General features: G+C 43.9%; 1 protein-coding gene and 1 long non-coding RNA gene across 2 annotated transcripts; one reads left to right on the top strand and one right to left on the bottom strand.

The window, feature by feature from the left end:
* Nucleotides 1-55,384: 55,384 nt before the first annotated feature.
* LOC131555268 (uncharacterized) lies at nt 55,385-64,481 on the bottom strand. The gene is made up of 3 exons (XR_009274524.1): nt 64,265-64,481; nt 61,972-62,088; nt 55,385-55,667 (listed from the first exon to the last, which is right to left on the bottom strand). It is a non-coding gene; the product is annotated as an uncharacterized LOC131555268 (long non-coding RNA).
* On the top strand, nt 64,060-123,234 carry SPRED2 (sprouty related EVH1 domain containing 2). The gene is made up of 6 exons (XM_058801159.1): nt 64,060-64,272; nt 96,845-97,022; nt 98,343-98,511; nt 101,190-101,254; nt 119,220-119,369; nt 119,783-123,234. The coding sequence occupies exons 1-6, from the start codon at nt 64,226-64,228 to the stop codon at nt 120,431-120,433; spliced, it is 1,260 nt and encodes a 419-aa protein (XP_058657142.1). The 5' UTR covers nt 64,060-64,225; the 3' UTR covers nt 120,434-123,234.
* The last annotated feature ends 20,945 nt before the right edge of the window (nt 123,235-144,179 follow it).

Below are 144,179 nucleotides of genomic sequence, written 5' to 3'. Positions count from 1 at the left end.
TTATCCCAAATGCTTAAGGAGCCACTTGCACCATCTTGGATCACAGCAGGAAACATGGCAGGAGACAGCTTTCCACGTTGGCTCAGGAGTAATTCTTTAGGTGTAGAGCATTTGTGGGATGAGCTCTCCCCGAGAAGACACTGAGATACAAATCCAAGCCCAAAGAACAGAAGAAACAAAACCTAATCTTGCCAGAAAATCCTGCTATATGGCATTGCTAGCAGAGGCTGAGGACAGCAAGTTGACCTACTGCGTAACCCATGCTCAAGCTCAATGGATCACTCAATCACTGCCACTCTCTCACTCACTACTAAATCTCACTACAACCAGTTCAACAGCCACCACCAAAACAATGCATAGCACATCCCAAGTCAAATACCCTCAAACTACTGCAGAGAGGGACAGCAGCAAAGAAAAAAGATGTTCATTAATTCCAGTGTCCTAAGCTCATGGGGAACCCATCTTTCTCCTATTCCCTCCATTTCTGCCTGCATATGATGCATGAACTCAGCCTTTCAGAACTGAGACTGAAGAAAAGGTCTTCTGGTGCCATCTCCGTGAGAGGTTTGGTGGGAAATACAATATCAAGTATAACAGCAGAGAAGGGGGGGGGGGGGGGGGAAATGGGCATAAGCAAAACAGGGGGTAAAGACCAGGGAGAAAATGAACAGAAGAATCTTTCTGTCCTTAAGATACAAGGAAGAAGCAGCTCAGTTTCAATGTTCTTCTACAATAATGTTTACATAGATTCCTTCAAGGCAGATATGGAAATATCAAAAAGGTAGCTCAGGGGTGTGGTGCCTTGTTTCAATCAGTGCCTTAATAGCCAGTGGATGTGTAAGATAGGAGTTGGCTCCACTGCCTACACTAGAGACATTGATGGTTTTGCAACACAGTGAAACACGAACAGAGGTGAATTGGAAGACAGAAATGAAAACTAGGGTCAGAAAATCAAATGGCCTCTGTACCTGGAAGGATGAAGGGTGCATTGAACCCGGCCAAAATCCTGGAGTCACCACAAGAGCCCACGCTCGAAAGAGGCTGCTTTGCTGGTGAAATTCTCTCAGTTGAGTCTACCTGCCAACTCCACAAATGCATTAATAAAAGCAGACCGAGACAATTTAATAAGCTCACTCCTGCTGCCAATTCCTTTTCCTCCATTAAAAGAAATAACCCATCCCTCTGGTTCCAGTCTGCTAACCATCTGGCATAAAGCCCAAGTGGGGCTCAGCTCTCCGGCCCTGAAAGGCTAGAGGTGAAATCCAGTCCTTGCTTAATACCAACAGTGTAAAGCCAATTTAAAAGTCTTTAAAAATCTATCTTTGATCGAAAAGAAGATGTTGTTTAATTGAAAAGTCTCCTTTTCTGGAACAGATGGATTTTCCTCAAGCTGCAGGCACTTCAAAAGGATTCCCAGTAATGTCAGAGCTTCTTAGGTTTAAACTGTCAGCATCGGAAGGGCTGCTATGGGCTTTCGTCTCCTGCCAGCTCCTAAAGACCTCTAGTGTATAAAGATCCATTTTAAGTAATATAAATGCTTTAAAAATACAGTAGGAAGGGAAAACACTAAGAAAAAAAATCCATCCAAATAAAAAGTGATCATGGTTTCTGCTGGGGACTAATTTCCACAGTAGTTAGGTATTTTTGTCATATTAATACTTTTGTTTCTTGTTCCTTCATTTGCATAATGTAAACAGTAATGAGGTACCCATTGCTGTAGACACACAAACCCGTGTTTTGGAATTGCTGCTTTACTTCAAATGCATTGCATTTAAATGAAGATGGAAAATGCACTTAGGCAGGCATTATTATTCAATAAAGTGTGCCCTGTCATGTCTCATCATGCTTGACTAAAACTTTGTAACTCTGGCATAGCTGGCATAAAAATAGGGATATGCCAGTATCTGGATGGAGACATAGCATTCTCCTCCAGGGAGTGCAGACAAGCAGTTAACTGAATTGATGCCATACCCAAACTCCACTGAGCCCTCAAAATAAGATAGACTGGGGTTTTTTAAATTTCAGAACTGCCCTCTGCACCTTAACTGTCATGATCCATATGAGGATTTACATTTTCTGCATATATAGCTTTAAATTCCTGGCACACACTTTCTTTACAGATCAGCAAAAAACATAGGCAATTTGCTTTAAAAACAATTCCTCCACACAGACAATGGTGAGGTCTATTCAAAATTAAAGTAGACGGACAGACACACCTGATTCTCAAATCCATAGTCTGCTCAGGTTTAAGGACAACAGATCTGAGAACATTTCACTGTTGGACTGGAGAGAGATGTGCTCTGGAGTCTGACAAGCACCAGGCAAGCTCAGTCCCCCTGTTCCCTCAACTCTCTGCTGGGACTCACACAAACCCCATCCATCTGACATGGATTCTACCACATGTCCATGCCCTGCTTTGCCTGCACATGGGCTCCAAGAGACTTTCTGTTCAGCAGTTCACATAAGCTTTGGGACTTTCCCTCCCTGGACTTAGCATCTTTAAGGTGAGGCCCTCTGTGAACCTCATCATCATGTTTCATCATGCTTAAATTTCTCACTTGCATGATAAGAGCCACAGGACTTTAGGGGTAATTTGTGAGAGAAAACAGGGCTGCACAGAGTCTGTAGGAATGGAAGTGGGACACCACAAAACATGACAGGGAAATCTTCTAAAACATATACACAAATACAATAAACTTTTGCACAAATACAACAAATCTGTGCATCAAGATCCATAAGGAATCTTCTATCATGTCACATCATATTAGACATAGCAGCATATTCCCTTCTCAGCAACAGGATTGGCTGGTTTGCTGAACACTCCTGTTTGCTATCAGTAAATTTGGGAGTGAAGGGCAAGGGGTTAGGTTAGGGTGATTAAAAGGTTATTTTGTTACTGATTACTGCTATTACTATTGTTCTCCTGTGCTATCCCTGGTGTAATTCTATTAAGTTTTTGGAGTGGCAACAGGGACAAATTTGGCTCTCTGCACTTAAATATTTTTTTGTATTTGATACTCATGGCTGTATTTATATCCAAAGCAATATGTCTCTTATTACAAACATAAGTCTTTGTAATGGCATAAGCACTGAATGCATAGGACATTTAGCCCATAAAAATAACGAAGGTCTGCTTCAGTCTTCATTGAAATCATCTACAAAACTCTCATAATTTCTAATGGAAACAGAATCAGGCCCCAGCTTTTCTGCCCTTTAGAGGGGAGAGTTGCATTAAGAGTTAGTGGTAATATCCCCATATTGATGAGTCACTCACTTTGCAGTACATAACATTTTATGAAGTAGAGAATCACTTTCCCTAAGCAATTACAATTTTGAGACAGGATCTTGGGCACTGGCAAGTTCCTTTGTTTCACAGCCCACTCCTGTGTGATGCTCCAATCATTATTAGCATGCCTGCCTGGCTATTTGCTAGAGCAAATAATTTGTAAAATGTGGTTTCTGTGATAAGAAGAAATCCCAGCTGGGTATTAAAGTGTGGGTTAAGATTTCAATGAATGATGGTTCCCCTTAAACTTCTCACCCCATTTCTTCAGCTTCTCAGTTAGGGGCCTGCCAGTAAGAAGAACATCCACTTCTGAAGCATATCAGCCCTCCTGAAAGGAGTCCCCTTTAACCCTTGTCCAGCGTTGGTGTGAACAAAAATAGCTCATCACATATGTAATAACACAAGCAAATGCAACTACTACCAAAATCTTAAAGAAACTTATGCATGTTACCTCAGCACTGGCAGAAAAATAGACATTCCTTCTACCACATTTTGGGAAAAATTGCAGGCTACTAGCAAAATCCTCACATCTCTCCAGCAAGACTGCTAAGAGCTCCTGTGAGCAAAGCTCACAGGAACAATGGCTGTACTAAGAGCATTGTAACAACTGAAATGTATGGCTCCAACAGTGGCAAAAGTATGTACTGATACCAATAGCTTAACTTCCATCATTGAAATAGGAAGATTTAGCTATTTAGGATAAAGGATCCAAGCCACACTTCTGCATTAAGAAAGAGAAAAGATGTAAAAATGGACAGACCATCTAATGGTGCTCGATAGGCTGCTCCGGGGAGTGGCTGTGTTCCTTTCAACTCAGAAACATTTTGCGGTACTTAAGCAAAGCATTACCTTGGCCACTCGCTCTCTCTAGTGGCCACTGTGAAGAATAACGCGAGCCGCCAGCTGCATGTACAAACGCCTCCAATGTTTATGAAGGAGAAGCACTTCCAGGAAAGAAAGGCAAACTACTGGCTTTAAACGGAGAGCGTGACACACTTGATCTGCCACTCAAGCCTTTGTCATCTCACCATCACGCTGGGGAGGATGTAGGAAACAGGGCTGATTCTCTTCTAACAAACCTCCTTGAACTGCTCACTGAACTGCTTGCTTCAGTTTCTGACATGGTCAAGGTGTCCTTGAGATGCACTGCTAATGCACATGCAGAGAATTACTTTTGATGGGAGAGAGGTATGATTCACACAGGGGAGATACCAGTTCTGGTGAGCTTTACATGGTCTCTTAGAATATGGAATGGAATCTGCTCAAAGTCCAAGAGCAGCAAAAATGCTGTTCCTATAAATTAAATTGCTATAGGCTCTGCAAAAATCTAAAAGTGTCCTTTTGTTTGTTTGTTTTGAAAGGTGAAGGCAACTATTATAACCCAACGCGGTCTTTTCAGACAGGCTTTCTGATACAAAGTATCTTCCTCTTCCACTACAGCTTCTGCTCTTACAAATTTCTGATTGCCCAGAAGCAGTGTACATTTACTTCTAACATTTTCCAGGGAAGGGCTGTGTTAGCCTTTGGATTATATTTCTCAAAAACTGGAAAAGAAGAGTTTTTCAATGTAAAGAAAAAAAATAGAATTTATAGATTAGAATTTCAAACAAGTGGAAAATAGGTGCAAATTAAATGACTTACTGCATAACAGTTATGGAAAAGACAGTGCCAAGGTTTTGGTGTTAAATAGAATACTTTCATTCCATGTAATTTTCTTAATCCGGACATTGAAGTTACAAGGCACTACCTCAGTCTATTGTTTAATGACATTTATAACTCTATAATAGTATTTTGCTCAGGTTTAACATTTGTGACTATGGAACAGACAATACAGTGATGTCACGAATACCAAGCTAGTAAATCATAATCTGTCACTTGGCTTTAAGTAAGTGTACTTCTTCAGACAATAGGTATGATGAATATAAGTGCAAATGAACCATGAATCTCTTCAATTATTCTTATTTAGATTCATTTTCCTATGAGTTTTCATTTAATTCCTATCACAATCTCTTAACCATAAATCAAAGGCAGCCTGGTCTTGTAGCAACATGTCTACTTAATATAATGAAGAAACACCTACAGTCATTAAAAATAGTATTTCCATGATCCAAGGCTCTTTTATAGCATTAGCATCTTGTGTTTGAGGCCATATTCTGGAGTTTGCAATATTGTCGCTTCTTCTCCACCATCAGATTGTTACTATCAACCACAGAAACTACATTTAAAGCCTTTTACCTTCAATGCTAAACCCAGGTGACCTGGAGCAATAAGGATATGATTCTCCTAGTGCTAGAACCTCAGCTGATCTACCTACCAGCACCCACCTCTTGCCCTGACAGCATGGAAATTACTTGGTTTTATCAAAATAGCCTTTTCTGACTCTTGGGATCAAGCCTAAGGCTTGTGAGATTCCAGACCCAGGTTTTCAGCTCAGGCAGATCCTCAGGAGACAACTTGGGCCCTTTATTGCATCAGTACTAATAAAGATAATTAGTTTTTAGCTGTTCCACTCGAGTCCACAGTCCCCTTGATCATGGCAAGCAGCTGGTCCAAAGTTTCCCAGCCAGAATCCTTGTGCTCGTTCTGGCTCATGCAGTCCTTTGAGTTCCAAACTGCAAATCTGCAGCAGGATTCCCATGCTGCTCATGACACCCTAAAACCCTACTTCTGGATGTCATGGTCTCAGCTGATTTTTTTGACCCCTTGTGAGATTAGGTAAAGCCATCCAAAAGACTCTTGTCATGCCCTCTGTTGGGAACTGATTTAAAGCCCCACACAAAGCCCCAGGGTTGCAGGGTGCAAAAACTGTGCCACAGCTCCTTTATGTTGCGTTTCCCTCACCTGTTTGCCTCCCAGTACCATATCAGGTTTAATCTTCTGTTTTCCTAACATTTGTGACACACAGTTGATCAACCCACTTCCCAAGGTGATCCTGGTTCATCCGTGGAGCCTCCTGCGCCTGTCTGCTGACACTCTCCTATTGGAAACCAGCAGAATAGGCAGAAGGCAAGGAGATAATCAGGCAGTCGATGTGGTCTGAATATGAGTCTCTTTATCTCTTTATGCATTCTCTCCTCAAATTGTATGACCTGCATTTCAGGCACCCTTGGGCTTGGGATTTACATTTTTAATATCAGGGGCTTGTGACGCTGTCCTCTTGTTGGTTAATTGGTATCAGAGAGCAAGTGTTTTCCCTTCCACTGAAATAAATCTCCCCTAAAGCTGCAATTGCTCATTCTTTTGTTCCATCCTCATTTGAAATGGGTTCTGCAAAGCCTCCACACCATGCTAAATAATCTTCAACTCTCACTTTTTAAAATCTGTTGGTTTATGCCTTAATGGCTTTGATGGGCTTTGCTATTCAGTCTTGTTACTTAAACCACTTTCCTCATATTCCTAAACTCTGTGTTTTCATTCATCCTTACCACAGTGGACTCTTTGAAGCTGAAAGGATTTATTTATCATCCAGAATACTTTTCCCCCCTGATTTTGGAAACATACCTTTTTAAGGGACAATGTGACACAGTTCAGAGTATTTTCTTGGTCTAGAATATTGAGTCTAAAACAAATGGATTTTGTCTTCTGATTTGCTGAAAAATCCATCTGTATCTCTCAGGGAATAATTTTTCCACTGGATCTGTGTCAGCTCCAAACAATAGAAATGTTGCACTCATCATCAGTTTAATGTGATCTGAAATAACATTCTCTCTGAATTCAGTAGTTAGTAGTGTTAATAAAAGCTAATCAGTAGCAATGGTGAATTTCTGGAAGATTACTGAACATGAGCTGTAATTCTCTGTCTTCAATATGCATTGCAATTTTAAATTAAACTAATTTGGACACACATAGGAAATGTCAGTCTGGGTAACACTGTGTAAACAGACTGAAGTATCGCAAAGGAGGATCAGGAACAAATAAAATCGTCTGTGTGACTTTGTTCTTAAATCAATGTTGACACTTTTGCTGCTCCTACAATGATAATGTAACTTTCAGCTCTTTCTTCATGTGCTGTCCTTATTGTGCAACCATGGAAATACTGAAAAGAGTAATCATCATTTTGTCAGTCATTTATTTTAATATTGTTCTCCAAATATTTGAAAATATCTAAAAACAAGAGGAGAATTTCTGAAGCTCATCTATCAGTCGGAGGCAGTCTGCTCTCCTTCCAACCCACACACAGCTTCTTCAAAAACTGGAAAGACATCCGTGTATTTGAAAACCTGCCAGCTGCTTCCAGGCCAGACAGCTGATGTGCCCAGATTCCTCCATTCTCTGGGGGGGGAAAAATTAATCAGGAGCCAAAGTTGTTTTGTTTTCTCTTATATTTTACACTGATTACAGAAAGAAATAGTGTCACCAAAAAAATTCAGTCAAAAAGGGTTTTTCTAATGACTGAAATTGGGATTCAGCCCCAAAAGACATAGACATTGAGCCAGCCTGAAATCAGAGATGTCACTTCATCCAGCTTCTATGGGAAAAGAACTGAATCCACACTGAGCCCAAATTTCTGGGCTGATATGTAATAGCATTTGCCTAATTAGAGTCCAGCTGGAGGCTTATTATATAGCAGGATACAGTAGGCTTTTGCTTCTTCAAATCAGTCATGGACACAGGCTTGGCTGAAGAACTTGGCTTCCTGTGATCTAACCAGGACACACTGGTATTTAATGGGACTCTGACTTTTTTTTATTACAAACTGGCCCCTGCAGGACTTTGATTTTCCCTGCAGCCATGGTCTCTCACCTGCAGTCCTGACATGCTTCAAGCTGCAGGCTGAAATACCAGTTTTAAGGGTGTGGTTAAACACAGAAGCAAGAATCAAGGTTTGTATCTGCATTGTGTGGCCTGGAGTTAACCCACCCAACTACATGAAGGTCATCTTCCTAGTTTTATGTGTGGAATTATACCACCTGCTTTAGTATCTCACAGCAGAAGGGAGCACTTCCAGGTTTAGTCGATGCTTGCAAAGTGCTCTTGAGGTTGTAAAGAATTTTAAGTGCTATTTTGGAAAGTTGTGTGCAGAACATGGCAGCACAGGCCACTCCTTACCTGGTCAAGATGGATTTATCCAGCATCACATTTCCAAGTGATAAAATTCTCTACTCATACTGTGGCTGAAGTTTCACCAGTGAAGAATTTGAAGGGATTCTGCTCTTGGGCAAATAGGAAATTTGAAATCCCATGAAAGGAACTCTTTCAGCAGTCCTTCCAGATTAGACACAGTTTTCTGCATTCTTGGATAGGCTGGGGGAGAGTTGTCACCAGAACTTGTCTCCTTGCATGGTGAAACTTTCCACAAAAATCAGAAGTAAATCCTTCTGCAAAATGCACCAGGGACTTGATGGTTTTGATGGCCATGGTTCTCTATGCTTCCAGGAGAACAATAACCAGAATTCCAAAATGCTGTCTCTGAGCTCCAATGATACCAATCAGTATCGATTAGGACCAAGGACTTAATATTTGCTATTAAGTACAGCAAAAAGATAGCTTGCCTGCCACACATTTTTCCCAATTTTTGTATGATGAGTGAGTCTCAGACATCAGACACACTTTCCAGACCCTGAGCATCAGCTTGGCTGCGGTAATTACCCATGCATAGATACTGAGTCTGAGGCAGGACTTCAACTCATCTGAATTAGATCCACTACCAACAACAGAAATTAGCTGTGTTTCAAGTACAGCTCTGGGACTAAGTGCTTGTACTATGCAATATTTACCACAGGTCAGACAACATGATTTAATGTATTATTCCCAAACCCAGTTGACACCCTTTGTATTAATTTCTTTAGATATGGGCTTTATTTCATAAATTAACAAAAGTGAAATCTACACACACCCTTAATGCTGACACTTCTATAGAGGAGCAAGGGATATAACTGCTACTGCTTTCATATACCCTCTTCTGATCACAGAAGGCCAACCCCCAATTACTGCCCATCCTTCTACCTCTGACAGAAGACAGTAAGAGCAAGCAGGTCATGCCACAGTCAATTTCTAGTCTAAACAAGTCAGGCTAAATAATCCAACAGCAAACCCTGGTAAAAAATGACCCAAGTTAGAGGGATGAGCCTTGTTAACAATCACTTAACTGAACAGGGAAGATTAAATCTAATTGGGCTTGCTCAGACTTACACCAGTTCAGGCAGTGACCACACATACACTTCAGGCAGCAGATGGGATGGAAAGGAAAGGAGTTAGACCCCTATCATTGTGCCCACAGGTATCAAACTGGTGGGAAGCTGAGAGGGGAGACTCCTTCAGGCAGCACAGCTCTGTACCTTGCAAAGGGACACCTGGGATAGCACATTTCTTAACTGGGAATGTCAGCAGCTCTACCTGGAATCGGCACAGGTCACACACCTCACTCCATGACTCCTGCAGCCACATCCTCCCAGTATCCAGAGGCCAGGTAAAGGGAGCTGACTCCTGGCTATGCTACTTCAGCTGCTGACTCTGTTTCCTTGCATATCTCTTCTGTCCCAGCACTATAAGCCCAGAATTCAATTCAGAAAGCCTGAATTCAGAAAGAAAACAAGACTATACCACATAAGAGAGACAATATCTCTCTCCCTTTGTGTAATGATTAGTACTTTTTAGCTACTATTCCCCCTAAAACTTGCAATTCAAGAAGTGGTGAAAATAACTCTTCTCATTAGCAGTAACAGTCATGTGAAAAGAAGAAATAACTTGTCTCACCAATTATGGGCATTGGGTTCACAGTCCATTTGCTCCTGATCACTTATTTTCAGTTACTCCTTGTAGTCTGCCTCATCTTGCTTGGAAAGACAGCAGCACAAGGGGAACATAGTACCTCTTACTGCTCAACTTCTTCATTTTTGCAAACCTTAGGGATGCCTTTTCATCTCTCTCTCAGACGATAATGAGGTACAGTGAGGGTTAATACCAGAAGTCCAGTAACAGCAAGTCCTGTATAATATTATTCTTTATAGACATAGCATCATAAACAAATGAGCCAGCAGTACTTTTTCTAGTACTACAGTCCATTCCACTTCCCATGGAGTTTTCTCTGTCCCAAAATAAAAAGAAATGAATAAGCTAAATCTAACAAGCACCTTAAACAGATATTACTTCCCTGGTCATCCACAGGAGTGAGTGAAGACAAGATACCTCTGTGCTTAAGAAATTAAGTTAGAATAAGAGATGACCTCAGCACCCAAATTGGAAAGACAAAAAAAAAAAAAAAAAAGAAAAAAATATGAAGACAATTCTAAACTGCTTTATGTTGTTCATGTTGTTTGTAGCCATACAAACCTCATTAGAGCTGAATTTCTGCAGAGCATCATTGTGACATTCAATGGACCACTTGCAAAGTATGCACTTCCTTTAAGTGTCCAGAACAAACTATCTGGGTCTGGAGCTGAGGCCAGATGTTTGTTAGAAAGCCAAGCTCCAGGCAAAACAATCATCCAAGCTTCCACACTTGCTCCAATTTGCCAATTAAACATACAAAACAAATAATGCAAAAGGGGAGGAAGGAGGAGCTGCTTTGCCAGAAAATGTCAAAATAAACTAGAGATAGGAGCCAGTAGAGCTACTTACACCACACTGTAACATGCAGAGCATTGCCTGCCTCCTGATCCTGATAATAATTTGTCATTGTACTGAAGCCTCGTTGTGTTTGTTTCCTTTAAGGGAGACAGAAGTCTCATATGAAATCTTTGAGGCAGTGTGGTCAGGCTGCCCAGTAAGACATTTCAAGGGAAGACCATTATCCCCACCTTGGAAAACCTGCAGCTCCTCTGTGTGTGTGAAAACCTAACCAACACCATAATGTGGAACAGTGTGCCCCAGCAAAGGGCTCAACTACTAATCCTCTCTGGTACTCACTCAAAGCAGCAAATGCTCCTGCTCTGGAAGCACAGTGAGGAATAGCTCTCAGCCAGCTCTCACAAGCAGTAAACACTGCAAAGGATGCCTTGGGATGCCTCTCCCAGTTTGAGTATATGCCTTCTTCCTGCACCCAGAGGCAGGTAGCTACACACCAGGCAGCCTAAAGACAGGTTTGCATAAGATCTTCTATATTACACTCCTCTTGAGCTCCAGTTTCATTTGCACACCAAGAACACAGAAACTGGACACCACCTACAAAAGTGCAATGCTGAAATCCTCTCATTGTGTCCATCTTCCTAGCACTCTCTAGGATGTTTTTGGCAGGAAACTGTCTCCTGCACGGAGTCACTGCACATAAACAGAAAAGGAAGGAAATATCATTGGGTGGGTGGAACCTGATGAGATGTCTTCCAAAGTCCTGAAGAAACTGACCTGTGTAGTTGCCGAGCCACTCTCCATGATATTTGAAAAGCCATGGCAGACAGGTGATTGGAAAAGGGGGAAAATTGTACCTATCTTTAAAAAGGAGGACCCTGGAGGAGCCTGGGAAATACCAATCTGTCAGCCTCACCTCTGTGCCTGGGAAGATCACAGAACAGATCCTCTGAGAAACCCTGCTAAGGCACATGGAGAACAGGGAGGTGATTCAGAAGAGATAGAATGGCTTCACCAAGGGCAAGTCTTGCCTGACCAACCCAGTGGCCTACTATGACGAAGTGACTACATCAATGGACAAGGGAACCATTACAGGTGTCATTTATCTGGATTTCGGTAATGCCCTTGACACGATCTCCCACAGCACCTTTCTCTCTAAATCGGAGAGAGGTGGATTTGAGGAGTGGACTGTTGGATGGATGAGTAAGTGGTTGGGTGTTCACATACAGAGGGTCAATGTCTCAGAGTCCTGATGGACATCAGTGACAAGTGGTGTCTCTCAGGGGTCCATATTGGGACCAATATCTCCATTAATGACATGGACAAAGGGATCAGGTGCTCCTTCAGCAGATGCCACTAAGCTGAGTGGTGATGCCCAGAGGGAGCTGGACAAGCTTGAGAATTGGGCCCACTGGAATCTCATGAGATTCAGTAAGAGCAAGTGCAAGGTGCTGTACTTGGGTCAGGGCAACCCAGGCTGGGGGCTGGACAGATGGAAAGCAGCCTTGGGAAGAAGGACTTGGGGGTGCTGGTGGATAGAAGGCTGGATATGCCCCAGCCATGTGCACTGAGAGCCCAGAAAGCCAAATGTGCCCTGGGCTGCATCCAAGGCAGTGTGGGGGGCAGGTGAGGAGGAATTCTACTGCTCCTGCTTCACTCTGGTGAGACCCCACCTGCAGTGCTGCACTTAGATCTGGGGTCCCCAGCACAGGAAGGACATGGACCTGTTGGAACCAGTTCAGAGCAGGACACCAAGATGATTATAGGGATGGAGCAACTCTGCTATGAAGAAAGGCCGAGAGAATTGGAATTGGAATTGGGATTGTACAGCCTGGAAAAGTGGCTGTTCTGGCTTTGGAGTGACCTAAATGTGGCCTTCCAATATCTGAAGGGAGTCCACAAGAAAGATGGAGAGAGACTATTTAAAAGAGCATGTAATGATGGAACAAAGCAAAATGGCATAAAACTGAGAGTAGGTTTTGATATTAGGAAGAAATTCTTTACTATGAGAGTAGTGAGGCACTGGAAGAAGTAGCCCAGAGAAGTTATGGATGACTCCTCCCTGGATACGTTCAAGGCCAGGCTGGATGGAGCTCTGAGCAACCGGTCTGGTGGAAAGTATCCCTGTCCATGGCAGTTGGGTTGGAACGAGATGATCTTTAAGGTTCCTCCCAAACCTAACAATTCCATGATTATGATTCTAAAATTCTATGATTTTTTTCCATAGGAAAGATGTAAAAAAGCAGTCTGGAGCTTGTACAGTAGAACAGGCAGTGGCCAGGTGAGAAGTGAAGCTGATACTTGCTAATCCCAGGAAGTATAACTGTGTCAGGTGATGGGTCACAGCTTAGCAAGAGAGGAGATGGACAGCAGGGAGGAGAGGCCCAGGGTGACTCCAGCAAGATGTGTGCAAGATGTCTGAGCTCTGCAGTACACTGTAGCTCTGCAGTGCAGACATACATATTCACGGATCTCAGGAATGACAGGAAAAACTATCAGCAACTGTGATTCATCCAAATGTGCCCTGAGAAACTTCTCGGGAGTCTTTCTTTGTATGAATTAAGAATTGCACATACTTTGCTTCATTAATGTATTTCTTTAATTATCAGGTGCCTATCTTGTTCTTAGAAAGCTTCCGATTGTCCTTAAAATATAGTTCATATCCATCCTTTATTACAAGGAAAGCTGCAATTCCTACAAAAGACAAATTATTCCAACCCACCATCCTATCATTGAAAAAATGTCATTGGTAATTTGGACTGCTGTTGAATTTGCCAATAAGTTCATTTTGTACTCTAAAAGGGAAATCAGATAATTTCTTTGGCAAGACTGCACATTTCTTATTGCACATAGTTATTGCACAACCTCCAGCAAAAATGTTTTTTAAAAAAAAAAGTTTTCAGAGACTCTTAAGCCTATCCTCTTGCCACCAGCACCCTCTTTTTCCCACTTCAAAATCTCACAGCTTTATTTTATCCTTGACTGCAAAATCAGCATAAAAAGTGAAACTTGACATGAATTGGGGAGCAGTTTTTAAGTAAAGATGAAACAAATCTTAAAAGTATTTTAGTAGTTTTTAAATATTTAAAGACTGTAACCACAAAATCAAAGTTTTGTGTTTCAGATACTTTTATGTACTGGTCTAACCAAAACCAGCTTGGTATAAAAATACAATTTTGCAAGTCAGCTCTCTTCCATAATGAGAACTATCCCCTTAAACTACTGCTGTAAGGTCATCTGGCCTGCAGAGTCTTGCCCTCTTCCCTAGCACACTCCTGTTAGCAGAATGGGAATGACCCAGCATCCCATAAACCTCTAAGCCCCTGAAATACCAGAGGCACCCAAGTCAAAAGCCATTAATTTGGCATTCCTTTCCCTTCTTAGGTACGTGGTGTAAGCTGGACCTGGATCCTGAAGAAGCTGGAACACATTTCTAAGCTTACACACTGCAAGGGGTTCCATTTACTTCAACAATTGCAAACACTGGGAGGCTTAGGGACTTACAAACAGAAAACTGAGCTCCACTATCTCTTCAAAAAGGAACCTGCCTATCTGGAAAGCCCATTTGTGGGGGGAGGGGGGCATGGGGAGAAGGGTGGGTGTTGGGGTTGTTAACTATTACAGTTACATTACAGCGTGATTAGTCCACTGAAAGAAAACAGAAAAAAAAAAAAAAAAAAAAAACCAAAAAAAAAAAAAAAACCAAAAAAAAACAACCAAAAGCTCCTACTTCCTCTCCACTCCCAAGTTAGTTTGTTTTGTGTATTTGATGGCCCTTCATGAAGACACAGTAAGACCCTGAACCTGCAATGACCCCTGTTTCCACACAGAACATATGGACTGCAGTGCAGGGCTTTGCCTGGACAGGGCTCATTGTCAACTGAGACTCAAACATCCCTGAGCAAGCAGAAAAGCTAAACCATATTTTAATATTAAAAAGAAAAAAAAAAAAGGCCAGCAGGTTTTTACTCTTCTGCTTCTATGAGACACTTCCTCCACTTCCTATCGTGTTGTTTTACAACTGAACACATCCCTGTAGGTGTTGGATGCTCAGAAGGGACTGCACTATTTATATGTAAGGCACCATTCTGCAGCACCTTGAGCTGTGTTATTCAGGACCTTCAACTCTTTCTGAACTCTGCTTGAGCTGGGGGGCACTCAGCCCCTCTCTGGATGGCACACAAAACTAGTTTACTTTGATCTTAAGTGCTGGAATTATTTGTGATTAAATCTAATTTCATTACATCCTCGAATTTGCCCATTCCCCTAATATTTGCAACTTCACTGAAAACTATACATGTACAAATCACTAGCATCACACATCCTAGTGAAGATGAAGTTAATTTACAGGATCTAGCCTTTAAAATACAAGGATTTCACAACAAATCTGTTGCTATGGTAACAGAGTAAGCTTATGTGAACTTCAGGCATTCATATTCATAGAAACTCCTGAAGCAAGACTGACTGTTGGCCATAACATCCCTACTCTTGCCAAGTTTCAAACAGTGCATGAATTATGCCAAAAATAAATGGGTGTGACTAATACAAGCACACAGAACACCAAGGGAAAAAGAAACACCCAAGCTTTTGCCTCTAAGGCAACATTTGTTGATTGAAAAGATGGGCATTTGGAGAGTATGCCTTTTCCTTCCCTCTATCTTCTTGCTTTACTTGCACATCATAAAAGCTCCACATGCACATTTGCCTGCCATAAATTGTACGACTGCTAGTAATCACACATCTTTGCAGTCTATAGAACAAATCTTTTTTTAAAGACTTGCTCCCTTTGTACTCCCCTGGTATTTAGGGAGCACGTGTGTGCTGGAGGAGGAAAGTCAATCTGTTTTAACTCATACCTTTCTCTGTCACATAGCTGCAAGCAATTCTTTTAGCAGCCTCTGAAAAAAGTATGTCCAGCCTCAGCCTGTGACAAGATCTGTGACATTAGATTCATCTCTCTCACATCCTCTCCTGCCCATCTCATCTCTGCACCTCAACCCAGCCTTCCCACTCTCATTTAGCAAGGTCAGATTTTTCCAAGGGCCAGACTGCATTTAATGTGCTGCATCCAGATCCAGAGACTTCCTGCTAATTACTGTGGTCACACTTCCTAATCCAACAAGCATCAAACTGCACAGCAGCCTCTGAAGTGGAATAGGTCACCTGGCAATGTGCTGCAGGTCGTTCAGTTGGCAGATTTTTCTTGATGAAAGACTGTTGTGTAAGGTAGCTGCCCCAACATGAACAGCAATGTAGACTAATTACATGTGATACACCCACTCTGACTCATGAGATAGCACTGAAGTGAGGGACAGAGGAAGGGGAAGAAGATGAAGAGAAAAGGGAAGAATCAGTACAGTAAGTCCTTAACTCATCTAAGGAACAAATGGAAGTTTTACACTTTGCACTTTTCCCTATGGAATAGAAAACTTCTGCAAATTTTGGATTCCAAGAATTTGTTCAAATCAAGAACTAACCTCTCTTTTTCTGTCCCAGCTCCTCTGCTGTACAGCAGCTCCATTTCCCAATGCAATTCAGCCCAAATCAACACTTATTTCTCAGAACTCAGTAACTTCTTTTGGGTCTGATGGGCTCCATAAAGGCTAAACCCATTAAAAACAAGCAATAAAGAAGTAGAAACATCTCTCTGGCTGTCATTTCAGCCCTTGTTTCCACAGATGACTTGACAGTCTCTCACCAAATCCTGATTTTTGCTTAATGATGGAATTAGCCCAAACACGTATTAAGAGAAATATGTGAAGACATGGGAAGGCTCAGGAGACCAAGGCAGACCACCATGGACCAGGGGTTTTGCAGTAGTAAAACATAAATCCCTCTAAAAACTGATCTTGAAATTCAGTGTCAAGGATACAGAATAAGGGTTTTCTTCCTCGCATGCATCACCTCAAGAGTCAGTCTACATTTTCAGATCAAGTGTTAAGCCCTGACCCCATGACCTTTCCCAGTGTGTTTTTGACAGAATGGTGGCCTTGAATCTATTTTGACAGTCCACCTGTGCATGATCAAGAAGGCTGCTTTCCATTTCCAGGACTTAGGCCTGGGAGCTGGGAGATCTTGAATGAACACAACAGAAAAACAGAGGGAGGGGAAGAAGGTGAGAAATCACAAAAGCTACTTTTGGTCCATGGATTATTTAAGAATACCTGTGTTACCTGAACACTTGACCTTGCTTTGCCCTGGATTATTCACAATGTTGGCATTGAGTTGCCACTTGCCAGAAAATCATATTGGGTTACTCACCATCACATGAGACGGGCCTGCCTCCAAACTGAGCAGATTCAATCAATGCTAAAAATTGCACGTACTCATAGGCCTTTGCCAGTTGACTGCCTATTTCCCAGCCATAAGGGTTTTGGTAGTTTGGCCTCCAGCCTTGTTGCTAACAGCACTCAACTGAACAAAACAACATCTATTTGAGCATGCTGGGGCACTAGCAGACACCACAAAGCCAAGTATGTCCCTGAGGACTTGCTCAGAGCTCTCAGAAAGGCTTACCTTGACTAAAATATGCCTTGGGTGAAACTCAGCTGCCTCATATCAGGATACAATAGCTAGCTGAAGAAGCAAGAAGTGAAATCACCCACTAGATTTTACATCACCAGTCACCACCCTCAAGTTGTGTTGGAGGTCACTGAAATCTAACTCAGACCTCCCTGTCATCTCATTCTGAAATGATGGCTATGGACTTAGTACTCTTGTTTCATAACTACATTTTGGACTCACTAGATGGCTTCTTGAACTCTCATGCAGCACTTTGACTTCGTCACAGCATAGTACTGTAACACATTAATACATTTTCCTCTTAGAGTTTTTAGTAAAAGACTTTTGGAAGATGCAAGCCTGCTCTCCCTTAGGCTTTAAACCATCCATTCTTCCAGGACTGTAATGCTAGCACCCTGGGGCAGTACAGACAGTCCCTGGAAAGGACTAGCAAGAAGATCTGAAACATGCTTTTAGTTCTACCCATTACAAATTTTTGGTCCCCAATACCCTTTGGGAGTGGAAAGCAGAAGCAAATTCCTATACCTTCATTCTAACAGTAGCCTAGACTGTGTTGGCAGGCCAAGTAGTGGCCACTGCCTTTAAATGTATTAATTCTGCTTTTTAGAGAAACATGTGAGTCCTGACAGAACAGGTGGTAAGATTTCAGAGTGGTTGTGTTACAATTCTATAAGCTTAGCTTATAGCATTACAGCTGTTCCAGATATGGGTCACCATGTTCAAACTGGTATTTTTAATACCAGTTCCCAGAACCACTCAGGACTTGGAGCTTAATTTTCTTCAAGCGTTGTGGTTGGTTGACTCAAGTGGAAACCTTAGTTTTTGTCCCAGTCAAGCCCTCATTTCCATTTTGGTCCTCTAGGACAGTTAAATTTATCTCACTCTGTTTGAACCTATTTCACTTCTTACTTCTTACTCTTTCCTTCCTGAAAAATGTTGGTTGTCTATAGCCTGCAGGTTTTTGGAGGAAGAGGTTTCAGGGAAAAAAAAGCATATAAGTGAAATGGTGGCAGTTATAGCCAGGAAGACATTGTTCTGTGAACAATGAAAGGGCAGCCTCTACAAAAGAGCAGGATGTTCTGGGCACCCCTACCAAACTGCCCACCATCTACACAGCCACGTCAGAGACTGCCTATCCAAGCAAGCCAGGAGCACCAGCAGGCCTAACTACCCCTAGAAGAGACAGGTTTGCTCTTAAATGCCTCAAGGCTGTCCTTTCCTTGCCATACAGGCAATATTCAAAGGTCCTTTGATACTTTGCTCCCAGGTAAATGCCCAAATTCTTCTGGGAACTGAGAAATCCTCTGCAAATTTACAGTGTCAGAAGTCTGAGTGACACAGGCCATGCTATGTCTTAGGGCTTCTTATTTTCCAGCTCAGAGGAATGAAAAGGCCATGTACTATAATTTAGTAAAGACCACACTGACTTCAAAATGAACTTTTAAGGGGACAATGGAAAAGACTGCCACAAATAGTCCTGGATGTGAAATGGAGACACTGATAGGTTTTGTTGATGAGTTCCATTACTTGCCATAAAGGACCTTAACTACATCTAGAAGACAGGAAAGCAACTGCATTCCTAAGCACTCTTTTTTAAAACTCTCATGTTTTAAGTAAGAACACTAAATATCTATTGAAGTTTCAAATTCAGAATGACTCCACTCTAGGTAAATGAAGGCTTCCGTTTTCCTGGTAGCAAGATGGAGATCTGGTGGATAGAGATGAGAAACATTTCCCTCATTAATCTCTATGGGTCTGCCTGGAGACCCAAATCTTAAGCACATGCTTATGTACTTGATTGAACACAGAAAAAATTTAAGCACACATTTAAGTGTTTTGATGAGTGTTGCCATATGAATTTCAACATGGATTTACAGATCTGTGGCTTGACTGACAGATTCAACCCTTTCAAACATATATTATCTAATTAGTGCCTGAAGGGAAAGGCCTAGATATAGAACATTTGTCTTTTAGCACACAACTCACACAGCATTTCATGATGCCTTGACACTTATTAATTGCATTCAGTTTGAATATAAACACTGTCACATGATCCTTAATCGAGAATTGGCTGAAATACCATAAACAAAGGATTACAAGCACAGAGCAGGGAGGATGTGTCTCCGGGGATGCCACGGGGAATTTTGGTTGTGTCCAGTCTTGTTCTCAAACAATGAGGAAAATAGAATTATAAACAAGCCAGACTTCATAGACAGTAGAAAACAAACATGAGAAAAGCCAGAAAAACAGAAGAAAGAAAGAAAGAAAGAAAGAAAGAAAGAAAGAAAGAAAGAAAGAAAGAAAGAAAGAAAGAAAGAAAGAAAGAAAGAAAGAAAGAAAGAGTAGTAAAGGAAGTAAAAAATTTCTATCTTCTTCTCAGCTAGAACAGAGACAATATTCTTAACACCTTCTGTCCAAAGAGTTAAAGTAAACTCCAAGGATTATCCAAATTATGTAAAGAACTGGAGTAGAAACAGTATCCCAATATCATACAGATCAGTAAAAACTTTACTCTCTCCAGGGAGAAAGGCAGAAGTAGAAAGGTTCTGTAAAACTACCATGTCTTCTAAACTAACTCCAGCAGCAGCAATCGCACCAGTATAAACTCCCTTCCTGCCTCCCCTCTGTCTGCCAACATTCTTCCCTGAGGCTGTTCCATGTTTGCCATCTCCAATTCTATGGACTACAGACTTCAGTCATCCCAGCTCCTATTACAGGTTGGGACTTGCTACAGAGGCAAGATTAACTTACTTTCTTGGCTTGGTCATGACATCTGGGAAATTCCTTCCTTGCTCAAGCAATCAGAGCCTGGGACCCCAGGATGTGACTGCCACCAACAGGCAGTGGAAGAAGTGGATGACACAGAAGCAGTCAAGGGTTTTAAGGTCTCCTACAAGTATGTATGACTTTGAAGGTGTTCACAAGAACATGGAAGATCCTATGGGACTGAAGGACAAGAGTCGAAACTTGCAATGAAAACTAGAAGGACTGCAAACTTTGGCAACCTCTTTCTGAATATAATACACTCTACCCTTCAGCTAAGAGGAAGCCAAGTGCTGGAGCATTGTGTGTTTGTAGAGCTGCAAGAAGTGAGTCCAAACACATTTTTTCACATTAGTCTGGCATTTGCTAAAAGCCACTACAGCTGTATTTGTAGCAGATAATTTTTTCAGATGACCAGAAGACTTATTTTCATCTGCCTGTTAATTAATTCATTTATCATTTCAACCTTTCCTTTAAGTAGAATTGTTCTCTCATAACTTTCATACCATTGCAAATGTTTACCATGTGGGGGAATCAAGTAAAATTCACCAGAGCTTTCAATCAGTGTTAGAGAGAAAGAGATGAAGAAAAGTGCAGCAACAGTATATTTGAGAGCAACATCATTTATTCTGCCTAACAATGAATCTGCTATCTAGAAACAAGACTGATTATTCATAATGCTACCCTCTGCTATTACCAGAACTCTCTACAGCCCCGATCAGCTTTTATCCAACATGTTTAACTTGTCAAAGTCAATTAGCCTTTCCACGCGTTTATTTCACAGCATTACTTCAGTACACAACCAGACACCCAAGTATCAAATTGAGTACACATTTGTTTGCATGTATTTTATATTACCCTAGCTCTTGACAGCTTTAAAAGAACACACATCTTAGAAATAATTGAGCTTTCTTTAGGAAAAATCTGCCATGAAAAGTTGATTTTTCTGTAAGCAGCTTCAGGGTGGAGGGTTACTATTTTAAAGAAGGAAGACAGATTGTGTAATAGTATATCTTTATAGTTACATACTGCAATAAAGAGTATAATTTATAACAAGAGTAACAAAGGACATGGATATCTCCCCTAACAAAAACCCTGCAACACCATACTCCAGATAACATGAAAAATAAGGGCTACACCAGGGAGCACACAGCAAGCAAACCAACCACTCAGATTTGGCTCAGATCCATCAGGCCTCCTAATCCTTATAACAACACCCATCCCAAGCCATATACTGGAATCACTGATAGCTCAGGTAAAGCAACATTACATAGACATAGATCAGGTCCAGTACAGTCAGAATCAGAATTTTCAGCCCCAGTGACACAGGACCAGGCTGTCTCTCCTGGTGTCCCACTTCTAGAAGCACCAGCTCTTCCAGCTAACTGCTCAAGAGCTGTTTAACAGCAATGCCACCACTTCTGGCATTGAGTTGCTCTTGAAAGATATGTAACTATTCTTACCCCTGCATCTGAGCCAACACACTCCATGTCTCTGCTCAGTTTGCCCCACGTCCAGACAGCCACTCACAGAACTCCGACAACATCCTGCAAATAGTTTCATCTACCCAAGAAGCACCACAGAGTATAAAATCCACCATGTCCTCCTCAGCCCCACCACTGCCCACCACCATGCCCATCTCCATCAGCTCCCACACAACCAATGGAATTAACAACAGTTTGCTCACCCTTCAGGGAACAGCTTCTTCTGCCTGGTAATCTCAGGACTGCACCTCAAACACAGGGCCCAATCTCCAGAACCCTCACTGCTCTCCCACTCTACTCCACTCCAACTGAACATCTTTTCATAGCCCAGCCTCCTCACACTGCACAGGACTCCTAGGCTGACTGAGAGCCTCTTAATGCTCCTCTGCACGGTGGAGGGTGGGAATGTGCCTCCCCACATGGCTTTACAAATACTGAACAACTTCACACAGTCTCTGCAAAGACAGAGGAACTGTCGTGTCCCCAGTCAGGGAAAGCAAGGCAGCAGCTTCAGCGTCATCCCCTGCTGCCTGTCAGCACTAAACCTGTGCCCTTCTTACATGAGCACAGGGAGTGGGCAGCAGCTGTGCAGGCCAAAAGCAGATCAGCCCCTCACACACAAAAAGCTTGTCTCAAGTGCCCAGCACCAACAAGCTCTGAAGCCGATTTCCACACAGTACCAGCAGGGCTCCTTTTTGGATGAATCACCTTCACAGCCAAAAAATGAAAGCCTGAGGAAAGCTTATCATCCATGAAATGCAGAATTGCCAAAAAAATACAAAGCCTCCAGCATTTTGAAATTAGCTTACCTTGGAGCATCCCTGCTATTTTAATGGAAAGACACCTAAGCATGCAAACACTGAAGTATAGGTTAAGAAAAGCCAGCTGAAACCTCTGGCCCAATTTTCTTCCTGTTCACATTTCTGAAACAAGCTCATTTGGGGCCAGGATGTTCTTCATATCACCAAAATCAGCACAATCTAAACTATCCCTGGACATTCAGCTTTAAAATACATGTATCTCTCCTTCACACTATACACTGCATGTACCTGATACCAAAAGAGAATAACACAAATCAATGGGGTTTTGTGCTCACTTGTGTTCTTCTGAATAAATACACAAAATACTGAAGATTTTCTCCTAAGATACTTTGGGAAAGCTCCTGCAATCATTTTTTTCTGTCTAGTGAGCATTTCCTCTAATAAATACAACACCCAGAAATACTGAGTTTGTGTCACAGAGACACTTCCTTACAGCTGAGAATCATCAGGCTTTGAATCCAGCTAAAAAGAGATGAATTAGCAAATAGAGATGACATGTTAGCATTTCCTGTAAGAGAAGGCCTCACCAGCACACATGATGAATTCTGAGACCCATATATTATATGAATAAATAGCCATGATTTTTAAAAATTATTATTTAGAGCACCAGGCAAGCTTTGTCAGTTTGGGATTTGAACAAAAAGTATCACACTTTTTTCCATTTACAGCATATACCTGGGACAGCACTGACAACAATTAAGATGGGGTAAAAAAGCTTCCCAAATAGTTTGGCATTATCTGGATGACCACTGAATTTTAATAACAATTTCAATTAATTAAGAGAGGAAAACACCAGAATCATAACAACAGTGCTATTTTATTGGCAGGCTGTTGTGGGAAAGAGTATTCATCTGTTGGCCAGCAATAAAAATCAAAATAACTGCAAGTAGCCTTGAGGCTAGAATCTGCTCTTATTTACACCATCCAGGTAATTCCATTTATTGCAGTGGGATTTCTCCAGGCAGATATTGTGGTTGTGCAGCTGTTTAACACCTCGTGCAGAATAGAGCCCTCCAAGGAAAATCTGGCTCTGTGCATTTATGCTTTCTATCAGGCATATACTCATATGGGGCTATAATGAAATGTTAAAAAATAAAGTTAAATAAAATTGGGGACTTCCGAATCAGGTTTTAACTCTGCCCTTCTGCACAAAGTTCCAACTGAATCACCAAGTTTGTATTGTGCCTGGGAGGCACAAGAAAGTATAAGGGGTAAAGAGCTCATTTCTCCATTACTAATTCCTATTATTGTTAACTGGAGTGAAAAATAAGATGGATCAGAGTGAAGATGTCAGAAGAAAAAAAGATCAAATAACTTGAACAGGCAATAATAGTATATTGACTAGCTACAGCAGCTGGATTACAGGTGGTAGTTTTTCCTCCCAAAGAATGGCTGGTATAGGAAACCATTTCTAAGGTGAAACAGAGTACACTGGTCAGGAGAGCAAGAGAACTACAGTCTTTGAATGAATCCACAACTGCAGCAACACTGAAGTAAGGAATCCTTCTGGAAGGAGGAAGGCAGACTTGGCATTTCACATGCCCTTATGTTTCCTCCTGTTCCCTTGTGTTTCTCAGTAGCTGTGGCAGAAGTCTCAGTTGAGGATGAATGCATCACTGGAAGAGAGCAAGTGAGATGGCTGGGGATCTGCAGGGGTCTGTCCCCAGCAAAGAGCCCTTCTGTAAGCTGCACATGAAGATGATGCCTTTGGTTGAGACCAGTGCACCAGGAAATGTTGGCTTGCAAGATTTCTCACATACCTGGAATGATGCACCTGCTTAAGTTTGAAAGCAGTAACTGTTTTGTACCTACAGTACCTATGAAGGCCAGGCAGACAAGTTTGTCTTTTGTGGGCATGGAAGGTGCAGAAAGGTCTCGGGTAAACAGCTTAGCAGAGAGAAAACACTGTGTTCATTGCACAATTAAGATGACATTTTTCTTTACAAAATACTTCAGATTGATGGCAGTGTATTGGCACAGAGAAGTTATCTGTACTTGGTGAATAATTCACCTTCACAAGATCCTGCTTCTACAGCTGGTAACAGACCCAGACAGGAGTGCTGCCCCTGAAATCATTTCCCATTAACTTCAATCACTCTGAAAGGTTCAGCCACCAAAAGTTTCCAAGTCAGCTGGCACACAAATGTCTAGGCCCTGCCAATATTTTGTGATCCACTTACTGTAAACACGGATCTAATGAATGTTCATTCCCTTGATTATTTTGCAAAGTGGAGACATGTCTAAGAGTATTTACAAGGTATGTAGTCCTCCAAAAAATTGATAAATATTCTGACACATCTTAAAACAGAGGCACCAATGCCTTCAGCCAAAGAAATAATGTTAATCATGTAAAAAGACATGAGTTATCCCAGTAGCCTCAATGTATTAATTTCATTACCTCCAAACATTGCAGTTGTTAAATATGCTGACCCCACAGCTTGGGAAAGGACAGAAACAAGATTAATGCAGATGAAAATTTTTTGCTGTTGTAGAAACCTCTGCATAATTGTGATGGCATTTTGTGTCAGTCTGTGTATTCATACTTCTTCCACCAGCAATGGCCATTGCTAACTCATAATGTTCCCTTAACAGGACTTGAGACTGCAGCTCTTCCAGCAAACAGGATGCTCCATCTCTGGAAGAAAAGCAGAGTTGCAAGTGAAAATGAGATGTGCCAGGGTTGCTGTCCCCCTTTCCACTGAGCTAAGCTAGAATTCAGCAACGCACTATCAAGAGCTTACAAGAAAACTTGAATCCAAAGGGGCTGATCTTCTAAATATCTAGGCACAAGATAAAAGTTGTTTTATAAATGCACTCCTGTGCAAACAGACATGTAGACTTAACAGACTTGAACAGAAAGTTGAAAAATATGTTTTAACAATATTGTGTTAAGAATCACCAAGAAAAATAAAATTTAATTTTTTTTCACTACAACTCTCTAAAGGCAGATGATGAGACCCTTTGAAGACACTGAGAATTTAGCAATATGAAGTAACTTGCAGATGCTGTGTCTGACACAGCACCTCTCCTGTAAGGCTGTATTCACTGACTGCCATCTTAGAAAGCTTTGAGGCGTCAAGGAAGTTGAATGCAATCTTCCGGTCCTGGGTCCTTCCACAAGACAGTGTGTCTTCCAAGGAAGGGAACAGGAAACGTGCCTCTGTGTGGGATCATGTTGCCATCTAGTGACCGCAGCCCAGAGACCGCTCATGCCCTGACACTGTTCCACAGGCACAGACAATGCTGTGAGTGAAGCAACAGGGTCTTGTATAACTGAGACCTCGGGGGAAGTCAGAGCTGTTGCCAAGATACACAGGATTATTCCTCCTAAAGCTGCAAGTCTCACTTAGGCAGAAACAGCAAGTTCCTTGAGTAGTTGATAAGAAACTAAGAGCTCATAAAGATTATTAGATCATTTTTGTACCACCCTTGAGCTCCAGAGCCAACAGGGCAGTTCCCTTTCCTGAATTCACACCAAGAGTTGGCAGGACCAGCCAAAAAATCAGTCGTGGCCAGCTGGTGTCTGCCATTCTTATGAGATTCGCTCAACTTTCCCAGTTAAGGGCAAAGAAGAACAAAACATCCCAGCCTGGGTATTAAGAGTGCAAGGCCTCCTCTACTGCTCTTGCACCTGGATTCAATGGCAGATTTTCTGGGACAAGAGAAAATAAAGTTATTTTCTACAGCCCAAAGGATGTAGGTACCCAGTATTCTTTTAAATTACCAAAATATGTAGGCAAATACAATCTTGGTATTACACACAGGGACTTTTGAAATCCAACTCTCACATGCTCTTTAGGCACTTTTTACTGATCCTGGCCCAAAACACTCCATTTCCATCAATTATGGTGACAAACTTCTTTTTTGGCAGTTTGAGAATGCCAACTTTCTTTCATAAACATGTCCATTCATATGTAAGTGTATGGATATGTGTGTGTGCATTTGTGAGTTTATATATATATATATATATATATATACAAACAAAACACCTTCCCAGGGCCCAATACTTAATCTTTTTATTCTTTTCCCTATAAACACATTGCCACAAAATCAGTTGTAAACAACTGAGCAAAGATGTTGAGATGCCCTTATTTGGGACTTCTGCAGTATCTTTTGAAAGTTTTTCACCCTGCCTAATCACTAAACATTACCACCCCAAAGGCTCTGGATCCTGAAAATTTCTTCTCCCCACAGTATCAGGGTTTGTGGAATTTATCCTTGTTTTTCCTACTAATGAAAGAAGACCTTCTGTTTCCACCTTAACAGTCACACATCAATATGGATCAGTATCATCTGGATGGTTCTGTCTATAAACATACAGCTACAAAAATAGCTCAAGTGTCTTCTTCCTGTTATTCTCTGAATTATCTCTTTATCTTTTATCTGAAAAGCCACCAATTTGGCTTTGCTAAAATATAAATAATTTTTTAGGTTGTATTTCCTGGTCAAATACAGACAATGAAAGGCTAATTTCAGCATATTTTTCTCTTTAAATTGTTATAGAAGTTTCAGTGTGTTTTCCTGAGAGATGTGATACACTCAAGAATCCCTAGCAGATATTATTTACTGACTCAAAATCATTAGAGATCAAAGATCAGGGAAAATAAGCCTCATCTTTCTGGTTCTTCTTAGCAGTGGAACTTTTGTATCAGTTAGAAAACCAAAAGGCAAGAGGGAAAGAAAAAAACATGAGGATATACAATTGCACTGGGGAGAAAAACACGAAATACCTAAGGTATCTAAGGACAGCTTCCAAAAGCTATCATAATAATTAAATTAATAAACCAAGTCAGAGGCTGATTACCAAGCACAGTGGCCCTAATCAATTGCCATAAAAGAATCTTGATGTACCAACGCCAGTGTGAAATAGCTGAAGGTCTTCTTGCACTATGACAATGCCCTATGATTTTGGATGGGATAGTTGCTACAGAAAATGGAGGACAGAATGCAGCCCCATACATCCCTCCCTGGGAATTAAGGGAACCACATTTCTTAAAATGCACTCAGTGATGAAGCTAAGCTCTGCCACTCCTGTTAGATTGGCTCAAGGTTTCCTGTTAAGCACAAAGGGAAAAAACCCCATAAGGTAGAATGAAGAATAGCCATGTGCAGGATTCCTATTTTTATGACTATTCACGTTGACAATTAATTTTCCCCAGAATAACAAACTAGCTGAGACTAGAGACTGAAATTTTGTTCTGCTTTTTCCTATGGGAATTTATATTCCTCAGGCCATTCCTTAAAATCAGGTTTTCTTTTAGTCTTCAGCAAAGTGCTTCCTTTCCAGAGAGACCACCCAGAAGAAAAGAGGAAGTCCCATGGTTTTATATTCTATAAGGAGCAGAATGTCGAGCTCCAGCCCCACACTTACCCAGTCACCAAGGAGTTAATGTGTTGAGCAGCTACTTCATGTTCTGCAGATATGTATGCACTGATTAGCAGTGGTTGGAATAAAAGACTACAGCCCAAGGAAGGCGGAGCATTCTCAGAAACAGCAGTCTGGCAAGAAGCTGTCAAGGGAATAGATCCAGAACCCCCAAGAAGAATGAGACAGACTGACTGGGAGCAATTAAGGAAAATCATTTCATTCTCTATAAAGGAGAGAAAAGAGCAACTTTCTGAAGCTGGAAAGTGGAGTCCCTGGAAATTCCTATTAACATAGGATGCAGAAAGGAGTCAAAGACCAACAGACTGCACCACTCACGAGCTCTTGGAGGATACCAGTAAAACCTCTTACGAGGAGAGTGGAAAGTCTTGCTCCCTATCAAAAGGAGAAGGCATTATCTCCCTATCAAACACACTAATGATGGCAGCACTGCTTTAGAGCAGTTTTCATTCCAGTGCAAACCATGCAGCTGCTGGCTGCTTGTCTTGGGGGTCACTTACACTTTATCACCTGGCTATGCCACGTTTCACAGGGCAAAGCTGAATGCTCCAATGCCCACTTTCTCCTCTCAAACCCTTACCTCACCAGAAGCTGCACCATGCTGCTAGAGAAAACCACTCAAAAGGCAAAGGGTCCATCCCCAAGCCCATTGGTCTTTGATTACTGACAGTGTTAATGATTAGCAGTATCTATTGAGAGGCATAGGACTGAACTGGCAGATTGACTGACAATACCATCTCCTTTTTGCAGACATTGGAACAACCAAACACCAGTCCCACCTAAGAACTCTCTTTCCTAATTCCAACTAGAGAAGCAGACAATAGTAGTCATCTTGGAGAAGGATACAGGATGCTAGAAATAAACAATATTCTTTTCCCCATCCCTGTGTTTGGACTTGACCTTCATTCCATCAGGTTTTGTATCTTTCTTAAAAAAAACCAACATGTTGTGTATAATTTATTATGAAACTGGTTATCCTAAATAAGCAGAAAATGAGGATTTCTTCTCTCTGTCTCTTCCAAAGTTTTGGTCCCAATGTAGTCTAGCAGCAATGAGTTCCATAGACTAATTCCACAGTATGAGGAGATGGATTCCTATGGGGCAGCTGTGATTCTTTCTATGAATAAGCAGCTTTGAATTTGTTACAGTGAGCATCACCTCTGTGGTCCTCTCTGCTCCTTCCTTCCTTCCTTCCTTCCTTCCTTCCTTCCTTCCTTCCTTCCGCCACTTCCTTCCGCCACTTCCTTCCGCCACTTCCTTCCGCCACTTCCTTCCTTCCTTCCGCCACTTCCTTCCTTCCGCCACTTCCTTCCTTCCGCCACTTCCTTCCTTCCTTCCTTCCTTCCTTCCTTCCTTCCTTCCTTCCTTCCTTCCTTCCTTCCTTCCTTCCTTCCGCCACTTCCTTCCTTCCGCCACTTCCTTCCTTCCGCCACTTCCTTCCTTCCTTCCGCCACTTCCTTCCGCCACTTCCTTCCGCCACTTCCTTCCGCCACTTCCTTCCTTCCTTCCGCCACTTCCTTCCTTCCTTCCGCCACTTCCTTCCTTCCTTCCGCCACTTCCTTCCTTCCGCCACTTCCTTCCGCCACTTCCTTCCTTCCTTCCGCCACTTCCTTCCTTCCTTCCTTCCTTCCTTCCTTCCTTCCTTCCTTCCGCCACTTCCGCCACTTCCGCCACTTCCGCCACTTCCGCCACTTCCGCCACTTCCTTCCGCCACTTCCTTCCGCCACTTCCTTCCGCCACTTCCTTCCTTCCTTCCTTCCTTCCTTCCTTCCTTCCTTCCTTCCTTCCGCCACTTCCGCCACTTCCGCCACTTCCTTCCTTCCTTCCTTCTGCCACTTCCTTCCTTCCTTCCTTCCTTCCTTCCTTCCTTCCTTCCTTCCTTCCTTCCGCCACTTCCTTCCTTCCGCCACTTCCTTCCGCCACTTCCTTCCTTCCTTCCTTCCTTCCTTCCTTCCTTCCTTCCTTCCTTCCGCCACTTCCTTCCTTCCGCCACTTCCTTCCGCCACTTCCTTCCTTCCTTCCTTCCGCCACTTCCTTCCTTCCACCACTTCCTTCCTTCCTTCCTTCCTTCCTTCCTTCCTTCCTTCCTTCCTTCCTTCCTTCCTTCCTTCCGCCACTTCCTTCCTTCCGCCACTTCCTTCCGCCACTTCCTTCCGCCACTTCCTTCCACCACTTCCTTCTGCCACTTCCTTCCGCCACTTCCTTCCTTCCGCCACTTCCTTCCTTCCGCCACTTCCTTCCTTCCTTCCGCCACTTCCTTCCGCCACTTCCTTCCGCCACTTCCTTCCTTCCGCCACTTCCTTCCTTTGTTCCTTCCTTCCGCCACTTCCTTCCGCCACTTCCTTCCTGCACTTCCTTCCTTCCGTGTGACCTCAGAGGGCATTAGCATGTTCCTGGATGGAACATGTTCCTGGATTGTCACAGGGTGACAATCACAATACAAAAATAGCCCCCTTGCAAATCTATGGATTAAAGCTCATAAATTGCCCAGAAGGAACCTTAAAGGTCAGAGACCCAGCTGGACCCATATTTCCAGCTGGAATGATGGCAGGTTTACAGATCCATCTGATCAGCACTGTCTCTCAGAAAACAGGGATGAATGGGGGGCTGAGTCATGGGAGTGTGAGGCAGAGATGTGATAGGAGGGCACAGACCCAAAGGTATGAATCCCACTGCTCCTGCAAAGATGTGCCAGCAGGTTGTCTTCCATGGAAGGTGGAAAGAGAAAATTCCTTTCAACACTCCTACACTATTCCTTCTTTGGGGAGCTTTATCACATGCCATCTCCTTGATCTTCCTAAGGCAAATTAATCCATTCTGTGGCAGTGATTCCCTCGTGATCCACAGGGCCTGGACAAGATGAGTGCTTTACATGACCTCGGCACTTTTGTCAAGTCCTCGTGTGCTTCTGTGGCTCTTTTAGGAGGACACAGGAGCAAAGCTTGTGACTTGCATCCTGTCAATCACAGATATTCTCAAATTCCCCTGAGGGTCACATGCCTGGGGAGAGCACAAAGGTAGCCATATTCTCCCAAACTAACACTCTCAGCCCAGAGTGGAAAAGGCAAGCAAATCCATGGCCTGACGGTCAGAGTTGTCGAAGAATCACACAATGGTTGAGGTGGCAAGGGACCTATGGAGGTCAACTTGTCCAATGCCTCTGTTCAAGTAGGGCCACCTAGAGCACGCTGCCCATGACCATCAGCTTTGCTTTCACTGGTTTAGGTGGGAAGTACTGATGGCTAGAGCACCTTGCAGGACAGATCTCTTGCCTTAGGCATTCATTTTATTATATAAAAATAAACAGATGGGAAAAGCAAGTGATAATATTTCACAGGAAGCAGTGCTGTTTGGAATGGGGCTGAACTCTGATACAAAAAATGTCATAAAGCAACTATTTCTACATACACAAAAACAAAACCCAGAAATGTTTAAAAGGTCTTCAAGTGCTTTTCAAGGGAGTGTTAATAAAGTTATAGATGGGAAAGCCAAGACCTTATATGGTCGTAGGATTTATCCAAGGTCATTTTACAACCAAGTAGTGGAAAGAGGAATATAAACAAAATTTCTTAATCCTCAGGCCATGGCCAGTTTCCCTTAGCCTTATATCTATCACATACACAACTGGAACAGCAATAACTAATCTGTTTGCTCATGGGCCCTCCCACTGTGGCTTTGTAAGAATCCATGTGGAAACCTCATTGGATGCACCAACACCCAACATTGCTCAGCCACAAATCACTCTTCTTTATCCAACTAAAGGCAGTAAGATGCAACAGGGACCCACTCCTGAAAAGCTAGGGTTATTTCATACTAGACTTGGGTGAAATGCTCCCAGGATTCAGTATTGCTGTTCCTCAGTGCCCAGTATTGTGGATGGTCCTGTTTAACATCTTTGTCAATGATTTGGGTTGAATGCATCCTGAGTAAGTTTGCAGAGGACACATGTTGGTTGGGAGTGTTGATCTGCTGGAGGGCAGGAAGGCTCTGCAGAGGCTGGATAGACAGACTGAAAATGGCTGGAGGAGCTTCAACAAGACCATGTGCCGGGCCCTGCATTTGGGTTGCAACAACCCCACCCAGTGAGACAGGCAGGCAAAAGAGCAGCTTGAGAGCTGCTCAGGAGAAAGGGACTTGGGGGTGCTGTTTGACGGGTGGCTGAATATGAGCCAGAAATATGCTCAGGTGGCCAAGAAGGCCAATAGCACCCTGAGCTGTATTGGGAATAGTGTGACCAGCAGGACCAGGGCAGTGATCACCCTGCTGTACTTGGCACTGGTGAGGCCACATGTCAAGCCCTGTGTCCAGTTCTGGGCCACTCAATTCAGGAAGGACACTGAGGTGCCGGAAAGAAATCAGAAAAGGGCAAAGGACCTGGTGAAGTATCTGGGGAAAAAAAAAAAAAAGTTCTAAGAGGATCAGCTGAAGGAACAGCATTTGTTTAACCTGGAAAAAAGGAGGTTCAGGGGTGACCTTAACCCCCTCTAACTCCCTGAATGGAGACTCTAGTGAGGTGGGGGCTCATATTTTCTGTCATGTCTCAGAATGAGAGAAAATGGCCTTAAATTATGCCAGGGGCAGGTCAGATTAGGTATTGGGAGCCGGGGGGGGGGGGGGGGGGGGGGGGGGGGTGTGGAATCACTGGAATAGTGATTCTCTGGGGAGGTGCTGGAGTCACCATCTCTGGAAATGTTCAAGACGCACCCAGACGTGGCACTCACGCAATACAGTTTAGAGGTGATTATGGTGGTGCTGCGTTGATGATAGGACTTGATGATCTTGAAGGTCTCTTCCAACCTTGTAACTCTGTGATTACCACCACTGGCTCGGAGATACCTGTGGGGAGTCACCGCAGGAAGCCCCCAGTCAGAGGCGGGGCGGGGAGCCACGATGGCGGCCGGGCCCTCGGCCCGCCCCGGGGCCGCCCCGACGGCCGCGCCACACGCCACAAGATGTCGCCCTCCCCTCAGGCAGGGCCGGGCCGGGGCCGCTGGAGACCCCCGCGGGGCCGGGGCCGTCACCGCGCCGGAGGCGAGAGCCGGGAGGTCCGAGAGCAGAGAGGCGGGAGCGGCGGGGGGCGGCTCTCCGAGGCCCGGGAGCTGCTGGGGCCCGCCTGCCGGCGACTGACGCGGGAAGGCGCCGCAGGGCCGCGACCGCCATGTCGCGGAGCAGCTCGAGGGCCGCGGCCGGCCGTGGCTGACGCGCAGGCGGCGGCCGCTTCTGCGCCCCGCAGATCCATGACCTCATGGAATCATAGAGTCGTTTAGGTTGGAAAAGACCTCTAAGATCATCAAGTCGATCCATTAATCGTGTCAAGTCCACCACTAAAGCATGTCCCCAAGTGTCACCTCTACAGTACTCCCAGGGATGGTGACTCTGCTACGTCCTTGGGCAGCCTGTACAAGTCTTTGACAACCGTTTTGGTGAAAAAATGTTTTCTAATATCCAGCCTAAACCTCCAGTGGCGCAACTTGAGGTCATCTCCTCTCATCCTGTTACTTGTTAGGTGGAGAAGAGGCCAACCCCCCACCTTGCTAGAGCCTCCTTTCAGGTTGTCTATAAACATCCTAGCTAAACAGGACTGGCCCCAGGACTGAGCTGTGGGGAACACGAACACCTCAATCTTTCTGCTCTATTCCTGTGACACCAGTATCCTTTAGCCCAACTTATTTTGCACCGCATCCTCTGTGCAATGAAAAACTCCGAAATCCAGCAGTCTAAGAGGATTCCTGATGTTTCCTATTGCTAGCAGAGTGCAGCAGCATCTTATGGGGACTCTAGGTAAAGTTACTGTCTCTGCTGAATCTCCCATATGGGCCAAGCAACCCTCCAAAAATGACTATATCCCAGAAATCACAAAGTATTGGAGTTGGAAAGGACCGAGAAGGATCACCAAGTCCAACTCTTAAGTGAATGGTCCATAAGGACATCAAACTCGTGACCTTGGCATTGTTAGCACAATGCTCTAACCAACTGAGAATACAAACATTTCATCCTAAAACAGGTCTCTTGCAAGGCTCAGCAGCCCCTGCTCCTTTTCAATTGACCCTTGAATGACAGTTGCAAGTCAGGACTCAAAGACCTGGCTGGGAAGGCAACAACTGCTCTGCTGGGAGATGTGTCCACTCCCACTTACTTGTCAGCTCCCGTTTTCTGGAGGTTTATCAGCTTCCCAACTCTCTAGGTGGGATCACCTTATCTAAGTACTGCCTATACCACTTCAGGCACAATCAGAGAGCCCAGCCCAAGCAGTCTGAATTAGTGGGCTGAGCCCAGTCAGTGGATGTTCCTTGAAGCCCTTTAATTGACAACTCCATTAAAGTAACAGCAGTATTATCTTTCCATAGATCCAGCTGAGTGGATAAAAGAATGAGTGTTCTTCTAGGCTGTCACTCTCCCAAACTTCCAAGTTACTTCCAAGTTACTTCCAAGTTACTTCCTACTTGGGTAGCTTCTCAAACTGAATGACCCTTTTCAAATATACCACTAACCTTTCTCTGAAGATGTTTTGGTGATCCTGGAGGACATCTCCTGTCCCAGCCACACATAACATCTAGATCCAGCCCAGACCACACACGCTGGTATTCAGGTTCTGAGGCTGAGAGCTTACACACACGTGACATTAGTGTGTGGGAGATGGGAAGGAGGAGGTCACCCACAGCAGCCTCTGAGCAATCCTGAAATGATGGCATGTATGTAAATGACATAGGAGGGTTCAGAGCAGGAATCTGCTCTCACAAAAATATTTGCCCTCTGTGACATGAGGAGTCTTGCTGATGTCAATGAAACAGGAGTGGCAAGCCCTGGTCCTTAGTAAGGAGTCAGATTTCTCTATTTTTTTTATACTCACAGGATTATTATGAACATCTGGTAAACAAATTCTTTCTTAATGGTTGACAACACTTTGACCATTTCCTTTTAGACAGCTGGCTTAGAGTAGGAAGACACAGACTCTAGGGTTTAGATTCACTTTTTTTTCATTAGTAGCTTCTTCCACACAAGATACAAGCAAAGATTCTGCTTACACATGATTGTATTCACCAGCAAATCATAACTGCTGAGGGGGGAAGTTTTCTCTAAGGATCTATTTAAATCCATGAATCCCCCATCCTTTACAAGCCAGACACAATGATACTGGCTTCATACTGTTCCAGTATTTGTTTGACACCTCTGTAAAATAAGGTTTAATAATCCTAAACTCTGTGCAGGAAGTTAAAGAGTAGAGTTACATAGTGATTCAATGCACAACAACGAGATAATTAAACCTGGCACACAGGAGAATTCTTTCTAATTGACTTCCTGGATCGGATTTTGCTGGCAAACATTGGAAGTGAAGATTAAAAGAGTTTAACAGCTTCCATCTTCAAAAGGTGATTTTTAAGGGGGAAATATCATACTTCATTTAGAATTTCATTGAAGCTGCCATGAATTATGTTCTAAACAAAACATACTTCAATGCTATCTTTGCTTACATTGGTTCTGTTGGTCCAAGTGCATCCTTAGGGGAGCTTATTTTTTGTTACCATGGTGAAAATTATTTTCACTGTATGTGATCACCATTGCCCCCTCTGTTTGCTCATAATCTTTTCTACTCCTCCACTCTCCACTTCCAAATATATAAGTATCAAGATTTTTCCTTCTTCCTTTCACTCACAGGTAACCAGAAAAACCATCCCTCAAGTAGTGATGACAACTGTTTATTTACCGGTTTGGATAAAAATCATCTCTCTTTGCATTCAAGCATTGAAGACAAATCAAAGACATGTAATAACTAGAAGCTAAACTCTGTTTTTTCTTAGCCTGCTGAAATGAGGCTTATGTGATCCTTCTGTCTGTTTTCTTCTCCTTTCCCACCCTCCTCCTCCATTCAAATGCTTTTAAACCTGTTGGCCAATTCCAGCTAAATTTGGCAGAGAGGGAGGAAAATAATATCTTTGCAGCCTCACCAAGCCTAATGAAAATCAGAACTGAGCTCAGAAGAGACACCCAAATTATTGTCCTTGTTTCAGGAAAGGCTCTGTATCTCCAGAGTCACCCATTTGGCTGATGGGGTAACCCAGTAGCAAGCACACACCAGCCTGCCTCCACGCTGGTTACTGGAGCTTTCCCACTGCCAGCATCTGCTGCCTGGCCAGCTGGCACTGTGGCGCAGGAAAGCAGGTGGGACTCATATGATGAGGGAACAGAAGGTGCTGTGGGGCTGTGCAAGTCACTGCAGGAAGCTGTATTTAAAGGGTTGTGAGTACAGAGGCATGGGATAAAGATGCATAGGAAGCAGCTTTCACTGCATCATCTGCTCCCAGAACAGCTACTCACAGTGACTGATACTACCCACTTGGTAATAGCCACCTTCAAATAGCACAGCAATCCAAACAGGCATGATTCTTTCCCTGTGATACATTTTGCTGTTCTACATAAGCACTTTGGGTAGGATACATACAAGAAGCCTTCCTTATCATTCATAGCCACTGCCTCCAGACAACCTATATTATGCCCTTTGCATCCTGGGTGGGAGCCAGGATTGCTAGAGTGATGAATCAGTAACATCCATAAGGAAAATGAAATGGAGGAAGCTCTTATTTAGTAGATTTTGCTTTTGTTAATTGTTGCTATATTTCATTCCAGCCCCACATCCTTTCAAATGGCTGGGACTGTGACTCAGCTTCAGCGATGTACATCCTCAGAAGAGAGAGGAGTCACCCTCCTGGGGCTGATTTCACTGTTGCTTCATGGCTCCATTGCTTGGCAGGTTTGTCCATCATGCAGATCCTTTTGTAGATTAAACACATCCCACAGCCCACATCCCTGTCTTGTCCCAGGCAGCTGACCACAATGAGCAAGGACCAGGACAGCTACAGCATCAGAAGCCAGCAAGATAATCCTGCTAGCAAGACAGCTGCAAAGGGAAATGCTGGCTTTGCTCACTTGGTGTGGTTGTCCTACCGTCAGCAGATACATCATCCAAATGGCAGAGCTTGAATTTGGCCTAAAGAGAGAGGAGCAAGAGCAACTCTCCAACCCTGCCAGCGCCTGATGGACAGGCAATCCAAATTAACAAGGGCAATTATTTCTTTGGCTGTGGCACTTAAATCCAGTAGATTTGGTTTGTCAGTCATGAGTCAGCCCCAAAGTAAGCTTGTGCCTTCACGGTATGGTATAGATGCTTCAGAGTTGACACCTCGTAAGTCCCTTTATGTATGTGGAGAGCTGTTCCAAGGTAGCAATTACACTAGACAGCAGGTTGAGAGGAGGGGTTCCCATAACTGGCAACCAGAAGGAAGGAGTCAAAATAAAGTTAATGAGATTTCTTTTTAAGATAACTGCTGTGTCCTCTTTAAAATAGATCAAGACCCCTCAGGTGGAAAGTGAGGGAAAAGCAAAATGAAAGCAAACCAAAAAAGCAATGAATAGCAACAGGAAAATAAACTAGAAACATATGTAAAACAAAGACAGAGGCAAAATCAACAGGCCTTTCCAAGCCTCACCCTTTAAGCCTCAGGTCCTGGAACCAGGAGATTGCATGCGGTCCCCAGTGTCATCAAAGAAAGTTATTTTCTCCTTCTTGCCATCCTCTCCAAAGAAGACTTCAAAAACCTGGCATAGATATGCTTTAAAGGAAAATCCAGACAAGGCACCCAGATTTAGCCAGCAAGCATGAGGTCTTTGAAACCAGATCAATCTCATAATTCTTTGAGATTCACCCTAACACTTTTAAACAACAAGGAAGTGTTCAAAATGCTGGTAATACTGCACAGGTAGGATTAATTAATAGTTTGGGTCTTGGAAACACTAAACAATTATGCTGCTTTCTAGACATAATGAGACTTTTATTTTTTTTAAGTGTTTATAGAAGGTGTTTATGTGCAAACATGTAGCTTTCAGGTCAAATTGAAATCTAATACTGGAAGGTAAACCACGAAGACTGAGATATGGACAGACACACTAAAGCCTGTAAGCTCTGTATTGTAAGCCCAATGTTTCCCAGTACTTCTGGAGGCAGTTGGTAAAAGACCCAGCTCACACCACAATGACAATGGGACACTATAGTGAGATTGATGGGACACAATAATGATATTGGCAGCTGCCTGCAAGTCTTCTGCTGCTAATGTTTTAGGATAGGTCAGACACCACAACCCATTTTTAGAGCATGCTTTTCAGAGACATTGGCCACCCACAATTCCTGCAGGGCTGGACAGAGACACCAAGCCAGCAGCTGTAAAGTTCTTATTTCAAGTGTTGTGTTTCCAGTCAACACACAAAGCTAAGGTAGGGAACATACTGTCAGGAATGCCTTCTGGGTTTGTCTTTTTTTTCTTTTTTCAGCATGTTTCCCACATAGTTTTACTGAGGAACAAGAAAATCAAATGACTTGCAGGGAGGTCACAGAGTGAGTCATCGGCTCAGCCCAGTGACGGTCAAATAATGCTTATTTGTAAAACTATAATTTTATAGTGCTCTACTGCATAACTTTAAAAATGAATGTATGGGAAAAATACACCCACGTATGACAAACGTACTTATACTCTCTCTGCTTTGGGTGGACATTCTGTTAGTCACAGGGAGGCATCTGTGTAGAGCTTTTTTTGTTGCTGCTTTTTGCTTCTCTAGACATTTCATCAAATGGTCCCTGAGTCAGAAGAAGTGGGTTTTGCTATTAAAGTCTGTGTGGAGGCTGCATTCCAAAGCTGTTGGAGGGTTCAAAGATAAATATTCCTACTTTGGGAAAAAAATAAAAAATAAAAAACCTAACATCTTTGATTTAAAAACAACAACAACAACAATCCAAACTGAATGTAATGTTTACAAGGACAGAAAAAAACCAATGATCCTTCCTGATCATTGGCAGTCTCTGGAACCAAAATGGGAGAGGAGTTTCATTAAAGCACAAGTTCCTTTAAAATTGCTTTCAATTGTATAACATATGTGCCTGCTGCACTAAAAAGATGGTATTGATTCATATTGAAACTAATTCCAACAGCAACAAAGTATTAGCCAGCAACCTCACACAGCCACTGTGCAATGAACAAAGCTCTTTGGAGCAGGAGCCTTCTCTGTTCTGTGATTTGTATTTTGTGTGGTGAGGGTGGAAATGCAAGCCTGTAATAATCTGTCTCAAGAAAATATTTGGGGGTGAGCATGTATGCTATGGCTCCTTTGGACAGCTACTTTGGAACCCTCGTGTACCCTTGCAGATACACATCAAGAAAGTGTGGGAGAGCTGTGCAGTGGAAGACAGTGGAATCACCCCATCCTGTTGAAAGTGTTTCCCATATACATATAAAACCAGCGGCTGCACAACACACTGGAGGTATAACAAGGATGTCAGACTTCAGCCTAAATTGAGGTGTGCTGCTCACAGTAGCATGCCTGCCTTACTTCCGAGCAGCTGCTGAGCAGGACCTTCAAACCCAGAGACCTCCCTACTCTGGTCTCCCATGAAGGGCAGAAATTACAAGGAAAGTCTGTGCTCTCTCTACGTAGTATCTGTTATCATCCTTCCCATGTGATACCTAAGTCTAAATGGGCTTGGAAAGATTTTTCCCTCCCACTTGAGCATGTAGAAAGTGTTTTCTCTTTTGCCTGGGCTGTGCTGATGTGCAGGATGGAAGGACTGACTTGTTCAAGGACAGAGAACACCCACAGCAAAGCTGGGCACAAAGACTGAGTGCAGACTTGTCCTCTTACCCCATCCCACTTAGCCCATGTCCAGCAATATCTGCTGGCGATCTAATATCTGCTTCATAGTAAATGAATGTTCTGGATGAAGGGAGGGAGTTTAAGGAATTCATCCAGCCTCCCTCACTCCTGTAGATTTAACTCTTTCTTGCCTGGCTCAGCAGTGACTGACTGCAGAGTTTTGCCTCAGTAGCTGCTCAGGGTCCAGCCGGACACAAGGGCAAGACGCGAGTCTTTACAAGTGGAGCTCTGCTTAAGGAAAGATGTTGAGCAAGACTGCACAAGAAAAGGGAACAATTTTGTTTGAGCTGGCCTGGTCCCAGCTTCACATTGCCACTGTGATCACAAGCTAGGGAAAAACAGTCCTAAAGCCACACTGATCACAAAATCACAGAATCACAGAATATCCTGAGTTGGAAGGGACCCACAAAAATCATCAAATTTCAACTCCTTTCCCTGCACAGGACAGTCTCAAGAATCATACAACATGCCTGAGAGAATCATCCAAATGCTTCTTGAACTCAGACAGGGTCAGTGCTGTGACCACTTCCCCAGAGAGCCTGTTCCAGTGCTCAACCCTTTGGGTGAAGAACCTTTTTCTAATATCCAATCCAAACTTTGCCCAACTCAGTTTCATGCTGTTCCCTGGGGTCCTATCATTGGCACTGTCCCTCTGCTGCCCCCCACAAGGAATTTGTACATTGCAATGAGATCTCCTTTCAGTCTTCTCCAGGCTGAACAGACCAAGTGACCTCAGCCACTCCTCATATGGCTTCCCCTCCTTTTAGACTCTCTTTTAGTAGCCCTCCTTTGGAACCCTCCTTTTTATATCATGGCACCCAAAGCTGCCCCCGGCACTGGAGGTGAGGCTGCCCCAGTGCAGAGCAGAGCAGGACAATCCCCTCCCTTGCCTGGCTGGGGCTGCTGTCCCTGATGTCCCCAGGACACAGGTCACCCTCCTGGCTGCCAGGGCACTGCTGGCTCATGTTCACCTTGCTATGGACCAGGATCCCCAGGTCCCTTTCCATGGCACTGCTCTCCAGCCTCTCATTCCCCAGGCTGTACATCCAGGGCTGCTCCATCCCCAGGTGCAGAATTTGCCACTTGCCCTTGCTAAACTTCACATGGTTGGTGACTGCCCAGTCCTCTCATTTGCTGAGGTCTCTCTGCAGCATCTCCCTGACTTGGAGGGAGCCAACAGCTCCTCTCCCTTGTGTATTGTCTGTGAACTGGCTCAGTGTCCCTCCAGTCCTGTGTCCAGGTCATTTATGGAGATGTTGAGGAGCACAGGGCCAAGGATGGAGCCCTGCAGAGCCCCAGTAGTGACAGGTCCCCAGTCTGATGTCACCCCGTTCACTGTAACCCTTTGTGCCCCAGCTGTGAGCTCACCCGTCCCAGGATGTGTTTATCCAGCTGAGGGATGAACATTTTGTCCAGAAGGATCCCATGACAGACAGTATCAAAAGCTTTACTGGAATCCAAAAGCATAACAACAACTGGCTTCTCTTGAACAGCTGGGTGGAAATCAGGTTTGATAAGCAGGACTTGAAGCTATGCTGGCTGTCACCAGTGACTGTCTTGTCCTCCAGGTGCTTTTCAATACCTCCCTCAATAATCTTCTCCATAATTTACCAGTCACTGAAGTGAGTCTGACAGGCTTACAATTTCCAGCGTCATCCTAATTGCACTTGTTTGAAAACTAGGACAACATTAGCCAGCTTCCAGTCAACCAGGACCTCTCCAGCCTGGTGCATCTCGTCTCCAATGGCCAGATCACCAAGGCAATTATAGCTCACATCCAAGAAAGAAGATGAATGAATAAAAATGTTGAAATATTAGACCATCAGTAGAACAATGAAAACCCCAAACAGATACAAGCAATATTATTGAGCTTTTTTTTCCCCCCAACTTCAAGCTGAAAACCTGTTTGGGCCAGAATTCTTTGGAATTGTGCTTCTGAATGTGCCTATAGTTAGGAGATAAAAAAAGAGGCCTTAAAGCTGTTAGGAGATGTGATCATCACAATGAGGGACTGGTTGCAGCCTGCAGGAACCTGAAAAGAAACTGGTGAGTGCAGGAGTTAGAAGGCATTGCTATGACAACAAAGCAAACCACCCCTGAAGAGAATAGAAAATATGTACAGCCATGCCAAGATTATAAGCAAAGAAAAGTATATTCTAAGAGGAGGCAAATGAAACATTGACTTGGAAAACAAAATTATGCCTTTAGCATGATTTCTTCTTTATGCATGGCATCTCTTCAGGAATAGCATGCTTTTAGCAGAGGGAAAGAAACTTTGGTTAAAGCACCTTTTTCTGCAGTCCTTGTGCTTTGAGGAGGTAGCAGAAAGATCTATGCTTTATGTTTGCACTCTCACATTTTGGTTATCTATGGTTGTTTAAGTTATCCATAATGAGGTCTCTATGCTTTTTTCCAACCAACACTTATTGTAGTTTTGAATAAATTTAATGCTAACTTTCTTACCTTTTTCCTCCTAATAAAATTAATCACATTTACCAGAACTCACTTTTTTATTCACATTCAAAGCTCAGGATACTCCATGGAGGGTTAAACTAGAAATTCCTCTAGCATTCTGGCAGAGAAGGTTTCCATGTTCTTCTACAGCTGCACATAAGTCACCAGCAAGATCAGTCCAAGCAGTTTTCTGGACCATACCTAGCAGAAATCTCCCTGGTGACACTGATGCTTGATGACAGTCAACTCTTGAAATCAGAGCCAGCATGATCTTGACAAAATGGTCCACACTTTGTGTGCTGAGCCAGGAGGGGGAAAATCTGTTTCCCAAAGTGAAGGAGCAAATGAGCAAGCCCGAGGAATTCACTACAGCAAGAGCCTGCTGAAGAGGTGATGAGCACCATCCAGGGTTTGTGGCAGGGAGCAGAGCTGGGCAGCTTTGTGCACAGAATTCTTCTGCAGAGGGGATGTCCTATACTGAAGAACTGAACAGATACTGCTTGAAACAGAGCAGTATCAGGCCCTACCTGGACAGTCTTATGGTGACTTTTGAGACTTAAGTTCTAATTTGGCTCTGGAGTGATAGGACAGAGAGTGTCTTATACACATGCTCAAGTGAGCTGTCCTCTCTCTCTCTACAAGAGCTTCATGGTGCAGCCCTCTGCCCCCCTCCTGTGCAGTTCTGCATCACTTTCTGGCATAAATACTTTCCTGCTTCAGCCTCAGAGGCTTCATTCCCTAGCCAGAGCCTGAAACACAGAGCTCTACTGTTCAAAACATGTGCTGTACCCCATAATACACCTAGAACATCAGCAAACCAACGCATGAAAAACATTGTCCTGGGCTAGGAGGTATCTTGCACTAACAACACCAAAATAAGTGAAACTTATTTGTCCTTGCCTGGACTACTGCTATGGAGGCATGTGGGTTGAATCCCCTTAACAGAGACATGGCCTGTGCCACCAAAGGGAGTTTCAGCCTACAGCAACGCCACCAACATACCCAGACATGCTAAACTGTCAGAAACACTCATCTGTCAGCACAGCTCTGTCTACACCAGCACCTTGCCAGCAGTGGGGGAGTTCATTTCTTTCCACACCCTAGAATTACACTGGCAAACTTTGTAGGTTACACTAAGCCACAGAGTGCAGGCCACGTGTACATACACTTTATTGGCCTTCATTTGATCCTGTGCATTAAGGGCAGCTGAGCTTCCTCTCTTTCCCACTAAATAATAATTATACCCATTGTTCCCAGTGGGCAAAGGGACCCTGTTCACGCATATCCTGAAAGACAAGACATATAATTAACACCTTGCTGGGATAGAGAGCTTTTGTTCAGATTAGTGATTACACATCTTGCAGCCTGAAAACAGTGCTTCTTACATTCATTTCAACTCATTCCTCCCTTCCTCAGAATTTACTGCTTACTTCTTCCCAGGTCATTGTACATGTGTGTGTCCTGCAGCAGTGCTTAGTAAGCTGAGGGAAAGAGCTTCATCCCAGTATCCAGAGCAGCGGATCCTGAATTGCCACGTGCGTCCCACATTCTGCACATTGGTGGGTGCTCTGGCTGTTGCTGCTGCTACCAAACCCATTTGCAAAAACAATGGTAAAGATTTCTGCCAAAGATACAAGGCAGAGAACAGGTCTCCTGCCTTGAGACTTGGGCTACAGGAAGAAAGTGAGATTACATGCAGTGAATGGGCTTAAATAACAGTTCAATGCCCTCCTCTTCCTCCTTCCTCTTGTTTTTTTTTCCTTATCCTATTTCCATTCTCACTGAACATCCCATTTTCCCTCTGCATTCTGTCCCATCCCCTGTACTAGACTCCACTCTCTTCTGTCCAGTCCGAAAATCTCCTTTTTGTGGGTGTGTGGGTTTAGTTTTTTCTTTTTCACTTTAGTTTTCGTTTTTATCAAGACCTTGGTTCAGTGCTTTCAACTGAAGGATCCCAAACAGGCTGAAGACTGGCACAAAGGGAGGAGGAGAACAGTCACAGTTCAGGGCAGAACGGGGGCGCACAGAGCAAGAGGGGATATGCTCCCCTCTCCTAGCAGCAATCTGCCATTAGTTCAGCTCAAGCTCTCTTCCATAACTTTGCCATTTGTTTTACTAACACAGTGATTTGTGTGGCAGTGCCATGAGGAAGTAGGGAAGGCTGAGCTACAACATTTTGTCAGTTGCATAGGTACAATTACAGCAGCAGAGAATCACTTCATTTTGGGGCCAAAATTGCATAGCTGAAAGCCAGAGCAGTGTCTGTCTTTCTGACATGATCTTCTCAGAAAGAAAGCAGGAGCTGAAGAGCAGAAGCTATATTGAGGAACCAGAGCAAGAGCAGAAACCAACAAATTTGTCACAATCAATATGGGTTTGGGCCACTGAATGTTGAAGGAGCAGCTGTGGCTACTGCCTTCCAGCAATAGGTTCCAGCAGCAGAGCTACTGACACCCAACCCACAGGTATTTGCATGTAGCCAGCATTTCATCATTTCACTGCAAGCTTGGTCCAGCTGGTACTACCTGATTTGGCAAGGTCTTTGCAAGCCCAGGGTGATGTTTTGCCCAATGACAGCTTTAACTGTAAATACCCAAAGCACCATACCAGAACAACCTGTGTGAGAAGGAGCACTTAGATCAGCTTAAAGACACCTAAGTACTAGGTTCCTTTGAGGGTGCCAGTGTCTGCTGCCTGTCATCAACATGAAGCTAGAGGTCAGCTCTGTATCAGAGCACTCTGAAATCAGTTGGATTAACTTAAAACCCTTTTGTCAGCTCCATAAACTAACATGGTGCACAGCTGGGTTGGTAGCATGTAACACTTTCACTGCCTCAACATAGATAAAGCAGCATTGCTTCTTTGAGGAGAAAAGGTCTAAGAGACCATTTCACATCTGTACTAACTTAATAATACCAAAAATAGCTGTTTTTTGTAAATGGAAAGTGCAGCCACACTCATGCAAGCCTGGCAAACTAAAAGCTCCTGTAGCACACAGTTCCATCTTCTCTTGAATCCTCTAAGTCCAATGGCATCTGGTTACCTTGAGGTTTCAGCCCTTCAGTTAACTAACAAGTTTTATCTCCTGCTGATGTAATTGAAAGGGGACTCTGTGATCACATGAAATATTAATTGTTTTTTTCCCCCCCCAATTGAAATAACATCCAGTCCTACCTTACCAAGGAGCCAGTGTAAGGAGCTTTACAGAGGTCTGCACTTAGCACAAGGATATTGCAGCACACAAGTGAGCAATCAGGCAAAACAAGCAGCAAGTTCTTCTAATACCACAGCCATGCAAAGGTAGTGTTCACTTTATATTACAATTGCTGTATCTAGATGGTGTAGGATGTTTAAATGGATTTGACGTGTAACATTTTGTTAATGGTCCCTGGTTGCAGACCTCAGGTGCTGTGGAGTAATATAAAGGCCCTTTGTGTACATACCCCACCAGTATTGGTAGGATCTAGACAAGCATCTAAAACCACCATGACATCAACATCCCTAAAACACATAGTGGTATTATTGAACTATGATTTGAAATGTTATTGTTAGAACTAACAGCTTAAAGCCTGATGTAGCAAAAAACCCAAACCATAACAAACCAAATAAACAAAAAAAAACCCCAGCTTCAGTTCTCCTTATTTTCCAATGCTATGCTCAACAATATTTCAGCAGCTGCCTCTGGAGAGGCTAAAATATCGCTGCAGAAGTCAGACGCTGCCAGGAGAAGGACACAGAGTACTGAAGATGCACATTACTTCCCTCATTTCATGAAGAGATCCAGGGCAGCAGCCAAAGGAGTGTTATTTTAGATTCTTGTGTAGCAGCAAGTAAAGAAAGCTCAGCAGTGCCCAATGGGACAGGAAGAGGCAGAAAGAATTTGTCCCAACTGCTCTGGCCACTTCTTTCCCACTTTCTGAGGAAAGCATGGGAGGCCCCTGATCTCCTCTTGCTGCTAATGGCTGGAGATAACAATGGCTGTACTGCCTCAGGCATTTTTCTCCAGGATCTCATCTGCTCCCTTGAGTGGGGACAGTAGGTGCACTTCCCTAGTCTTCAGTCCATTCCCTGTCCCAGTTAACTCAAAAGGACAGCTCTGGGAAGTGTGGTTTAATCCTGGGAAAGGCCCTGCTGTGAGGAGGCAGGGTAAGTAAGATTGAAGACAAAAGCAGCAGCAAAGCTGGACCACAATATCTGACTGAAATCTCAGGTTTTACTCAGTTTACTGAAACTTTCCCCCACTTCCAAATTTTCACATGACAGAATGAATTGCTCTATCAACAAGTGTAAAAGGAAATGATTAATTTACCCCTCCCATCCCAGCTGATTAGCAAGACTTCCATATCTTCAGGACATGCGTAATGAATGAGCTTCCTGTGATTATAGCCAGGCACACCGAGAGGACTCTGGTGTTGGCATTCACACCACTGGATCAAAAGCTGTGAGGACCACACAGAGTATGTGTGCTCATCAGAGACAGCAGCAACTTCTTAGTGTGGTGAATGGTAACTCCTGAAGTGTTTGACCTTGTAGACATTAGGAATCTGGACTAAAATCAACTTTTAAAAGTGCTGTTTCACACCACATGATGCCCTAGACTAATGGGAAAATGCTGGAGTCCTGGATTCCCTCATGCTGACCAGGGCAAGGGGAGCAATGCCAGCTTGGTTTGCCTTGACAAAAAGTGAGGCCCAGCTAGCTGGGAGAAACACAAGAGGAATCAGAAGTTTCTATCTCTCAAAAAGACAAAATGCTGCCAGCAATTAATGGATGGTATCTTGCTTTCTTACACAACAAGCCTCACTCTCAGTGAGATGGGAATTCAGCGTGAGCTGGAAGCTGCAATTTCTGACAGCTCCTTCTCTTGTGGTGGCATGGTTCCCAGTTGTTGATCTTACCATGTCCCAGGCAAAAATCTGTCCTCCTGCTATCTTTGGCCTCCATGCTATCAAATGCTGACCTTGATTCAGAGCTGCTCTGGTCTGAGTTAAGTAGCATCACAGCCAGACAGCACAGCTTTTCTGCAATAATGTACTCCCTGTTGCTACCAAGAATGGGAAAACCAGGCTGGAGATGCAAGCAGGGACATGATGGTCACCCTCCCCTGTTCTGTCCTTCAGATCAGCAGTTGAGCCAAAGCCTCTTCTCCAACTGCTTTCAAGGGAGAAAATACAAACTGTCACTGTCACTCTCAAAAGAATAAAAAATTAAGCTCAGCCTTAGCATACAGGCCAGCATCCCCCTTCCCCCTGGAGGAAAATGGTTTCTGTGTTAAACTTTCACAACTAAACCCGAAACCCAGAGATGTTTGTTTTAGGTTTTGTTACAAAGCTAGAACACAGGCCAAGTTTGGGAAAAAAAAAAAAGAAAAAAAAATCTGGGCAAAGTTTCAAACATATCAAGACCAATTTATGGTTTGAGTGGAAACCCTACTCAATTCACTACTTTCACAGAGGTTTGATCTGAAACCAGGCACAATCTGGCAGCCTCAAGCTGACTTTTGCTTCAGGTTACGCTGAAAATCAAACCCAGCACATCTTCCCAATTATCCAAGCCCATAGGGTCCTTATAAGAAAGAACAACTCACAATCACCAGTGCTCTAGAGATCCCAGAATTGCACAGCAGTACCTACAGATTGGTGTCACTCCAGTCTCACATGAGCAATGGATCTGCTATCAAAACAATACTGGAATATATGGTGAGGCTTTTTAGTATAAAATCTGTTATACAGTTAAAATTCTAGTTTGCAATTTTTAATTTGTTGGAGTTTTCCCCCCTCCATTTCCTTTGTTTGTTTTGCTTTTAATCTCTTTGCTGCTTTGGTACGGTTGGCTTTTTATCAGATTGCAGACCAAAATTCTGGTGGTCTTGTATTAAAGATGGCAAGTTCTTGGAGCAATTGAGAACGCTGTTGTGGCACTGATAGCAATTCACCAATTTTACTGAGTGATAAGGTGCATGCTTTACTACGTGCACATACTGCATTATCTCTGAGCTTTCTCTTCTTCTGCCTAACACTGATACTTGTGGATTTGTCAGGCCTGCTTTCAAAATATTAAACAAATATGTCCATTTGGAAAAAGTGATGGCAACTGTGCCATTTTTAGATGGACAGCACAGGAGTCAGCATTTCACAGGGGCAGAAGGAAGGCTGAAGTAAATAATGAACAACCAAATCCATTATTTAATGATCCTGTGCCTGGCTTCTACCGTTATTTCACATCATTAAATGTAACTTCTTGCCTATCCGTTCCAGCCCTCCATTTTCCAAATCCTACTTAACACCTTGTAGATCCAGACAGTAAGGGCTCAGGCATTCCTGAGTCTGAGGATATGCTCCAGACATGGGAACATTCACAACTGACAGCTCTAAGTCAGCACATCGGGGTTAGGGCCGTGCAGTCCGTGCCGTATGCGGATGTTCCTGTGTGCTTGAATACACACTGGGAGTAGACTTTCATGGGATTAGCCACTGGGAACACTAAGTGCATGCTTAAGTTTTTGTGGGACTGGCAGGCCTATCTATTAACAAAAGAAACAGATATAAAAATACTACTTTGCACATATCCAGTCCCCCATACTAATTCTTTGTATTTTAATCAGATTAAATTTTGCAGAAACATATTATTTCATGACAAAAACACCATAAGGAACAATCCTTTGTACAGGGTATCAAAGAACCATCTTGAGACATGGCTCCAGTTGAGTTGGCACGGAAGAGGTAAAGCATCCCAGCCACGAATCCTCCCCAAGCCGACAGGAAGCCACAGGGAAGTTTGCTTGCTGGAGCCAGGCTCCTGGAAATGTGCTGCTCTCTGTAGTGGTTTCAACAATGAAAAAAAAAACAACAAAAAAATATGACAGCAAGTATGATGGGCTTAGCATATGAGTTGTTCTCCATGCTGTCTGCTTGCTTTGCTTCAATAGATGCAGGCAAATTGTTTCATAGCCCCCTTTTTCCCAGGTCCCTGCTAAGCTGGGCTTTGCCTCCCAAGCAGCCCTTTCCCAGCAGGAGCAGAGGGGTGGAGCTGTGCATCCTCCTCCAGCTGCAGCTGTGCTGCTCAAGTCACTCCCACCACCAGGCCCCGCAGATCCCTTGACCTGCTCTCTTCAAATTCTATTCTTTAAGCCACTTGTTGTGTCCATTTTCACCTTACTGTGACAAGGAACTGGAGAGAAGCTGTGAGCAGCAAACATCTGCCTGCACTGTCACAGGCACATCTCCCACTGGCCAGGGGAGCCAGATACTTAGGTTTCCTTCTCCAGGACACCTTGAGCCATGACAGACACCTCCGGGCAGTCTTCTGAGCTGGGGTCCAGCCAGTGGATTTTGCCTGCAATTCTTCACCTCTACATGGACTTTGTAGGGAGTTAAACTGAATTAATGAATAGTCCTGCACTGCCAAGAAATCTGAGTAACCCCAGCCCTCACCAGCCAGAAGGCAGTTCATGTTGCTAGTCCTTTATGTATCCTTCCCAAATTTACCAGTCTGTGTGATCTTTTCAAGTGCAAATCACCTGAGGTGACTAAGGTTAGGAATGAGTTTCTAGATTTTAATAACAACGGCCAGCTTGTGCATGGAGCTGCCAAGGAGCAGACCAAATTCCTCCCTAATATAATCCCAATGAAAGGAAGGTTATTCCAGCAGGGGTAATTCTTACTTCTTCATGCTAGGCACATGCCATTTCTTAAAACAAGTTTTCTATTTACATTTTAAGTATCCTCCTCAGAAGACGAGTCAGACAGCCACGCTGTCTACTAAGACTGATTGAAAAAATGAAAAGAGAAAAGTAGTCCAGCTGAAGCACAGCTGGACAACTTTTCTTGTTCTTATTATTTGATGCCCTTCAGGATATAAAGAAAGTCTGCACTCCATTGTTCCAGTGACAGCATAAGGCCTGCTGAGACCCCACCACTCATTACAAAGCATCTCATGATGCAGCAAACACAGAAGGCCACAGCTGGCCAGCTCTGGGAAAATCAGAAAAAGGAGTTTCTAACTTTAAATGGCTTGAATTCAGAATGTCTGAATTCCCCTGCTAGTCAAAGCACACAGAATTATTTCTTGGTTGGGAAGGAAATGCCTGTCACCTAAGCTGCCAGTTACCCTCCATCTGGATGCTATGGAAAGAGAAGCTCTAGGACCTGACTGTCCACTGGACATCATAGTGCAGTGTGGCACCCCTGGACCAGCTCCCACCTGCCCCTGCCTCACAGCGCTGACAAGTCAGGCAAACACTTGTGCTGCAAACCACATTCTGCTTCAGTCAGTTGCTCGGGTTGTTTCCCTCCCCCCTATCAGCATCACCTCTCTTATCTGGAGCGAGCACAAGGCATTTTGCGCCTCCATACACCCCAAGCTGGCCTGGAGAGCAAGCAAGCCCAGATCTAGAGTAGAGGGGTAGCAGCTCTGAGAGCACCTCCTTCTCTCCATAACCCTAAGAGGGCAAACCCAACCAAAGGAGAGAGCCCTGCAGATCCCCCCACAGAGGATGGGGTGCACAAGAATAAAACCAGCCCTCAACATCCCTTCCATGATCCAACACATCTGCCTCTCTAGGGCCTGCCAGCAAACTGAGAAAACCTGGGATGCAAGGCTTGTGACAGTGATCTGGCTGATGAAAAATCAGCCCTCCAGTGGCACAGCCACTTAAAACTGAACACTGTAAAGCTGTACACATCCATCCCCTGTTGCCTCAACGCTTTCCTCACTGCTGTTTCTTCAGTAGCTTTACTGGGAAATAAGCTCATGCTTTTGCCTTCAGCCATACACTGGCCTCTGCCCCAGGTGCTGTGGTAAGCCCTGTCCTGTTGCCTGAAATCTCCCATTCCTCAGGTTACACATCTCCCTTTTGTTGTTTCTGCAGAGGCAATTCCTTCAGCAGAAATTGAATAATAAGGAAAAAAAAAAAAAAAACAAACAAAAACCAAAACCCACAAACAAACAAACAAACAAACCCCCCCAAAAAAAAAAAAAAAAAAAACAAAAAAAAAAAAAAAACTAAAATACCTAGGAAAAAAAAGACAAACCCAAACCATGCAATTTTGGAGTTTCCAATATGCCAATATGAATGAAACATGGTAAACATTTTCAACTTCACCCAAAAATTTATGAAGGAAATACATATATAACTACATTTCTTGAAAAAAATTGTTTTGAAAATCCCAGAGCATTCTACTTCACTGCCTCTTAAACACAACCCTCTGATTTGTTATTTTAAAGTGGCATTTTCCACTCAAAAGAGACATGAAATAAAAGAAAGCGTGAGAAACAAGAGGGGCAACTAACCTCAAAACAAAATATTACATTCAAAATGCAATTTGGGCTGATCCAAAATAACACATTGGGGTTTTTTTTCCCATTTCCCCCAAGAAAAACAAGTGGGGGGAAAAAATGAGTAAAAATTACCATTTCTTTTGCATTGATGTAATCTATTTCTTTTACTCTCCATTTTCCAGCTCAGCCCCTGAACTGAAGCAGCTATTATTTCCCCAGGTCTTTCAGAGGTTTTGTTCTCTGCTTTATGCCTTCCTGACATGCAGACATGGAGCAAGCAACAAACCTTTGCTCCTTGGGGCCAAACTGAGCCCTCAAGTACCCCATTTTACTCCATTCTTAACTTCTACGTAAGAAGTGAGTCAGTATTATCCAGGCCACCTGACTTCAGAATTTCAAGAGCTTCTAAAATGCTCAATGCAGATTCTGTCGTCACATGAGTGTGTGAAGCAGGTAGGGTAAAGGCATCTGTTCCTGTTTAATCTTTCCACCTCTGTCACATTTGCTATTGTGTTACATTTGCCTAACTCCAGAGCAGAAATGAGCTTTATCAGCACAGCAAGCTACTGTGCCTACTCATGGGTGAACTCTCCTGAAAACATCACGTTAACCATTGCACAGGTGTTCAGTGAAGTTTCTTTCTCTCTACTTCACCATCTACAAAACTCCAAAAGGATTTCATGGTCTAAACCTGCATAACCATGTGTCTCTTTTGTGATGTTACTCTGCTTGCAAGGGCAGCCAAGCTTTGAAAAAAACAGCTTCTTCCCTCCCGCCTTTCCCCTTTACATTTTTGGGGGTTTTTTGCATCTTCCTCTGTGGGTTTCCGGCAGTTCCTTACAGCCCCACAACAGACAGCTGTGCTCACTGTACCTGTGCGTGTGTCTGACTTTTCACCCCCCAGGAGATCTGTCTACAAGATAAGCACCAGCTTGCGGAAATCCTGTGTCACCGACCTTGGGGCAGCCTTTCGTGGTGGGGATCCCCGTGACATTTTGTCCTTCTGGAAGTCTTGCTGACAGGCACATCCATGTATTTTGCACCCCTTGAAAATCTGAAGTAAAGATTTGTGTGCTTTATTCCACCTCCACCAACACTGAAGGCTTCACCACTGCTCTGTGGTTTTGCTGTGGCCAAGCTTACTTTCATTTTCACATGGTGGAAGGGAACATGGTGTCTCAGTTTTGGCCAGGGAATCCCGGACTGAGGTTCTGCATGATGTACCCTGAAGTCATTGCACACAAGAATGATCCCTCTGGGTGGGACTGACAGAAACTTATCCCTTGAGATCTGGGAGAGCAGGGGTATGAATGCACTGAGGTTACAAAGCTCACAGTTGGGTGATGACTGTAAAGAGAGAAAGGAGCAGTGAAGGGAGGACAAGTTGGGGAGGGTGGTGTGGCGGGTGAGGCACAAGTCTCCTGCATGGGAGACTCCTGTCTTTTTGAGTGGAAGAAGATCAGATCACTGCAGATGAAGCAGGGCTTGCTGGGAAAAAAAAAAAAAAAAACATATCCAGGAAAAAAAAATTTGGGACAAAACAATATCCCAAAGATGCTTGTTAGGACCTCAGAATGGACCTGAGCCCTGGACATCTGGTTGTCCTGAGTTAGAAGGAAGTGGGGTGCAGAGTCCCTGTGGTTTTAGAGAAGTTCCTAAGAGCAGGCAGCCACATTTCAGCCTTTCCAAAGGAGCCACCTTAGTGCCTGGAATTGCAGCCTTCTCCTCAACATCACAGTAAAACTTCCCAAGACTGCTAAATATTGATAACAAAGACACACAAATACACATAAGAAGACAAAGCCAGACTGTCCTTTTCCTGAAGCTGGCACTGCATATGAAACAAAGATTTTCCAATTCCACTCCAACTGAATGGGTATACACACGCATTTCTTTTCCTAATTTAGAAAAGCAAAAAGTATTTCTTTGGCTTTTGTTTCAAAAATCACTATGCTGTGACATTTTTCAGCAAAATGTTTCAATTACGGTTTTATTGTTCTTTCTTTAATTTTTTTCCAAGCAAGATGGATTTAGTATCTTGTTCAACAGACTCAGCAAGAGAGTAAATGAGAATTTCTAGGAAACTGGGAAGTCTCAAGTGAAAATACCTGAGTACAAAGCAAAGATGTAAGATTGGGGACATGGAAGTAAAAACAACATTTCCTTTGGGAGGAGAAGCTCTTGTATTCATGGCTTCCAGTTTAAACAGAAATGTCTTCCCTCAGCAATTTTGCATTGCTGGTAACCTGGGAGATGTAGCACAGCTAAAAGAGGGGGAAAAAAATCCCTAGGACTTGATGACAACATTAAGGAATTCCAGAGACTCTCCTACAGGAAACAAAAGTCAAAAAATGAAAAGGAAAAAGGCCAACAACACCTTTCAGTTAAAAACGCTCTGTAAGCTATTGTTTTACAGACAAAAACGTCAAGGAAGATAGTGTCTTCTGGTGGCGTATATTCCCATATTTCCTCTTCCTTGTGAGCTTGGCTAGGACATTTGTGTCAAGCCCAGTAACCCTACAGGAGGCTGAGTAACATTTACTGCAATGTTTAGATATGGGAGAGCCTTGCCCTCCCAAGTTAGCCCAGGATACTCTCCAACCACGGCACTCCAGGAGAGGGATTGCCAGTATCTGATACTTGAAAGAGATTGCAAAAAAACCTTTCCCCTGAACAGCTGCAAGTGAAACTGACATTAAATAGAGGGAGGAAGGGAAGTCTCACTCAGGCTGAAGCTTGGGGGTTCCCTCTGTATACCTGCAGGCTAGTGAAGCTGATGGCTCTCTGAAGCTATTGTTTGGTTCCTGGGAGCCATGTGTATGGAGAGAGAATTTGGCATTAAACCCATGAACCCCGAAAGGAGGTCTCTGTTTCTGCAGGGTGCACAACCCGTGGCAAGGTTTCCATAGCTGCAGGGAGTGAAGTTAAAGACCAGCTGCTGCTCTCATCATGGTATATACGCCCAAAATAAAGGTGCAGTGCTCTCACTCCTGTGTTTACCACCATACTAGAGAAGAAACATTTTCTCCAATAACCTAAATTAGGAGAAAGACATCTAGAGCTAATTAGATAATTCTTTACAGAAGGCATGACCAGCCTTTTTCAGCCTGCAAACCACTAAAGAAAATTTTCATGCCATGGGGAGCCACCAGATCCTGATCCCTGATCCTGAATAACATGTGGAGGATGAGCTGGGAGGCACAAAGTGAGAGCTGCCCATCGCTGAGTTCTGCATCTCCCCGGGTCACCCTGAGTGTTGGACCACAGGGGTTCCTGCGTAGGCTCACATCCACAGGCAGTCGGCCACCCCCAGTCCAGCACTGGGATTAATTTTCACAGACACACACATCGTCAAACATCTCTAATTCAGTGGGAATTAGAGGCTTTAAGATCCAGCTTCCATGATTCAGAAGCTTACAATTTTGTGGGACGTGGGTGCGCTTCCCTCACGTGGGACATCTGAAAGGCCAAGGCTTGCTCATCTTCAAAATTACATGTAGGGCTTGGATATCTTTCATGTCGCAGTGCAATTTCCAGGATGAATGCATGTGCTGCACCTCTTTATGGTAAGTGTGTTTTAATTTAGGCCTCTGTGATGTAAGACCCTGAAAAGTGCATTTAAAATTGAAAATGCAGCTGGTCCTCAACACTAAAGGCTCAAAGACGATACCACAAAACATCTTCTGAAGGGTGTGCCTTCTTCAAACACACCTTCATTAGAAAGATTAAAATTCAGGAGAGAGATGGCACATGTCTTACAGTCATTATTAAAAAACAAAACCAAAAAAGTCAGTGGAAGCATTATAACTATGAATCTAAGTTTAGTTCTTTATCCAAGTTGCATGTTGGCACAAGTGCAAAGGAAAGAGCTCTTGTTTAGGCAGCAAGTATTTGTAGGTGAAAACACTACTTTAAAGGGTGAGAAACATGTTTCATCTGTAGAGAGTTATTTTTGAACTTGGAAATCAGGGCATAAAGGATTTTCCTAGGGTGGAAATGCACTTTTACTCAAGCCACACAAGGCAAACAACTAGAATCATGTTCTGTTTGATGGGGCACCTTCACAGCAGCATTTCATTTTAATCCATGATGACATAAAATATAAGGAGATAATTAGCAGTGTGCAATTTAGACTTGAAACATTTAACTTTGCTCCAAAATTCTTCTAAGTTTGGAGTAATTCTGGTGTGTCACACAAATATGTTAGAATTTATTTCTGTCCTTTCTAACAGTAAATTACAGAGGAATGGAGAGTCTCAGGTGATTTATGCACCACTCACAGCTAAGCAACTAGACACTCACAAACAAGCACAGGGAATTAAACTCGAGTGGATGTTATCTTCCTGTCTTAAATGACTCCCAAATGTTCCTGAGTTTGAGTCCTCTTCCTGACAGCCAGGTGTCTCCTTGGGCTGTAGCTCCTTCTGCTGTAATGGAAGACCAACACTTTCCTCCATACCTACAAATGACTGTGAAGGATACAAAGGAAAATTAGCATATAAGATCAGACATGCTTACAAAGATACTCTAAATCAAAAGTCACAATATATAATTTAATCTATTTTATTTTTTTTTTCAAGATCGCATGTTTCTCAGTGATTATCTCCACCCCAATACTTGAAAAATCAACACAAGAAAATACTGTATAATGAAGTGCCATTGTTAAAAGGTCAAAGCCCCTTTTGGGGTAGTTGTGTGCAGCAAAGTCACTGCAGAGTTTCCACAGCTTCCTGCAATAGGAGACATTATGATCAAAGAAAGCTCTGCCTGTGATATGGGTGACAGCTAAATGGTAGTGGCACAAAGCCCTTACCTCTGCTTGCATTCCTTAGAAAGCACAGAATAGGCTCTGGTGACCTTTCTCAAAAGGTGCCTTGCCCATCCTCTTTCTACAGTAGGTCCATCTGCAGGGGGGATACAAGTGACCTTGCCACAGGAGGGTGGAAATCATCTCTGCTTTCCACCCCCTCAGGATTTTAAAGACAGCCATCCCTGTTTCTTTCAAGAAAACAAAGACTTGTCCTGCTTTGCCTGCAAGCCAGTGAGAGGCCAAAATTTAGACTGCCATTTAGACAATATTTTGATCAGGCCTTGTGGGAGAGTTTTCACCTTTGTACTTTTTTAGACTGAAAAACACCAAAGAGAAGACCCAAATGTCTTTAGAGCTGAGCAGGAACCAATTTATAGGAAGTGTTTCAATGTCACAGCTATCCAGAGCACTTTGTGTGGTAACAAATTAAATACTGGTAGTGTGGTAATGTCTTTGGCACAAAGAGAAGCACTTATGTGCAAGGTATTGCATCCAGACCATGTGGTTATAGAGCAGTTCTTTCACCCCTCCATGAGTTTTGGACTACAACTCCATTTGTATGGAAGGACCAGATCAAGTGGGTGAGAAGAAGCAGAATGTAAAAAATAAAGGAAAAGCTCAGACTCTGTGATACGTTTGATGAAGACAAAATCGATGGTATTAAAAAATACCATCATTCACAAAAATGTCATCTTCATAAGCTCTCTAGCTCTCTGTTAGTTTTTGTGGGGTTTTTTGTTTGTTTTTATTTTTTTTTAATGGTGACAAAATGCAGAGATTCATGTCCACACTGAACATGTGACTCTGAAGACATGGTTCCAGCACACATGTGTGTTCTTCAGTGCATGAAATCAGAAGGCAGGAATTTATCATAAGTCACTGAAGGTCCATAATGGCTATTTAAAATAAAATAATCTCTTCTGGATTGTCTGATCCTGCTGCCACTGCCTTCAGTAGGGCTGAATCAGGCAGTTATCATCAGTGCTATGTAACTCCTCCCTTTCAAACCATCCCTCCAGCCATACTTTGTAAAGCTACAGACAAATAATTATCATGTGTAAAAGTACGTGCAGGAGGGGATGAAATTCTCTTCCTAAACATAGCTTACAGCATATCCATTTAAGTGTAAATGCTGGGGTTTCTAGACTTGAAGAGAAAAACAGAATCAAAGGCAAATGTTTACCTGCCATGGATATGGAGGTTTCCTTCATAGTCTCTTCAACTTAAGTCAAGTACTCCTGGTTAGGGAAGTGAAGCTCATTTTTCAGAATGCTGTCCATTTGCTATTTTCTAAATAATTCCTTTTGGTCACACTAAACCTTAAATTAACCCCCACTCCCACCCGTGTGCAATTTTAGCACAACAGCATTAACTGCAGAAGGAACAAAAAAAGCCCTTCAGCTGCCACTTCAGCATGCCCCATATCTTGGATTGTTTTTACTTTCAGCTTTTAAGGTCAGAACAGGCATCCAGCAATAACCAGCCCTTCTTCTTTTCTCTAAGAGACCAGAGAGTCTACTGTCTTGAACAAGGGAGCTCTGTGAGCAGGATCAAGCTTGTGCTTTTGGTCTTGTAGGTGTGAAGCTCTCATGAGCTGGGCTTGCATTTCCGGGCTTTGTTAAGCCTGGCAGCAAACACTGCTGGGGATGCAGCTGGCAGTGGGCATCTGGAAGGCCTTGCATCCAGTACCTGCAAATAGCAGCTTCTGTTGACAACCACACAGAGCAGAGCTGTGAGTCTTCATTCCCTTCTAGATGGAGCTGGCATCCATAGTGGAGTATATGTATAGTTCCCAAAGGTTTTTGTGTGGAGTGACTAATCACTTTTCTCCTCAGAACTGGCAGGGAGGCATACTATGTGTGTGATTACCAGAACATAAAAGGAGCACAGGATTATTTTCCATGGGAATCCTTGGGAACATCTTGGAGGGTGGCTGTCTAAGGAGGTGTTCTCTGCAGGACCATTAAACTCTCCTCCCAGCTTCCTCATCATGTGCTGCAACTTATCCCAAAGCTATTTGGTGGCGCATGGGGTTAACCATGAGACTTCTTTAGCTCTAACTCTCCACCTCTGAGTCCTTCCAGGACACTCATAAGGCATGTGCTATATTTGCCTAGCTGGAGTTGTTATGAGGATGTTGACACAAGGGAAAATATCTGCCTGGAGAAGAGGGTGGACTGGCACCCTTTGAAATTAAATATGGCCAAGCATCTGCAAAGGACAGAGTGGGTCAGTGTCACTGAGCAGCCCTGAAGCCAAGGGCTGAGTAAATGAGGATTCAGACAGGGTATATACAACTAATTTCCCCTGTGTACCATCAAACATCTGACCCAGCCATGTCAGCATTTCCATATTTCAAATGCTTAATTTAATCCAGAAGCCTTTCCTGATTGATACCTGTGCGGGGGTTTCTCCCACAACCAGGTCTAGACTGGGTAAACCAGCAATTATAACCACTCAGACACTGAATAGGACCCTGTACTCACAGCAAGACACTGTGTGTGAAAAGGAGGTCAAGCCACAAAAACTGGTTTTGCCAAAGTAGTCAGTCAACTGTTCATCATGTCACCTGCTGAGGCTGATCAAAGAGCTTTGCAATAAAGGGAACATGAGTGTTCAGAGAAGATGGTCTCACAATAGCTGTGAGAGAAAGGGAGGAACACCCAAGTGAAGTTTGGCTATCAGAAGGCAGCTTTCTGAAATACACTTAAAAGGTTCAAACCTGATTCAAATGACCCCCAAGGAGGGGAGACAAAGGTGTGAACAAGTCCAGTGTTTTTCCCAGATCCACCCACTTTTGTGCTCTGTGAGGTAAAACTTTATTTGGCATCTGTTTGTTCAGTTCTCATGAGGCCCTGGAAACAGCTGTATCAAAAATTCAGAAACCTCTCAAGGGTGGAAAGGCATCTCAAGAGAAGAGCAGCCCTTCCCTCATGCTGAGAGTAGCCTGGCTTCAGGACTAATCCTGAGGTTGTGGTGACACTTGCAAAGTTTCTGCACACTTATTTTTCAGTTTGATGGTCCAGAGACGGACCATCCCTGCTGAGTCGGGAACACACAGGAGCACCACTGCAGAACTGGCAGCAGAAAGTGAAGGTTTTGTAGCAGTTTTTCCTTCCAAGCATTCAGCACAAAAAGGTACGCAAAAAAGTTCAAGAAGAAGCTGTGCACCCGTCTCTTGTTGAGTCCATGCCAGGGACTTGACTCTAGTGGCACCCCCAAAACCATCATCCTGCACTACTGTGTGTGAAAGAATCACCCCCACCAACACTGCTGTCTCACTAAACCTGCTAGTGCCACCCTCTCACCAGGGTGGAATTTGGGGGTGGGTAGGCTGAAGTGTTGAACTCAAGATTAGAGCATTTTCCTGCTATCTGCACCACAAAGTGTCATGCGCTTGTGAGACTACAATTTAGGTTTGTTATCATCCCTTTATATCAAAAGGAAGTTATGCACACAAAGAAAACACCAAACCACCATGTCAGGGGGGCTATAAATCACTTACTGCTGAATATTAAGAGGGCAACAGAGTGCCCAGTAGGAAAGCAAGGGTTTGAAAATACTGCTTTTCCTCACTATCTCCCCATTTCAATAAACTTTGCTTTTATTTTGGGAGAGGATGAAGGAGAGCACAAGGTTTGAGGAATGCAGCTACAAATGACACCAGATTTGTCCCATAGGCATGACTCATGCCTGACTCCATGCACTGGTCAATGCCTTCCCAGCCCTCAGCACATTTACTGCAGTTGCCCAAGTTGATCCCATGGTGTCCAGAAAAGCCAGAAAAGCCACACAGGCAGCAGCGCAGAGATCGCCTCAACTTTCTGTCCTGGTAAAATGTAGGTTTACAAAGCCCGAAAAATGGAGAAGTGGAATAGTCTGCTCATCTGGCAGCAAGGGTCTGTTCTGCTTGCCTGCTCTGGTTTTACCAGCCTCCAAAAGGACATCCTGGGAAGACTGCAAGGAGCTCTCCACATCCTCTTCCCCTGGCAGGTGCCCAAAAAGGATCCCAAAAATTCTCCAAACCACATGCTAAAATCCCACTCCTGCTGGAAAAAAACCCCCTGTATTTCCAAACTGTGACCTCCCAAAAAGTGTCAATCCTGAAAGACTTTACACTGATTTGAAATGTTGCAGATTGTTTTTGTAGCTCTTAAATTCTGAGCAATTATGATGGGGGAAAATGCAGATGCAATCGCTGCTTTTAAAATATGATTGCTGCTCAAAAGAATTATTGGGGAGGGGGGTAATTGTCTGGAGGATGGCATGATTCAGGACTGCTGACTTCCACTCCTCACTCATTCAAAGTCACCAAATGAGTCAGTGGAAAAATCATTGAATTCAGCACAGTCAACAGGGTACCAACATTCATAATTAGGTTCCTAAATCAACAGTGCGGAAGATTTCATCTCAAAGGCTGAAAGGCTTTACAAGCGAGAGTAAGTGAAGGCAGGAGGCTACGTTGCAAGCCTGCAGTAAATGCCATCCTAAACTTTGACACTTGAAATTCCAGTGGTTCTCACCCTAAATAAGTGCTAGCTAAAGGTGTAACAGCACTCAGGGAAGTTTATTCCAATCTGAGCAGAAACAAGGTTCTCTGCAACAGCTGAAGTATTACTCTGCAAAAGAAATGTTTCTTTTGAATATAAAACACAGGACAGTCATAGCAGGCAAATCGTTAGTATGCAGGAGCTGCTGCCTTGAAGCTCTGCCACCAAAGGCTAATTAATTCTAGGTACCTTAACGATCGCATCACGGGGAAGCGCTACTCTGTGTTTGAGCAGAAGCTCTGTGTACAAACAACACAATGCACAAACAGAAATCACACCTCTGAGAGAGACCCTTTTCATTCAGAAAAGTCAGTCAGCTCCAACAGGCTTACAAGAACCGGCACAGTAACCTGAATATTAGAAAAATAAAATTCAATACTTCAGTGAAAGTAATAGTAAGAGGGTTGTACAGTGAGAGAAACTATTAAGAGAATAAATCACTTAGCAGCTTGCAAATTGGCAGGACAGTGAAAGCAGAGATCAAATAAGAGATCTTGCAAATCCACAGGAAATGACTCAAGAAGCTAGATCAAGTAAAACTTCAGCTTCCAAGCCTCAGACACATTTGCTTCTCACCATTGGGGTAAATATGTGCACACACAACATAAGCACATAAAACTACATCCAGATCACACAGACAAGCTCTCAAGTATTAATCAGACAGTGATTAATACCCAGTCCACCTCAGAGGTACAACCATTATAATGGCCTTTTAATTACATGATTGTGCCCTGGATTTTTCACAGGGCTATAACTCTCCCCATATTCTGCTTCTGTAGTCAGCAACTGCTAAATGCCATGCTCCCCACTTCAGGCACATCAATGTTCCTGCTAATCACAGGAATTTTTGGCATGAAAGATTTTGAAGATGTTAGAGGTCTGTGCAATCTCATCATCCTTTGGGGGGGGAAAAAAAGACATAGGATGGGTGGAACTGTGTCAAATCATTACATCTGGTCTTTTATTGTACAGCAGCTGAAGACGTTCCTACCATTTCCTTGCCCCCAACCACTCTACTCCTGTCCTGACACTTCCTTTTGCTGCCAGCTCAGCTTTGCCAAGATGTTTATCATGCCATTCTGCACACTGGATCCTTGAATAACTTTCCAAAAGAAAGAGGTATTGGGGGGTATTATTAGCTGGGACCATTTAGCAGATCCAGCAGTGTCACTCCTCAGTGGGAGATGCATTAGCACAGCCAAGGGGGTGACAAACTGGGCTTTGCAAAGGAATGGGTGGGAAGGGGTTGGGGGGATAGACAGCAATGCCGCCCAAAAGAGCACCCACAGTCTTCCAAAGGGAGGGCAGCAGGCTTGCACTCTCACACATTATCTGGTGTTACGGCCAAACCTCTAGCAGTGACAGGAATATTACTGTAATATTGTGCTACAAAGCTGCAAAATCTGGTACCACCTCTGAAGGACACACTGCTTCTCCCTGAGGAGAAGATCTCAAAGCTTTGATCAGCTCTTGCCTCCATCTCATTTACTAGCAGTCCACAGGTTTCTCTCCGAGTTTCCACTTCTGTTCCTGAAAAGAAAATTTACAGCACTTAGAAACTGAAACCCAGCAGAGCAGAAACACAATTTCCACACCAAAATCTGAAGGCCCCTTCAAGACTAAATCCCATAGACTAGACTTGAAAGTTAAATCAGTATGTGACTCCCTTAGGAACCACAGCCATAACGAGACTGAATATCCCAATGCAGTGAGAGCAGAGATGGCACATCTCCTTACCTGCTGTGGGAAAGGGATGCTGCAGTGAAGGGGCCTGCAAAAGCTGGAGGGCAAGGTGATGTGCTTAGGTGGTACAGACACATTTCTTCTCCCAGGACTGCCCGATCACAGAGGAATTGATGGGAGAAGCAAAACCAAAACTCACAGCTAGTTACTTAACTTCATGGGCCAAACTATTTTTTCGATAGTCAGCTCCTGTTACCCCTTCTCTGTGGACCAAACAAGTCCTGAGGGCAGATGTCATGGTGTAGCTATGAACGCAACACAAGTTGGTGGAGTGTTTACACTGTTCATTGCAGCAAAAAACATTTGAACTGACCTACGAGAAAAGCTGTATGATGTTACCACCATGCCAGCATGCACCTCACAGCAATTCTGAATGTGGCACTAAGGGGAAATTTGAGCTCTCGTAGAGGCCAAGGTGGGGTGGGAAGAACACAAGGATGGTGAGAAAACAGCTGTGAGGGCAACATTAACTCCCTGGGCTTCTTCTACTGATCAGCTGCCAGACCACTCACAGGGCACATGGCATCATGGTATGGAAACGCATCCTATGGGTCTCATCAGCCACTACGAGGAGCTGCACCAAGCCAGGCTGCCCTGGGCCAAACCGAACCAAGCTGGGCCAGGCTGGGCTGAACCCAGCCAGGATGGGAGAATCCAGGTTGAGGTGAGCCAAGATGTCCAGAGCAGGGCAACAAAGTTGATGAAGGGTCTGGAGCACAAATCTCATGAGGAGGGGCTGAGGGAGATGGGGTTGTTAAGCCTGAGAAAAGGGGGCTCAGGAGTGACCTTTTTCACTCTCTACAACTACCTGAAAGGAGCATCTGGCAAGGTATTCTCCAAGTCAACCAGCGACAGAGCAAGAAGACACACTCTTATGGCGTGCCAGTAGAGTTTCAGGTTGGACATTAGGAGGAACTGGGTCATTAGACATTGGAATGGCCTGCACAGGGAGGTGGTGGAGTCACTGCCCCCAGAGGTGTTTAAGGGAAGACTGGACGTGGCACTAAGTGACACTGTCTGACTGACCGGGTGCTCGGTCATAGGTTGGACTCGATGATCTCAGAGGACTTTTCCAACCTAATCGATTCTGTGATTTTTAAGTGCGGCCTGGCAGGGCTGAGCCAGATCTTGCTGGGTCCGGCTGCGCAGGGCTAAGCGGGGCCGGGTGAGGCTGAACCCGGCGAGCCGAGCCGGGCCGGGCCGGGCCGTACGGCACAAGCCGCAGCCGGGCGGGCCCGTCGCTCCGGCCCGGCGGAGAGCAGCGCCGGGCGGCGGGCGGGGCGCGGGGGCTGCGGCGCGGGGGCGGCGCCAGCGGGCGGAGGCGAACGCGGCGGGACCGCACCCCGGGCGCTGCGCTGCGCCGCGGGGGCTCGGGGGGCCGGGCCGGGGCGGCGCCACTGCCGGCCGCGTCTCCTCCTTCCCCTCCGCCGCCGCTGCGGCTCCCTCCCTCCTCCCTTCCCTCCTCCCGCCCGGGTCCGGCGCTGCCCTGCCCGCTCCCGGCGGCCGCGGCAGCGCCGCCGCTTCCTGCCGGGGCTCCCCGCTCCCTCCCTCCCTGCCCGCTCCGCCGCCCCCCGCGGCGCCCCGCCATGGCGTGATCGCGGCCATGGGGCTGGCCCGGCGCCGCCGCCTGCCCCCGGGCGCTGCGCCGCTCCCCCGGGCCCGGACCCCGCGCCGCCGCCGCCGCCGCCGCGCCCCGCCGCGCCCCCGCGGCGCGCTGACCGCCGCCTCTCCTCCTCCTCCGCCCCCGGCCGCCGCCGCCCGGCGACGAGCGCGGCCGTAGTCCCCCCTTCTCCCCCCCCGCCGCCGCCCGCGCTCCCGCGCCGTCGGGCCCGGCGCGGCCGCCAGCCCCGCCGCGGCGCGGCCTCCCTCGCCATGTGAAGCTCGGGAAGATGCGGAGGCGCAGCCCGGCCGCCCGCGGCGAGGGATGAGCCTAGACGGGGAGAAGATGACCGAGGAAGCCTACCCTGACGAGTGAGCGGGGCCGGGGGCGGCGGGCGGGTCGGGGCACGGAACAGGAGGCAGGCTTTGTTGCCCCGGCGGGAACCGGTGCCGGTCGCTCATCTCCGTACCCCATGCACTGAGGGACAGACGGACCGTCCACGGGCGGACAGAGGGAGGCGGACACGCGCGTTCGTGTGCGCGCCGCCCGCCCGCGCATCCGCCATTTCGCGCTCCCCCCGGGCCGCGCTCATTTGCATACGGCCCTTTCATTCATAAAAACCCCCGGGAGGGCGGTGCGGCCCCGCCGGGGTGCGGGGCCCCGGGGCACCGCAGGGAGGGGGCGCAGCCCCGCGCCGCCGCCGCTCCCCGCCCCGGCCGAGGGGCTCGGGGCGCCCGGCGGGGGCGGTCGGAGGCGGAAGCGGCGGAGATGGGAGGGGGGAGAGGTGCGCGCCCCCGCCGCGCAGACCCGGGCCTGGGGGGGTCGGGAAGCGGAGCTGGGGGGGGACACACGACGTCGCGGATCCCCGCCCCGGCCGCCACCGTTTTGTGAATAGGAGGGCGGCCGCCGCCGCCGTCACATGACGCCGCATTCATAAACCCGGTCACCGGCGGCCTCTCCATTCACCGTCACCCCCCGCCGCCCACCCCCGCTCCGCAGCCCTCCCGCCGCCTCCCCGCTAATAAACCCCCCGAGAGGCCGCACCGAGGCTTTCAAAATGCCCGACGGTGCCCTTTTCCCTTTTTTAATGCTTTCTTCCCCAAAGTAAAACCTAAAGCTACTGCAGCGGAATGGCAGGAAGGGCTCTTTCACGCCGTGCTGGCCCAGGGGCTGTTCCTGGCTATCTCCTTCGGGGTTTTGACAGTCAAGAGGAATGACTCACTGGCGTGCAGGACTGGGTCGGTGCCAAGCGCCATAGGATGTACCGTGCTTTAAAACGACTCCTTGCAGGGCTTATAAAGCAGCGTCAAAATTGTGCAACTTTTTGGCTCGGTTTTGAGGTCCGAAAAGATCATAATCGGTGGCATGTGCCACGCTTGCACCTTCATCATGATAAACGTATTTTAGGGTGAATTACTGGAGAAATGTGAGTGGCGAAGGAAATGGCTTCTGGCCCCAATGTGTGTGTTGAGAGGAATTGTTATTTTGGCAGCTCTTAATGAAGAGACTATAAATTCGTGTTTATGTGTAGCTTCTAAAATCGTGGTTATTTTGAATTTGATAAAAGAAAAACCAAAACAAGAAAAAAAAAAACAAAAAAGTAGTTGCATGACCTAGCAGGCTGGAAAAACATGGCCAACTCATTTCCAATAAAAAACCTGCTTCTTCATTTGGTTTGTTTGGGGTTTTTTTAAACTTTTCAAATTGGACAAGAGGAAGAGAAGTGGGTCCCTGTCTCTGGGTTTGAGAACACGGGGTCAAACCTAACCCAATTCAGTGGACAAAAATCTGGCGCTCACCAGCCTTCATCTTGAGGCGAGATCCTCTTCCAAATGTGTTTTCCTGCAGGGCTCAGTGGAGAGGTGAATGTTGATGTAAAACACCGAGCACTTGGCTCTGATGGTTAGGTGGGGGATTTTTTTTCCCCTGACTGTAGGCTGCAGTTTGTTTTGGGAGTGAATTCTTCCATGTGCTGCTGCACTGCCATGCTGAGGGAGGCTTCAGCTAATGGTTTTCATGTGTGTGGGAGCTCTTGGGTCAGGCCACCTCTCCTGGGGTCACCTATCAAGCCAGCAGCACTGTGTGCTTTGGTCCCTTGGAGGTTGGGAGTGCTGGTGACCGCAGGGAGCTGGTACTCAACCCATTCCCAGGCCACTGAAAGCTTTTTTGTTGGGGTCTGGATGCGTTGACTTTCAGGGTCAGTGGTGCCTCATGGTCCCTACCTCAGTGCACATCCCTGGTGGCTCTCCTGGCGGCCGTGGTTGGGCTGTCAGGGTTTAGCGCAGGCCTTGGCTTTGTAGGGCATGGAGAGGTGTTTTAGGTAAGCCATGGTTTCCTCTGTAAGCTCCTCGCTTCCAGCCTTGCATTGATTGATAGCGTTGCTGAAGTCGGTGACTCATGGGTTGTTTTTTCATTTCAGTGGTGGGTGAAGTGATTTGATTTTTTTTTTCTCCAATATATATGGTGTTAAAAGAAATAAGGACAGGCTCTTCTGATAAGTTTTCTCAAGCTGTCAGAACAATGGTAGTATAGCACGCTATTTGCCCTAGATATCTGGCTTTAATTTGCATAGCTATTCTTGTTTCACTGAGTGCACTGTGAGCAAATGTTAACAGCCAGATTACAAAAAAAGGGACCACTGTCAGGATGCCTTTTAGAATAACCCTCTTCAAGTAAATAACAAGGGTTTCCCCCCCCTTCTTTTTGCCTATTTTTTTTTTTAGTAGTTTCTTGAGAACAGCTCAATTACACTTAGAGTTTTGAGGCAATTTATAAAAGCGAGAAGGGAAGCAAACAGGACTTGGGATGCTGGAAACTCATCGGTCCCTTCAGAACTGCACCATTTCGGATCGATACATAGAGGTCAGTTTGTCATTGCCAAGCAAGCGCCTCTTTCTGCATCTCAGCCTTTATTTCTGCTTTCCTCCTTGCCCCTCGCTCAGCCCGTGCTGCCTCCACGTTGCAGGGTGGGGGCAGAATGAGGATGCCAGGCCATAAATCAGAGGCTGCGGTGCTGGACCTGAGCGCTGGGGGATTTCGGGCAGCGGCCACCCAGAAGATGGGCGGCTGTGGGCGACCCTCTCCGAAGCCATCCTGGATGGGCTGCTGCCCGTGGCTTTTCCGCCTGTGAGGGGGAGAATGGAGCTGAGCCCTTAAAGTGATTCGGTTATGCCCGGAGGCTGCCGCCTGCTCGTTCCGATGCATGGTTCCAAGAAAGTCACAGGAAGTAATTAAATGGAAAAGGTCAGAGAACGAGGAAGTGTTGGTCCACAGCCTTGCGCTGCTTGGGATGGAGCCCGATGCCCTGGCCGGGCTGTGTCCCGGGAGCGTCCCCGCCGCTCCAGCGCGCGCCTGGTTTATTCCAGTGCGCTGGGAGCGCTCCTGCCAAGTGTTTGCAAGTGGGACTGGTCCCCCGGAGGTTTTAACGAGCTGGGTTAAGTGGCATATGTGTAGGGTTGCTGTGGTGGTGTGCAGGACAGCAAAATGTGGTGTGAGATCACACCAATGTATTTTTTCCTGTCTAAGGAAAGAAAATTAGACTCAACTGGCTCTTGCTGGTTCTTTTGCCCATCCAAAAATCTCATTTCCCTCCACATCTGAGCAGACACCAGTGATGTTTGCTTTGAATTTTGAATCCATAAGTATTGCAGTTTGCCCTTTGTGTTGAAAAAAATTATTTCCCCCCCTTCATTTTCAGTACATTTATGCCCCATTCTGATGATTTTTCTGTAGGTATTAAAGGCAGCTCATTCAGCTAAATTATTTTGCTGCAAGTTTCAGCCAGGGAGGAAGGCATGGGACACACTGTGTTATGACATTATCGCTCGCAAATAGGACAGGAAATGAAGGATTGCCAAAATATAACTGTTTATTTCTTGGCCTGAAAACATGCCTGTTTAAAATATGACATGTAAGTAGCTGCTTTGTTCAGTCTCTGGGAGAAGTAGTTGTTTATAAGGGAATAATAGATCTGTCAGATGAAGAAGAGGGGGGGGAAAAAAGAAGGGATTTGCCCTTTCTACTCTTTCTACTTCTGTTTTGGAAATGCTTGAAAAGTAGTTGTAGGTGGAGGATGTATAGAGAGGGTGTTCGGTCAGACAACTGGAAGGGAAGAGGGTTGCCACAAGAGGAAGGGAGGTAGATTTTAAATTTCTCAGCACATTAGACCCTGCTATGGCCCCATGCAGCCCATGGGTAATCCAGATGCAGCACTGAAAAGGAGAAACCAAACCAACCTGCCTTTGGGGCAGAAAGTGAGGGTTTTGGTGCAGCTGCCCTCCTTGAGGAGTGCGGTGGGATGGTGTTTGAGTGGGGCGCAGATGCTGCACCAGCACTGGAATCATCTTTGACCTGGTTTTGCAGCCTGTTTTTTTATCTCACTGAGGCACACCCTGGAGCGTGGGTTAAAAGGTAGGTTTTATCTACCTGTTTAATTAAATCCTGAGGCTGCAAACAAAAGTGCGTTGTGTGGCAAGGCTCGCTCTTAACCTGGGCTTGGTTTGCTGTTAGCTGGATTTAAACCACAAAATTGTTTCCTGTCGGCCACCAAATTGCAGGGAGATGATGGTAGTTGTCCTCCTTCTTCAGGATCAGGCTGGAAAATAGGAGCTCAGGAATGAGGCACAACATAACTATTGGTTTCAATCCCTCATTTTTCTTTCTTACACGGTCTGGCATACTTGAGGAATCTATAAATTCAGTTTCCTTCCCTCCAGCAGAATGGACATAGGAACTACTCCTACAACAAATTCATTGAAAAATTTGGCTTTTTTGTTTTTCCTTTTTTTCCCCCACTTTGTAACAGCACAAGGTGATCTTTCTTGCAAGAGCTCTGCAGGGGTGGAGAGGGCACAGAGATCAGTGAAACTAAAAGTACAGCTCTGGAGACTGTGTTTTTGATATATGCCCTGTTTGCTAAGTGGAGCATTTGATTTTTGTAGGACTTAGGCTTCTAAAGCAGTGTAGAATTTAAAAAAGAAGTAAAATAGAAAAGGTCAGTTGACTGAAAAAGGCACAGATAGACTGTGGAGTTGATTGACAGGAGATGGGAACTGCAGCAGGTCCCTGTTTCTGTAGACTACCAAAAGAAAGCAAGAAGCTGTTGTCACATGAATCCCAGCACTGGAAAGAGAGGTCTGCTCCAAGCCTGGCAACAAGCAGAGCAGGGCAGCATCTCCCAGCATCTTGCTTGCACTGGCCATTTCTTCCCACTTTGGCCATGGGTAAACTCAGCTGATGGTTTCTAATGATTTCTTTTTTCTTTTTTTTTTCTTTGTTTCTTTTCTTACCCATTGGTTTTCTGCCAAGATCTTCTGAGTTTTCCTTCCTTCCTTCCCGTTTCTCTACCCACGTCCACCCCCTTTCCTTGTCAAATTTCCTTTAATCATTTATTTTTCTGGTGCTTGCTCAGTGCTGTAAACCTGACCCTTTCAAGCTGCAGAGAAATGCAGCTGGGCTGTGCTGGCCGCCTTCTCTCTGTGTCTGACCCTCACCTTGGGTTTTGCGTCAGCTCTTGGGAGCAAAGGCTGGGTTTGCTCACATGGTTTCTCAGGATTTGATTCCTTGCAAAGCAGGGAAAACCATCTGTGGCCCCAATTCCTGGCTGAGTGGAGGCTGTAGAGCTGCAGGATGGAGCTGGGATGAGGAGCAAGAATAGCAAAGCAGTGCACTACTACTGCACTTCTGCCCACCAGCACAGCAGTTCTGGGAGGTTTATCACCATTGGTCTTGGTACCTGCAAATGTTCCCAAACCTCATTTTTCTGCTCCAGCTTGACATCAGACAAGTGTTGTGGGGGCAGGTGGACATCATCTCAAAGTCCAGTAGGATGTCTTCACTACATATCATTTTCTGTCTCCATTTCCTTTTCTCCACACTCGAGGGTATTGTTTTGCTTCCTCTCGATTTTATTTCTATTCCTTCTTGTGTCACACTTGTCTGGAAACAGGACTTCTATGAGTCATGCTGCAGGCAAACCCTCATGGCAGTATTTTCTCCTCACATCAGGGGAAGGTGATCCTTACAACATGCACCCAGTGGAGTAAAACACAGTAGATGCTTCACCTTAAATATGGTGTTTTATGAAAAGCACTATTACAAAACCTGCTTTCAAGGCTGTTGGAGACTTTTCTGCCAGCAGGCTCTACCTGTTGCAGTAGGTCTGAAGTGAGTTTTAACCCAAAGTACTGTTTTTGTCTCTAGCCTGCTTGTTTTTACAGTCTTTGAATTACTTTATTGTTTGACTTTCTTTGCTTGCAACTTGCACTTCAAGGACTATGTTCTGGGGACTTGTCGTGTCCCTGTCACCCCCCCCCCTTTGTTCCCAACTCCTACATGTAATCAGAGGAGAGATCTTGAGTCTATCAGCTGAGTACTACTGATGGCTATCCCAGCTAGGAAGGAAGCTTCTTACTGGCAGGCACGGGGAGCAGGGTTTACAGGACTTTCTAACGATAGAAGTTGATTTCCCCGTCTGTGGTGGTTCCAAAAGTGGGATTGCAGAGTTGCCCAAAGTGTAGACTTTGACAGTGTCTGGCAAGGACAAAAAACATTCCATGACCTGAAGACTAGGGTGGTGATGAAGCTTTTTCCTTGCTAGCTAGAGCTTTTTGTCCCAGGTACTACAGAAATGAGGAAAAATGCAAGCCAGAATTAGTGTCTTCAGTGAGCTATTTGAAGGATAAACGGGCTTTCAGAAGTAACATTAGGACTCCTTACCTGTGTACATCTCTCCCTGGTAGCAAGAGTGTTTGTCTCCTGTTGAGTGCAACCACTTCCCCCTCCTTTTTAATAGGAGTGTTGTGCTGGTCACTGTTGCACCTCTGCTGCTGCTCTTTGCCAGGCTGGTGCTGGGAGATGTGCTGTAAAACCTGATAGCGTCTTTTGATCCTGTGTATGGAAAGCACATCTTCCGGCTTGTAGGGACCTGTGCTGCCGTGCAAGGACAGGAGCATGTTCTGCACATGCACTCAAGTCCCAAGGAGGTCTGGAAACACTTAGGTTGTTGGTTTTTTCAACTGCATTATACATACATCCTGTTTGGATAGTCCCATTACTTCTTTTCTTGCTGGCTAGAAGTGGCTGCTTCCCTCCTGTACATTAAAATGTAGAATTGCCTGTTTGAGTAGTTGAGAGCAAGATTAGTTTCCATTGCAATACTTGAAATACACTGAAGGCAGTTGTACAGCAGTCAGTTTCAAAATGCTGTGGGAAATCACAAAGCTTCTTCCCTAAACACTGGAGCCTGTTGCAGCGCCACAGTTCACCTACCAGCTCCTTGCTGGTCCTCCCCTCACCTGTAGAAAGACATTTCTTAAATGATGTGGTTTTACAGGAATTAAGTCCATGTTTAGAATTAGTTGATGCCACTAGAAGCAATTAGTATCTGAGCTAAAGCACACCTGTGTAATTTACCTTTTTTGTTTGAGTCTCTAGACCATTTATGCTTTTTATTTATTTGTTAATTCCCGTACTAGTGGTGGAAAGCATTTTTCTGGGGGACATACTTGAGGTGAAAGAAGGGTCTCCTTTCTGTCTGGCTTTCTCCCTTTAAATATTGGCAGCACTTCTTTTTCTGTAATGATTCCTAGTCCACAGCACCTTGAGCAGGTCCGTATTTTGAGAGGCGTGCTGCCCCAAAAGATGTGTTCATGTTCACCCCCTCACTAAAGGCAGAGAGCTCAGCTTACCTGCGCTCGCTGCATTTCTTCGCTGACATGTCCGAACACTCCCACCTGGGCTTCCAAGTGCTTGGAAGGCGTGCTGGCTGTTCACCTGGTTTTACAAGTGGAAAGGTATGCCCTGGAGCTGAGGGAAGGTTGCTAACTAATGCTTCAAGTTGCAGCACAGAGGGAAGCGTGTGCTTTGCCTCAGGCTGGGACAGAAGGGGGCGGGAGGAGAGGGTGAATCGCTGGGATCATGCCTTGGTAGCAATTGGAGTTCTGGGCAGCTCATCACCACATCCGTCTTTGTAGAACCTTGAGGACTGTGAAGGGGAAACATATCCAGGTTCTAATACTGGAGAGCTATTTTTTTTTTTTTGTTTTCCAGTGATCCAAGGGATGCCATAAAAGAGCTGCTGAAAGGCATCAGCAGAACTGGCAAGTACAGTCAGTACTGCTGTGGGGATCTGACTCTGGGGTTGCAATTATTTACAAACTGTCTCGTTCTTTAAAATGATGTAGAGATCTGAAAGTATTACCTGGATTAATTTAAAGCATGCTTGGAGATTATAGATGTGTAGCTTAGTTTTTGTTCAATTACGTACTTTTGTTTCATTTATTTGTGTGATTACTGTAATGCTTGAATCTTTGCACCTCTCCATGATTTGTCTGTACTGTGTGAGTGTATGTTTGAGGTCAGAAGTCCAGTGGTTCAGTGGGGTGATGAATGCCTAATTTTGCCTTAGGTGCCCCATGCAGTGGGTCTTGATGATATTGATGAGCTGAGAAATTCCCCCTCCTCTGCCAGCAGATTGGCTGTGAAGGAGCTGCATGGGAGAGCATGTTGCTGAAGATGGGGGCCAGACCTAGACCTGCCTTCTCCAATTTTCTCCACAGTTTCAACAATGCAGCCACCTTACATGATCACATTTCCTAAAAACAAAGGTGCCTGATTCCTTAGTGCTGATTTCTTTTTAAAGTTTTTATTTTCATTTTTGAAGTTGTATTGAAAGCCCTGCTTGCCTTGGTGGCAATAAACGGCCAGGGTACAGACACCTCTGTTAGACTTCAGTGTAAATCTGTATTTCAGGAGCTTGTTATGCTCGTATATAAAGTGTGTGTGTTTATAAATTATGGAAAAGCCACTGATACTTCTGTGGTCGGCTTTTTTATTTTAAATACTGGTGAAATTGCAGCAAAAAGTTTATCACTAGAGGTTTATAATGCTGCCAATGTAATTCATCCTTGACTGAAACTTGGCATGGGAGGTGTTAAGCTGGTTGCAGCCCCTGATTGCTTTACATGTTGTTACTATATGTATGCAGTTTGGTGGCTGTAAAGATAAAAAGGGTTAGGAAAAGGTACAGAGTTTTATAAAATAGTAATTCTCATACTTGCATTGCTTGAATGACCTTGTGCTTTTAAAAAGGCACTTGGTGTTTAGTTGAACTAGAAGAAAAAGAGAGTGCAGAGCTTGTTTTTTGTGTTTAAAAGCAAGAATAAAAGGCTGCAGTACAATTAAGCCATTAGAGCTGCTTAAGGGAAAAATTTCCTTCTTTCTTTTCTGTGCAAGTATTTGGCATTTTGTTATAGTAATATTTCATGAGTGTATTGAATGGCTGGAAAATTACTAAACAGTGCTGGAGATGAGCCTCTGCTTGTTATTTGAAGGAAGTGAAATACAGAGTTGACCAGATGGGTTAAAAATAATAAATAAAATTGAAAAGTTAAAGGGGTATTGAGAGGAGAGGGACAGACTGGTGTGGAGAGGGAACTGGAGGCACACAGAGAGCACGATCTCACAAATGCAGTCAGGAAGTTCTAGAAATACCCTTTATAAACACTGCATCCTACAGGAAGAACCTTAAACTCCAAATAAACCTTTTCCCCTTGTGCCTATGTATACATAAACTCCACTGATTTGGAAGATCTTATCAGTCAGTGATGTGCCTTTTTACAGTAGTTCCTAAAACAAGTTATATGATAATTATCAACCGTTCCTCTCTTCTTAGCTGTTTATCAGGTTTGTTTGTGTTTTTATCAGTTACTAAAGTCTGTGTCTCCCTCACCCTTACCCAGAAGTCCTAAACCTTCCCAGGTCAGTCTCTCTGGATAAGTGACCAGTTTTGGTTAATGTCCTTACAAACACAGAGTCAGGAGGAAGATGAGGGATTTTATGTTTGACATGGGGAAGGGTGGTCTTCCCCTACCTCAAAGTTATGATTATAGAAATGTGGTATGTGTAGAAATGCTTAGCAGCACCAGATAAAGGAGAGACAGAAGTGGACTTATTTTGATGCCTTGGATTGAACTCCAAAAGAGTTTATTTATCCTGGGATTGCTGTGGCCAGCTTGCATGATGCTGGGCTGGATGATGTTAAAAATGTGTGCCTCCCTTACTGTGATGTTTTTACCCAACTTCTCTTCTGTACTTGCGCATTAAAAATCTTGCCTCTCTCCCAGGCTTTTTAAGCTGTGTCCTAGGAATAACTGTGTGCCCAGAGGCCAGGATCTAGCCAGGGTCTCCCAGTTTTTGGATTTGGAGATAGTGGTTGGTGTGCCAGTGACCTCAGCTGTGCTGATCCTCCCCCAGCGAGCAGTTGAGGAGCCCTTTAATCACCTGTGAATCAGCCCATGAATGAAATAAATTACAGCTTAACAAAGTCAGCCACTAACAATTCATTTGGTTTGGTTCTGCATGTGTGCCTTTAAGCAAGAGTCCTGAAATAAATTTCCAGTGCATGCAGAAAAGCCCCTCTTCATTCCAAATCCCCATGAGCATAAAAGATTGTTCCCTAGAGTTAGTAGTTACATGGACTATTTTAGAAATGGTGGTCCTGAAAATCCATAAATTGAAACACCAAAACCCCTATCTGAGGCAGTTTTATCTTGGTTGGCTATGGAGCACTGAAGTTCTGCAGTACTTAAAGCTTGTACATCTGTGTGCTCTGTATTTTCTAGTTCAGGAAAGCTCTGGGTGAGCTGTAGACCGGATTAATTAGTCGATAAAATTTGATGTTCTATCCAAAAGTCATTAAATAATACATCTAGCTGCTATATTGCTGGTGGGGGTGTTTGGGTGGTGGTTTTTTTTTTTTGTTTTTTTCCTCCTTCCCTGGGTTATTTCCCTAAGGAAGCGTGGGCAACCTTTATCACAGTATTGGTGAAATAGCTTCCCCAACCTTTCATAAGGTCAAATAAAAAAATAAACAGCCCTTCTTATGGGAAGGAAGGGATGGGGAAAGAAGGGTGTTTGTGTACACCTTCCCATTCATGTTTTAAAGAGAAGATATATAAACTTCTGGAGTCAGTGCTGCGTATCACGTGCCATTATAGGAGCTGTGAGTTGGAAGCTTAATTTGCTTTCTCAGCGCTGACTTGAACAAAACCAGAGGGGAACAGCAGTGAGCAGGAGAGCACTGTGCTGCTTTTGGGTTTGCCTCTGCTGGCCAAATGCACTCCGTGTTCTGCAGTGATTGAAGCAATAAAATCACAGAGTGATTCTGCTAATCCATTCTATTTGGACTGTGAACGTAACTGAGGTTTTTATGTTGATTTGGGGTAAGGTGATACAGAGAAGAAAATAGATCCTTTTTCCAGCACTTAAGTGTTGAGATTTTAAAAGGCATGCCTTTTGTACAAATTTCATCTAGAGGAAAAAAAGCAATTAAATATTATTAGACTGTTTCCCTCTTTTACTTGCTCTCTGCTGCAGGAATGGGAGAAATAATTTCTCACAAGACCATTTACCAGGTTTTGTGGTTATACATGAGTCTGATACCCTCCTGTACATAGTCAGTTGCAAGTAGTGCTTGCTTCTACATATTTTAAGAAGAAAAAAATTGCTCTAATTTCAGTGCTTGGGGTACAAATGGTAGAGGTGGGACTGAAAATGATCATCCCTGGTTGGACATTCTTCAGATCATCATTCACCTTGGGTCACAAGTAGTGAGCCCTGGCTATACTTGCTCATACTGTGGGTGTTTAAAACAGCAAGGTGCTGCTTTTGTCCAGTATAAAGAATCCCTTGCCCTGTAAGCCAGGGTTGGAAAGCCCAACTGCTTTGCAAGGGGCACCTGGGTCTGTTGTCTCCAAGCACTTGTCTATGGAGGAATTAGACACAATATATGAGACATATTTGTTGTGAATTATGCTGTAAAGAGCTCAATAATGGGCTCCAGTGAGCTAGGTGAAAGCTGCTGCTGGTTGCAGAGAACATGCCTGCATTTGCAGGAGGTTGTCTCTTGAAATGGTCAACATTAACTCTCCTTCAATTGAGAACTGAACATCAAAGGCGTATCCTTCACATCCTCTCTCATCTTTATATGAAAGTGACTCTCCAAATCTTAGCATGCATTAAAAAATACTTGGTAGGTAGCTACTGATGTTACTTCTGAGTGTGGTTAGCACTAGATTTATTTTACAGTGGATATTGAAGTAAACATCCCTGTATGTAATGAAAGCAGTGAGGAGAGGAGGCAAGGATGGAATGACAGAGAAATTTGTCTTAATTGGTGATGTCTCAGCAGAAAAAATACAATTTTTTTGGTACTGATTAATTTCAGCTCATGGTTTTATTAACTGCCATGATGTGAATTTGGGGCAATTGGGTCAATCTTTGCCAGAGAGGGAACAAGGAGGTGGTGACTATTTTTCTTAGACCAGAAGTGAATCTACTTTGTGTCTGCAGATGGTGTCTTCCAGTGTTAGACAGTGAGCCTTCCTTGGCTTATCCTTGAAGGGTGCATTCCTTACCAGATACAGAGCAGCGGCTATTTCCTTACCTGTTCAGCCTTATCATATCTTACATTCTGGATTCTGCACTCCTTTAAGCTCTCATTTCCTTAGGTGGATAGAATAAATGTTGAACCCCTTTCCTCTGCTTCCACGTGACTTTTGTCAGCAAGAAACTTCTGCTGCTCCCTGAACTTGTGCGTAAAGGCAGCTCCCCAGGACAGAAGGGGGAAACTCCTTGAGAGCGCTCTCCAGCATCGAACTGCCCCACATAAAAGCACGTTTGTACATTTTGTTACACGCAGGAATTCCTGGCTGTACCCAGCCCTAAGCAAATAGCCAGGGAGAGGCAGCTGGAGCATGACGGATGGCCGTGGTTGCAGGGACGTGAGGCGTGGAAGTCCACAGTGCAAAGCAAACAGGGAAGGGAAACTGTGCTGTGTTTTACAGAACTGCTGTTGGCTTAGGACAGAACTGTCTGGCGCCTCAACTTCTCCTCAAGATCTTGTGTAGCAAGGACAAAAAATGCAGAACAGCTTGTTGAATTTGGTTTTTTTTTAATCCATAGGTAAATTTCCCTGTTATGTCATGCATTTCAAGACACTTTAAAATGATAAGTGTTGATCAATGAAGGAAGTAACTAACCCCTTTGGGGTGTTTTGCTGATTTGATGTTTTGCTTCAAATTCTGGACGGCAGAGAACTTAGGAGGCTTATAATCTTTTTCTCAGAAATGTATTATATAAGGTCCAGGGCAGTCCTACCTGTAAATTGCTAGAGCTGTCCTTAGAGCTCCCCAGGTTAGTGAGATGGCAGAAAACCAAGGAGGGCTTTCCTTGGATGGCTTCAATGGGATTGTCCTTGGCTGAGCACCTGTTTCAGGTATCTCTTGCTGTATAATTCATAAAGGGAATTTAGAAACTCCCTTGACACCAAAGGGAAATCTTTGAATCCCAGGAAGAAACATATGACTGGAGGGAGAGTGAAGTGCGGCTTGTAGGAAGGTGCTGCATTACAGAGAACATGAATGAGTTTCTTCAGTTAATTGAATAAAGAAAAGTTGAAAGGTTTGTGCTTATTTATGGCTTGTATATGCTCTTGCTGTCTTATATGTAACTTATTCTGAAAACTAGACCTTAAATATGGGGGAAGGAAATACCTAAAAGGCTGAAATCCAGTCCCTGTGTATTAATTTTATTTTGGAACATTTTAAATACAGGAACTTCTTTTGCAGCACTGTGGTTTTGTCATTCATGAGCTAATTAAAATGTTAAATATACTAACCTCTTCTGTGCTTAAAAAAGATAGTTTTTTCTGTATGTGCTAACTTCCCCACTGTAGGATAAGCCTTAGTTTTGTCACGAGTGCCTTGTTGGCATCTCCAAGGCTTGTGCAGACTGTCCCCCTGTGTTGCATAGCACAGCACTCTTGGCTTGTGTTGTCCATGGCTGTACCGCCAGTTTTGTGAGCACTTTTTGACATTTAGCACTCCTCTGCTTTATGGTACACATGCATGCACTGTTCACATCATGGAGCAGGGTTGTGGCAGAGTGGATTTTTATTTTTTGTTTGTTTCTTTAGCTAGGCAGTGTGCTGACTCTGTTCTTCCTTTTGGCTAAAATTAAACCTTCTCCCCACCCCACGCTGCTCTCCCACCCTTGGACTTCTATTACACGAGGCATGAGAGACATGCAGAGCAGACCATAGGTTGGCATGAAGTTTCAATTAACTATTAAGTTCTTTTAGCTAGGGATATGATCTAATTAAGCTTGAAGAGTATGCTTGCCCCAGGTGAGTAGAAAGCTTGCCCGAACAAGCATTGTGGCACCGCACAAAAATCGCTCCCTATCAAAGGAAAAGCTTAATTTTATCCCTGCAAATCTAAATGGGATGTAGCACCTTCAGCAGCCCACGGTTGCAGGTTAAAGTTAATAAAACCAGCTATTTGGAGACAGTGTGAGCACCTCTGGGCTCCTCAAAGCCCCCTGTGCCCATTCCACAGCAGCATTTCAGGAAAGCAAGTGAGGAGCCCCCTGGAGCTTGCAGTGCTTGGCAGAGAAAGTCCCAGGCACTATCCAGGAGTGGGATTTTTGAAATAGTGCCTGTACCATCCTCCATGTTGGCAACAGCTGGTCATTATAGGCATGATGGCTATCTGGGGTCCCTGGCACCAGAGCTCAGCCTTCCCATCGCTACCTTGCTTGGCAGGAGAGTCCGGAGTCTGTAAGTGCCATGAAGAGTTTTGAAGCTGCTTGAATTTTATATTGTTTTTGTTGTTGTGATTTTATTTCTCATGTCATTGGCATGCCAAATACTGATGGACCACAAACACTGATTGATTAATGGGTAAGGCAAAAATGCCCCATGCAGCCGGGACTGTGCAAAGTGAAGAAGCCGTGAGATGTCCCAGAACAAAAGTCCAGCACTTTCAGCATCATCTGGCTTATAGCTGTCCTGGACACTGTGTCCTGTCACCAGAGCTGCTAGAGCTCAGAAGCCAGATGAGACACCCACCATTTTATTGTGCTTTGCTGTTACTTCATACTATTTTTATGTGCTTTGAAGAAAAGAACTTGAAGAGCCAGTCCGTGACTTCTGAAAGTATCTCTTGGGTGATGGCAGACAATGGAGCAAAACACTGTTGTATTTTGCTAGCTGGTTCTCTACTGATGATCTATCTCAATGGCAGGAGTCAAAGTTTGGTACTTTTGTGTGGAAGCATTGCACAGGGTTTTTTGGTAGCTCATTCCTTCATCTGGAGCAAATAAGGGGTGAAGTCAGGATATCTGGGTGTAATTTCAGAGTGGAACTTACTTTTCTGGGTGATATTTTGGGGTGGAAAGCACAGGAAGTCTTGGTAAGCACTGTATATGGGTGCAGCTTCTTACCTCCAACTCAAGTACTTAATTAGCCAGAGAGCATAAACTTTAGCAGTGTTTCTGATAGTGATTTCCTAGAAGCTGGTGCTTATGGGCTCCGTCTGTTATTTTTGTTATTATTATTCCGATTTCTGCTTGTAACTGATGTGAGTTGTTTAATATCTGATACCAGTACTTAACAGGAGGAAATACAAGGTGGTGTAGAACATTTGGTCCTGTAAAACCCTGGGACATGAGCACACATGGGGCAGAAAAACCCAGAAAGTAGCAGAGGTAAAAACTGGTCTGTTGAATTTGGAGCAGTTCAGCAGCATTTGAATGTAAGTAATCATGTGGAAAGGAAACGTGAATTGACAAAAGATGGGTACCCGCTGATGACCATGCTGTTACAGGCAGTCACTGTTCTTCTTAAGAGCAAAGCAGAAGGTGTGTGGCTTGGTGTAGTGTGTGTCAGACAAAGAGCAACTGCTTCATATTTGATCCAGTATAGAGATACTGAAAAATTGATGCGCAATAACCATACAAATAACACCTGCATCATTATTGCAGTTGTGGTAGAGGTCAAATGGAAAGCAGGGCTGATGGTGTTGCACTTGCATTTTCCTAACATAGATAATTTTCCCCCTGCTAGTTAACTAACATCCACTAACTAACATGGAAATTTAATTGTTTTTCCTAAACAGTGAATGCCCTAGTTCAAAGGGATGACTTTCAGTGGACAAAAATAACTCAGCTATAAATGGTACTGAAGAGTGAAGTGATGAGGATATATTAGGAGTATTAAATATTTAAACCTTTTTTTCAGGTTAAGTTGAACTTATTTTCTGCATTGATAGCTTTCTGTGCTCTGGGAATTCTGCAGAAAGATTTGAATTCTGCTCTTAGGTTGGCATAGAGTACATGTGCGTGGCATTGGTTGCAGTGGGAATTATCTAGATTTCTTGCAGGCTTTTGCAAGAAAAAGGTGGAGAAGTTGTTTCTAAAAGATCCTGAGTGAAGACAAATTGATGTGGGGGTCCTGTCTCCTACTCTCCCCACCTCCTTTAACAGCAGAAGACCCCATGGCAGTGCTGTGCCTCAGCCTGACTCACGTAAGGAGGATAAAGTTATATATCATAGAACAGAAGTCTGAGGGCTCCTTGTGATGCCACCATGAGTGAACACAAGATGTTTCTGAGACAGAAGCAAAGTTTGGTGCTTCCAGACAAAGTGATGGGTCTGTTCAGCTTTGGTGACTTGTGACAGTCTGAAAATTGTTGTGCCACCAGGTTGCTGCAGGAGTGGTGGCTGGCCCCAGCACATCCCAGCTGCATCCTTGTCATCCATAGCACTGATGCTTTTATTTTCGTTTGAGCACAAACTTAAGGCAGGAGAGTCCAGAACAACTTTTCTGTTTGTGGCAAAGCCCTTCATTTCCAACAAGTACTGCCTTAATATTGTTACAGTAAATATACCAAAATACATATCTGGAGTGAACGCCTAGCCCTGTGGCCGTGGGGGAAATGCAGCATCAAAATAACTTGATTTATTGGTGTCAGCTATAGAGTATTGTCTGTGCATCAATTCATAATGGCCTTAGATGAGGTGAAAACTGAACAACAGTGTTGGTTAGGGAAACAGCAGATCTGTAATGTGCAGGATGGCCTCCCCATCTGACAGCTCTGGGGACCTGGGTGAGGAAACTCGCTGCAGCTGCTTTTGTATAGAGAATAGTATGACCTGCAGATGGAGGCTTTTGCTGGTATCTTAAGCTTCAGAAAAACAAATATTCCCTCAAAATAACATAAAAAAATAAACTTCCTCTTCTTCCTGTTTTTATAGTACACTTGTTTCCTCAGTGTCATGGTTTTGTCTCCAGTACTGTAGATTGTTAATCTTCAGAGGATCAGGACCTTAATAGAAGTGTTTCCTGTACATGTTTATCTGTCTTTTTAACAAATTAGTATCTGTTTGTTCTCCTCTGAATTTTCCTGCAAATAATAGGAAACTCTTCTCTCAGTAATAAGGCTTTTTGCTAGAAAAAATACCTGGATGAATCACTGCCAACAGTTAAAGTACCTTTTTTATGACTTCATTGATGGCAGCCTTTGGGACATATGCAAGTAGCACCAAATTCCAGAGGTCACTGTCCTTGTGTTAGTTTTGGCAAAGCATTGTTTCAGCTAAACTTCATTTACTTGGTTGTGAATGCATCTGGAGGACTCCTGTCTCAGTGTTAGCTGGAATTCCAGAAGAGGAATGCTGCTACATCCTAGGCTTTCTCTTGAGACAGCCACAGATTTCCACTTAATCCTTTAGCAAGGTGAGCATTGGCCATTAGTCAACTGTTTTCCACATCCAGATGTGGCATTGCCTTGTTATAATGGGATGGAAACAATCTTTTCAGCTGCTACACTAATAACTTTTGTTACTTCTAGCTAATTTCAACACTAAGTGCATGCATTAAATGTGTAAATGTATTCCTCCTATATTCCTCATGCATGTGTGCGTGTGTTGGATGGGGACTTAACTCCCAAGTCCTTGCTGGACGCATTGCGGCCCAAGCACATCTGGACAGGGTGAAGACAAGAGAAATGTGATTTCTCCCCTCTCAAAATTGATGGTATGCGTCATCCATGCATTTCCAAGGGAGAGCACTGGATTTGGATGAGTAACTGACTTTCCCCCTCAGCTTTCTATTTCGAAAGGAGCTGTCGTCATCTGACTCCGTCACTGAATCTGCTGGAGCTGGGCCTGTAGGTCAGAGCTCATTCTGGCACAGCCTGGGCTTTCCGTGGCAGAATGCACTGGGCTGTGTTCATATCCACAGCATCTTCTCAGCATTGGCCTGGTGGCTCCCAGGCTGTCCCTGCACAGCCTGCAACCCGTGCTGGGGGAAGCACAGGTTGGGCAACAGCCTTCTCATGGTGCTAAGATTAATAAAAAGGCATCCCTGGACAAAGGAGCAGCTTTGTGGGCCTTTGCCCCACCTTGCAGATTAATGCTGAAAATATCTCTTTATCTCACACAGAGAGACATGGGGGAGTTTTCCTTGATTTGGGTTTGGGTTTTTTTTCACACATCTTGTCAACTTGTGATTTCCCATCATGGTGCAAACTGTTTAGCAAAGTTTGTACTCATCTTGCTTTTGGGCAGTGGTCTTCTACCTTGAGAGGCCAGAAAGTTATTGCTGTTTTCTCAGAATATTAATTTCTAGTGGAAAAGAAGGCCATGCAGGGCAGTCTTGACACATCACTCTTCTGCTGCTGACTTCTCTGGGAGCCAAAACGTCACAGTGGAATGCTGGGCACAGAGCTGCCCTCCTTTTGCACAAAAGCAGAGGAGACCCATCTTCAGACCAAGGCTATTCCTTACTATAATTTCTTTTGCTCCAAGATATTAGTGGACATAGTGGCAGAGACAGATAAATCTTAAAGTCAGACTTATAGCTGGATGAAACTACTTTAATGAAAAAAACCCAAGTTTGTAGGTGGAGCATAAAAGGGTAAGCATGCACCTTTTATCCTTGGAATTAAAACCCTGGTTAAATCTGAGTTTAAGGGGAGGGGGGAAAAAAATGAAGCCATTTTGGATTGAGATAAACACTTGTGGTTTCATTATCATCTGCTGAACATGCGTGCAGAGTGGTTGTTACATGGCTTGAGACAGAGAAAAACCATTGTGAAGTTAAGAAAAAAAAATCAGGGTATATCTTCTTCCTCCCTTGTAGATACTTCAGTAATTTTTTGAAAATGGACAGTATATGGTATAGATGGGGCTTTCCCAAACATAAAAGATAGATGCTTTCTTCCCACGGATCTTCTGCAAGGAGATAATGTTGCTTCTCTTCAGGTTTCATTTTTTGATGCCTTTAAACAGTGCTGTGGTCATTTCAATTAATAGACTTGCATAAGCTGTTAGCAGGTTTTTTTGGTCTGATGTTGTGGTATTCCCCAATGAATCCAGAAGATTTGAGATGGCAACTCCCAGCTAGTAGTGAGTGTACCAAAAGCCCTGATGGTACAGGATGAGAAGCTGCTAAAAGGAAGGGCCATGGGAGTCTTTGATCTCTTCCATATATATCAGGGGACTCCAGCTGTCCCTGTACTGAACCTTTTTAGAAGGAATTGGTGTGAGAACATGAACATGCAGTGTGTTGAACAACTCATCCTTACCTGCCAGAATGAGAAAATAGGATGACCCCAAGATGATTCCCCTGATTGATTTCTCTGCTGTGTGCAAGCAAAATCCCTCTTGCCAGGGACAATTCAGCGGGCACTTGGCACCACGGTATCTTTCAGCATTTAAACGAGTCTGCCTGTTAAAGCAGAGCACAGGAAATGCAAACCATTAAGCGCATGTGACAGTGTTGTGACCAGGTGAAGGACAGCGGCAGGGAGAGGGGCACAGGCACGCAACTGCCAGCATCTTGAGGAAACGCCTGTTTGTTTGTCCTTTTTCCAAAGCCCTTCGGCTTGCAAGGGAAGCGACAGCAGAGATGTAAACAGGAAAGCTGGCTGCAGGGAGAACAAAGTCGGGGTTAGGAGATGCACGCAGTTGGCCAGAGGAAACCGAAGGTACTGGTGAGGAATCTCTGCCTGCTATAGGACTTAAATAATAAAATCCGTAAGCTATGAAATAGAATCAGAACCACAGAATGGTTAGGGTTGAAAGGGACCTTAAAACTCGTCTTGCTCCTGCAGGGGCATCTCCCACCACATCAGGTTGCTCAAAGCCCCATCCAACCTGACCTTGAACAGTTCAGGAATGGGGCATCCACAGCTTCTCTTGGCAGCCTGTGCCAGTGCCTCAGCACCCTCTGAATAAAGAATTTATTTTTAATATTTAACCTAAACCTGCCTTCTTTCATCTTAAAGCCATTCCCCCTTGTCCTACCACTGCATGCGCTTATGAAAATAGTTAATGCTGAATGTCCTGATCCAAGTCGGGCCTGGTGATACTTGCAGTACCTTTTACAGGAGGGAAAGCCTTCCTTGTGTTTTTTCTGTGTTCTGAAGGAGGCAGAATATGAGGATAACTCATAAATGAGCAATAAAATAATTCCCACACTACTAAAAATGGAAAGCGGAATCATAAGCGTTAACCATCTTCCTGTAAGTCTGTAAAACAGCAGCTTGTTCCCAGGAGCACTGAAAAGAAGAGCTGGACAAGGTACATTTTAAGGGCAAGATAATGTTTTACTAACACTGACAGAGAAGCAGAGTGGTCTTGAAAATTTAAGCTAGTTAGTTCAAGTCAGTCCCTGGCAAAACAGGGAGCTGGCTGACAAGAAGCCCAGTCAACAGCAGATTGGAGAGTGTGAAGCTGGAGCTGGTCGGCACAATTTTATCAGAGTTTTCAGTGATTTTGGGAATGTAGGTGGATAAAGGTTATCATATCCTGGTGTCTGCCTCTTGGTCTGCAGGTGGTTTTACCATTGAATATTGAGTTGTGGTGTGGGGCTTTCCAGGAGATAGTGCCAGCCCTCAGAGAGCAGTAAAGATGATTTGAAATCTAGAGGGAAGAAATTGGAGAAGACACAGAATTATATACCTGGTTTAGGATATGCATAATTAGTCTGAGAGTATTCGCATGGTAAAAAAAGTTTATCCTAAAGAAAAGGAAAGCACAGATGCAACTGTTAAAAGACTCACACTTAAGTACCTCTACTTTGAGCTAAGTATCAAAGTGCAAAATAAAAAGGGAGGAGCGAGGCCTTGGTTTTTCAGTAGCTTGTTTTTTAAACCAGTTTCCTATTGAGAAAATGAAAGTTTGCTGTGTGCCCTGTGATGTTGAGGCCATGTCACACAAGTAAGGCAAAGTACAGGGTTAGATTTCCTGGAGTACATTACAGCTGTTTGTCCAGCTATCAATTAGGAGCTGTGGAGGAAGGGTTTAATTAGAAGAAAAGCACATGAGGCTTTTCCGGTGTGGAGGAGCTCGGTGCATGTCATTTGTGTAACCTCTTTTCTGGTCATGGATGTTTATGTGGAGTCCTGTAAGATGCTCTTGGCACTTTCCTTTGATCTGTCTGCAGGAAAATGAAGTCCATATGGCCTCCACCCAGATCCTGGCTGGAAATACCCATCTATGCTGGGGTCATTTTTTTGTTGTCATACATATGTACAAAGGTCCATTCATCTATGAGAATGACATTCGAAATAGAGAAAACATGGTAATGATTTGTAGGGAGGAGCATTTCAGTGCTCCTGTAATGTTCAGCAGTGTAAAGTGTATCATAAAATGTCTGAAGTCCTTCCTAAGGATCTACTTTTGTGCTCTTTTTCCTATTTTTGTCATACTTCCTGCTTTTCCCTACAACACAATTTAATGATCCCGGTATTTAGGACAGCTTTGTGGACAACAGGGACAGCATAAGTGCAGTGGGTGTCTCTCAAGTGCTGGGCATAAAACTACACTGACCATGTATGAGTCTTTTGTTGGGGTTGTTGTTTGTTTGGAGGGCATTTGATTGTTTCGGGTTTTTTTTGTTAGTTCTATTTTGGGTTTTGTTAGTTTTTTTAATTTAAACAAAATTGTGAAAAGTCACCTTCTTTACCTCTTACAAGGCACAGCAAGCAGTGTTCAGGCAATATTGCTGTGGTTAATCTTGAATACTACACTTAAGGTAGGTTACCTGGTGTTCCCAGAGGGTGTGCCATGACAAGTTTCAGTACTCCCAAAATGGACCTGGCCCTGCAGATGCTCAGACACCTCTCCCTGCACTGGATTGGTGTGCTGAGGCATCTTTGTGCCCAGTGCACAACTGCCAGGGCCTGGTCCCGGGTGCTCTGTTAATGTTTTGCTGCAGAAGTTGAGCCCATTGACATGACTGCTGTTAACAAGGTGACTGAATTTCATTCCCTTCACCACAAGTACTCCAGCAGCTACAGTGAAAATGGGCTCCTCTTGCTCCAGCCACTGTCTCTGCTCTTTGAACTGTGCTTGTGGTTGGCTGGCAGGGAGCAAAAGACATATCCACCACCTTGCTGGCTCTCCAGGTGCAGTGTTTACTTTAAATTTCTAACAGCAGAACCCTGTAGCAGCATGAATTTTGCTGGGAAATGGGGAAAGATGTTCATGTGTTGGCACAGCCACTCACTGGTCCACGCTAGGAATTGCAAGAAGGCTTTGGAGGATGTTTCACTGGTAGGGTTGGGTGTGCAATCTACTGGACTGGGCAGTATTTAAGGGAAAAATAGTAATTATTTTAATTATAATTTTTTAAAGGGCAGCAGCATTAGCCAGTCTTGGAGCTGAGGTTTGTTAGCTTAACCTTAAGGTTAATGAACATGTACAAAGGTGAGAACCCAACCAGTGAGTGATTCAGTTGATGCTGATCCAGTGACTTGATATCTACTTCCTTTTGGAGAAAACCCTTGGGAGCAGGGCTTGAAGCCAGCTGAATTAGTTGGTGGCTCTTCTTGACTGATGCAGCAGCTTCTGGATGTACACAAGAGGTGAGGGCATTATTTGCATTCCTATGGATTGAGCATGCTGTAACATTTGTGAAAGAGAGCTTTTTTCTCTCTTGCATTTTCACATGCAATGTTTGTCCCCACTTGCTCCTGACCCTGGGCAGAGCAGCAGCTTTGCAGAGATTACCCAGGTGGTGGTTCAACCCAGCCCCATCAGCTGAGACCTGCCCCACAGCAGCTGTGAGATTGTGGTACACAGGTACCACATTGTGGTGACTTTTCTGTGTAATTTGTCATACTGGAACTGTTTGTTGATGTTGCTCATCTGTAAGAACCTTCTGATGGTCCCAAGTTTCTCTGTGTGCTGACCCTTGAGTTTTTAGGAGGACCAGGGGCAAGATGGCCTGCAGACCAGTAGGAAGGCAAGAAAACAGGAATGCTTGGGGATATGTAACTGTTCAGGATGTTGTTTCAAAAACATGATTACAACACAGCTTATTCAAGGATAGTTTTGTCTCACACAGGGAGGCTAATTTCATCTTCCCCCATCCCTTGGGAGAAAAGCTTTAGAAACTGGACTGGCAGCAAAAAGTGCCAGGCAGCTTTCTTGAATTTTTCTGGCTGATGTTGCTTTGGACTTGTGTGCTGAGTTCTTGGTGGAGAGAGATGAGGTTTGAGCTGATGGGTGCTGCATTTGAAGGTAAAAGCAGTGTTGCTGCAGAGCTTGAAGAGGAAAGTGAGGTGGCAGATTCTGGCACATCTGGGTAGGATGAGATGTGGACTGGGGATGTGCAATTAAGATCTTAAAAAAAAGCCCCATCTATTATTTTTAATTACTTGCATAGCATGATACTCTGACTAATGAGTTAACCCACTGGTTGCAAATGCACTTCTATGAAGACAGACTATTCTCTGGCCATTAAGCTAAAAGATCTTTTTAAGTTGTATATTGAAATTCAGTAAATGCAGCTGTCTGTTGATACCACTGTAACAAACTTCGCATGCTGCTTGTTGTTTGTATCCCGACTTTGGACTGTAGCTTGATTCCGTTGTCATGACAAATCCAGCCAAGCTGCAAATAGGGGCCTGCAGCTGCACCTGCACATGTGCTCGCTGGGTGCTGGAAAGAGGAGTGAGCAAATGTCGGGATGTCATAGAATCAAAATGGTTTGGATGGGAAGAGACCTTTAAAGGCCATCTAGTCCAACCCCCCTCTGATGTCCCAGCATCCTTCATGTGGCCTGGTGTCTGCTCACTGAAGATGGGTTCAAACCTTGTTGGTCCTTAGCTCGACATTTCTATGGTCCACACATGAAGTTTTGGGGAGTACCTGTGATTTTAGGTTGTCAGTTTCTGTAAAGTGGAGATGCAGCTTTCCTCTGAAGGATGATTGCAGGCAGCATGACCTCAGTCACCATTCTCCACCTTGGGGAAAAAGGGATTTTTTGTCCCAAATCAGGGTTAAAACCATTTGGATTTAAGGCAGACAGAAGCAGCTGATCCTGGAAACAGTTAGCTTTCTTCTCCCCTCCTGCCTAATCATCAGCACAGATTAGTTCAGAAACTGGGCAGGTATTTTTAGAAGCTGCTTTCAGAGCTGTAGTGTCACAATTTTTATTCTTGTTATCGGTGCTGAGGCATTTCTTGAGCAACATTTCTGCTTTAATGAGAGGGCGTTAGGGATCATCATAGAACTTGTGAGGGCACACACGACACCCTGGCTGAGCGAGAGGCTCCAGCAGTGAGCTTCAGAAGGTTCCTGAGCAGCAAGGGAGTGTTTGAGACAATGTGTCCAAAACAAAGCTCGTGTGCAGGGATGCTCCTGTTGGCACTGAGGTTACGTGGGCTGCCAGCAGAGATGGGGTGTATGAGGATCCGTAGTTGATAATTAGACCAACTCGTTGCCCGCTGGAAGTATTTAAAACCCTGTTAAAAGTCGTGATGGAGGCAGACATATTGGAAGGCTGAGTGCTTCCTTCAAGCCTTGGGAGTTGTTTGGACCCTTGGTCCCAGCGCTGTGTTGGCAGCTTTTGGGAATAAAGTGCTGACAGGCTACCAGAGGAAATGACACCTGCATTCAACTTTGGACCTGTTTGCAGCCCTGCGTGCATGGGTGCTGTGCTGGGCAGCCTCTCAGCAGCACCGTCAGCTGCTGCTAAACACCCCCATCATGACTTTATGGTAGCTGTATTGTAATTATTTTATTTTTTCCCAGCCTATAACCGGGGTGGGGAAACAAGGATCTTTGGTCGATGTTCTCTTCCGAGCCGGGAGGATATTGCGAATGAGTAATGGGCCGGCTGGGGCTGTAATGTGCAGAATACCTCTGGGATGACTCACCCCGCACAATGCAGCACATCCCTCTAGGAGACTGAATCACGCATGGGGGGAAGCCGCCTGCCCGCCCGGCAGCAGCCAGCTGGGACACGGGGTAACCGGAGCAGACACGGAGGCTGCTGGTGGCAATGGTGCTAAAACCGAGCAGGAAAGGTTTAAAATGCAGAGGAAATGGCATCCCCCAGCAGGTAAGTGTGCTCTGGCTGCGTATAATTCCATATTTTTTACTCCTGGGGTTCTTTTCCTCCACCTCCCCCCATCTCCCCCCACAGCCCTTCTGAATGTTGTCTAAATCAGCATATAATTTATCAGTAAATGTGTATGAATTCTTCTGTGAAACACAGCCTTTCATTAATGGTTATGTATCAATTTTTTTTTCAGAACTAATGGTTTAATATTCACCCTTTCTTTAAATTCCAATAGGAAAAAATAGATGCTGCCTGGGAAGCTGCTTCCCTTGATGTCCCTCTTCATGGACATTTGATGCAGTAGGGGATTTATAAAAAAAGGTTGAAGGCGAAACCAACGTGTGTGCTGGTTTTGATACAGCCAAGAATGTCTTCTTTTCTTTTTTATGTTCATTTATCTGGCAAAAGATGAAAACCCTTTAGATTTAGAGTGCAGTTATCCTGCTTACTTCCTCACCCCTCCTCTGATACAGACCCAGCTGGAACTGAGTCACAGAATTATTTTGGTTTTTTAATATTTGCAAAATATTGTCTGCTCTTCATAGTTATAACGTACGTGTCATTGAGGATGTTTACAGAGGAATAAATATAGTTGTAGTCTCTACTGATCAAAATGGAGGAGAGTGGGGGGAAAATTTAACTTCCTTTGGGTGAGTGATTTTTCTTTTCTTTGTAAACTTTGAGTTTACAGGAATACTCTCTATATGTCAGCAGACATAATAATTTTTTATGGAATGCAGTTTCTGTGGTTGTCATTTTTTTTGTTTTTTTTTTGCTAAATATTGCTGTTTATTAGCTCACATAGGGTAGCAATAACGGAGTGCTTGTGGTCAGTTTATGTTAGGAAAAAAATTAGGGTAGAACATGATTGTGATGATTTCTTTTTTTTTTTAAGGTGGGGGAATCAATTCAGGATACAGATCTTGTGAATCTACCTATTTGGCTGGCTGAACTTTTATGTGACTTTTGCTTATCTTAAACGTGGTATAAAACAAATACCATCTGTCATGCAACAACAATTTATTACTCATTACTGTAAATGATAGTGCTAATTAGCTTCCTTGTAATTTGTTAATATTTTGTACTCTTGCACAAAACTAGGAGGACTTGAGGCTGCAACTCTTGCCTGTACTGCAGATGAGGTGCAGGGCAAATTATTCAAATGTATTAATGCTGCCCTTTTTAACTTTTCAGGACATACTACTATGTGCACCTATGATCGTTTATTGCAAATTTGACCCATTCAACAAATTTGAAGGAAGTTTTTTTTAAGAAATTTCATTGAATGGTTGGTCATTAAAAGTTCTGTCATTAGTGTGCATGTCCCAGTGATGTCGTGGCTGCTGTTTAGGGGAAAAAATCAAATATTGTTTTAGGTGTTTTTATAACAACATTTGCTGTAACTTTTGATAGCTCTGACACAGTTTCAGCAATGTTACATAAATGCTTCAACACAGACACAAGTCATAAGTTAATCTGCCCCAATGCTGTTAAAATGTCATTTTAATTCAAAATTGTGTGTGTAATAAGCTGATTTCTGGTGAGAGACCTAGAGCTGCATCAGTATCTTTGCTTGCCTATCAGCGTGCTTGTAAGCCAGCTTTTTTCCCTGAAAAGCTGCTTCCAGTTCATTTGAGGTTTTGCCCATGTGTATAGCACTTTGTGAGGATCACTGGGCAAGTCTGGCACAGGAAAGGATGTTATGCTGGCCAAAAATATTGATTTAGCCCATGCAGGACCACATAATATGTATACTTTTGGGAAAAAATAATATATATAGATATATATAATGTATGTATGTATTTCAGGAATTAATTTTCCTATACTTCCTGGAAGGATCTGAACTAATTACAGGATTATGAAATCCCATTTGAGCTAGTTAGGATAGAGCTGTTTCTCGTAAACTCAATAAAATCAGCCTTGAATGTTGAACAAACGTTTTGGTGAAAGGGTTCCTTTGTTCCTCACTGCCTCGGCATTTAAGGGAGATGTGGAGGCGGGCGGCTGGGTTGTTGCAGGTGTCTTGGTTTTTTGAGAAGTCCTTTTTCTTCTGGGGGAGAAAAAAACCAAAACAACAACAGGCCAAACAAAACTGCTATTAGTTTTTCCTGTGGAGGATTTTTGGATGCGCCGCAGTGCTGGAAGCAAAGCCAGGCTTGCCGAGCACTGGCTGTGGAGATCTGACCCCTCTTTATTTTGCCTTTGGGGCTGCTCTAGGCTCTACCAGCATCTCTGGAGCAAGGAATGTGGAGACTGAATTGTTTGTATTTACTCTGACTGTGGGGAAACTAAAATTTCCTATGTGCCCTTTTATTCTGGCAGTGTTTGATTTGTAAAACAGAAAAATACAGGTTGGAAATTGGTTATGCAGGAGTTGGGTTACAGGTACAGAGATTCTTTGTTCCTGGTGTGATGCAGAGGTGGGGGCAAGAAAAACTTTTGGGAGATTTTCCATGGTTTTCTTCAGATTCCATTCTATCATTTGATCTGGCCAGAGAGACACGGATGTCCTTTTTTCTTGGTGATATGTAGTGGTTTTGATACTTAATGAAAAAGTTTCAAACCTGCTGGAAATCTAAATGTTATGGAAATATCAACTTAGTTTGCTATAGCTGCATACTCTCAGAAGTTTGCTTTCAAACAAATTGCTAAGTTAGGATTTGAAGAAGAAAATGCTGGTTATAATCTGCAGATATGTCACATTTGCAAGAAGCTTCACGAACCAACCAACAGATCAAGGAAGTGGGACTCCAAAAATTGCAGCTTTTAATGTCTCTGCTTTCTGGCTGTGGGATGAACTGCAGAGAGGAGCCTCAACAATACAACTTGCAGCAATCACCTGGGCAGAATGTGATGGTTTTAACTCCAGATGTTGGAGCTGCTGAGGCAGGGAAAACACCTGGCACTGTGAAATATATCCAGGTCAGCCAGAGACGGGTTATGCCCTAGTAATCGCAAAGTTACATTTGTTTGGATCCAAATAGTTTAAATTGTGTTTGTGTGCCTGACCTCTGCTGCTGTTGCATTAGCAGCCTCCTGCTGTCCTTTAAGGCTCTTCCCTGAAACTTGGCTTCTGGGAATGTCAGTGCATGGATTAAAAGACAGTAGTCCATAATGTTGAAACCCATTATGGGCAAATACCTTTTTTTCTGAGACCTGGATCTCTCCTGGCCTTGTAAGCTGTAGAGTTAGAAAGGGAGGAAAATATCAAAGTGCCTTATGGCAGCAATATTGTGGAAGTTTATAATCTTATATTTTGGTCAAGTAACTTGGCTAGAGGGAAGAATATTACTGAATTACAGAAGGTGTCTGGGAAGTGTTTTAGATACTAAGTGTGACTCAAAAAAGTAGTAAATGTGGGGGGTTGGACTAGGTTTTCCTTCCTCCTTGGGATTTTTAGATATCTCCAATGGTATCTGCAGTTGCTGCTTTGGAAGCAAAATGGAAAAGAAGAGCAGCTGGTGGAAGGAAGTTGTCTGCTTTGACACTCCTTTTACAAAGACAGTGGTGAAATTAAACCTCAACTAAGGAGTGAATTGTTTGGTGTTTACTCCTGGATGCAGGATTGCAGCCACTAGCCCTCACTGGCCACACAAGGGGCTCATGGCTTTGTCCCCCATTAGTGTTGCTGGAGTGATGTGGTTTATGTCTGAGGGCACAGGATGATGGCAGCCCCATGTGTACATGGTGGGGGACAGCACTTCTGTCAGCCTCAAGTGTCACCTGTCTCTTAGACACACAAATGCTTTGTGAGTTGGACTGTAGATAGGGAAACCAGGGTTCAGTGATGGCAGAGGTCATATTCAGTCACTTCTTGTTTAGGAAAATTCTGTATCCTCCGGAAGAGTTATTACACATGCACACTCCATTTTACTTTTATAGATATGTATGCATACCCACGAGCTATAATTTTTAAAGAGTTCTCTTTTCCTTCCAATAAAAACAGCGTGTGCTTTTCAGCATTACCTTTACTCCCAAAGTTCATTCTGTTTCTTTTTTTTTCACTCAGGGTGGGGCAGGCAGACAACCTGGAGCAGCCCTGGAACATGCTGGCTGGCTGCCATGCAGCTGGGTAATCCCTTCTGATACTTTCTTCCCGAGCTTTGAAGGCTGGTGAGGACAAATCTGAAGGGTTAAGATAGCATTTAAGAGCATAATTAAGAATAGTTTGCATGAAAAGCATAGGCCATAAAGCCAACAATTAGAGCAGTCTTAAAAGTTTCAAGGATCCAATAAAACAAGAGGAACTAAGGCTACTGTGGGGTTTTCTCTGATTATTTCATTTTTAGCTATCAGTACCTCATTAATTGTAATGGACCATATATTTTCATGTACCTCATTAACCATTTCTTAAGAAAGAGTCAAATTGCAGTTACCATGATAAAAGTGCAGATGGATGGCTTGGATGTGGTTGTTCTGCTACTCCAGTACACCAAGGTTTCATCAGCAGCACACACATGGGATTTGCAGATCACTCCTTTGCTCCTCAGGATTTGGAATACTTGGAACCAGCCAGAGCCTTGATGCAGTCGCGTAAAATGAAATAGCAAAGAAAATAAACAGCTTTTACACTAAGGAAGCAAGATCCTTATATGGAACTGAAATATTTGAGTACCTCCCAAGTATTTATCAACACTGGCATGAGGGAAAGAAGCATTGCCTATTCTAGGCTTGTGGATGGAAACAGCAGGCAGGATTTAGACATAGAAGACTGGAGCAAGCTGCATGTAGCCTTGAAAATTCAACGTGCAGCTTCTGAGTCCTAATCCAGTGATTAAACCAAGATGTCAAGCACTCAGAACCCTTAACCACCTGCTTTCCTTGTATCTTTTCTTTCTTTTTTTGCAAGTCCCTTAGCACAGGTTGCGCTTTGGGAAATGTTGTGGCTGGAGCAGAGCAGGAGTGGGGATGGGGCTCTGCAGGGAGCCCAGCGTCACTGGTGACTTTTGATCATGCAGGAAAGTGTGCCAAGGGATTCTGTTAATGGAGCCAGAGCTCTGCCTGCCCTGCCAAAGGTGAACCCTTCTGCTGGACAAGACTCTTGTCTAATAGGGGAACAGAAGTCACCTTGCAGGGGTAGGATGGAAACTTTAATTTCTGGCTTATTATATTTAAGGAGGTTGGTCTTCAGGATGGGAAGAACACAGTTTAAATGGTGTTATCTTGGCATGTGGTGGCAGAATTTGTGAGGGCCATAGGTCATGGATAGATGTGGATATAAAGAGGAAAACCATGTGGCTCTGTGCCCCACCAGATTGTCATTATAATGGGCAGGGATAGTCACGGTACCTAAATTTAATGTGTAGGTATCTAGTAATACTCAGATGTGATTACAAGCCTGTAGAATTCACTGAGGGGTGATGGAAATGTGTGAATAACTGACAGGAATCATAAAGTTCTGAGTAGCTGCTTCTTGTCTTATTTTCCTTTAAGTGGACAATTTCTGCAGCAAAGTAACTGAAGGCAACATTACTTTTGGGACTGCCAAAGGCTCCAAGTGCTGCCATAAAAGTGAATGGTAAATCCTGCAGGAAGTTACAATGCTAGTGGCAATTTTCAAGTGTGGAAGGAGAAGCAGCAGTTTCTGTGGATGACTTTTGTGGGAGGATAGGAGCGAAGGTCGTACTGAGCGGCTCTGACTTCAGAAGAGAGCTAAAAATAAGTCCAGAAAGGATCCTTGGGGAATAGTAGAAAGATGTAGAAATGTATAGTTGGCTTTCTTTGTACTTAATCTGCTAATTGTTAATTCTCATAGACTATATGGGAAAGGTACAAGGAAGAAAACAAAAACTGTCTTGGATGGAAGCAGCTCAATTTTTGCATAGTAGGAAATTAGCTGAAGTATTTTGCTTATTTCTGAGCATCAGGAAGTCAGGAGATTAAAGCTGCCACTTGAAAATCTAGAAACAGGTTTTCATTAAAAAATAAAAAGGTAACTGGTTCAATTTATAGACACACTTGCCCTATTTACTGTACCAGGAAGCTGCTATAAAGACTCGAGCAAAAATACTCTTAAAAACATCATTTCTCAGTTCTGTGAATACCTTGTGTGTGTCATCTGTGGCTGTGTATCAGATTGGAAAGCTTTTTGTCAGCCTTTGCAAAGTACTCAGGGCAGCAGGGGATGAACTTCTCGCATCTGTGCACTGTTGTCATTGCGTAGGTCCAGTGAGAAAGTTGGCATATCCATAAACTAAAGGCTGTGAAAAGAAAATTGCAGCATGTGTTTTGTGAGATCAGAAGAGATAAGCTGGCCCCAGAAGATGCTCACTGCTTCCCTTGGTTTGTCCTCAAACTGCTTTCAGGTAGGATCTGTGAGGCTGCTTAGATGCTTAAATCTGGTTGTGTTAAGGAAAGGGAGGCTTGGAGTTTCACTGTTAGCACCTGAACTGCTGCAAAAATAGTCTGAAAATGAGGCAGTTTTACCTGGTGCGGGATGAAGAGGGCTACTGCTGCTTGTCATGCTGTACAGGATGCTGGGAAAATATCTGGATACAGAGAGGAATTTCTCTCCATAAAGGATAATACCTGTCATTTTGAAAGGCTACCTCTTGGAGCCCTCTGTGTGTTGATCTTCCTTCTCCTGGTGAGGTCACCCGGTGGCCTGGAGATGGACAGTCCATGGACACGTCCCTTTTCTCATCTCTGTTGATGTTCCCAGGTTGGAGTGCCCTGCAGCAGCTTTGTGGGCACCTTTGGGTGCCCCAGCAGCTCTGCAGCCGACAGCACCGTGGCTGTGTGTGGCTGCCATCCAAGCCCAGCGTGGTGCCCTTCCTGTGAAGGCGTCGCACCATCGGCATCCCCGTGTCAGTCGATGTCCAGCGCGCGATGGGCGGCACGAGGACAGAGAAGCTCCTTTGGGTGTTTCCCTGCAGCTCTGTGCTGGGGACAGCCCGTCTTAGCTTGCATGTTCTGTGCAGCGTGTGGCTTCTGCTTGCTTTCTCTAGGGGCTTCTCTGCTTCCAAATGACTTTGGTGATGTCCCCAGTGGATGATGGAGCAACTGCTTTGTGGAAAGGGTACAGGGGAGGCCTGGAGTCTCCCACTGTGGGGGCTTTCTAAACCTTTGTGGTGGGCATCTGGGTTATCCCCAGATCTTAGGTGCTTCCAGAATAGTTTCTTGTGAGGTTAGGAGGCTCTGCCTTTCAAAGCCCTGTGAAATGCTGGTGAGAATGTTTTAGGGCATGGTATGGTCCTGATGACCTGAGCTGAGCTGATACCCATCTCCTTTCATCTGAGGTACCAGCTGGAGCCACATTTGTGGGGTTTTCCCCGTAAAACTGTCACAGATGTGGAGGACTTTGAGTGTCATCTTCCAAAGCCCACTTCATGAATTGGATCACAGAAACCCTGAAGCTCTTCTTTCGTGGGTTATTTGAGCTCCATGTGTTCTTCCAGTACTTTATAGACCTGATGCCCCAGTGTGGGAATTGGCTTTGGGTCTGGGTCACCCCACTGTCTTGGTCCCTGTCCCTGTCTGCAGGAGGCAGAGTGTCAGAGACCACAGGTTGTTTGATCTGTGTGTTGACATCTGGAAACCTGGCAGGCTCATTCCTTGAGGTTGGTGGGTCTCTCTCCTACAATGGCTGGAGTGTTCCAGGCCATCCATGACAGAGGTGGTCTTGCATCCCGGGCAGAAACTCTCCGCTGGGGTCAGCGCCGTGCCATCCAAATACCACCCTCAGGAAGAACTGCTGTGATGTGACTGATGCTCACAAAGGTTCTGTTTTTGTTGTGTTGCCGTTGCAGTGACAGCTATATTGTGCGAGTCAAAGCTGTGGTTATGACCCGAGATGACTCCAGTGGGGGATGGTTGCCGCAAGAAGGAGGCGGTCTCAGCAGAGTTGGCGTCTGCAAGGTCACGTACCCGGAGGGCAATGGAAGAAGTGGATTTCTAATCCATGGTGAAAGGCAGAAAGACAAACTGGTAATAGACCCTAATTCAACTTTTGTCTGTTCTTATAATGAGAATTATCCCAAATCTATTGCTATTGTATTCTTGTGCAAGTTTTGTTTTTTCTTTTTTAAATATATAAAAAAACATGCATGTGGAAATAATACTGGATTGGACAAAACAAACCCAATCCTCATCTAGAATTGCCATCTTTGGCTACCTAGGCTGGTGTGATGCCACCTGGAAGGAGCAGGTAAATTTTTGACATACACATGCGAAGATCCCCTTTGAATGAAAGAGGGCCTGTGGTTTTTTCTTTTTTTTCTTAGACCTAGTGCGGGGGTAAGTGAGAAGTGAATTGAAGTGTAAAGAGCCCATGAAGCCAGTCACATTGCACTGAGTAATGCAGTGCAAGCCTTTTAAAAGGGCCATGAATTATTTATGCTGCATGCTGTTCAAGGTTTGAACAAGCTGAGTGAGAATATGAAGACAAGTTGTCTCTTATGAATTGACACACTCAGTTTCTCCTGGTAGCTGTTTATCTAAAAAGGAGCTCTCTTGTATCCCTGCACAAATCAAATTAATAAAGCCCTTTCCTGATTTCCAGGCCCACTTGAAATGTTATTGTTTATCTTGTTTTTATGTATTTGATTCTTCTGAAATGCACTCCTGTGAAGATAGGGGCTAGCTTAAAAGCAGCACTTCCTGCACAGGCTCAAAAAATGCATTATTTGAGTCAGAAATTATCTTGCTTTCAAAAAGACTGGTGTTCTAAAGCTGTTTCAGTTATGGCTTGTCTTTTCCAATGTTGTTTTGCTTAGGATGCTTTTTTTGACATTATTTGGGAGCCATGGTTATGGTTTTGAGGGGTGGAGTAAGACATGACAAGCCATTGCTGTTGTCCCTGAGCATCACTCTAGAGATGGTTTCTGGCACAGCAGAACTTGACATGAGTATCTGGCTGGGGGTGAACAATTTAAAAACAGTGAGGGGAGTGTTGCAGCATCTCCTAAATCTGTTGCTGATGGTTAAAATTTCTGTTGAGTGAAACTATTGAGGGAAGAGGTTCTCCTTCCTCCTGAGCCCCCTGCTAGCTTAACCTGTGCCATACTGCGTCCAAAACATGCTCCTGGGGTAGGGAGTGAGCGCCTACTCAAAGCACAAGCAGAAGATGAATGTGCAATAGTTTTGAGAACAATTACCATGTCTGGTGTTTATTAGTCATGATTTGGTGTTCCCCTGTGTGAGGCATGACTTGGCTTGCTTTTTGGGTCCAGCCTGAGACGATGCTGGCTGTATCCTTGGGGTGGGAAAAGTGACTTTGCTCCTCTTTTGGGGCTCACGCCCTCCCAGGTGGTGCTGGAGTGCTTTGTGAAGAAGGACCTGGTGTACACAAAGGCAAACCCCACCTTCCACCACTGGAAAGTTGACAACAGAAAGTTTGGGCTCACCTTTCAAAGCCCCGCTGACGCTCGAGCCTTCGACAGAGGAGTGAGGAAAGCCATCGAGGACCTCATTGAAGGTAGCGTGGGGTGGACACTGCACCCTTGCAAGAGTGGGCGGGGGGTTTGGGTCAGGGAATTGGGAAGAGGGAAGTGTTCAAAATCAGTTCTTGGGCTTGGAGGTCTCTTGTGCACGTGTTCAAGTGCAGCTGGGGCCCTTGTCCTACAGTGAGCCAGCCCTAGCTTTAGGAATTGAGTTTTCTCATCCCTTAGAAGAGATAAGGTATTTCAGTCAAGTATTTTTCAATCCTGTCTGTTCAGACTTCTCCCTGTTATTTATCATCAAGTTTGTTGTTACTGCTTTTTTTGATAAACTTGGGTTTTACGCTAGTGATGGCAACTCAGACACCCCAGGCTCTTTATTTGCAGTCAAATCTCATCTGACTGAGTCTTTGTTAAATTCCTGCCTGGAGTTGAATAAAACTTAGTTTGGTTTTGGTTTTATTTTTTTTTTTTTTTGCAGTAATTAGTTGTGTCTGCATCCTCTTAGTTGAATGGTAGTTCTTGAAGACTCTTTGTTGTGTTTCTGGGTGTTGTTTTTTTAATTCTGTAAAAAATGCGTTTGAATTGTCTGTGCTTTGAAGTTGTCATAAATTTTTCCTTTCACATTTCATTGCAATCAGGCAATCACAATACAGCTACAATTCAATTGTACTTTATTTTAATGAAATTTGATTCTTCATGCATTTTTTCTTGATTTTTTTTAGCCATACTACTTTATGTAGGGACTTAGAGAAGCCTTTTGCCTTCTCTTCCAGTGTAACCAGGATATTTTTATATACAGATGGTACATTTTCTGAGGATACTAACTCAGATGTATGTACAGATGTGTATTCTTTTTGAGGACATTAGCTCCATAAGACAACTTCATGTTCTGGATGTCCTGTCCTTGCTTTAACATGAGCATGGTAGATATTGGAAGAGAATTAATCCCCCAGGGCTCCTTACTGGTAAATACCTCATCAGTGAGAGGAATGATGTTCTCAGAAATTTGCTTTTTTCTATGCCATTAACATGAAGAAGTTCCAGGTAGACTTGCTTCTTTCTTCTTCTTGTTAAAACTGTGAATCATTTTGAGTCATAAAAGGGATGTTTTATGAAAGTGGCATGGGATTGTGCAAAGTTTCGAGGAGATAATAACTCAAATGTATTGAGTAGTGTTTTGAAGATGCCAGTGGTTGGCAACTCCTGTTTTGCTCTTCTTGATCCATTTTACAGTGGAGGTATTTGAAATCAAGTTCTGCTGTATCTCAGATACTTAAAAATCAGCAAATCTATATTTATCCCATTAACAGTACAGGCTGATCCTCGTGAATGTGTTCCTCATTAACTTCCAAATAAGGCTTTCTGAATGAAAAACAATAATTTGTTCATGCACATGCAGTGTTGGGCAGTAGATTTAATTTATCATTCATTTTTTGTTCACATACTTGATCAAATTCAGCAGGTAATATTAAGCACGACTGAGTGTGCATTCAGAACTTAACATCATGTAATCACTGCTTTATTGTGAATATTTAACCAATAGTTCATTCCCTGTAGCATCAGAAGTTTGGGACACAGGTACAAGAGCCCTATGCTGCACCATAGAGCTTCAGATTTTTTTAATTTTAAAGCTAATGTAGCAAATGGCACAAATGTTTCCACATTACTCAGTGTTTTAAGTGGGCTTTCACACTTAGCTCTGCACATATTCACGATGATGCAACTGAGAGCAGCCAAGGCTGGTGCCAATAGCATTATATAAAATGCATTATTTTAACAAATTTCCAGAATGAAAGTGGTACAAGTCGTTGTACTGTGTTGGTCAGGGATGTGATGTGGGCATAATCCACTCTAGCAGTGGGCTTCCATCAAAAAAATAGACATTTGACTTGAGGGTTCTCTCCCCAGCAGATCCTCTGGCTGTGCCCACCCTCCTTGGCAGCCTTAGGGTAGATGAAGCCAGCCAGGAAGCGGGTCTGGGGTCTTGATTGGGTGTAGGCAGAGGAGTCACTCCTTTTTAGGTACAGCATGAATTTGGTGTCAAATGCAGCAGTGGTGAGCACCCCCTGCCTTGATGCTCACCAGGCCCTCGAGCAGCTCTGCAGGAACACCTGTGGGGTGAGAAGATTTTTTTATATGCTTCCCTACTGTTCCAGAAGATTTCCTAATGTACCTAATGAAAATTACTCCCCAGTATTTTTCTCTTGTCTACGGTTTTACACATATCAGCTCCTTTCAGATAGTTTGTTTACGTGGGGCAAGGTGATTCTTTGAGAAGCAGGTGATAGAGAAGACCTTTCAAGTATATAAAAACTTAAAAGGAAAAAAAATACAATCTAACTCTTCATTGTCAAAGTGAGGTTCATTTTATTTTAAATTATAGGTTATTTCTTCCCCCCTGCCCCACATTTAGGGAGTAAGTGAAGAAAAACTCATACGTGATTTCTTGACAGCTGAGAATCAGCCTGGAGCACTGATTAGTACATAGCTTTACCATTCTTCAGAAATTAGTCTTCTGTAATTGGAAATGGTAACTGCTATTTTTATGATTGTTAATTAGCATTGGCAGTCACACAGTTGTGTTTCAAGAAATACTTTTTCAAGTTTTACCTCTCCAACCCAGCTACCAGCAGATGGGTTGTTCTTCCTTAATTTCAGCCACTCTTTTGCACATCTACAGCACACAAACCTCTGTTGGTTTTGTTTTTTCTAGGATCTACAACTTCCTCGTCCACCCTTCACAACGAGGCCGAAGTCGGCGACGATGATGTCTTCACTGTGAGTACATGTCAGCCAAGCTCCTTCTCTCTATGCTCAGGTTTACATGGTCAGGTTGGAAGGGATTTTTCTTTTTATGCCTCAGGGCTGGCGTTCAGCCACCGTCATATTTGGACAATGGGTGTGTTTTATTTGATGGAAGTATATCCTCTACAGAATGTGAGGCCTCTTGTTGGCCTCGTGTCGCCACAGGAAAAGCATGTCAGAGCAGGTGGTGTCAGCAGCTAGAAGTGAAGAAATAATTGCCCTTGAATTTCTTTTGGCTTAGACAGAGGTGGTGCACACACTTGCTAATACTGCTGTCTGTCCCTGAGAAGCTTCCTGCAGACTCAGATGCTTAGCAAGAGTACTGCTCCTGAGATACATATTCATTTTGGATTACAGTTGTAAACAAGCAAGCTTCAAAGGTATTTCACCTGTACATGGAATGTAGAAAGTTCAGACTGGTGTTCTTCGGGTGGAAGAAGGCACAGTAGTGTGGCATCTGTCTAAGCAGCAGTGACTTAAACAGGAGTGAGCTGTTGGAGATTGATTTGTGGTGTTGTCTAAAATGTATTATGGAGTTTTGCTGAAACTAAAGCTACTAACTTCAAAAGGAAAGTTAAAAAGTAAAAAAAAAATCTTGTCAGGTGAAAACGTGACTCTGATTAGCGCTATTCCGTGGGCTGGAAACAAGTTGCTCACATTGTATACTTCTTTGTTAATAAAGTTGCTTGCTCAGCTTAATTCAACCCCCATGGGCACATATTGGTTATTTTACAAATCCCCTCCTTGTCCTGTGGGGCCTGGATGGCAGGAAAGGGGAATGTGGGTAATCCTCAGTGCAGCAACAGCAAACTCAAAATTGTCTTTGGGATACTTCTCTGGATTTTTAGGGTGAGGGAGGAAAAAATCGGTACAAGCATCAAGCTGCTTGAAAATGAGCCCTGGGAAGCATCCAAAGCCAAAAGGTGTTTTTTGAGGGTGACACTTTGCCAGCATGGGACCACATCAGATTCCCTGCTGAGCTTTGACCGGATCTTCCCGAGGGCCAGCATGTTGTCCACATCTGTCCTTTTGTCACGCTCAGGGAGACAAACAACAGCAGGCAGGGTTAAAAGGTGACTTCCTGCACTCTGCAGCAAAACTATCATTAGCAGCTGCTTCCCAACTACCTTCCAGAAGTGATTTATGGGCACTGGGGGAGGCACCAGTGCAGCCAGAGCCTTTTACCAGTAGGTCGTGCTTTGTTCCCAGATCTGCTGGACTAGCTGTGCTCTGCTGGGGGTGGGCAGTCACTCTTGATGTGCGTGTGGCTCTTCTGTGCTCGTCAGAAAGCAGATGACTGTCCAAATCTGCCTTGGATGGGTGTGTGCCAGCTCTCACTGGCTTACACATTGGAATACTCAGTGTTTAAGCAGTGACAAGTGGCCTGTGGAAACAGGAGAGTATATATTTGCTAAAATCCTACTGGCTGGTGTTCAGGCACCTGGGAGTGTTCCTGAATTTCTCTACAATTTCGATCTTGTGGCTGAGTGTTGATTTTTAAACTCAAAGAATGATTTTTACAAGGAGGAAGACTGACTGTCCACCAGTTTGTTGCCTTTAAGTAGGAGGTGCTTTACATATAAAAAGTTGGATGAATCCTTCTCCAGCTGCATCAAAATCAATCAAATTCCTGCATTCAGAATGAAGAGCCAGAACTGGAGGAGATTTTTCCCACCTACTTGCCCCTGGGGAAGTGACAAGTGTCTCCCTGCCATGCAGACATTTATGGGTAGGAGGCCTGATGGAGAAGGAGGAACAAGCTGCTCAATAGCATTAGTAAGGAGGGAAACCTCAGCAGTGCTGGCATCTTGCTGGCACCTGGGGAATGAGTTGTGTCCTGCCTGGCAGTGCTCTCTGCAGGGGTTTGTGATCTCCAGGGTGCAAGAGGGACCTCACTGGTGATGGGACCTTGCATGGTGCTATTTGTCAAGATGGCACACCAGGGTACATGTGTTGTCATACTCCAAAAATAAGGCTGTGGGGACATCTCCTTCCCCAATATGTCTTTGTTTTTCTGGGATGAAATCTTTCCTTTTCCCGCAGTCCTTAAGTTCTTCAAAGATCTCAACTTCCTATTTATCTGGTAGGTTATGGTGAAGTATGAAGACTGCATAAGCCAGAAATAACATACTGAAGCACAGAGCAGTTTAAAACTATAAGAAATTGGTAGGGCTGTGAAATGTTTTATTTTTACCCTTCTGTTCCATTCTTTCTTTGCATGTATTTTTGACTTGTGTATCGTAGTCCATTTGGTCATCCTTTCACACAAAACTTCTCTGAAGCTTTCTGTAAACTCTTTTCAGCCACAGCAGTGGATTTTTTGTGTTTGGTTTTTTCTCTGTTTTAAAGAGAAAATACATTTGTTCTTTTTTATTTCCTAAGGTAGTTATTAAAATCTTCACAATCCTCCCCCTCTCCCACACATGCATGAATAAACTTAACTGCGTGCGGCAGAATTTTCAAAAGTATCTGCATGATTGAGTCATTTAATCAGTCATTTACCCGTCTCTGAAAACCTCAGCCATTGCTGCTGCACTGCTGCCTCAATATTTGGCCCGAGGTCCTGCTCTTCTTGAAGGTGTTTCAATCTGTTCAAGCACAGCGGGTCCAAAACTTCACATTTCTGAGGCTGCTTTGTGGCCGGCCACCCCGACTTCATCATGCACAGATGTTTGCACCAGCATAATGCTCCCAGCTGTAGAACACCCCCCTCATTCCATACAAGCCCTGACCCCGACACGGCTCTTGGCTGTTGATTGATGCTGGGCTTCTATAAAGCCCCTGCTCCTGTTAGCTCCAGTGTGGCTGCGTGGGATGTGCGTGGTTCCACGTGTGCATCATCCGTTCTGCTTATTCCTCAGCCAGCCTGCAGCCCTTCCAGGCATCCAGCAGGGTACTTCTTCCATAGAAAAGGTGGAGATGGAGCTCTCCTGTGGGCTGTCACCTTGTGTGGCTTAGTGGAGCATCATTTTCTTGTATCAGAAGGTGGACCTTTTTTTGGGTTTTGAATAATCTGCAGCTGTGGCTGTGGGAGCATTCACTGGGTGTCAGTAGTCTTGTCTCCTGCCATAAATGTAATTTGCAGAGCCAAGATGATAACTTGGGCAGCAGTATCCTGCCCCATCCCTATGGCAAACACTCCCCATCCATCTTTCTGAACCCCATATATCCCCATGGGTTATATCCTTAAAAACAGGACTTTGCCAGCTAATACTTCTCCTGTGGCTTAGACCTACAGCAAACAGCCTGTTCTGAAATTCATACCTGACAGGGCAGGAAACAACAGTGTATAGAGCTAAATGTCACAGCCTCGAGTTGAAAAATGCTTATTTCTAAAATGAAATCTCCATTTAGGAGTTTTAACAATACGTAGTTGTGTTTCTTGAGTTTCAGATCCTCCAAAGAGCCCATAAATGTTTTCCATATGTTAGCAAATAAATTTCTTCTGTCTTGTACATTATAAATCGTCCTCTCAAGAGATGGAATCTGAGTAAGACTGGCCATCCGTTCTGTCTCCACTGGGGAAACACTGTCCTTGTAACAGGCTGAGATTGTTCTGTTTGTCTTCATCCATCCAGCCTGCATCTTCAGCCTTCTTTAACATTCAGTTCAGAAATGGGGTTTAATACGGACTGAATGTATTCTGTAATTCCTCAGCCACGGAATTTGCCATATAATTGAGTTCTTGTGTAAATTTTTTTTTCCTAATCTACATTTTTACTTTCAATTACAGATAATAATCCCACATGACCACGAAGTTAAAATTGTGAATTGATTCCAAGGAAAAAAGGTCAATGTCTTCCAGAGTCTGCAGAGTGCCTGAAATGGCCTCTTTTAGCATCCCATCTGAAAAAGCAGAGATGTTTGTTCTGAAACCTTATGACCAGTTCAGCTGAAACATCACTCATGTGTTTTCCAGATAAATCTGCAGCCTTGTGCCTGCTTTAGTGCTAAAGAAAAGACACCCCCTGGCAGGAGGAGCAGCAGCTCCCATGGTTGTTCTGGTTTGTGACTCTAAAAATGACTGCAGTCTCCTTTAGCTTTAAGGGAAATATAAGGGAGAGCACAGCAAAACTCAAGTGTGACATTCATGTTAAAATCCCATGTATTTTATATAATCAACAAATTTTTTTTAAAAAACCCTATTTTTTGTTCAGTATGTTACCTGGAGAGTTTGGCAGATCGAGCAGGCATGATCTAGAGGTGCATGGTTGAGCAGCAGAATTGTGTTTCAAGGTGCACACGCTCAATCCATTGCTTCTCTTGTTGGCTCCTGGCTAAAAGCTTACTTATCTTGGTTCCCCAACTGGAAGAAGGGAGAAATACTCTTATGCTTCACTAAGGTCATACAGACAGATCTTGCTGCCGCTGCTTTTCTTCCTGGACTTCCAGCAAAAGTCTTCAGGCTCATGTTTTCACTACAAAGTTGTGTGTTTGGAGCAATCCTTTGCCCCTTGTGCCTTTTTCTTGTCAGAACATGGATTCCTGTCCTTGGGGGTGTTTGACTTAGGAAGTTTGTTATGTGGCTTGGACACTGCTGACAGTCATTTCACAGACAGACACGATTACCTGTTCTCCACCACAACAGTGCATATTGGGGCAGATATTTGCATTACAGTCCCCCTTCCATCTCTTCTGCTTTCCTAATTAAAAAAACAGATTTATCCCTGCTGCCTTTCCTTCAAACCTTTTGTCTTCTTTCACTTCCCATCTGGGCCTCAAGCATGTTACAGCCTCACTATTAAAATTTAGAAGATTTATATTCGCTAGATAAACACTAAATCTAATTTTTCTTGCTGGCTTGGTCATTTCACATTCAGATGGTTCTTTTAAAGAACAACTGTGGCTTTTTTTCTTTAAAGTGGACAGTAAACCCAGTCCAAATACTTTGGAATATATCCATAAGTTCTGTGGGATGCTGGAGCATCTGTCATCCCAGCCCTCTGTGGAAAATGATGTTGCTGAGAGTAGATCAGCACTGAGTTGTGAGATATGCTTCAGTCAAAAGTTGAGCTCAGAGACTGAGGAGCCATAAGAGCTTGCAGTTTCCTTTTTTCTTAATGCCATCCTCGAACAGCCGAAGGGGGAAATGCATTTTGGAGGGACAGAGCTCGCTGTGGGAATGATGGGGTTGTCACCTCAAGCGGATCCACCTTGTTTGCTCTGTGAGGCTGAGCAGACCGACAGGGAGATGGTTGCAGTGACAGGACATGATGGCCTGCCTTCTGTTCTTCTTCCTGCCCAGCAGCCAGCTGTGCTCTGTGTGAGCAGCCAAAGGGTTCATTGCTGTTAGCCACATCCTCTGATGTCTGGATTTTGGGCTTGCATTGTAAACCACAGCTATTCTAATTCAGATTTTAAAGGAAAAAAAAAGTACTTGCCAAGAAGAGAGAAATTCACACACCGAAAAACCAGCAGGCTCAAATCCTTCCCTCAAAAACCTGAAAAGATCCTGACTATCCACCAGTTTTAAGGCTAGCTGCTTTTTATCTGTTTGGGGCTTTTTCCTGCCTTCAGGTTAACTTTGCCCACACAAATTTACATCACTCAATGGGAATGGATACCAATGCTGAAAGAGATTTTTCAGTAGGGAAGGTCAAGTGGAAAGTTTTTTTCTCTGGCTGTCAGGTTTATTTTCTAGTGTTGTATTTCTCCCTTTCTTTCAGGATCTCTTGTTTCTTTCAAGTGGTGCTGGAAATTAACCCATTTATTTTCTTGCTCTTTCTGCTAATACAAGCAGGCTGTACTCACTGATAATTCAATACTATTGTCACTGAAACAGTGGTATCATCTGGAAAGGCAGCTGCTCTTTTCCTTAAGTCCTTCAGAAATGCAGAGGCAATTACTGTGTACTTCAGCCTCTAGATTGTCCTTGCTTACTCTTAGTCATAACCTGTCATTTGGACAGAAGGATATATAAAAATTACTGTGGTGCGGAGGTACACAGAACATAAAATCTATTTATTCTTGTCTATATAACAGATTCATAAGATGTAAGTGAAGAGCTCAAGGGAGCAGATAGGAGGTTATAGGTTTGTTTGCTTTCTTTAAAAGAAAGGAGGGGGAGTAAAGGTCTTGCACGATTTATGTATTGCTTTATTGTATTTATCATGAGGTTTTTTTTGCCTTTGTGTCACTCTCTGATAGGTAAAACATGCTTTTCTTACTGCAGATCAGAAATTGGCATTTTAACACAATTCCCAAACTGACTGAATTTCCGTTGCTTTGGTGTTGTTTCACTCTAAGTGAATTACAAATAAGAAGAGCAAGTTATTAAACAAAAAGTATCTGCATTGCTATCAGATATTCTAAGGCTCACTGCTCTGTAGTTTTTATGTAGCTAATTATAGCAATGACTGGGATGTGTTGAGCTACTTTGCTGAGGGTAAGCAATTTCTCTTGTCACAATTCTTCCTCTCAAGACCATTTTTTGTAGTGTATTTTTTGGCTCTGTACCATTCCCACATACAAACACAGTTGGTCATGCAGCGGGATTGGGATATATCCTGCAGGAAACGGAAATTTGATCTTTTGCTGTGGTGGAAGTTTCCTTATAGCTGCATCTTGCCAGAACTTGTGTTGTAATTTGTGCAGTTAAGTATTCAGATTTGTTCAGTTTGCCCCAGCAGTTGAAAAGAGATTTCCTTCTTTCCTCCTCTCCTAATTCTTTCCTCCTCTCCTTTTCTCCTTCTCAACACCCATTTTGTTCTTTCCCTGTGCTTGGATGATGATATGGTGTATTTCAGTGTACCAGCTCTTTACATTTTGTACTCTATTATTTTTGTTATGTACAACCTGACTTGCATTAATTTAAGTAATCTTCAGATTGCTGAAGGTGTTGTTTTCTTGCAGGATGACCTTTAAGATAAAAAGGGTCACCAGGAGACCTGCCTGTAGGAGTCCTTGTACAAAGGTGACTTGGCTGATGCCTCTCTAGCTGTAGTTTCGAACTGGTGAATTTGTGATCAGAGTGTGTTGTAGCATCGTTTCACTCTTGCAGCCAGCTAGCTGCCTGTTTGTCTTCTGAAAAAATAATTTGGCTGTCTAGTAATGTACTTAAACTATATGATGAGTTAAAGTGTCAAGCTGTTCATGAGCATGTTCCCTTTTAATTCATCTGAAACCGAATGCTGTAGTGCATTTGTGTATTTTAAGGTGCAAATGTGTCAGAAACAAATACAACCAAGAGTAAATTGCTTTTTTGTAACATACAGTAAAACAGAGTGGGAAAGGGGGTTGTTTGTTTGTTTGTTTAGGGGGGATTTTTTTTTTTTTTTTTTTTTTTTTTTTTTTTTACTTTTGCTTTTGTTCAGCTGTGGTTCCCAGGGCATTTCTTTGGTATTATGTAAGGGGAACCTGATTTGAGTCAAGATGCCTGTGAAAAGCAGGTTATTTTTCAGCCAGCCCAGTTCCCCCACCTTGCTTTTGCTGCACAGTCATGCCAAGAGTGAAGTTGATGTGAGGGAGCAGGATTTGGGGTTCCAGGAGTTATTTTAGCCCCTGTGTGAAACCACTGCTGAGGGATGCAGCTTGACTGATGCATCTTAAGTCTCAGCAGATCAGAGACCAGCTACTCCATCCCCCTTTTCATAGCACAGCTGACTCTGTGCTGAGCCAACCCAGGGAAGTGAACCAAAAACTAGCCCTATAAAAGAAAGCGAATACTTTTCCGGTGGTTTAGCTCCTGGAGCCAGCTCGCTCTAGGGCTGGAAAAGCAGAAGTGCTCACTCAAGGGAAACTGGAGCTGATGGGCTGAGCAGGAGGCAAAAACTCTCTGCCCCCCCACCAACATTCATGGTGCCACCTGAAATTCATTGCATACCCCTGGCCCTGGATCCATTGCCTTCTGCAAGACCTCTGCTGTGCCGGTGATACAAGTAAGGTGGTTCTTGCACTTGGGTGTGGTTTAGGATTTGTGGCATTTTTCTCCTTCATGTTTCTACTGTGAAGTTCATCCTTCAGTTGAGACTGGAAGGAGATGCCAGGATAGCTGAGGCTGTGTTGGTGGGGATGTTTTATGGCCAGATGTATGCTTTTACCTTGAAAATACATGGTTGATATGACTGCAGCTTTCCATTAGACTCCCTCTTTAATCTGGGCTGTGCAGTCAGCCTTTGAAGTGTACAGGCCTTTCTTTCGGCTTCAGGGTGCTTGAAAATTTGACAGAGGCAGAAAATGGCCTTTTCCATTACTTGCATATCCACCCTGAGGAAGTGGCTTTCAGCAGACAGCTATATTTGTAAGCTGCAGTCTCACTGGCTGCTGTGTTGGAACAAAATGCCTTGTCCCAGGCAGGAGGAGGCAGCAGGGACAGCTGGATTTGGGGTGTCCTGGCTGGCCCCAGGCACTGCCTGTGAAGGTGGCAGACAGAGTAGATGCAGCACGGGGTGTAAACACTGTTGGGAGGAGGCAGCCTTGGCCAGGGCAGGGCGATGACTGACAGCTTCCTGTGCTGCAGCAGGAGGGATTAGGGAATGGCTGCCTGGCACACGCCCCGGTGGGAGCCAGGGATGCAGGTCTGCAGCGAGCTGGAAAAGCTCTCTGCACCATTGGCACGGGGAAAAGCATTTGGCTGCTGGTGCTGAGCTGGAGCATCTGGCTGGGCAGTGATAGGAGGGGAGCTGTGTGGGAACTGTGGGGCCGAGGAGTTGCTCTCCTCTTCATGGAGGAGCCTGTAATTCCCACCTGCTGTGTAAACACTGGCAAATGTGATCTGAATCCGTCGTCTTGTGTAACAGGTAGGAAAAAAAAGCCCAAAACAGACAGAGAGTTGAGGCTGCCTGGAGTGTGTCCTTGGATTTTTTTGGAGGGTTTTTGTTTGTTTATTTACTTGGGCTTTCTTTTTTTGGAGAATTTGAGCAAGAAAATGAGTAATTTGGTAAAGCTTAGCAATGAGAGACATGCTTTTATATGAGGCTTCAAGATTTTTCTTTAAGTTGACAGATTCCCCCTCCCACCCCTAGAAAGAAAAAAGAAAGCAAGAAAGAACAAAAGAAAAGCCATAAAGAAACTTCATAATTTTCAGACTGAAAAAATATTGTGAGGTGGTGTCCCCTCTGCCCCCCAGGATGTGTTTGGTAGTAACTGAAGATGAACAACAGAATACCAGAGTCTGGGGAGCTCAGAGTGGACCTCTGCCCAGCACAGAAATGCATTATAAAGAACTGCATCTAAATAGGCCTGTTTCCTTCCCTCACCTGTATTTTGTTAAGGGTCTGCTTACCCTGTATCTTGTAAACACTTTATGAAAATTAAATCAGAAGTGATTATAGGAAGCAGTTCATATGTCTCTGGCACTTTCTGCAAGAGGAGAAGGAAAGACAGAAGTAAATAAGTGCCGTTACATTTTTAAGCAGAGCCTGACATATTTGCAGTGCATATGAAGAGGATATTTTAAAAGTTTGCATCAGCTGTTGGATTCTATTTTGGTGATAAATTCCAGCTAAAATATCATCGATGTTCATAACTGTGTGAATAAATGACCCCTAACTGACTTCCTAAAATATCATATCAGTCTTCTGTGGGAAGTTTGCATTTAACTTAGTTTTTCTCCCTCTCTTTGTAACCTGTTGTATTATATAGGAGGAGCACTGCTGGATTTAGAGGCTGCAGCATACATAGCAAAGACATTAATGATGGATTAAGTGCATCAAAGACATTAATGATGGTTTAGGTGCATCAATTCTTTTAGCTTGGCTAATTTAGTTTTCTGTAGTGTTTTTCTTCCCCCTTTATATTATTCCCTGCCTGCTCCTTGAAAGTTTCTGTATAGAAGAGCTGAGATTCATGGTGAGTTTTGTGGAGCCATCTGTTCCCAGCTGTGCTCAGCTGTTCAGTTTAACACCCCCTTATGAACTTCACTCCTTTATTTCTTTACCCATCTTGCCAAAGGAACGTTTTTTGGCAGTGTTGGATGTGCTAAGTTCCCTGTCAGCACCTGAAAATTAGGAGCTCCCCTTCCAGCCTCCCCCACCTGTGCTGTCTGTACCTCTGTGCCACCACAGGGATGGTCAGCTGAGGCCAGGGAGCTGATGCAAAAGTGATTTTGGGCTGCATTCCTGTGGTCCTGCACCCACGCGTGCCCACAGAGCAGGTGATGGCACTGGTGGGGGAGAGAGGCAGTGGCCATCACCTCCCCTCACCAGTTCAGACCGTGGTGGCCACTCTCTTGGCCTTAGCAGAGGACAGCTGTGCTAATGTGGGTAATATTGTTAGAGAAAGTGGCTCTGCTGATCTTTGCAGAGCTGTACAAGCACAAATGTTGGATGCTGTAGCATCCAACAATGCTGTAGTCCACACCAGGATGTCATTTTCAAGGTATAAACAGATTAACAAATCCTCTGCAAAAGGGAAAGGCCTCTATCCTTAGATGGTTTTAAGCAATTGGTTAGTAAAAACAGTTCCCAGGTTTAAGTAAAAAGATCCTGTTGAAGCAGCGTAGCTTGTCTCAGCATGGAGAAATCCAGTCAGGCCACAGCACGGAGGAGTTTCAGAAATGAAGAAAGAGTGGGAGTCCTGGTAAGGAGAGGCTTTCCACATGGATGAGGACACAAGCGCCTTGTGGGTAGACAGAGCCACCCTGCTCTCACCACTGTACTGTGGGATTGCTGTGCTGCCTGGGGGATTGACCCTAGAAGCTGGGCTTGTGGTTTGGGCTTTTTCCCCCCCTTAAAACATTCTGGTTTTCCCTTGTAAGTACCCGATGCAAAAACTTTCCACTGAAGCAGTGTTCTCGCCCAGTGTTGCAGTAAGGGGGAGAGGTATCCTGGGAAGGAAATGCTGAACAGACCTGCTCAGGGTCCCTGGTCCAGGTCTCAGTCCCAGCAAAATGGGATGCTGACTTACTTCAGTCCTCCTCTGACTTCTGCAAACAAAGTTTCTCTTTGTATCTCTTCAAATGCCTGCTTTTGCAGACATGTCTGATGCCTTGAATGAGGCAAGTAGTGAAACAGGAAAATCTCCCTGAGGTTTCCCCCCCTTACCACATCTGAGTGTTTGTCATGTCATTTCATCGTGTCTGAGTCTCATATATTCTTTTCACTTCTTGAAGTGAGCTGTTAAGCCACATCTGTGGCCCATGCAGAGCTGCCCAATGATGCCAGAGTCGGGTTTAGCAGGAGTTTAATGGAGATGATCTTGTGTGCTGAATTCTAATAAATGTTCCTTAAGTTTTGCTGACTTCAGGCCAGCACAGCCACCAGCATCTTTATGGCACTAAAAGCTATAACCACAAAAACTTAAAATAAGAAAAGGTAGCAGTAAAAAATAGCTAGCTGTCTGCACTTTATATTGGTATTTGTTTCAGAGATAACTAGAAAACAAACATTTGAGAAATTCTACTCCTGTTCTGGTGTTGGACAAGTCTGAATCCATGCTTATTGTAATGGTTGTGTACAGCCAATTTGTCTTTGAACTGAACTGGAATATGATCTAACATGAAGCTTTTCTTTCAGACTTTCAGCAGACTTTCAGCTACATTCAGTTCCAGCCATCCCTAGTGGATGAGAATGGCAAAATGTTTCAAAAATGTGTGGAAGCAATTTTCTGCAATACAATTTCTGTCTTGTCTTCAGTGATGGGAAACAAACAGAAATTTGTCAAAAGCATTTTCTTCCATGGTTTTGTATTGCCATGACAAATTAAAAGCTTGTGCTTAGGAGACAGGAGTCTCAAATCTTAAAAGATTTTTCACACTGAATCTCTTTCTTAATACTTGGATCATCTAAGGTCTCTTTGAAATGGACTGTCTTAAGTATACAGGGCACAGTTAGAGGTTGATGGAAAATGTCAGCTGTTCCCTTTTCTAAATGTCTTGAATACAGAGAAAAAGGTGTTTTGAGACAAAATCTAGGATTTGTGCTGTTCCACTGTCTGTGAAAGTCAGAAGTGCTGTCTCTCTTTAGGCTTTAAAAATAAAATTTAAAAAAGCTGGAGGAGAACGGAAGGACTTGTTCTGGTCTGGCAAGATTAGGCTGAGGGAGTTCTGGGAGACTATATTTTATCTTAATTTCTTCGGAGAGGTGGAAGTTTCTCTGCCACGCATCCGAAATAACTCTCAGACTTCCTCTTTGTGACGTTCCTAAACGGCGGCTCCGTAGATAAGGCCCAGGCCGGCGCAGAGCTCGGTATCACTCGCTCGCTGAGCTGTTTTGGCGGTTTTATCATTCTTCCTTTCCGGACTGATAGCACAGCTGTGCCTCCTCATATCCCAGTGAAAGCAAAGGGTCAAGTGACATTGTGCCAGGGCTTCTGAGGGATTGCACCTGGGCAGAGCACACTGAGGGCTCCGGCTGCCGGTGGGGAGCCCGTTCCTTGCAGAGGCCTCGGCCAGGGCTGGTTGGGCTGTGGCATGGGAGGATGCAGCTCTTGGGCTGTCGCTTTTCCAGGCTCATCCTCAACCCAAGCAGAGCTGGGTTTCTTGTCCTGGGAATGGTGGGGATGCCTTCTCAAAAGATGGGGTGGCACTGGGCTCTTCTTCAGCATGGTCAGGCTTCCGCAGGTGAACCCAGGAGCTGCTGCAGGGAGCTTTGGCTGTTGCAGGAGGATGCCTTCGGTAAAGGTGAAGTTTTGCTTTTCTCTGCTGCATGTCAGGACGCCCCCTTGGATGTTGTGATGTGTGGGCTTGCATGCAGTGGGAGATGGGAAAAGTGGAGCGGGGCAATAGAGAGCAGGTTGGCTTGTGCTTTGCGAAGGCCAGGCTGGCATGGGGTTTTGATTCCTTCAGGACCATTATTTGCAAAGCTAATTGTTCAACATCATGATACATCTGTTCCCCCTTGCTTCATGGGACCATTAACCATTCTAGAGAGGAAAAAAAAAATCATGTCTTGCTTGACCCACAGTTATTTTTCACAGCAAACTTGCAAATCCTTTAGCTGGCAGAGAGCACTTCTGGAAGTTTTAAGTGACAGAACTCCACAATTTCCCTCTGGCAACCAATTTCTGACAAGCTGCCACAGATTGTATTGCTTCATAATTCTGAGAGGAATCTTTCTTCTTTCTTGTAGTCAGCCTTGCATGTTGCATCACACAGAGTTAACCTATTCTGTGAAGCCATTAGAGGCAAGGTGATCAGTCCAGTTCAGAAGCAGGAGAAGTCTGCTTTTTCTTGTGTTTTTTTCATAGATGCTCATCTGTGCTTATTGCTTAGGTATCTGATTAGCCTTCTTGTGTAACAAATCCATTTCAATGAGAAATAAACTGCAGTAAATGATTAACATAATCCTCTTTACTAATGACTGGGGTTTTTTAATTTAATGAGTCACTTCTGAAAGTCTGAGGGGGAAACAAGGACATGCATTTTTGTTTAAATCACCACAGTGCCATCATTTGCCTGTGGAAGCCTGGTGCTGTTTCTTCAAGCAGCCGTAGCACACATGCAGTACGTGTGCTTGCTCAGATATGTCCAGCTCACTTGCAACAGGAAATGTGTTGCACAGGTTTTATAAAATGACTGTTACGGTCGTGATTAATGATTTTGTTATCCAGGCAGTGAAACCACAAGAGTTTGTGACCACTATAGCACTCAGAAGGTTCTGGTATGAGCAGCACAAATCTCTCATAATTGAGCATTTGAGGGCATGTTGAAACAGAGTTTGTTATCAGACTCCCTGTTCCAACAACTTTTAGTCTTGGGTTCTTTTCTCTTTTGTGACTATTGGGCATGTTTTCAATAGTTTCCCCTCAAAACCATATGCTGGAGCTGGATTGGTTTTAACAGGTTTGAGAAGATGGTGTTTCTCTGAGAGACCAGTGGCTCAGTAGTTTGGGACCTGATTTTCCATCAGTGAAATAGCCTGTGTCTGGAGGCCACATCCTTTCTAGATGTATTTCTGTAGGTGAGTGTTTGTATTTGGAAGACTTAGAGCAAGCATGTCATGTTTCCACCTTTCACCACCCTCCCCAGAATTTTGCCTGCTATGCTGATGGTAGATAATCCCAGCCAAGTCCCAGTCTTCTTGTGGGGGACAGAAGCTGTTCCCTGCTTCCCTCACTGACATCATTTGTTCTTAGTGGCACTTGGCTGAGGATGAGTGTACCTTTTCTTTGAGAATATGCCTGATTTTCACCAGTCACCAAGTCCAGGTTCAGTTGCAGGGGAGGGGCATTGAGAGGACAGTAGACTTTCAGAGGCCTGAAGCATCATCATGCCTCTAATCCTTGGTCACTGAATTTCTTCTGAGGGTTTCCCTCTGGCTTCTTGAACCTCGTTTTAGCTATAGCCACCATCAGAAGTACCTCCTTCTGCCTGAACCTTATTTGAGCCTGTTCCAGTGAATGCTTTGTGATCTTACTTTCTAAAGGATACTAGAAGAATAATCCCTCTCTGCTCACATTCCTGTGGGATTCACAATTCAGCAGACTTCTCATCTTCTTGGTCCCTTCCATGATCTCTTTCCCAGGCTGGAGAGACCCAGGCTATTTAGTTGGCTGTTGTTGAGAAGCCATCCCATCCTCTGTGGTGCTGGCCATGGCTCTGTGAGGTTGCCATGATGGAAATGCCCTTACTGGGACAGGGTAGAGAGGGCTAGCACCACAGACAGCTTGGAGCAGCACAGCAGGTACATGCAGTGATTTGGGGGTTGTCTTTTTTTTAACCTGTTGCTGAGCCACCAAGTGGGCACTGTCACAGAGCTGCCTATTTTAAATTAAGCAAGACCTCTTTCCTGGCCAGCAATAACTGGCTCAGAGGGCATCATTCTGTGTGTCAGATCAAAGTGTTTATGTCACACTGCTCTTTAGGTTTAATTATGTTTGGGGGTTTTTTAGCATCCAGCATGTTAAGTCTCTCTGCATTATGAGATTCTTAAGCAAAGTTTTCAGGGTCAACTTTCATTTTGACTCTTGTGAATAACAAGTTTTATCTGGAAACTGTGTCATCATCTTGTTCATCTCCTCCTCACATCATTGATGAGTGTGCCCAGCAGCACAGGTGAGGGGCCTGTGGGTTTCACTGGTGACCTTCTGCTTGGGAGGTAGGAATTTTCTACCTCTTTTGTTTTCTTCAGTCCTCAGACCATGCATTCATGTGTGCTAAGAGCGCTCTTCCCCTATGTCAGTTTGAAATAGCGAGGGACCTTGGTGGAATATTGGTTTTTGAAAGGAACCAGTGCTTATCGCAGCTGATGGTCAGCAAGGTAACTCTGCAGACACTGCATTTGTCACCCAGCTACTGCCTTTAGTGTCACCAACCAGGAGTCAGCATAAACTTCTTTATGGACGAGTGAGCAGAGACCCAGTCTTGGATAGGTTGATTTCCCCTTTCTGGGTGCTTAGAGGGAGTATTTGTGTTGGCAAACTGCCCATCTAATCTGAGGACATTGAATGTGGAAATGCAGCGATTTTTAATAAGGTGAAAGCGGAGAGCAGCGCCGCAGCCTCTGGTATGCTGCAAACAGGTTTTGTAGCCGTGTCAACACATGTGGAGGAGAGGCTCAGTTGCCCTGCTGGGTCTAAAGGGAGAAGAAGGTGTGGAGGATAGCAAAGGTAGATACAAATCAGGCAAGATAGAAATCACTACTAGCTCTTTTCCAGTTGCCTATTGCAGAAATGCTGCCTTCCCAGAGAGGCAGCAAATAGCGCTGTGCTTGGAGGGCTGGTTATAGCTCCCAGCTGCCCTGCTGAGATTATCAAGGAGTTATATCTAGTTTGGGTGGGATTTTTATTTTCATCCAGGACAGGGAGGCAGTTGCAGGACGGTATGTGCAATGACCTCCCACTGGGTTGTTTCCCCCAGGCTGCATTGTTTGGACCACGAACACCCATGATGTTTTCGGAGTGTATCCACAAAAGGCTTGTCCCAGCAGGGCTCAGCTGTGGATCCACTGAAGCTGAAGGGTCCTGCTGCCTGCCATGGTACCATTTTAAGGCCCTGCCTCTTTTTTGCTTCATGTCAGTTGAAGTTTAGCTTTGAGAGCAGGCTGGGGCTGCCTGGGCCATGGGGTGTGGTATGTGGCTTTCTGAGACCTTAAATCACAGCTCAGCATCTTGGTCTGCACCACATACAGCTCTGCAGAAAAGGTACTTTTGTGAGTACCAATATGGCTGTTGTAACTAAGTCCTGACTCTTCTCAGGGTTTTCAAACAAGTTTTAAGCTTAATGTTATTACAAAACATTTGTAGAAACTGCCTTTTTTTTTTGTTTGTTTAATGTCCCCAAATGTGCTACATATTGCAGGGCCTGAAGTTAAGTCCACAGGAATTAGCTTTGAAGGGTTTAAACCCCAGATTTGAACTGCCTTTGTCTAATAAGTTATGAGGACTGATGAAGCCTCTTTTTTAAAAGAGCCTGAATATTGGTGCAGCCTGAATATTTGTTCCACTTTAGAGGTGTTGTTAACTATGTTAAGAGTTGATTTGCTTCTGTGTATTTGTTTAAAAAAAAAAACTAAAACAAACACACATATTAAAAGTCTGTTCTTAATGGGAGTCAGCCATTCAAAACTCATTCTGCTTGTTATACCTCTCAGATAACCCAGCTTGGCTTTACATCACACTGCAAACAACTGTGTATTTGCTTTCAACAGAATAAGTTGGGAGTTCGGTGCTTTTAAAGTGCTGCAGGAGTTAAAGAGAACCAACATCTGTTTTTGTGTTGAAATGCTTCAAGGTGTTCTCACCTTTGGACAGAGTCTTTCAGTGTTGTTTTCAGAATAAACAAATATTCACAAAGAGGGTTCTTGTATTCTTGGAGCAAGAAATGTGTCTGATGCCATTCATTGGAAAATAGTATTTAGAGAGTGCATTCTTGACAAGGAGAGAAGGTTTTTCAGGTAAAACCAGTCTTCTGCTACTACTGATACAATTCTTCTCTGCTCTTGAGGTTGTGCAGTCTCAGCTGACTGCAGTGGCAATCAGGACCATGGACTTGTAGCTGCAGCACATCTTGTTAGTTGAGAGGGGGGTGGGTGGAGATTTCTTTTATTTCAGGCACCACCGTTTCAGGCACATGCAGTGCTACAGCTGTTCTGCTTGTTGTGCATGGAGGCTCTCTTTTTCCTGCTCTTGGTTTGATGGTGCTTTTAGCAACTGTCCATAGAGATTCATGGTAATATGAAAAAGCCCAAAACTTATAAATAGAATGAATGGGCAAAATCCTGAATATTGTATGGCAACTGTTTTAACCAAGGAAGGGCTATGGAGATATGGTGGCTGACATTACTACTTCTTTGTGTGTTTCTGCAGAAAGAGAAATAGGATTGTTAAGAAGCAGTAGGTATTGGCAACAGCATGTTACTGTGTTATGTTTCACCCTTTCACGATCATTGTTGCATAATGATGTAACTAATTAACCTAAAGAAAGTGCTCAAAGAGAGCCAGGAATGTATAAAAATACAAGTAACATTCATTGCACAGTAATAGTGAGTGGCGAAAAAGTGACAAAACAAGAAAAAAAAGCCTGAAGTTTTTAAAGGAAAGCTGATATTCAGGTAAGTGGTGATGAACTGGAATTCAGTGAGTGTTTGGAGAATGTGTAAAGGTTACAAAATTGCCAGTATTTTTGTAGCCTGGGTGACTGGTGAGGTACAGCCTGGGCACACAGATGCTCTGTCTGAGCCCTCAGGACCTACAGGATTGCATCATTTGCCGGGGTTTAACTTTGCTCTTCAGAGGTAGCTCCTGGTGAGCGCTCATCGTCCCACCATGCCCAGGATAACAAATAACATGCCAAGCGAATACAGGTGGTGTTGGTGAATATGTCACGGGCAGGCTCTGGGCATATTATTTTTCCATGTGTGTGGTGACAGCTTTTATGGCCTGGCAAAAGATCTGCCTCTTTTAAGTATTTTATGAGAAACTTCATGAAGCCTCCAGCGGTCAGGTGTTGCCAATATTGCAGGTGTGTGCAAAGTCAGTGAGTGGCAAAACATCTCTTAATGCCCTGTGCAGTAACAGCTGAATATATGACGATTTTTTCCCCCCTTTCCATTTAAAACAGAATGCTACAGATAGCTCCTCCAACTCCTCTCAGAAAAGGGAACAGCCTGTGCGAACTCTGGCTTCTCCTGCATCCTGTGAACATCGAAGAATTTGCACTCGTGGACACCTTCACGACCATTACAGCTCTGACCACTACCATCTAGAACAAGTAAGGTTTCTTCCCAGTGTTCTCTATGTCTGCCAGAGTCTGTTGGTGTTTGGTTTTCCTCCACATGCCTGAGACAGCTCCCTCCTTCTGCTCTCCCCATTTCCTTCTCAATTAGCTTTAAATGGCTTCCTGTTATTAAAAAAAGAGGGGGAGGGGGAGGGGGAGGTAACACTGGTTTAGCATGTTGTGTTGTACCACATGCACGCAGGCCAGTGTAGGACTGTGACAGTTTTACTCCCTCATGAGCCAAAGACTGAAAAAGTCCATGATGGATCACGGTGAAGGGCATATAAAGAAGGAAAGATGAAGTTTCTAAGTATTGGCTCTTCAGGAAGCAAGGAGACAGTGATTACCAGTAGCAAAATGAGCTTATTTATCTTTTCTCTCTCCCCATCTCCTTCCTACTTCCACAGTCAGTACCACGATCCTACCGGCACGTCAACTTTCCAGATGATGATGAGGAGATAGTGCGCATCAATCCTCGGGAGAAGATTTGGATGACTGGGTATGAGGATTATCGCCATGCCCCAGCACGAGGAAAGAACTTTGATCCTGATGACATGGACTCTTACGTACGTTTTGCCAAAAGCGAGGCCTCGAAACACGAATACACTTATCCTTACGTAGACAACTCGGACTTTGACCTGGGTGAAGATACCAAGGGTGCTGTGATAAAGACTCAACCTGTCAAATTCAAGCCCAGGCGGAAGGAAGATGGTGAGAGGTCGCGGTGCGTGTACTGCAGGGACATGTTCAACCACGAGGAGAACAAGCGGGGTCAATGCCAGGATGCTCCAGACCGCGTCAAGACTTGCATCCATCGAGTGAGCTGTATGTGGTGCGCAGACACTATGCTCTATCACTGTATGTCCGACCCAGAAGGAGACTATACAGATCCTTGCTCGTGCGACACCAGTGATGAAATGTTTTGCCTCCGGTGGATGGCCCTTATCGCCTTGTCTTTCATTGCTCCATGTATGTGCTGTTACTTGCCGCTTCGGGCTTGTTACCACTGTGGGGTCATGTGCAGGTGCTGTGGTGGAAAACACAAAGCTGCTGGATGACTACAGATGCATTCAAAGTGTTAGGTTTTTCCTGTAGTTCAAGGAACACGTTGGTTTTGGAGCACTGAGGTCACTCACTTTAATGCAGCCACTGTGCCCGACAGCATCCAGAAACCACCAGTTTGGATCACTTTACATTGGGTCGTCTGGGGCTCACACTGCATTGATTTGCTCATCAACTGTTCTAACTAACTAACCTACAGCATAGACTTTTGTATTATTAATCTGTAATCAAAACAGACTGTCTTGTACATGTTTAAATTTTTTTTTTTTCATTTAAAATGAGTTTGAGAGAAGAACTGCTTTAAATGGTGGTGGATTGTAGAACATCTCCAGGTTATGTCTGTCTTGCCTCTGCTTGTGTGGTACCAACAGCGTGTTAGCAAGCTTTGGCATTTCTAGAAATGGGACGGTGTAGTGAATGAGATCTCACTTGGAAGATATTTTAACTTACCGTCAAGCTATTGTGTATGTATAGAAGGTGTGCTAGTAACAAACTTGTACCACAACACAGTATTTCTGTCACTGGTTTTCTTTGGGTTTTTTGTTCTGTTTTCCAAAGCAAAAATAGCCATCTAAGCTGCAGTTTCTCTTCTAGGGTCCATCGTCATTTCCTTCAGCAAACATCTTAAATTATTTCTCTGTTCCTAAAGCTCTGTGAACAGAAAGTAAGGCTCAGTTACCATAGTCACATAGCCATTGAGAATCTGATAGTCCTCCTTACCTGTAATCATTTCAGACCACTACTTGAAAGGGAAACTTCAATTTTAGGCTTTTCTCTTTTCCCTAAATAACATTGGAAAAATGTGTTTTCAGAGCTCTGCCCAAAAAGAAAGGGAACTTCTTCGTAGAGATCTGTGAATAAAACACTAAGGTTCCAGATGAGGAAAATTGTTGATATGCAAAGAATTACTAACAATGCAATGTCAAAAGCACTATTATGGCAATTCTGGGGAAATGCTGCATTAAGTGGTGGATTATATGGAAAATCGTGTGTGTTTGTTTTCTGTATCCATGAGCATGAGAACATTCGCGTCCACTGTAGTAACAACATTTAGCAATCCAAGCAGGTATTGAAAAATCCAAAGCCAGGATGTTAACTACTACTTCCAGTCTGTGACCTGCGGTCCCAATCTGCCAGATACTTCCACACGTGTCAGCACGTTGCTGTGAGCCTGTGTGTGGGATGGAGCATGTGAGTCCTTGCAGGAGCCAGACTGAGGCGTCTGCCTGGCTTTCCCCCTCCCCAGTTCTCCACCCAGGTTTATCAAGTGGATGCATAAGGTGCATACAGCAGGATAATATTACTTTAATTTTTTTTATTATTATTTTTTTTAATGTCATGTTGTCTTGTGTACAAGGCTTGTAATTAGCTTGGAAAAAGAGTATTTTTCTAATATATTACAAGGAATAGCCAAATAATTTTTATTAAAAAATAAAAAAAAAAAGATTTAGCGCAGTGAGCTCTAACTAGCATAGTACAATCCGAATACTTTGAGGCAGCTAGGGATTGGCTTGTCAAAGCTGGCACTGCTGTTCCTGCCATAATTTCTTTCTGCAGTAAATTGCCAGTGGGCGCATGTCCTTTCCCTCCCTCTATTGCACATTGACATCAGTCTTAAAAGAGAGGATTTTTTTTTTAAGAATTAATTTGCCAAATAAATGTAAAAGGAACGCTTGCCATTCTTTCTTGGTGGAATGTCCCAACAGTTCCTCTGAGAATTAATCACAGCTTTTTAGTCAACCGTGAATTAAGTATGCAATGTGCTTATTATACACTATAGAGTTGGGTAGGTTTAATTCACAGCAGTTACAGGGGATTTTTTCAGTTGGAGAAAAAAAAATTGAATGATAGTGGAAAAGGGATGGAGTGTTACACTCTGGGTGATATGTCTGGGTTTGCTGAATGAAATTTAAATATTTTGTGCCTAATAGCAGTTGACAAATCTCTCAATGGTGTCTAGTAAACATCAAGCCAGCCTCGTAAAAAAATAATTAATGAAACAACCTTTTCCTTTTATTTCTGTTCTCAAAAGTTGTTTCATGTAAACAAACATCTGTAAGATCTTCTCTCTATAAAGCACAACACTACAAAAAGATCTTACAGTTTTTTGTCCGGTCTTGAAGTGCCCCTATTTATTTAAGTAGACATACTCCAAGCCTTTCTGTATGTCTGAAAATAAAAGTTATTAAAAAAAGGTTCCTCTTTTTTATTTTTTTTTTTCTTTCCCTCTTCTTCTTCCCTCTTCTCTTGGGTTTTTGTAATACTTGTAGATTTTGCTGCGTACGTTATTTGGTTCGTGATGGCAGTGGTGTAAGGGCACAAGGATAGAAATGGGTGGTTTTTTGTAAATATTTCTCCTTAATTTCCACACTGCTGCTGAACAGTGTGTAGCATTCTCCCAGTCAGCTTTGCAATACTGACATCAATCATTTGAGAGAAATTATTCAGATTTTATTTTTGTATCTGTGGTAACAAAAACATTAACCAATTTTTTTTTTCCTGTTGTGGAAAGGTTTTGGGTTTTTGTTTGTTTTTTTTTTTCCAAGCTATTGCTCACGTTAACAAATTAAAGTGCCTGAAGCCTCATCATTATGTATCTATATACTAAAAGTTAAAACCCTGTTGTATTGATTTTTATAAGCCTTTTTACCTCTGTGTAAAAAAAAAGTATATATACAAGTGTATGATGTACATTTTAGTTCTTAACTTCTTTTTTTATTGTTTCTAATATGTATGATCAGTGTAGCTATTGCTTTAAAATGTACCGTGTAAATACAAATACATCATATCAAAATGATGCCGTTTATTGTCAGAATTTTGCTGTTTATTGTTGTTGAGGTGGCTGGGAACTGAGGGGGAGACAGAATGGGGGCATCTCCAGAGCTCGGGGTTTCTAAGGAACAAAATGGCTCAATTTTACAATTTTGGGTGGCAAAGGCTGCTAAGCCTTGGGCACAGGCCATTCTCATCCAGACACAACAAGGGAGGACAAGGATGGGTGGGTTTTTCCTGGTGGTTTTTAGGTGTTTTCCAGATGATTTGGTGGGAGGACGTGGCCTGGCGGCACCAGGCCCCAGTAGGCCCTGGCAGCCATGGCAGCGGCCAAGGCTCCCTCTTGCTCTCCCTGCTCTTCTCCCCTGAGGCCTCAGCCCCCGCACGGCTCCGGGCTGAGCTGGAGATGGTGCAGGGCTGTTGTTACGTGGCTGTGTTTCATCTCAGCAGGACTCTGAGAAGGGGGGAGCAGGGCAAGGCCACAGAAGTGGCTGCCGAGCGAGCGAGGGCCATCCCGGCTGCTGAGGGCACACGGGGCAGGTTTGCAGCCACTGGGAAGGAGAGATGCCCGAGGTGCCTGGCATGGCCATCCCTGCTCAGAGAGGCTTAGCATGGAAAGAGAATAACCCACTTTAAATGGATACCAGGCTGCCACCAATCAATGGGTGAAATCAGGGAGAAACCAGTGAGTATATCTAAACGTTTATAATTATTTCCAACGGCTTGGTCAGGCCAACACCAACCACATCTGCAGAGCCCAGGTTTATTTTTCCATAGGTAAGTGATAATAAAGCTGTTGCTCCTCTTTTATGTGCTGCTGATTGTTTTGTTGCTGAACAACAAAGCTGCCTCAAGCAGTATGTAGGAGAGGAGGCAAAGAGGACACTTTTTATTCATTTATATTTGTTTACATATTCCTAGAAACATAATGTCTTCATATAAACAAAGATTTCTGTATGCATTTATTATACAACTGATGGTATGTGTATGTTTTTTAAAAAGACGTGCAGCCCTCATGAGAAATGCTCAAGTGTGGGTCAGGTGCTGTGTTCAGGACTCTCTGCACACAAGATTATTCAGTTTGTGTTTGTGTTTGGCTCCATCAGCAGCAAAGCTGCAAAGTATTGCTCACAGTCCATCACTCTCTTAACTAATGGAGAAGAACTTCAACCCTATTCCTTGGCCATTTGGATTTAGCTCATCCTACAAAATGCCTGGCTAAAACCATGTTTCTTGCAGCCTGCACTGTCATTCATCCACGAATCAAAGGTGTTGCTTATGCCTGGAGGTTTCTAAACTGAACCAGAAAACATTACATTTGGGCACTGAATCTATGGAAAACACAAGTGTCATCAAGATAGGAAGCACCATGAATGTCAACCAACTTTCTGCAGCATAATTTACTCCTGTTGTCTGTCTGGGACAGGTTCTGTCCTCTTGGTAGGATGCATTCAGAGACTGAGATTGGAGAGGACACAGATACTGTAAGCTTGAAGCCATATGAAATCACGTGTTGAATATTTTATGTTTTAAAAAAAAATCTAGTTCGCTAGTAAATGTAACACAAAATACATTTTAGAATAACGTCTTCACCCAGGCTGAGTTTTAGGGTCTGACAATTGCAGCTTGGCATTTTCTAGCAAGGACGTGGCACCAAGTGTGCAGCTACGATTGCCTGGGTCAGAGTGGCTCTCCAGGCCTCTCTTTTCCCCTACGTAAGCTGTGCTGACCCAGCTCACACCCAGGCTTTTTCCATGGGGAGACATCCTTGGTTTCAGACCAACACAGTTCCACCTGTGTGAATTGTTCTCCTCATAGCCTGTGAAATGAAGGAGTCAGAGGGTAAGGAGAGGATTTTCTTGATGCCCCCTCAGGAAGCCTACAAATGCTTCTAAGAAGCCTCTCCTTATAGAAGCAGCATCAGGTCGGGACTGGCAGAGTGAGTGGAGGGCAACTGCAAGGGGTAACCAGTGTGGTTCTCTCCAGCTCTGTTCTTCTCTAAGGGACAAGGATAAAGAGCATTTCTCAGCAGTGCAGCTGCTTGGCATTGCTTTCAGGGGCATCAGGAGACTTAACCTGGCCTCCTTTAATCACTGGGTAGGAGGTTTCTCTCACTCTGCTTGGAGAGTTTGTAATTTAAATGTGCAAAACAGACTTACTCTTGTTGTGAAAACAAGCCCAAGAGTTTGAATGACTTCCATAAAGTCATGTGGGGGGTTTGTGACACAGTCTGGCTTGGAGTATCCTGAGCACAAGTTCACCACCATCTTCCTCCAAAGGTCATTTTTCCTATCATCCTGGAGATTAATCAGGAAGTTTGGGCTTTGTCAGGAGCCTTGCTGCAGGGAGCATAAACCGAGCTGCCAGCAAGGGGTGTGTAAATCTTCTTTCTCTGCTAATTCCACTTAAAAATGCAGATTTGAAGTAGCTGTCAGGATGCCTGGAAACAAGAGGTATCATTGCATGTGTTCTCAGTACTTATCACAGACAGATCTTGTCTTCTTATAATAAAAGAAATTCAGCCTTTTTCTGTGAGAGCAACAAAGAGATACTTCTCTTTCTTTAGCGCACAATGTTAGGTGAGTTAACATCCTCCTAACACCTTGTCCTTTTCCAGGATGTATTTAGCAATTGAATTCCTTAGAATCTTGATGACATATGTGGAAATAAATAGAAAAATGTTTGGCTTCCACCCAGAGACAAGATATTTAAATGGTGGAAAGTATGTGTGTATTTCTGGGATCTTATACTTAGATCCCCACAAATGCTTTTAGTTGCTTTTCTGCAGTAATGCACAACCATCCCATGCCATTCATCTCATTCCCTGCTTGTAAATTCATTTAGGAAGAGTTGACAGACTTTGGTTTGGCTTCTGTTAGATTCCAAGCCTGCTGCCTAACATCATGTGAGATGGGGTCTCACAGCAGCGCTCTGGGTGGTTGTAAGGGGAATGGCTTGTGAGGGCTGTAACACATCCCATCTCTGCTGAGCCATCACAGCTCCATGCTCCGAGGTGGCAAGGAAAGTACAAAGTGATTTTCAGACTTAATGTAATTCATGTAATCCCCCAAGGAGTCACTGATATTAGGAGTATCATTGCCTCGGGGAGCGAGAATTAATGCATACTTCGGGATGGATAAGACATTGCCAAGTCATACACAGCCTTAAACTTAATTCTTATCTAGATTACTTAATTATTATCAATTATATAGAAAATGTCACATGAACTGGAATTCCTTTTTTTGCTTTTTCTGAGCTTATTTCACGATGAGCTATTAAATTGGTCAACATCTGTTTTAAGGCAACTGACAGGACTGCTATCAGGCTTACTGCTTTGAGAAAACCACTTTGCTGATTTTCACACTCTTAATTTCCCCACTTCAGTGTTGTGCCAGTGTTATCTTATTAACTGATAGAGCTCTTGATGTGACATTTCAGTGGTAAAAAAGAACAGGCAGAGGGAACTTGTCAATACAATAAGACCCTTGAAGTATCAAGTCTGATATGTTTCCCAATGTACCCTATCTTCAAATCAGAGATTTCCAGTATGCAGATTACATTTGGCTCCGACCTCATTCAGAAACTAAAAGCTCAGACACTTCTAAAGTTTGAAGCATTATCATCCTTGTGCTCCAGAGAGTAATTTCCAGCTTTAAAAGCCCAATTCCAGAACAACGGAACACAAGTGATTTCACTTTAAAAGTGCTTGCTCTTTACAACTTCCTGAGAACAATGATAAAAGCCAGGTTACAAAGTATAACTTTCAACCACATTTTGCAAAAGTCCAGGCCACAGCTTACAGCAGAGAGTATTTTGGTGTGGACAGCCAAAAGAAGCAGTACTCTGCTGGTTTTGTTCAGGAGTCTGAACATTGCAAAATTCAAATCCCAATAAGTTTGTATCAGAAAACACTGAACAGCTAAAACAAAAAAGGAAATAGAAGTTAGGACTTAATGCAGATGTGGGGAATATGATTCATCCTAGATATGAAACATAAGAAATACAATCTTCTTTTCTTATTTCTTTTCTTTAGAGGGACACCTGAAAGGAAGCTTCCATTGTCACAGTAATGTATGGGTATGGGGCCTCATGTTTAAGCTGGAATGTCCCCAGAAGTTTCCATGTTTCCCTTCCATTCCTGCGAGGAAAGGCAGATGGTCTGTGGCTCCAAGAGGAGCGTTCAGAGCAGCACCATGGCTCAGGCTGTCAAACTGGAAGTGTATCTATGTATATGTATATACATATCCTTTTGGAACAGAAATCCAAAATTACCAACATGGTCTAAAGTCCTAAGTGAGAGCCACCCTTTAAATAACTAAATAAACAGGTAAACTCCAGCTGTATGGCTGACCCTGGTGGCTTGGCAGCAATGAATGGGGTGTTCTGTGCAGTGACCCCAAATCTTGGGGATGGCTGCAGGATTTCTCTGTTCGCTTAATGAATAGATCTCAGTGAACATCTTCCTCTAGAGCAAAACCTCAGAACCTTGTTAAGTGGTTGAGCCAGCCACAGAAATGAGAAGGCTTCCAAATAGCAAGCAAAATAGCAAAAGGATGAAGCAGAGAGATATATTCTGCTCAGAGGAGTTTCCTGCTTTGCTGTGGCTTGAGGGTCACGTGCTGGATGGTCAGTGATGCTGTTTCTCGGGAGACATTGACTGGGCTCTGGGGAAACCATGGGCATTTTGGCAAGCAGGAAAGCCTGTGCGTTCATTCATCTGTCTGAAATGGAGGAGTTTGTGGTAAGCCATGTGGCCAGAGCAAGGCAGCCTTTGCAACAGTGCCAGTTCCACAGTTTAAATACAGTTTCTACCACAAGGCTGAGACATAGTTGTACTTCCACATGTGGCCAGAAATGCCACAGGCCTGGAGCAGGCTGCAGGGTGAGCAGGGTCCTCACGCTTACCCCTGACTTTGCAGAGAGATCTCTGCAGAGAGATTTGAAGGGCTGCAACGTGCCAGAGAGGTAGCAAAAATACCACATGCATTAATTTCAAAACTCTAGCAGCCATCCCCAGTACAATGCTATTTGCTGCATTTGTGCTTCTCTAGACTTTAAATAAATGGGCTCCTTCCAGCAACAGGTAGGAGACAACTGGAGACTCTTCTCCAGTTCCCTGAGGTAAAATCCTAATTCCACTTAACTCAGTGGCCAAAGACCCAGACACTAAAATGAAGCCAGGATTTCTCTCCTGGGATTTGAAGGGTTTGGATGCCAGTATCTTCAGATTTGGCACTCAAAACTCCTCCTCCACTGACAGTTCTCTGAGGTGAACTTCCCATGGTCTTCTTGATCAGCCTGGAGAAGACTGAGGGGAGACCTCACTGCAGTTACAACTTCCTTGGGAGGGGAAGAGGGGCAGGCACTGATCTCTTCTCTCTGGTGACCACTGAACAGGACCCAAGGGAATGACCTGAAGCTGAGTCAGGGGAGGTTTAGGTTGGATATTAAGAAAAGTTTCTTCATCCAGAGGGTGGTTTGGCACTGGAACAGGCTGCTCAGGAAAGTGTTCCCAGTACAAAGACTGACAGTTCAAGAAGCATTTGGACAACCCTCTTAGGCACATGGGGTGATTGTTGGGGTGTCCTGTGCAGGAGTTGGACTTTGGTGATCCCTGTGGGTCCCTTCCAGCTGAGGGTATTCCATCCTTCTCCTTTCCCCAATCCTCCTCAGAGACACTGGATACAATGACAGTCTACATCCATAAAAGGGAATTTCTTCTACTGCATTGTGCACCAGTTCCCCAGTTCTGTCTTAAAAGGGCTGTTTGAAATGGGAGCCACTTTCTGCTGCTGCAAAGGAACAAGTGTCCTAGTGACAGCTGAGGGTTTTGTGGGACCCTAGGATCACTGATTTTAAACTTAGCTTGTCACTCATTTTTTTTCCTGTGCCAAATTACCCGGACATTTCATTTAGTTGGACCTTCACAAAAGAAATATAGGTAGGAGGAGTAAACAGTTTTGACTTAAAAAGTGACAAATTGGCAGGGAGGTTCTCTCAGCCACCTTTCACTCATTTTTGGCAGCTTGCAGGGTTTCCAGCTGGCAGCAATTATTTCTGATATTAAGCTGAAATTCCAATCAAAGATGTTTTAAAAGGCTGAAAGGCCTGTGTAGTAACATTCATGACCAAACGGTCCTGAAACAAAGAAGCACCTCTGAAAGGACTGTGTTTTCAAATCCACTCACATACATAACATTTTCAGAGCTGTCACCATCAGAGCATTTTTTATGGCCAGTTCCTGAAGGAAGTGGTTGTAAAGATGTGGCATGAAGAGCAGCAAATCCAGGTGCTGAGCAGAGAGCTTTTGAACTTAGAGCAAATGTGTGATACTTTTTTCTAACCAGAACAACTGCTGTTTGTGACCATCTGAACTTTGAGCTACAAGAAAATGTCTTTGGGGTTCATCAGGCTGATATCCTGTCTCTAACCACAGCCTGTACCAGATACTTCAAAGGGAAAGAATACAAGAAACTCTGTATTGGAATCATCTGCTAGCAGAGGAAATTTCTTCCCAACATCAGACAATTTGTCATTGATTTATCCCCTCAAACAGGAGAGTTTATGTGCCTCTTAAAACAAATCCAGTTGAATGTTAACAGTGATGTGAGTTTATTCATTAACCCTAACAAAATTTTATTTGAAATATATTTGATTTCTCTAAAATAGCAACTCTTCTACATTTTCTCTGATGGTTTTCCTAGTGCTGAAATGACAGTTTGAGAGTTTTTTCCAGCCACCTCTTTATACAGCTTGCCCTTGAAATGTGACGATGTTCAGGAGCTACAGCCCTACGGCAGCTATTTTGTAAATGACAGTGTCTCCTCCTCCAAATTCTTCTCCTGGCAAGAGATTTAATCCTCTTTTATGGCTCCTGTAATCATCATTTCCTGATTGTTGGGGTGATACTATGTTCTTATTGCTGTACAGTTTCTCTGGAGCCTCCTGTATGTCAAAGACCCAAAACGGATTGAGGGTATGAGGCAGGTAGTGAAAACACAGCAATTTATTGCTTTGTTTGTCACATTGCTGACATTGAGCTGGATTTATAATATTTGTTTTCTAGAACTCAGATACTTTCCATAGTACAGCTGTGCTGTAGCTGTGAATAAAAACTGGGATGAACGGGGTGTCTGACAGGAAGGTGAAAAGTCTGTATTTAGGCTCAGTGGGCTTTGCACTGAGAGGTGTTGAATGTCTTAATTTTTTCTGAAACCCATGAGCTTGATAGGTGTAAAACATTGACCCTGCTGAGGTCAATGGCAAACTTCCCACTGACTTTAGTAAAGTATAATCACCCACAAAAACCAGAGTTATGACACTAATTAATGGCAGCTATTTTCCTAAGAGTCTGGCTAATGCACAGAACAAACCAGAATGCCTCTGTGGGTTTTATTTCTTCATGCAAAGGTCTATGCATTTTCCCAAAACCTATAATGAAATACAGAAAAATTCTGCAGCCTAAGTTGCCATCACAACCCATTTAAGGGTCATTTATTTGGTCTTAGTCACAAACAACACAAAGACCTCCTTTGCTTAATGCAAGGCCTGGCCAGTTGAGCAGTTCAGCCAAATAGTAGCAGCTTGGTGGTTCTGCTGCAGAAACTCAGCGGTTGATGTTTGGATCCTAATGTGAGACTTCTAATCTGGTCATTTAGTGAATTTTAATTGCTTCAACATGAAGTACAGATGAGCAGCATCTCTGGAAACCAGGCCACAGATCACTGAAAATAGTAGGTACAGGGCTCTCTAAGATGTGGGTCCTAAGGCTCTGCGCCTCATTGAATTTAATTACAGCTTGGAGTCAAAAGACACACACAAATTTGTCTTTGGCTTGGTTTCTTACAGATTTGTATTTGCACCATTAATCTTCTGCTTGTCCTGTCCATTGCTCCAGTAATGTTTCTTGAGCCACATGTCCAGGAAAAACCAAACCTAGGTCTCGAAGACATTAATCTCCCACAGGCTTCATAAAAACAGGCATCTGGGTAAAACAGAGAGCTCTTAGTACCCTTGCTGAGCTCATCCCTGATTAGACACTGGGCAAACAGTGTGGGAAAATCCTTGTTACGAGTGCCTTACCTGTGGATAAACTCAGCTGACAGTCATGCCATGCTGGACACTAAACAGCCACCCCACAAGGGCAGCTTTGCTTTCACACCATACCTCTCACTTAAACAGCCAGTCGTGCTCAGACACATCCTTTAGAAACCAAGCCCTGTTTATTTCATCACTTGTGGAATACTTGTTTTAACATATACCAGTGATATCTAGGAGGGAAGTGACATGTTTTCTCAATCAGAGCAAAGATATGTGTCAAGTAATGCCCTGGGTTTTTTCAGTTTGACTCCAGCTCCTAGAGGGTCTGCTTCACAATTTGTTAATTCAGCTGCAAGTGTTGGCTGCATCTTTGAAGGACTGTATGTGGCTGATTTTTTGTTGTTGTTGTCAGATTGAAGTCTGCTTTCACCTTTTTTTACCATTTTCTTGTGCATCAGTATCAGTATTTTTTCATCTATGAAACTAAATTATTATAGCTGCAAAGCCAGTGATTCCAAGAGATTTCTTTGGTCCTCTGCTTGTATGATGAGAGAGATTCCTGCACTCCAAAAGGCTTAAAATGTCTGGGTCTTGCTAATAATAACAACCCAAAAGGGAATAGTCTAGCTGACTGTATGTAGGCCAGACTTAATCAATTAACACACTGAGATAATGACATACCAGCCTATGGAGCCTTCTAAATATAATTGTGTGTGAAGAAGGCCACTGGCTACAGGATGGCTTCACAAGTTAAATAGTACAGGACTGCCAATATTTAGATCTGGGATTTCCAGAAGACCACACAGAGACAGAGAGCAACAGCAGCTTCTGAAGAAATGTGCATCTTTCCATGCTAATATCTCTACTGAAAGCACAGCTCAGGGGACACTGAGATCAGAAATTTATTTCCACTGCCATCCTTTATGGCTGGTGGCTGCAGGCTGATACCTGCTGGAGTTGTTCAGCCAATGGGGTTGTTCCCATGTACATCATTGCAGAGCACACAGAAACTTTGCTTGCCTTGAAAGTTTCGGTTGTATGCGCTGCCGTATTGTTTGAGCTCATGTGAGCAGAAGTTTGCATAACAGCTCTTAAGCAAGTGGGCCTCAAAATGTCAGAGGGAGCCCCCTTTCATGTAGAAGATGAAAGCCACATTGTCTTGGCTGGATTCCAGCATCTATCCTTGTGTGTTCGAGCGGATGATGGAGGATTTCTGGTGGTGGCTCCTGAACCGGGCGCCCTTTTACAGCCAATAAAGCTGAGTTGATTTGCCTTGATTTTGCCATGGGCTAAGTTGGGTACAAAGGGGTTACAGTAAACTCTTAATTGGTGGCTGCTTGAATATGTGTGCAAGCCCCTAGTTCACCCATGTGTACAAGGAGGGCAAAATAGGGGTGCCTTCCTTTTTGACCCTTTTGTCTAATCTGGTTTGATTGTAAGATCTTCCAGGCAGAGATTGTTACCGCATGGTTGCACATTGTCTGCTGTACTGGGGACCCTGGTTCCAGTGGTATATAACAGCCCTCAGCAGCTACTCTCATGTGAATAAATTATGACCAGCAGAGTGGTCTGAGTAATCTATCAAATAATCCCCAGCTCCACCCACATACAGCTCCTCCATGTGAATCCTGAGGTTAATTAAAAGAATCTAGAGAATGGTAGGGTTAGAGTGATTTTGGTTGAGCGCCGAAGATTGATGTAACCTCACAAGCTCCCCAGGCTTGGGGTTTTACATCGTTGCTGGCTAGTCCCCAAAAGACCAGGACTAGGTTTCTAGCTGCTCTGTGGAGGCTATGCCAAACTACAGGTTTAAATATTCATTGCATTCTTCACATGCCAAATCATCTAAATTGGAAAGCAGGAGTCTAAGATTTTGCAAAGCTGCTCTTGCACAAAAAGACCATTAAAAATTCATCGTGACAGAGAAAAAACAACAACATTGCCAGTGGTAGGGAACTTTCTGTTGACTTGGCTAATGCTGTGTGGAGCTAACCCACATTAATCCACTTAAATGGAAGGGGTGAGCCTGATCCAGTAAAAGCAATAAATCCTCTTTAGAGCTGACCAGACTCCAGTTGCACTATAGGAGAACCAGGCTGAATGGCAAACAGTTGGCAGGGGGTAACTGGATGGGGCCTGAATTTCCAATGCACCAGATAATTTAACCCACAGCATCCCCTTTCCCTTATATGTGCAAACCAGCTGTGGATATGACCATATCCCAAAGCTCTTGGCACCAGAGGTGGAATGATAGACTGCAGGACAGGGAAAGTCCCTGCCAGTACAGAACTGGAAAGATTGAAGTAGCTCTCTGTTATCACAGGGACTGGGTACCTGAAATGTCTGTGTTGGAAGAGTTATCCCAGGCAGCTCAAGCAAAAGGGGTGAAATGAAGGGAGCAGATGGGGACAGAGAAATGCCTGACCTGGACCTGGAGCTGCCTTGGAGGCAGTTTGCAGGTGTTAAGAGAGAACGGTCAGCTGCTGTTGCCTTGCTATGGGTGAGGGACTAAGTGGGTTGCTCTTAAACTCCACAGAATTACATCTGAAGCTGAACCGGCTTGGGAGCAAGAGGATCTGCGTGCCTGGGAAGTGGCTGTTACTATCAGAGAGCAATTTTCTCAAGGCTGACCCAAGACATGGAACTAAAGCCAGACTGGGTGAATATCTCTGTTTCCTTATTCCTCTGAGAAACTGGGCCTGCATTTAAAAGGCTGCTTAACACTTTGAAGCCACCCACAGTTCTGTCTTTGCCTCCCACGCAAGCTCCAAGGAACTGACTCATTCCCACCGTATTTTCAGCTGCGCATAGATCCTGCTCACAGCTCGGGAAGTTCCCCGTTCAGCCAAGCAAATCAAGTGCACATTGTGCCTTGAGTTAGCTGAGCTTGAAAGGGCTTTGCGACACCGACTCACAGCCGACTGTATCTGAAGACATCTGGCCTGCCTTTTTAAGTCGAGTAGGGGCCATATTCTTGAGTAAGCTGTATAATTTATGCCTTATCTGCTGCTCTCTATTCATGATGCTTCTTTATGTTAAATAGCTGTGAAAATAAGTGACACTGTCATCTGCTGTTAAATGGAAAGAGGTCTGCTCATGAGCAGGCATTCACCTCTCTTCTCCTCTTCCAAATGGCAAACTCTCATTTCTCTTGCCATGGGGACACTGTTTTGGGTTTTGCAAAGCTTTCAAGGGTGTGAATGATACATACAGCTCTGGATGGTTTGTGACTCAGGAAAACTTTTCTTCAAGGAGAGACATAGGATCGTCCCTCTGTCTCTTGCCAATCTGGTGAGCTGAAGTGTTCTTTCCAGTTTGGACGAAAGTCCTGACATCCCTGGATTTCTAACTCACTAATTCTTTCACTGCTGAGGAGAATAACTCACTTCTTGCTGACATCATGCTGTCCTCCCGCTATGCCATATCCACTGTCAGTCTTTGAAGCTTCATGCTAAGCCTGAACAATTACACCCACGTTTTGACTGGGAAACAGAGACAGATGAAGGCAGTTAGAAGGAGGACGTGGGAGCCTTGCCTTCTATTTTCCTGTTCTTCACACTGGGCTCATTACTGCCGTCTCTTTCCATGCCTGGTAGCAAATTTCCAATAAATGAATTGGGGTCACCACTCCCAACTTCTCTATAGAAAATAACTCTGGTCTATTTGGGCTCTAGACCACTTCTGCATGCCATTACACTACAGCAGAGTCTTTACAGATAAACATTTGCAGGTTTGTAAGCACAGTCCTACTCACTATATCATTACAGAAGAGAGGGGGAGTAAACATCCTTTGCAGTACAAAGGAGTTGTCAACAAACTCAGAGAGAAGGGGAGAAATATCCAAAGGCACTGTCCATTTTTGGCTTGTTGCATTTGGTTTCTTTCATGCTACTCACTGAACGTTTGCTCCCTCTGCAAAAATCCAGGGCAAAGGCCTGGCTGTTGTCTGCACTATTAACTAATGAAGTCAGGAATTTACCTCTGTTGCCACCTGGGAATTGAATAATATAAAACCTATCTCCTCAGTCCTGCTGGTACTGGGCTGAGTTCCATCAGCTTCTGAGGAGCTTTTTGGAGTGCAGAGTCCTGACCTGCTCACAGTGGCTTGTATGAGCTGAGACATGAATAAACAATAAAGGAGATAAAGGAGAGGCTGGGTTGAAAGCAACAGCTGTTTCCTATGGACTCCTGAATAAACTCCAGCTCCTCTTGCTGATGGGCTGGGCTTTTGTCACTGTGCAAAGGAATGAACTGCTCTGGGAATCACATTCTGATATGAGAGCAGTGGTGTTTGTGTATCACTAAGTATAAAGGGTCTGCTCAAAACCTTTTAAGAAGAAAAAGATGTCTACTTAAAAATGTATTTATTTCAGGTAGTAAACTTTATTTGTATTATCTCACTTCAGCTGTGGTTCTAGAAGTAGAATTACACCCAGACTTGCACATGTAGCTCTTATATGGCAAAGAGCAAAGTCCTTAGCCCAAGATAAGGACCAAGATTTGCTGACTCCAGATGTGCTCCTCTACTGTAAAACGCTTTGGAGGCCCAATGCTACATTACACAAGCCACTCAGTGGTTTTAACATTCATTTCACCAGGAGCAATCCCTTCTCTGTGTAACTAAGCAAAAGGTTTGGCTTGAGCCTGTTGCTATAATGAATTTCTAAAGCTGGGCTTGTGGGAATGACTCCATTAGTTAAGCATGAGCCTCTGTCTCTGCTCTACCCCCAGGAGTTCATATCAAGTTTTGGAGCTTTAGGCATTTACTCCTGTTTTCCACCAGTGGAGCAGAGAGATGAGCTTGGCCAGGAGAAGTGGATTTTCCTTGTACTTCTGTTGTGCAAGCTCATCCCATTTGTTTGGAAATCAAGTATTTTTCTTTTATAGAGAGCCAGAGGTTTTGGTTATCTCAAAAGCACACCAAGAGAAAATTCTAATATCAGATCCAGGAAAGAGATAAATGCAATATATCTTAATGCAACAATGTCCTTTGCAGTTACTAGTACCAATTTACTGCATCTGAAAATCCTTTAGAAAGTCTATTCACTTAAGGTAATCTCTCACTTTGGGGAAGACCTGGTCACTTCTATTTATATGTGTAAATCCTCCCACAAATTATTCCAGATTAGCGAGTCCCTATCCTCCCTCTCTGTCTCCCAGCTGAGGAAGGGTGGCTGCAGACTTCTATTGACGCTGTCACTGCAGAGACCTTCCTCACAAAAATGAAGATCTTGTAGGGAGCCAGAATTTACATTTGGCTCCATAGGGAGCCATTTATAATTTTTCCTTTTTTTTTTTTTTTTTAACCAGTGTGTGTAACCTGTTCTAAAATGTGGATAAGCAGAACCTGGAGTGGGTCCACTGGTGCATCCCCTCTTCAGTATGAGGCACTTGGCTCCAGCTGTGGTGGGAATTGAGGGCAGCTGGGTCTAGTGGGCTGTGCTCTGGGCCTCTGTGTGACTCTCTGGGGTGGCTGCAGGGTACCTGGGCTGCTGGCAGACCAGAGCAGAGCATACCAGCCCCATCTCCCCCGTGAACAGAGAAATGGAGCTGTGACTCCATCCAGGTTGTCTGTATCTTCCTTTTTTATAGGGAGAAGGGTAGGTAAAATCCCTGGGAAAGTGAAATCTAAGGGCAATCAAGACTCAAAACTTCCATTTGTATATTTGAACTAAGTAATACCTTGCCTTAGAGCAAACCTAAATATATAAAAACACAAACCTGCTAGATTTCTAATGCTGTTTCTGAAGTCAGTGCATTTAAAGGCCAATATTAGTTAGAACTCAATCCCTTCAATATTTCCCTTTTAATTTATATTTTCTATTTTTCACCAAGTCTTGCCCATCTCAACTGCTTTCCTGAGGCTCTTTTTTGTTTATCCTACACAACTTCCTTCCTTCCTTCAAGTCCAGACCCCTTTGCTCCCCTGGGACTCTGTATGATAGCTAAGCACTAATCATGTACTTCTGCCCCAGAAGCACAGATAGGGGCTTCCTCCCCCTGCTTCCAGTCAAAGGAGGATGTAAGGCATAATGGTAATCTTAAACAACACTGCTATTCATTGTTTGAGAGATCTGGGAAATATCCTTGAATTCAGCTTGCTAAATTAGCTGCTTCTTGAGTAACCCACAGCTGGCTGCGTATCTGTCCCATTACATTTTCCAAATTGCAGCAGTTCTCATTACGTATGATATTCTCTAAACATATGGACCTTCCACTAGTTTATGTCTCTGTGTAGCTCTGTTGCCATGAATGTACACACAGAAACATTTTCTTTTGTACTTAAAAAAAAAAAAAAACCCAACAATTCTTGAAAATAGATTAAAGACAGGCATTTGCAATTACTCAGATGGAGCAAAGATGTTGGAGTGCTTCAGAATACAGTCTCTGTCAGGAGCCAATACTTAGATTAAAATGTTGCTTCTGGCAGTAAAAGTGTAACTACCAGTGGTTTTAAAGCTTCATCCTGCCTGTTGTGCACATGAACATCTCTCTTGAAGTTGGCAGGCATCATCCTGTGCTTGCAAATCTTGAAAATCAGATGGACCATCAGTGTAAGGTGATGCTTAACTGTCTATATGAGGCAATGACATGGGTTTGGATTTGGTCTTGTGTGTTTGCTCCTTCACATTGATTTACAGTGGAATTTGGTTTGCAAGAAATTGTATTTCTGGTGTTACTGTGTTTACCCTTCCTACTCTTTGATAACTTCTCTGTATGTGCAGGGAACTTAAGCAAATCTTGAAGAGGAACATTTCTGTGTCTCCTCCCTCTTGTGTGTTTTCTAGGCTTTGTCCTTCAAAATGGAGCAGCATCCTTGAGGAAATCCCAAACTTCTGTATTCATTGTGTTCCTTGGGACACAGCTGGTTCCAACAGGGAGTAATTGAAGCATCAAGAACTTTAACTAAAAATGCACTGCTGAACAAGTGAAAATTTTCCTTGTACCCCTAGAACTCTGTTCAATGCCTCTGATCCCATTCAGGGTTTATTTCATTGACTTTAGGAGGAGTCTGACCAGCGAGGAGCATCTACTGCACTCTAAACCTTGGGAGAAGTGCCATGCATTTGCATTTTGTCTGTTGTCACATCACACAAAACAAGGGGTGACAAACTACATCCTCTGTAGTGCATCCCTGGGCTATGCTTGATTTTGTGGTCACCAGCAAGGGGCAGCAAGTGTCTCTGTCACATTGGTCTTGACTGTGTTATTAGGGTTAGTAAGCTAGTGGTATTTATCTCATCACCTTCCTTCCCTCTGTTCCTGGTCACATCTTATCCCTCTTCTGTTTTACTCCTCTTTGCTCCTTTTATAGCTAAAGATGTCCCTCAAACACACCCACCTAAGTACAGGTGCAGCCTGATTCTCTTCTGTATCTGAGGCTTCCTGCAACACACATTTCTATCCAACCCCTGCTTAGTGCTTTGGTGCTGCAGAAGGGGAGGATCATCTCTCTCCAGCAGGAGTTACAGAGCAGCTGGAGATGGGAATCCATGCAAGGATGTGGCTCTCCTGCAGCCTGGGGGAGCTGCCCATTCTGGGGGCTCTCAGGTACCACTTCCATGCTGGTGCATTTGGGAGGCTGTGTGATGGATCCCTAGGAGCTGGGCAGCTGTGGGCAAGGAGCTGCCAAGCCCTGGCAAATCAGAGCTGTGAAGACAGAGCTGTGGGCCCTTGAAATCAGCCAGGTGCTTCATCCTCTGTTACAAGATGTCTCCTCCTCCTCAGGATGCACAGGCAGGAACTCTGCAAGAGAGGCCCTTCTCACGAAATAGAGGAAGAGGGTTTGGGTTTCCTTTCAGTGGCCTCTAAATCATTTGTCCAGAACAGAGAGCTGTCTCTTCCTGGAAATATTTAGGCTCATTCCTTTAGAAGTCATCTATGATTGTGTTAGTATTTGTGCATAAATGAATATTAATAGTGAATGTGGTCTGACTACTGGGCCCATTTCCTCCCACAGCTGTTTTTGTGAGAGACCTGATGCAAAAACATCTTGTGCACACATCTTCCAGCCTGGCTCCTCCGCAGGCGAGCTTGATGGAAAACGCTTTGCTGCTTGTGGTTTAGGCATGGATGCAGCACATAGCTGCTCAGTGCCGTCAGGACCTCTACAGATCTGCATTCACCTCACAGCAGACATTTAGGTACCAAGGGAACTTGTGTTTTAACTGGAAAAAAGCTTATGTGCCAAAGGCCTCCTGTTATAGGGGAGGTTGTAGCTGAGCAGAGGTTTGGAGGGGCTTAATGCTGGACTTGGCTGCTCCAGCTGGCAAGGAAAGCCCACCCACAGCTTAGGTGGGACCAGCACCTGAAATCAAGTATTGAAACACCTGCATTAAGCCCTTTTATTTTATTTGGATATGATCCTGTGCAGTTCTACACTTACTGTTTTTTTGTGGATTTATCCCAAGGAGTGCTGGGAGTAAACCTGGGATTCCTGCAGAAAAAGATGATCCCAGAGATAACAAGTTCTGAGAAGAAATACTCCAAATGCCCCATTTTTTAATCATTAAATGACTATATCCTTACAGACGTAGATTGATTTAAGTAGGAAAAGGGATTGGCTGTATGACTCACATGTCTGAAGTATTGCTACTCATTTTTTGATGTAAAACCCTCTCAACTGCTTGCAAATGAGCTGCAAAGGATTCCTGTGCTGGGAAACTCTTGAGCAAGTGATTTTGGCTTGGAACACTTGAAGAGGTTGTTTGCAGATGATGCACATGCTGACCACTTCTGTTGAGAAGAAGCCTAATTCAGAGTATACAACAGGCAGCAAAAAGGCTCCCATTGCCCCAAATTAGTGACAAATAACTTGCCTTACTCCAGGTTTTAATAATATGATCCAATTACAACTTAAGCCTATCAATATGAAATAAATGTTCCCACCTTTGGTTATATTGTTGGTGTGGAAATCTGCTCACAGCCTCATGCCCAGCAACGAGTCTGTGTTTTGTGTTCCTGTTGCAGAAGAGGAAGGGGGACACAGGAAGGCTTGTTGGGGAAACAGGCAGCTTGAAAACCTTTCTTTCAGCCCAAAGTGGGAGCAGAGCAGCCCATGGAGATACTGTCACAGATCCAAGCAGGTTGGGGTTAAACGGTTTCCTCAGCTTTTCTTCCTAAATCAATTTGAATATTCTTGGCAAGCTCTGTTACTATGCATGGTGGGCAGCTGTGATTCAAGCAGGGAATTTTTTTCCCCCTTTCTACTGTCCCAGTCTTCCTGTCTTGTGCAGATGTGATCCTTTCCCTCTGTCTGCCTAACAGCTAATTATTTTACCAGATGAGCCAATATTCTGAAGAAAACAGACCATGCATATTCTTGAAAGCAGCAACTGTGTTACAATGTCGGGGGATGGGTAATTAAAAAAAATAAGGAGTCACTTCCTTCTGACCTACTCTACTCCTTAAGAAAACCTCCAGAAATAGCAAGCATTCTGATTTACAAGGGACCAACCTACCTCCCAAGTTAGTACCCCCCACATTTAACAGCAGAACTTTGCACTATGCTTTTTGGGAAAGCAGGCAAAAAGACAGTTTGAATATGTAAGACATCCAGCTAACAGCTCTGCAATCTGTGGCAACCCATACACACCCTTGCAGCTGCAAGAATGTGGACAAGAGTGCATCAGCTGCCCCCCAGAAACTGCCTGGGTGTCACTGCACTCACTGAACCTTCATTCCTAAATCACATTGTGCATTTCTGATTAAAATTGTTAGTCTCAGGCTCTGGGAAGGGCAGAAATTCTGCTTCTCGTGTTTGCTGGCTATGCTAGAGGGGGCTTTTCTGGTGAGGCTTTGGAGCTCCCTGCAAAGCTCTAAACCAGTGTCTGCCACTGTGTCCCAGGTGTGAGCTGTGAGCTACCAGAGAGCACCATAACCACACAGGTGTGATTTACAGCCTGCAGACTGTGCTTTGAGAATGCCTGCAGGGTTGGGTTACACGGGCAGGACAGGCAGGGAACGCTGCATGCACAAATCCCACAGAAGCTCAGCACCTGTTGCTTGCTGGAGCACTGCTGTGGTAGAAGCTGAAGTGTGTGGTCCTGCTGAGCCGTGCCTCCTGCCTTCTTTTCACTCCAGCACCTCAGGAACAGCAGGTCAGCACTGTGGGCCCTGGAAAGGCTGGCATGTCCCTTGTGTTTGGGGGACCCTGGTTTAAGCAGTGGTTTTGCCAGGGCAGCAGTGGCAAATGAATGCCAAGAGGCAGGAAGGAGGGCTCCAAAGGAGGTCATGTGGCTCAAGATGAGGTAGGGGCTGGAAAAGTCAAATTAGGGCGTAAGGTGCTAATCATTGCTGCATTTGGCAGGATAAGGGTTTTTACAGAGATCTACTACTGCTGGAGCAAAAGCTGCAGGGTCTTGAATCACAGGAAAATGCCACCACTTTTTTTTGCAGGCAGCTACTTTTCCTAGGCAGAAGCAGCATGCTTCAGGTATGGGATAAAACCAAGGCCTGCCCCTAGAACACAACATCCACATCAAGGGACCAAGTGCTCTGGGCATTTTATCTTTAAAATTCTGCACAAGCAAACGTAAAAGGTGACCCATACTGCTCTGAAGGCCAGCACCTGCTGCCCTCCTGGATAACCTGGGTCAATGAATCCTCCAGCATTTTGAGTTGCAGCTTAAAAGTTGAGGTGCTTACTTTTGACTAAGCAGGCCACCCTCCTGAAAGTAAGCTTCCAGCCTCAATCCCTGCAGCAGGATGGAGAGAACTCTGTCCATCCTGGACAGTCTCATTCACTTCTCAAGGAACACGTGACTTTGCTGACAGCAACAGAACAAGGGCCAAAAGAATGAATTTTCCTCTTTTTTTTTGTTGCCATTTTAAGAATAGATAACCATTTAATTAGTTTTCACCCTCTGGGGCTGTAAATTCTTGTATAATTAGATAATTATCATTACTGCATTTTGTTCTCACATGGCACTAGGTGGATTCCAGCAGTGACCACATTTCAAAGGCTCATGTTCCAGGTTATTACCCAGTAATGCTATGAGAAGCCCTAATACCTCTCTTACAAGAAGACTTTAGAGGGGACAAATCTACCAGTTATTACAGGTGCTAACATAAATCCCACCTGCTCTTACTGGACTTGTCCCACATGATTTGTGCCAATACCGACTACAACAGGAAAACCCTAAAATATTCCAGGGAGATTATGTGGTTGGGTCCTTCCCGAAATACCGCCTTTCATGTCCTTAATGCCACCCTTGCTTTTCCTGCTTTGGCAGGGAAAGCCAAAATCAGGGTTACACAGAGTGGTTTAGAACAGAAAGTTCCAGGCCAACATAAAGGTTTCAATTTGGAGGAGCACCCAGAAGAGCTGCTGTGCTAAGAAAAGTGCCTGATGGTAGTCAGGACTTACAGGATCTGCTTGCACTGAGGCCAACAACTGGCAATCAATTCTTTAAAATGCCTGGCGAGATTTAAAATGGGCACGTGGTGAGAACATGCATGCAAGAGGAAGGTCTTGAAACCACTTAGGCTTTAGGGCAAACAAAAACCAGATGGGAGATGGGTGCAGAGATTAAAAGGTGCAGGCAAGGGGCCCATATCTGTCATTATTCCTGCAGCTACACTTTAATTACTACTCCTAGGCTTTGGGAACATAGATTTTTTTTTTTAGTAATAATTTTTTAAAAAAGGTAAGTAAAGGAACATTAGTTCTGCAGCTGAAGATGGCCCTTAGTATCATCCCAAGTTTCTGCTAGGATTCTTAATATGCTTTATTCATGACCCAGAATAGAAACTGTTTCCCTAATCTTCAATGTTAAGATTGCTTTCAAAAGGAAAAACAAAATTTAAAAAACCCCAAATAAACCATTTGAGAAACAAAGCCCCAGGCTGCCTCTCCTCCCTGAACTTCTCCTTTTCCCAGCAGCACCAAAACAGATTTCTGCATGAGGCACAAAGAAGGCAAGAAGCTCTTCTCCAGCTGTTTGGGCAATAAGCAGATGTGCACAGAAATCTTGTTTTGTGCAGCTGCTAGTTGGTTCAATGGGCTGCAGCACCAGCTTGCAGGAAGGTAAGCAATTTACATGGAGGATGTTATTAAAGAGCTATTTTAATGCTGTAATGCAGTAAAGGTAAGAAGCAAAATTAGCAGCCTATTCTGAATAGAAGGGGTTTTCCTTGAGGCCTATAATGGCAAAGTTGCAGTGGCTTACAGCACCAGGACAACAAACCAACCCAATAGGAAGGAACAAGCATAACATAGCAGGGTCCAAATAAAGTAAAATTTTAGCTGAAATACTTGCTGAAAAAATCCAAATCCATTTTCTCAAATACCCTTCTTAGTTAGAACATAGAAGCAGATATACTTGGATTAAAAAAAAAACCCAAACCAAACAACAACAACAAAAAATCCCTCAAAAAACCCCCACAAACAAACAAGCCCTCAAAACTCCACAACAAACCAAACAAGCAAACTCCCCCTTCAAACAACAAACTAGATCTAGAAACTAGATCAAAACTAGATCTTCCACAGTTTTGGAACAGCTAATGGCACTTGTTTGTGGAAAACAGCTGAAGCGCCCACAGGGAGGAATTCACTATTGAAAAAATTGACTAGCAAATGTTCACACAAAAGCCATGTCAGGCAAAGCAAGCAAAAGGGGAGGAGCAGTGACCATGCATTAGTACTGAGCAGAGGTGTAGCCAAATGGATTTATTTTTTCCCAAGAATGCAAAGTGATGAAACACAAATTTGGGGTTAAGGGTGGCATTACTTTTTTTTCCTATTAAAATGCTGTGTATCTGCATCTGTCCCTAAGATGGCAAGTGTTTGACCCAGCTACTGAGGCAGATGCATCCAGAGCCAAACTGCACATAATGGCTCCATCTGAGAAAAGCAAAGCTGTTATTCTACCAGGAACAAGATGCCTGGGGAACATTCCTCCAGCCCAGCACGTGCAATGAGCTGGGGGG

The sequence above is a fragment of the Ammospiza caudacuta genome, chromosome 3 (genome assembly GCF_027887145.1).
Source record: "Ammospiza caudacuta isolate bAmmCau1 chromosome 3, bAmmCau1.pri, whole genome shotgun sequence".
Taxonomy (NCBI): Eukaryota; Metazoa; Chordata; class Aves; order Passeriformes; family Passerellidae; genus Ammospiza; species Ammospiza caudacuta.
The sequence above is the reverse complement of the archived record's forward strand: the minus strand, read 5'-3'. Positions and strand labels throughout refer to the sequence as shown.

What these genes read in the sequence shown, in the direction of transcription:
- SPRED2 (XM_058801159.1), top strand. Translation starts at nt 64,226, where the DNA reads ATGAGCCTAGACGGGGAGAAGATGACCGAGGAAGCCTACCCTGACGA. An exon ending in AAAGGCAGAAAGACAAACTG is followed by an intron (nt 97,023 to 98,342) that starts GTAATAGACCCT and finishes ACGCCCTCCCAG; the next exon opens with GTGGTGCTGGAGTGCTTTGT. An exon ending in GCGACGATGATGTCTTCACT is followed by an intron (nt 101,255 to 119,219) that starts GTGAGTACATGT and finishes CATTTAAAACAG; the next exon opens with AATGCTACAGATAGCTCCTC.